The sequence below is a fragment of the Pongo abelii genome, chromosome 2 (genome assembly GCF_028885655.2).
Source record: "Pongo abelii isolate AG06213 chromosome 2, NHGRI_mPonAbe1-v2.0_pri, whole genome shotgun sequence".
NCBI classification, from domain to species: Eukaryota; Metazoa; Chordata; class Mammalia; order Primates; family Hominidae; genus Pongo; species Pongo abelii.
Genome location: NC_085928.1, coordinates 7,007,536 through 7,129,431, shown reverse-complemented (window position 1 = coordinate 7,129,431; position 121,896 = coordinate 7,007,536). Strand labels below are relative to the sequence as shown.

At 52.3% G+C, this 121,896-nt stretch overlaps 1 protein-coding gene and 1 pseudogene across 2 annotated transcripts; both read right to left on the bottom strand.

Moving 5' to 3' along the window:
* Nucleotides 1–782: 782 nt before the first annotated feature.
* On the bottom strand, nt 783–88,088 carry SLC6A6 (solute carrier family 6 member 6). 2 transcript variants are annotated; one of them, XM_024244592.3, is made up of 14 exons: nt 87,955–88,088; nt 46,136–46,375; nt 44,191–44,325; nt 42,214–42,448; nt 31,971–32,103; nt 23,467–23,601; nt 22,157–22,260; nt 21,904–22,028; nt 17,821–17,933; nt 12,827–12,964; nt 11,596–11,698; nt 10,980–11,080; nt 8,326–8,496; nt 783–5,298 (listed from the first exon to the last, which is right to left on the bottom strand). In XM_024244592.3, exons 2-14 carry the CDS (start codon nt 46,362–46,364, stop codon nt 5,158–5,160), a joined length of 1,863 nt encoding a protein of 620 aa, XP_024100360.1. In that variant the 5' UTR covers nt 46,365–46,375; nt 87,955–88,088; the 3' UTR covers nt 783–5,157. The 2 variants fall into 2 exon arrangements, with proteins under 2 accessions (XP_024100360.1, XP_024100359.1); XM_024244591.3 differs by lacking the exon at nt 87,955–88,088 and adding an exon at nt 74,408–74,449.
* Nucleotides 88,089–96,710: 8,622 nt separating this feature from the next.
* Nucleotides 96,711–96,819, bottom strand: LOC112132966 (5S ribosomal RNA; annotated as a pseudogene).
* Between the last annotated feature and the right edge of the window lie 25,077 nt (nt 96,820–121,896).

Here is a 121,896-nt window from a genome sequence, read left to right as displayed (position 1 = left end):
GAGGGAGGGAGGGAGGGAGGCAGAGGCTGTCAGAAAGAGCCAGCAAATGGGGGTAGGGTGGGCTTCTATTCTAACGTTGTCTATAAATGAGTTACTGAGAATTTTTTCTGGTTATTTGGGCAAAGGACTCAACTGACTCCCAAGTTTGTCCATCCCAAAGGGTGGGGGGCGCTGTTGGCAGGAAGGCTGCCCCAAACATGGACCTGTTCTGACCCCAGAGAGCCCCTAACTGGGTATTAATGAGTGCCTGCACCTGGTGGTGGGGGAGTGGGAGAAGGGCAATCAGGTTTGCTCCTCCTCTACCCTTCCCCCCACCCCGCCACCCGCTTCCTGCACTTCTGGCAGGGCAGCCCAAGGCTAAAAAGGAGGGACTGAAAGCCGCAGCAGGCGAGCACCTAAGGCCAACAGTATCACCTCCAATCATCCCGGTGGCCTTGATGGGGACAATGGTTTATTCCAGATGGGGAAACTGAGGCTCGGGTGACTGTTGCCAGATCTCCCAGCTGTACAGGGCTGGGCATGTAGCAGGTAGAATCAGTAGAGCCAGTAGGGCCAAGAGCTCATGGGCCCGGGTGCGAATCCAGGTTCATTCATGGACTTGCTGTGTACCCCTGAGTGAGCAAGCGGCTTCCTCTGTGAGCCTCCATGTCGTAACCTCTAATCTGGGAAAATACCTACCTTTGAGGAGTGTCCTGGGATTGGACGGGAAGCCCTTTATAAAACGTAAAGCGTTTGCCAAACGTTGCGGGGGAAATACCTCACCAGAACACAACCCACACATGTTGGATGTTAAAAAGGAAATGTTTATTTTCATGTTATAAGGTGATTACAAACTCCTCTAAAAAAAGCAAAGATGAATTTAAAATATCGATATACATATTTATCTAAAAAGCAAAAGAGAAAAAAACCCCTGCAAAATACAGGGAATCATATCATAAAACATTTATACACAAAAGCTTGTATACTGCAAGACTGAACTACACACCAAGGATCTTGTTCAAATACAAATGTTCCTCCTCAGAAAAATCTCTTGTTGGTTGATTTTTTTTTTTATAAAAGTTTAAAATATCTTAAAAATATTTTGAAGTTTTAAAAAAATGTCCTGATGAGCCAGACATATTTCTGGAAGGAGGCAAGACCCACGTTCTCAGCTTTCTTTTGTGCTAAATACAGAGTCACAGTTGCTAGGGATTGGGAGATTAATTGGGTAAAAAAAAAAAAAAAATGAAGCCAACATCTCAATTTGAAGTCAAATATATAACAGGATGCTCCATCCCTCGGAGAACACGCCAGAACATGTCTGTAGTGACACCCACAAGAGAACAATGAAGAAATGCTTCCTATTACAACAATATATATTCTGAGGGTCAGGGAGAGAAGGAAAGCGGGAGGGCTGCCCCCTGCTTTCTGGACTGCCCACCTCTACAAGTTTTGCTCTCTGGGTTTGTTTTGCTTAGTCTTGTGGTTTTGTACTTCGATTTTTGCACAGTGGTATTTACCACGTCTACACGGACAGCCTGGCCTGGGACCACATGGGTCTGAGGGAGGGATGGGACCTCAGGCCACCTTGAAGGATTTTCTCTTGGGTCCTTTCCCGGCTTGTGTCTGAATCTTGGGTGGGGTGGGGTGCGGGGAGCAGTTAGGTGCCTCTGCCTTTAGACTGGCTACCCAGAGCATTTCCCCAGGGAGAGGGGCTGTGCTGGGAAATGCTGGCTGGGTGGGGGACCAGTGTGGCAGGACCCGGGTGATACAAGAGTGCCCTGAAGTGGGCTGCAGGGGCCATGCTGTGCTCTCCCTGTGTTTCCCCACTGTCTTTGGGGGTGTGCTGGGGATCCAGGGGGCAGTGAAGGAGCTGCACGTGGTCCAGGGGTTATGCTGTCCTGGAAGGAGAGCATCCAAGGCCACTTCCTGCTGCCTGGAAACTCCCTGCAGAGCCTCGGGGTCAGTCTGGAGCCAGGACGACTTCATCTAAATCCTGCCTAAGGATCTGGCACACCTCTGGCTTCTCTGCACCTCAGTTCCCCTTTCACAAACAGGGATCTCAATTCCTAACTCACCAAGGGCTGCTGGGAGGAGGAGGGCCCCGTGCAGGGCTGGGGTGTGCAGGTGAGGCCGAAGTCACCCAGCTCACGGAGCCACAGCGTGGGTCCAATTCTGCGAGGATGGTGGGAGTGTGGCTGTTGCTGCTCCCCTCATCCCTGAACATGGAGGGGAGGGCATTTCCTTTTCCATAAAGGCTTGTCTTTGGTTGTCAGGAAGACCTTGAGGATGTTGCTGGATGTAGCCCTGGTTATACACTCACCATTCCCTGCACCTACCTCAGAGAACCTGCAGCTAGAGCTGTTTCAAGAAAATCCATTCCTGGCTCACAGTGCCTCCCTGGGCCTCAGTTACCTCATTTACAACAAGGGCGTTGGGTTAGGGGACCCTGGAGGCCCTTCTCTCCCTGACCGTCAGGAAACCTCCTCTGTGGCCCTAGCATGGCCCATCTCAACGCAGTATCTCCCACTTCTTCATCTTAAAAAGTTGATTTAAATAACCCCCTCGCTTCCTTTCCAGATCTGGCTGGCTGGGCTATGTGCAGGCATCAGCATTTCTGACCCATCCCAAGCAGAAAGCAGGTGAAGGACTTTGCCCATTCTCTATAGACAGGTGGACCAGAGTCATGAGCTCTCATGGAAAGTTTCATTTATACGGAGACATGAAGGTTGAGCATTATTACACAGGTACTCGCAGAGCTATGCTCTGCACACAGAGCCAGGGCTGGCTGGGCGAGAGGGCTCTGATTGGAGACAGGTGCCTTGGGGAGAGTTGAGGAACGACTTGGGGAAGGTGGCTGGCCTTCCTTCCAGGCGGGGCCTGGGGACTTGGTCTGCATGTGTCTTTGGTCTAGAATTTGGTCTGAGAATCTTATAAGAAGAGGCCTTCCTCAGGCCATGTCCAGAATGTTGCAATTTGCCTACCAACCCAAAATACTGTGGCCTTTCACCCAGGGAGCCCCCGCTGGGGAGATGGAGACTGAAATGACCACAAATGCCCAGGTAGCCACTGCGTGCCAAGTCCCCTCTTCCCCACGTGCCACCTGCCCTCAATCATTGACAGTGGTTAGTTTACTAAAGTTATATAAGACAAAGGAAAACAGGTTACAATGCTACTCCATAAAATCAGGGAAAAAACAGTAAAATCAAATCAGACACAACGGCAACCATAAATACATAGAAAAATAGGAACAAGATAGACTCGTTGAGAGTTTGGAATAGGACTGGGTGTTGTTTGGCAGAGTAGATAGCTTTGGAAACAGTGAAATATGTATGCCTGCCAAAGATGGGGTTCAGAATTGCCCCTTGGGAGGGGGACACCAAAGGCGTACTCCTCCTCCCAAATTTAAGAAGGGGGTTTCCAGGGTTCCAAGAGCCCCTGCTGTGAAAATTCTGCGGTCTGCACCCCTCGAGGCAGTGACTGCCTTTGTGCGTGGTCATGTTTCGGTTTCATTTAGACTGAGCTTGGAAGTGACTGTTCAAATGGCACAGTTTAGGTCCAAATAGGGGCTGGGTGGGGGTGTGTCTGCCCTGGGGATTTGAAAGGTATAGTACCTTCTCTCCTGGTTCAGAGACAACCTCTGCTCCACATAAGGCCCTTGATCAAGCCAGTTCTGGGGGGCCAGGACCCTGACAATCCCAACCTTCTAGAAAACTCTCCTAGGCCTTCTCTTTTGGGTCCCCGGGTGGTAAATGTCTGTAAACCCAGCTATTGCAGGGGTCTTGAAGTGAAGAGCTTTGTTATATCCTAGGTCAGCACCACGGGCTGCCCTTGTTCTGAACTGGGAGCACTTCCCGCAGTGGAGGATCCAGACTCAAAAGCTGTTCTTGGTGTGCCTTGCTAGGTGCCAGGGCAGCCCAGAGTGGCATCTTTAATGAGGGCTTGGCAGGAGCCTCCCAGGCTGAGAGTGGGGAGTGGGGAGATGAGGAAAGAAAGCACCCCTCCCCGACACCGGGCCCATCTGCATGCCTGGGGCCTATATCCTTTGGTCCACTCACCTCCCCACCACTCCCCTAGTCCCTCAACAGGTATGTCATGCTTCATTCCTGCAGGCAACTTTAAGAGATGCTGAGATGTTGCTTGGGGAATGACCAGAACCTGCTATGACCCCATGCAAATGCAACAGACTCATCTGAATCCTGAGACCCCAGCTTCTGCCGGGAGAGCCTCTGCTCCTTCTCTGCCTGGAATGCCCCAAGAAGGACTGTGGCCTCCTGTGCCTTTGCCACCTCTTGCGAGGCTGAGTTGTGAGCCTCGTTCCTGCCAGCCTTCTTGGATCTCTAGCAGCTCCCTCTCTGGCCAGTGGTTCTGACGGTCTACTGACTAGCCACTCACCATCTCAAAATTAAAAGTGGGATTTTGCTTCTGGTACAAGTTTCTACTACTCTTAGAATCAGACTTCTGCTATAGGGCCTCCTCATTCAGCTTCAGCCAGTCTCCTTTATGTGAAGCGTTGGTTCATTACTTTGGCATCTCTCTTCTTCACTAAGCCAAGTTTAATGAGGTATCTCCTCACAGCCCTCCTTTCGCCTTCCCTCTGGGTCTGCCAGCTAATGGGTCCTCTCTCCTGCTATTTCCTCCATCTGAACCAGGATTTGAAAGGTATACCACCTTAAGATGGGTGTAGAGTCCCAGGAAAATTCCATCCTGCGTTTACTGGACAGAACTTTCTGCCAGCTACACAGCACCGAAGAATTGCTTTTGAAAATGAGATCTATTGCTGGCAAGAAGATCAATTCAAGTGGTAAAAGTATATGACAATCTCTAAGTGTATATATACTTATATGTAAAAAAAAATACAAAGAAAAATTTACCAAATTCCCATAAAATACATCTAATTCAGTATGAAAGCTCTGCCTCTCCACGGACATCTTCCCGTGGGTTTTCTTTTTGTACAAAATATCCCCCAAATCAAAACAAAACACACACACACGATACACACACACACACACACACGCACGCACACATACCCACAATTACATTTTCTGTGACAATTACCAAAAAAAAAAAAAAAAAAAAAATCCTAGTGCAAATATAAAGCTCTGTAAACCTGGTCCTATGAGAATCTAATGTTAGTAAACAGCAGGAAAGCCGCCGGCCCCGTCGACCCGAGAGAGCTCACATCATGGTCTCCACAATGATGTGGGTCGGTTTCACAAGAGCGCCATTCATGACAGTGCGAGAGTTGTAGGGTGTGGCTCCCTCGCGCTCCACAGCCCAGCGGTTGGGTTCCCTTGGGGTCAGCAGGTACTTGACTCTCTGGAGAAGGATGACAAGAGTGAGGGGGGAAAAGTCAGGCGGCCTGGTCTCCCCTTCGCCGCGGCCATCTGCCTCCTCCTGAATTGGCTCGTGTGCTGTTTGGTCTTTGGTAAACTCACACCCTCTCTGATCTCCTGTTTTTGTCCTTTTTGGAAACAATGGAATTGAACTAAGGCGCTCCTAAGGTCCTGCTAGGCCCTGACTCAAGGCAGAATTCCTGTTGGTGGTTTCCTTTCTTGGCCAAACCCCTGCTTACATTCCTATAGGGATGGGGGACTCAACCTTCATGTGCTTTTTTTCTTCTATGGAACTAAAATATGCCTCCCTGTGATTCTCTCCCCCGATTCCTCTGCCTTGCAAAGCAGCAGTTGAGTTCCTCTCATTTGTATGCCCTGAGTTGGACAACTGTCTTCAGCCTCCATGGCTCCCACCTTCCCCAAGGAGAAACTCCAAACTCCTTCAGCCTCCCATAAGCTACACTTCCTGCCTTCTTGCAGAGACAGGTCTTCCCTAGTTTCCTGAAGGCATCCAGTCCTCCCAGCAGGGTTTACATCTTAAGGGCTTGGAGAACCTCGCTTGCATTTGAGCTGCCCTTCCAAGAGACAGGAGCTGCATGGGAATTCTAGATCACACCTGAGCAGGGTGAGTTTTGTCCTCACAGTTGGTTGAGTGTCCCTCTCCAAGGATACCCAGAAAATCTATGTCAGAACTGGGACTCAACCAGACTCCCACTCCCCAGTCCACCTCTTGCCAAGTGTCAACTCAGATACTTGAATAGGCCAGCAGTTGAAAAACAAACAAACAAAACAACAAGCCCTCTTTCTAGGCATTTACATTCAACGTAGGTATGTTACAAATTTTTAAAAGCTGCTTATTAAAAGCTACAGTATTTCATTTAAAAACCCAGTTTTCGGTAATCCCAGCACTTTGGGAAGCAAGAGGATCGCTCAAGGTCAGGATTTAAAAGCAGCCTGGGCAACACCGTGAGACCCTAACTCTTAAAAAAAAAGATTAAAAATTAGCCAGACATGGTGGTACGTGCCTGTAGTCCAAGCTACTCAGGAGGCTGAGGAAAGAGGATCGCTTGAGCCCAGGAGTTTGAGGCTGTGATTGTGCCACTGCACTCCAGCCTGGGCAAAGGAGCAAGACCCTGTCTCTATTTTTTTTGTTCTTTAAATCCAGTTTTCCATCTTTTCTTGAAAAGCTGCAAGATCTGGCCCAGGTCCCCTCCTTGTAGCACCTTCTCCAGTTTGCTCCCTGCCCTACCCACCCCCCCCCCCCCGCCCCCCGTGACTTCCCTCACCTGAGCCACCTGCCAGCTCTCCCTCCATCACTTTGCCTCTCCACCTCCACACAACGGGCTGTGCCTGGGAGGGTGGAGGAGAGTCAAACCTCCAGGCAGCCACTTGGGGCTCTGCCTACACAAGAGGCTCAGGCAGAGCTGGAACCATCCTGGGACAGAGATCTGGGTTTGCCAGAACCTGGCTCAGAGAGAAGCTCATGGCTGGGAGGACACCTTAATGACTTGTGCAGGTGGGAGCCCCTGAGGGGCACATAAAGAAAGATAGACAGATGGTGGCTCAACTGCCTTCAGAGGGGCCTTTGGTGAAGTCAGACTGGCACAGGAGGACAGGGTACCAGTGTGGGGTGAAGCCTGCCCTCACCCACTCCCCCACCTCTTTCCCCCATGCCAACCCCACTTCACCCAAACTTCTAAATGTGGGCTGGACCAATATTTTAAAGTGAGGCTTTGAAGGACACTAAGTTAGTGACCTGTTGGGTGTCCCCCTGAGCCAATGGTATGTAATTGCTGTGGGCACTCACCAATCAGAGCAGAGACCAATCAGAACCTTTAAAGACCCCTTGCTGTGCCCTAATGAACCCTTTGGCTTCTGGACAGTAAGGACATTCTGGAAATTCTGGTTGGGTTGGCCTAGAGTATTGAGGGGTCACCTGGAGCGCTCGGGACAGTCACTGTTCCCTGTCTGTCCCCAGGCCCAGTATTTCAGTCTGTTAACAGCTCATAGGGCCATTCAGCGTTCTGGCTAAAGACTGGTTGGGGTCCTGCCCTCTGTCCTCTGAAAAAATAGAATGGGTCAAAAGCTCCAGGATAACCCCAGGGGCCTCCCCAGTTTCAAGGATTTCTTCCTGCCCTGCCAGCTTCCTCAGTCTCCCCTCCCTCCCCTGCCACCAGCACCACCTCCGGGCCATTCCCCTGCCTAGGAGGAAACAGGACCCAGCCCAGCAGGGAGCCAGGGCCCCAGGACATCCTGGCTCCAGATTTTTAAAAGAGAATAACAATAAAAACAGCCCAGAACAAAACAGTGCACTCTTGGAGCCAGCCCAAGCTCAAAAGGTTAAGGGAGATTCTGAGAAAAGAATTTCTTGGAAAGAGTCGGGCCTTTGCCAGGGCCTGGGATCTCCAGGGCTGTTGGAGGAATTTCTGAGAGGAGGCTGAAGGTAGGTGGGGCCAGGGGAGGCCCCGGCAGGCACAGAGGCAGAGGTCTGGCTGCCGCCACAGATCCGGAGAAGACCCCAGCATGGGCTGGGATGATCCTAAATTTGGCTCCTCAATAAGAGAAGGCATCTGGGTGGGGCTCAGGCTTCCTCCCTAGGCTCCTGGCTTTGTCCCACCGCTTCAGGAACATGGTCCCACTGGTCCCAGGATAAAGCCCCAGTTCTTAGCTTGGCATCCAAAGCTACAGTCACCTCTCCAGCCTCACTGCCCACTCCCACCCTGCCAACACCAGGAACACCTTCCCTCTCACATCCTCCACCTGGCAAGTTCCTCCTCACCCCACAGCCCGGCTTCCAGTGTCTCCATAAAGCCTTCTCCCATGTGAACTGTACTTGCTTCCCGTCTTCCCACAATGCACTCTCCTGCCCACAAGCTGAACCACCGGATGGGTGAGGGAACTATGGCTCAGAGAGGGTAGGTGACTTGCCTGAGATCACACAGCAAACCGACAACAATCACCTTTGGCCTCATGCCTCCCACCTCCCCTGGCCCTGGGCCCAAGCACTTACCACAAGGAACGGCCCCTCGGTCTGGCAGAGGCGGATGACGATGACCAAGGGAACGCAGAGCATGGAGGAAAGGGCCAGGCTCCAGCCCAGCCCAATGGCCCAGTTGGGGTACACGTATGTTTTGTTGTAGGTCAGGGGTATGTACTTGACGAGCGAGAAGATGAAACATCCCTGCGGAGAGATGGGGGCAGTCAGGAGAGGGGTCCTGGGCATTGGGGGGTGGGGGGCTTCTGGGACTAGGACTGGCCTCAACCTGAGGGAAGGGTCTCTCTCCTTGGGAAAGGACTGGCTCAGGCCTCACACCCCTCTCTGCTGCCATAAGGATCCCCCCCGGTGAAAACAGAGTAAGTCGTTTCCCTGCTTAAAACCCTTCTGTGGCTCCCAGTGCCAGCAGATGCAGCCCAAACTCCTCGGTGCGGCCAGGAGTGTCAGCAGAAGCTGTACCCCTTCCTCCCTCATCTGCCTCAGCTCTCCCTCCATGTCCACACTCCAGCCACCCTGAAGAATTCCTTCTAGCTCCTCCGCCACTGATCTCTGGGTCTTGGCACAGACTGTTTCCTCTGCCTGGCCCTCTTTCCCCCTCATCTTCTTCTCATCGTAACCTGGCTCCACTGGGCCTGCCTTACTCGCCCAGGCACCACCCAGACCTCTCCTTCCAGAAAGCGAGTGGTTGTAACCATCTCTTGGGCACACGTGTTCTGCCAGACTGTGAGTCTGAGAGTAGGAATGTGTGTGTCTTGTCCTATTTCTTTAACACCCGGTGCAGCTCTAGGTACATATAACAAGTGCACCATAAGTGCTAGCAGTGTAGATGAAAGCCTTTCTTCCCCCACTGCCACCCTCCATCTCTATCTCTGAGCCACCGGCAGCAGGGGCCTGGGCACCTGGGCCTTGCCCTGTTCGGTGTCCACAGCCCAGCCCTGGGTCCATGCTAATGGCTAGTGGCCATCAGCATGCATGAATGGTGGGGTGGGGTCAGCCCTGTGCCTCTAAAGGGAGCAAAGCCCACCTTTCCCTGTGAGAAGAGCACCTAAGGCTGGCTGGGGGCTCCCGGGGCTTCTGCTTCTAGTCAGAATGAGAGCATCTCTGAGGAGGGCCCAGGGTGGCCTCGGATTGGTCTACAATGTGAAAATGGCCTAACTCTTCAACACCTAGTAACTGGGATTTGACAGGAAGATGCATCTTTCTAAAGCAGAGTCGGTGATGGGGCAAGGGAGAGCACTAGCCTGCAGGCATCTTTTACTGGGTACCTACTGCACGTCTGGCCCTGCTGTTGTTCCCATCCCTATGTGTAGGGCTGTGGCTCAGATGAGTGAGTCCCAAGAGATGCTGCCCTGGGCCCTCCCAAGCGGGAGGAGCTTGCAGCCAGTGCCTGCCTGTTTCCCATTCCTCTCCATGAGGGTGACCTCATCTCACCACCTGGGAATGCAGCCTATCTCTGACGTATCCAGCTCCTCGGGGAGAGAGATAAGGAAACCGAGGGTCAGAGTGGTGAGAAGAGCTGCCCACAAGCAAACATTAAACCAGGATGAGAACACAGGTGGAACAACTAAACTCATCTCCAACGATAAACTCGCCAATTGTTGTGGTTACTGGCTCTTACCATTACTTATTTTTGTGGGAGAAAGTCTGCACTTCAGAGGAAAAGGCTTCATGCATATTAAATAGCAGTAACAGTCTAAGGTCGTCAGCTGCCCCCGGGGTCCTCCTTCACAGTCTCCTGGTTTTACAAGTGGGGAAACTGAGGCCCACAGAGGAAAGTGACTTGCTTGAGGTCATACCATGAGTTAACAGCAACATTGACTTAGTCTGGCCTGACAGCAGGTCACGGAGGGGAGGGCCTATTTGTCCTCAGCACCTGTCTCCTAAATCCAAGGAATACTGGGCCATTTGTGCTCCCCATAGTGGAGCCGTGAATGGCAGGACGGATGTGGTCTCCCTGGCAATAAGCTCCAATGATGATAAGTGATTGCAAACCCTGACGGCTTTGCCATGAAGAAATTCCATTAACTGGCACCTTGGAGTGGGACCATGAAGCAGATTGCACGGGCAGGTGCCAAGGCCAACTCCAACATGGTGGGCGAGAGCATCCTCGTGGGAAGAACAACGTGGCACACCGATACCCTTGGGCCTGGGTGAGTCCAAAGCTTCCCTATCCTCGGGATAACCCAGGACTTCCCCTCTCTAAGCTACTACCCCCACCTCTCCATGGAAACACCCCATTTCCAATGTCTATGACCTCTCTACTAGATATCCCAAAGGCCCCTCTATTTCCCCAGTGACCCAAACCCAGCTCATGAGCTCTGGAAGGTTTGGGGAAAGAATGTGCTTTCAATTCTGGATCCCCTGGATTTCTCAACATGCTCCAGATATACCCTCTTCTTTTAGGATGGCTTGGCCCTGCACAGGCTGGCTCCTCTGCCAGAAATGCCCTTCCTGTTTTCTACTCCTGACAAATTCCTACTTATCCTTCAAAACTCAACTCAAGCTAACTCCCTGGAGCAGCCTTCCTCCCCTCTCCCAGGCAGCGCTGAAGCTGGGTTTATTATAAGCCCACGCTGAACAGATGCTGCATGAAAGATGGTTTAGCGGGTGAAAATGTCAAGCCCCAGGGAGAAGAGGCCACCAGCCAGAGCCACCGAAATGGAACTCACAACACAGAGAACTGGAGTGATCACAGCCCAGCTGTACTTCATCCACGGCCCGGGCCGATAGCCAATCATGTCCTCAATACCGTCATAAAGGTTATCACCTCCTGCAAGAGACAGAGGGGGACATTTGCTGACACAGTGTTCAAGGCCAGCAGCGGCTCAGAGGCCATGAGGCGGGTCTCCGGGACCTGATCCAGGCCTCTGCATCTCCCACCATGGATATCCAAGTGTGGCAGAAACAGACATTTACACAAAATTCAAATGTAACTCTGCATCTTGTATTTTTCTGGCAATCTGAGGCACACCACAAACCCTAGGTGTGCAATCTTAGGCACAGCCCAAACTCAAACCCAAGGCCTCAAGGAGGTAAAAAGGGAACATTCCAGGTCCTGCACAACCAAATTCTGAATCTGTGAAAACATCCAGTCACACCTCGCACCTTTAGCACCAGGAGGATCTTCAGTGTGGCTACAGTGAGATTATTTGTGTAGTCTAGGTAGGGAGGGCCTACTGTTCAACTCAAATTGAATTCCCGTTAGTATTCTCTGCTTCTGAAGCTTCTAAGTAGAGAAGCCCAAAGGAGAACCTTGAGAAAGGACATGAAAAAATCTGTACTCACCATATATCCAGGCAATAACAAAACATTCAAAGAATGCAACCCACAAAAGGCATACACCGCTAGCTGCATAGTAGTCAAAGAGCTGAAACACATACATGCCACCCTGTGAAGAAAAAAACCACAGAAGGTCGATTTCCTACCTAGTCTCTAATTTCTTTCATATACAAACAGCTCTGGCATATCAATAAGATAAAAAACCCAAGAGAAAAATGGGCAAAGACTCTGATGACCAGATAAATATACAAAAAGATGCTCAACTTCATGTTTGACAAATGTAATTAAAAACACACATACAGATAAATGAAAGCAAAATGATGGGTCCACAGGAGCCTGCTTCCCAAGGAGGTGCTTCACACCAAGTGCAGCTGACAGAGAAGACTCCAGGGTCACCTAGCTGCTCAGTGAGTGGCCCTGCAATCTGACTTCCGGGGTGGGGGTTCTTACAAACACCTCCAGAAAAACACTTTTACTTCTGGTAAGGAAAAATGGTGAAGCGAAGCCCTGAATTGGGTTTTCGGAGAATTGTTAAATGGGACCCGTTCCTGGGGAACAGGGGAGGTGGTGGGGGGGCATGCAGGAGACAGCGTGCCCTGGCTTTGATGCTAGACTTCCATTCTTAGTACGATCTTTATCTCATCTGGCTTGCCTCTTGCTAGACACGTCTTAGACGTTCCTGTTCCCTTCTGCTCTTTGCTTCCCTTGTCTGCATCTGAAGTCGCCCCTCCTCCTGGCCCCTGCTCACCCTCTGAATAGTGTATGTGCCCCCTATCAACCCATACCCACCAGGCCTCGGCCCTGTGGCAGGTGACCTGCAAGGTGGTGCACCTCTACGTGGCGCTGTGGTATTTCCTGGGAGGCCTGCGTTTCCCTTGAGAATGTCTCCACCCCACCCCCAGGCCTGAGAAGGGCACACAGTCAGGGGTAAACAGAGTTGTTGTGAAATGGATTTCAGCTGAAGATCCTCTTCCTAGGCCTATCAGGACAGAGGGCAGTGGGTGGTCACAGTGTTGCCGCGGCAACAGGCAAAATAATTGCGTAGTTTGGGTCAGCTGTGGGCTCCTGAGCCCCCTCGTGCTGCCCCCCGTGTTGGTCTGAGCAGGACCCCTGAATTGGGGGGGGGCTGGGAGATGAAGCCCCTGCCTGGCCCTCTCACCCAGCTGCTGCCTCCAGTATGGCCTTGAGGAGGGCATTGGAGCACCAAGCCCGAAACACAGGTGAGAGAGCCACCTACCTCCGTCACCATCGTCAGCCCCAGCAGGTAGCTGATGCTACACACGAAGGCGATGAAGATTTCCCGACGATAACCCTTCCTTAGGAAGGATGGGTAAAGATCAACCAAGGATGTGATCTGTCCTTCGACTTCAACAAACTGAGGAGGGGAAGAGAGAGAGCTGGTGAGCGGCCGACGCTCAGGCCACCCTTGCCTGCTGCTCGGAGAGAAGGACCCAGGAACACACAATGCAGGAGCAGATGTGACCATCCTTGTGTCCAGAATTGGCCTGTGAGATCAAGTCCAAGTGTGTGAGCCTAGCCTCCCTGACTGTGCCTGGGGAGTCCCGCATGCCACTCCTTGGAGCCAGACAATGCAACATGCAGTGGTCCACACCGAGCTGGCCAAATATTCCACACCTCTGCATCTTCTCTTAGGCTGTTCCTGCCACCAGAATGCCTTTCCCCATCCTCCAAAGCTCAGCTTGAGAACAACTGCGCCTCTGAAGCCAATGCTGACCCTCTGTCCTGGCACATTCAGGGGCATGAATATATTGCCATGACAACCTCCCTCATTGATCTCCATCCTCTTGGAACATAAGGGTGGTACCACACTCACTTTTGGGCTTCGAATGCCGAGCCCTGCCAGACACATTGGCTGCTCAGCAAATGTGATGAATGGGTGGACCTTAGCACCAACTTGCTTGGCAGGTCAGGGGAAGTCTGAGCCTCAGTTTCCCCATCAGTGGAATGGCAGGCACTTCAGGTCAGATTCACACAGTGGCTTTCAATCCTTTGGGGATCACAAGCCCATGAGAGGACTTTGCATGTGTGCACACACGCTGTGTAACCACCTGCTGCCTGGGACTCCAGGAACCCATCCCTGGGCTCCCAAAGGAAAAGAAGCTGGTTGGAAAAGGCCCCTCTGTAGGTAACATTTCAGGGGAATTCTCAGTCTTTCTAAACCTTTCCATCTCGTGCCTAACCATTTATCTCGGGGGTTGTTCCACATCATTACACAGAAAGCTGCCTCATTTTTCAATTGATAAAACTCTACCCTGTGGGTAGGCATCACCATTGATCTAACACCCAGCTGATGGTCTCCAGACTCAGCTCTTCCTCTCTTCCTGTGTGCAGGCATCTGTGCATGTAGCACGGTCTTAGAAGAGAAGCTTTGGGGTTAAAGAGCACACAGCAGCACTTTAAATTTGGATGGCTACACCCAAACTTCCCTGTCAACCAACACACCCTCCAAGGCCTATCTGATACCTTCAAAAGTCTAAGAGCTTATTCAACCTGGACCCAGATGTTCTTTCATCCGAACGAGGCTTTTGTGAAGGACGTTTACCCAGCATTCCTACCAGACAAATCCTAACCCCTTCCTCCTTTGGGACGCATTGCAGGAAAATCCAGGGAAGGAACACAAACGAGGAGAAATCCCTTTCATGTGCTGACAAGGGCTGGAGAGATGAGACTGCCACCAGGAATAAGGGAAAAGATGAGCAGGAGGCTCTCGAGAGAGATCCAAGAGAAGAGGCTGCTTTTTTGACCTCTGACTCATGTGTCCGCCAAAGGGGTTTTGAACATAAATTGCCACTGAATTATAGCAAACCTGCAGCTCAAACACTAAGCTTCAAAAGGAGCTAAAAACAAAGGTTCTTTCCTTTTTTGAGATGGGGAAATTAAAGACAGGAAGGTCAGTGTCGCTGTGAATCAGGGCCAAGACCAGCACAAACCCCCATTTCTCAGTTCCTGGTGCTTCCGGAGAACACTGCCCTCCTCCACCAGCCTCTTCGGCCCTCCCTCGCTTAACAGCTGTGTGACTGGCTTCTCCGAGCCTCACTTTCCTCTCTGTGAAATGGGAGGATCTTGCCCACTTGGCAGGGATGTTGAAAAAGATTTGAAATTATTAGAGTAAATCTGCAAGTGGGAGATAACTGTTAACCCATGTCAGCGGGCTGGGCGAGCTCTTTGGGTGCAAGAGGAGTGGGTTCCAACTCTCATCTCCTCTCACAATTTGTTAAAAAATCATGTCCCGGCTGGGCGCGGTGGCTCATGTCTGTAATCCCAGCACTTTGGGAGGCTGAGGCAGGCAGATCACCTGAGGTCAGGCGTTCGAGACCAGCCTGGCCAATATGACAAAACCCTGTTTCTACTAAAACTACAAAAATTAGCCAGGTGTGGTGGCGCACGCCTGTAATCCCAGCTACTTGGGAGGCTGAGGCAGGAGAATCACTTGAACCCAGGAGGCAGAGGTTGCAGTGGGCCAAGAATGAGCCACTGCACTCTAACCTGGGCGACAGAGCAAGGCTCCGTCTCAAAACAAACAAAAAACCATGTCCCTCTTGGGTAGCCTGGATGGCAACAGGCATCTGCCTCCACATGGCTGACTCCTCTACCCTGTCTCACCAAGAAATGCACAGCAGTATGATGGCTCTTAGGCCAGACGGACTGCTCCCACCAATGGTAGGAACCCCTGATGAGTCAGGGTCACACCCTCTGCTCCCTTGCCCAGGACGCAATAACATCAGCGGGAGGCCTCTGCCTGTTGGCTGTAGATCTCCCTACTTCCAACAGGAGGAAGTTATTTTGGGGGAATTCAAGGGGAAGACCAATTGGGACAAACTAGCAGGTAAGAGACAGTTTCTGCAGACAGGCAGACCCGGCATCAAGCCCATAACTAGCTGTGTGGTGCCTTGGCTAAGTTCTTGGTCTCTCTAAGTCTCAGTTTCCTCAGCTATAAGAAGGGTAAAAATAGTACCCAGGCATCGCAACACTGCAGCTTAAGGAATTCATGTATAAAAAGCCAGGCGCAGGGCTGGCAGGAGGGCAAACTGGGGAGTTAGGAGTCAGTGTTGAATGGGGGCAGAGGTTCCATTTGGGAAGAGGAAAAAGTTCTGGAGATGGATGGTGGTGATGGCTGCACAATGTTTGAAGGTACTCATGCCACTGAGCTGTGCACTTAAACCTGGTTTAGATGGTAAATGTGTGTATCACCCCAAACACACACGCACATAGAAGCCTGCCATGAGGACTGGCACCCAGTGAACACCTCTTATGGCAGAGGGCTCTGATCCTGTCACAGTGCTGGCGGTGGGTGAGGCACACTGCTGGCATCTGCAAAACCTTCCCCATTTCCCCAAGTTCACAAAGCAAAGAGATGCAAAGGAGGAAGCCCCACCTGTGCCATCAGATTCCCATCCTGGTTCCCTGGGACATGGGGCCTGGGAGACCAGTGACTTAGGTTCAATTTCTACCCTTGTCCCTGGCAGGTCATCTAACTGCTCTGAGCCTTGGGTTCCTCGCTCTGCAAAGTAGGAGGAGTGGCTGTGAGAGCCCACCAGATTCTCTCCGTGTGCCACTGGCATGGGGCCTCCCTGAGAGATGCGTGTCCTCTACCAGGCCCCACTTCCTGGGGAGAGTGACCACCTCCACCTGCTCAGGGAGCCATTTCCAAAGCCCAAGTGGCCTATTTTGGGCCCATGAAGATGTCATGCCTTGTCATTTATTAAACTCTGTTTTTGTTTTTTTCTTTCACTTAGAGCTCTGGAAGAAGTTATAAAAGCCATTTGCTTGGGGCCTCTGAAGGCCAAACTCATTAACTAGGAATGATTAATGGAGTCCTCCTGCTTGTTTATTCAGCTCAAGTCTATCAACAACTGCAGAAGTATTTTGTTTTCTGTCTCCCTGATGTTTTCGTTCTGTCTTCTCTGCTAATCCTGCTCCCTTCTCTGCCAAATCCCCTGCTCTGCTCTTGACCTTGCTGGTTGGCCGCCTCCTCTCTCTGGACTCACCCTCCTCTGCTTGACCTTCAGAGACTTTTCCCCTACCAGGTCCTGGGGATCCACTTCAGACAATGACTCTGAAGACTGCGGCCCGCGGGGAGGGGGACAAAGGGCTCTCCCGCCCTGGCTGCAGGCTCCAACCTCTCAGGGTGTCTCAGTTGCTCAAAGGCTTCCCAAGAGGCATTCAGACCTGCAGACCCAGACTACACAGTCTACATCCTACCTGCTTCTCTGAGGGACTCATGCTGGCCTGGGCACACAACCAGCCTGTCCCACACGCCATAAATCCCTACTCCTGGAGTCATGTCTGTGCTCTGAACTGTTGTTTCAACAAGACCCTGTCAAAAATACACCTATTTCCAGGGAAAGGGGCCCAGGAGCTCAAGTGAATTGTCCTCCAAGCACTGCTGACTACCCCGCACCAGGCACTGGCTACTCTACAGCCAGATGCAGCCCCTTATCGGCTCTCATGGGCATTCCCTGGCCATGAGTCACCTTCTAGTGGAGGCCCGAGCCCTGAAGGGGTGGGACGCGGGGTTTAGAAGTGCAGGAAAGAACCTCAGTGGAGACAAGAGTCCTGCCTTGGGAGGGCAGAAGCCAGGACAGCCAGAGGTCAGGGCGGGTTTCAGCGAGGCTCCCGGCCTGTGCGGTGTATAAAGCACGGGAGGGAGCCAATGCCTGGCCCCTCGCACGCTCCAGGGAGCACAGAATTCTGAGAGTGGCGTAGGCTTCTCCTGGGCACTTGCAACTGATTACGATGGCCCAGACAATGATCAGCTCACACAGAAATGTGGGTCCCTTCTCCGAATCGCCCATCTGCCATGTCCTCCTGTGCCCCGCCGACGCTCCACTGGAGCACATCGTGACTTATTGAGTCAGGGCCTCCAATTCGTCATTTGTGGCTTGACTGTAACCACAAACCCTGGTTGTCCCTGTCATAACCCACCCACTCCGAGGACCTCTGGAGGCCCCTCTGCTAGCAGACAATGTGCCATGCCACGTCTTGTTTGCACTCCATTAGGCTAAATAATTATCTTGTTCAAATGCACTTTCTGGGGACCCAGAGCTTTTTCTATTCCTGGTGTCCTGGAGGAATCCTCACAGCTGAAGCACTGGAAGTCTGATTGGAGGGGGGAAGGGCGTTGACCACCTCCCAGGTGGAATAAGGAGGCTTTCCCAGAGTCAGGTTCCCCACAGGGGCAGTCGCCCCAGGGCCATCCCTTATACACACCTGGCTATCCAGTCCAAGCAAGAGAAGCATAATAAAAAAAAGAATGGACCAAAACGTGGGCAGCGGCATCATCGTCACAGCTTTTGGGTAGGCAATGAAGGCCAGGCCAGGACCTAGAAAGGAAAGAAAACGGGGAGGGGCACAGGGGAGGAGACATCAGCCACCAAGCCACTGGGAACCCTGGGCTCACACAAAGACACTCAGACCCAAATACAGCAGGGAGCCAGGTCTGAACTCTGGCCTGGGGAAAGAGACCAGGCCTGTCTCGCTTTTGGGTGGGACACGCTGGGGCTCAGGAGGGGCCCGGTTTTAGCATGTGTCTCCTACACAGCACACGTGGCCTCCTCACACACCAGCATCCATCGGGGCGTGGTTTTTTGGGGTAGGATGCAGACTGAGCCCGGGGCTTGGTCTGCAGAGACAAAGGAAAGGGAGGATCCTCCCACCCCAAAGCAAAGCCATCGAGTGGACAGCCTTTGCTGGAAGGAGGCGGGGGAGCGTGGTGGTGACCTGACCGCCCAGTCTCCTTTGCAAAGGGAAGGTTTCTATTTCTGAGTTAATGGCTAAAACACCATAGGAGTGGAAAGAAAAACCAATACAAAACCATGCCCAATAGGAGGCCTGTCTCTTCAGGGGTGCATTTGCGGGGCTCTCCCTGGCAAGGTCAGAGCCAAGCCCACGAGGTCAAAGTTGGGCCAACCAGGGCCCAAAGCTGAGGGAACGTGGGTGCAGGGGCACGGTCCCAGGCCTGCAAGCCCTGAGGCCTGCATCCAAGTCATCCTCTTCCAATTTCCTTTTTGAATCACCCCATACTCTCTCAGGGCCTCAGTTTTCCCACCTGAAAAGTGAGGGGCAGGTGGCCATAAATGACTCACAAGGAGCCTTCCTGTGTTTAGATTCTCAGAGGTAGATACCATGTCACTAGAAAAGGGCTCTGGGTTTCAAAAGAGGGGACTTGGATAGAACCTGAGGGAGAGCTGGGGAGATGGGAGCTCTGTCAGCTCAGGGGATGTCTGATGGGAGACATTCCGGAGACAGAGAGAAATGTCTCCTTCTGTCTCCAGCCTGCCTAAAAGCGGATGCCAACGGAAAGAATTTAGTTGTTAACTGAGACCTGTGGGTCTGAGAAGCGAGGGCAGCAAAAGAAAGTAAAATCTACGACTAAAAAAAAAAAAAAAAAAAAGTCAAGAAGCAGGAAACAAAAAGGGCCAGAGAGCAGGAGCTGTTCAGCAGGGATCAGAAACCAGACGAATGGCTCAAGAATGAAAAACAAAAAGCAAAACCCAACTTGACAATAAATTGGAACCGGAAACCACATTATATGGTGTTAACACCCCCAGTGTGGCAGGGAAGGTGCGCCCTTTTACAATCCAGAGAAAACCTGACCAAAATATATCCTCGGGCAGCGACAGAGTGGTTGGTCACTGAGATGCTGGAGACCCCCACCAAGGGGGTTACCAAGCCCAAAACTGCTCAGAACATGCCCAAAAGAACCAGTGCCAGGTTCAGAAAAATATGGCCCCCAGGACCCGGTGAGATGGACTTTTGAATCAAAGTTGAAGTTGGAGTCAAAAGCCGTGGCGTTTCCACCCAGGCTGGGGCCCCACCGGTCCCTACAGAACGTCAGCACTGGCCCTGACTGGTCCACACCGAATGAGGAATCGAGTCCAGCCAGCTGCGAGACAGATGCAAAATGGGCCCCCACCACCCCCAACCCACCAGGGACGTTGTGAAGATTCTCAATTCGCTTGTTTCTGTATTTTAGTTTTGCCTTTCTCAAGCGAGCCTCTGGGAGAGGGTCTGAGCGTCTTTCTCCAAAAGTGCATGGTGAACTCAAGAGAGAGAAGTCCAGGAGACATAATCCAGCCACTCCGAGAACCTCTGGATGCCTCTCTGCTAGCAGACAATGTGCCATGCCACGTCTTGTTTGCACTCCGTTAGGCTAAATAATTATCTTGTTCAAATGCACTTCGCTCAATATGGTGCTTGTTAAAAGCTTATTAGAGAAATAATCACCCTTGATGTGCCGGCTGTTCAGACATCACCGTGGGGAATAAATGACAAGGTGTTTGAAGTGGACGGGAGGAAATAACAACTAAGATTGACAATATATGTGTCTATGAAAATACTTCGTTGTCCATGGAGGAAGATACATTGTATGTATCTATCTGTATCTCCCATTGCCAAATTCACTCCATACTCCTAGAGATTCCCACTCAATTGCGATTGGTTTGAAAGCCCTCAGCTGAAAGCAAGCCATCTGCAGAGGAGGTATAAATCATCCCTGGCTCCCCCTCACCACTCTAACTGCCAAACTCCCAAAGGGGCATGGAGACTTCTGGAGTTACATTCTGCGTTCTCAGTCTCTGGCCTTCTTTTGGGGGCTCTTTGGGCTGAGTGGAGGGAACAGTACATCTGAGGGTCCATTTTGGAAGCAGGGACAGTGAAGAGGTGTGTGGGAGTGACATGTGGATTTGTCAAGGGGGTCCTGCAGTGTTGTCAGGGGTCTCAGGATGGGGCTGGGCAGTGCACATCTCTGCCAAGCAAAGAAGACAGTGAGGAGGGGCCAGGGGCTCTGGGAGGTCACAAGGGCCAAATTCTCCAGAGGTTGTTGCATGTGTCCAGGGTGGGCTGGGTGGCAGGAGGGGGACACCCTTGTGTCAGAAGGCCTGTCCAGCATGTGACAAGTGGAGAAATAGTGGACAGGATGTTCAGAAAGCCCTGTTGTAGCCCCACCTATCCCAAGCAAAGCCCTTGCTCTCAGGTTGCTGGTCTCCTCATCTGAGAAGGGAACATCTGGACACACGATGCTGAGGCACCTTCTGACCCTCCAGTGCTAGGGCTCTAGGACTCAGGGACTGGGACATTGCCTCATGTTCCAAATACAGATGGCACAGGAGGTCAAGGACAGTGGAATGGCAGGGCCTCCGGCTGTGTCTGGCCCTAGTCTATGGTGGTCCCTGAAGTTCATAAACCCCACGCTCTCCCATCGGCTTGGAAGGAGCCTCAGCCCAGGACCCTTGCCACCTCCAGGTAGCCCCAGGGAGGTTGTATGAAATTAGGACATGGACAGGGTGGGGCTGGGGGCTCAGCATGTAAAATAACAAAACCAACTGATGACCATCCTCCAAGTAAACTGTGCAGGGCTGGGGAAGGGTGGAGAGGTCGGAAAGGTGGACTTTGAGGATCCTGGGAGCCTGAGGGAATCCCATAACCCAAGCCACTGCAATTAAAGCTACAGACCCAGGACCTCAAGCAGCCATGGCCAAGTCCCAGAATCGAGGCACCTGAGAGACTGCAGATTCTAGCAACTGAAGGCCCCATGATTCTCAGGTTCCAGAAGCACCTTGCTGGAACTCTGGGATCCCAGATTCCTAAGGTCCCCGTCTGTGCAGAGTCCGTGATTCTAAGACACTGACATCCTCCATGCCTGTGACTCCAGGTAGCCCGAGGAAGAGTGCCTGGTCAACAGGGCCCACACCCCGAGGGGTGACACTGTGCTTACAACCCACCACCAGTTGGATCTGCCACCGTCCCAGTAGGTCGTCCCCTCATCTACCCCCTCCCCTCACACACTGCACCCAGTGCCTACGGTGGTGCCTGACACAGAGTGGGGACTCATTCACGAGAAATCGGTGGGATGGATGAATGCGTCTGCTTAGAGGGAGCGCACTGGGAGCAAAGTGCAAAATACAGAAACCAAGGCTGAGAAGGTGGTGATGGAATGCCGATTGGTGGCTGACTTGGGCCTGAGTTAGGAAAGTGGTTTCTGTTGTGGAAACCAGGAGTTTGCTGGGGAAGGACGGGGGGCGGGGAAGACCACACTAAGGTAGCTAAAAATTCCCCAACTTAACCACCCCCCATGCTTTTGCCACCCCTCGGGCCAAATTGCAATAAAAATGTTTAAAATTTGCCTTTGTACTCTTTGATATTTGGGGGACATCTTGGTGGGGGGGGGGGTCCATTTTAGAAACCAGGCTCGTCCCCCCTCAAAGCCCCCTGGGGTCTGGCTTCATGCCTGCAGTACTTGGCTTACACACTAGGTGGCAGTGCCCACCACCACTGCCACCGATACCACCGTACCTGACTCAGCCACATCAGCAATGTCCACCCCTTGCTCTTGTGCCATGAAGCCCAGGATGGAAAAAATTGCGAAGCCAGACACAAAACTGGTACCACTGTTCAGGCATCCCAGCAGCATACAGTCCCTAAGTTACACATATGTCAGGGAGCAAGTTAATTCACAACACAAGGAAGCCACGCTCCCTACTTCTCTTTTTCTTTAAACATCATCATCATTTCTAAAGTCCACCAGGCCCGCCGGCGCAACACTTGCCTGTACGAGTTATACTTGTACTTGTTGTAGCTCCCCAGTGAGGTCATAGCCCCCAGGCAGATGGCGTAAGAGAAGAATATCTGAGTCCCGGCGTCAATCCACACCTATGAGGGGAAGGGAGGTGGCAAGGAAAGAGAGGAGGGCTGTTAGAGCTGGCTTCCTGGAGGAGGCAGCGAGGGTTATGTCCACCTGGCGATGGCCTGGGGACGGGACCTTGCAGATGCAAATGGAACATTTATGCTCGAATTCAAGGTGCCTTTCAAGGCAGTGCTGAGCTGCAAGGAGCCCCAGAAATCAAACACCCCATCTCCCAGCGACCTAGTATCAGGGTTAAGAGGCTTCAGAAGCAGATGAATCTGGATTCCAACCCTGGAATGACAGTGGGCAAGTAAATATCACTCCTGCAGTTTATAGATAGTTTTCACATCTATAAAATGGGCTCCTTTGCCCTACCCCATAGAGCTATTTCCCAGGTTCAAAGAGTGGCAATTCAGCTCAGTGCCAGTTACATGGCAAGCCCATAAGTCAAGGCTGCTGTCACCACCATTGTTGTTACCATTTGCAGACCCCCAAGTTAGAATGCGGAATGAGGTCCCAAGGAACTATACAGACAAAGCTGCTCTCCAGAATCGTCACTAAACAGCTCTTTCCCAGCTGTCCTCTGAGGCTGGCCAACCCCTCTCCCACCTGTGTCCTGACCAGGGGGAAGGTTGGTGGGGAAGGAGAGCACAGGCCCTTGGGAAGCAACCGGAAGGCCCTGGGGATTCAGGTCCTCAGACAAACCCAGAAAATCTCCCAGGGCTTTCTCCACCTCCCCGAGGTCACAAGGCTGAGTGCCAGAAGGTGTGCTTTCGGTATCTGCCCCTTGACCCTCCAAGGCCATTAACTCTGAATTCCACCCTCAGCCAAGGAAGCCCGCAGCTCTCCAGACCCCAACTCTCCCATCCCCAGGATGCAGCAGCCCTTGTGGCTGCGGTGGGCAGAAGCTGGGTCCCAGGGGGAGACTTGCTCATCAGAAGATTTTTCCCCTTTACCTGATGCAGGGCCTAAAGCAGCCTCTCTAAGTGGCCAGCCTCAGACGTCCTTGACATGAAAAGAGATGCACACAGCTAGAAAGGTCCGTCAGCACTGTGGACAGGCACACCCACAACAGGCCCGGTGGAAAAGTACCAGGGGGCGGTGGCCCAGCTAGACCTGTGCACCGAAGAACCACGGAAGATGTGCTGCCAGTGGCCTCTACATCCTGCCCTGTCCTGTGCCGGCCCAGCCCTGGATAGGAGGGAGGACGGTGTGTCCCAGCCCTGCAGTACCTGTGGGTCCTCAAGGCGGGTGATGTCAGGATACAGATAGAACTTGATGCCTGCGCCCGCGCCCGGCAGCGTCAGCCCTCGGACCAGCAGCACCAGGAGCATGGCGAATGGAAAAGTGGCTGTGAAGTAGACAACCTGCAAGGGCGAGAGGGATTCAGGAGGCCATGGGCATCACTTGCTGCTGCTAAGTTTGAGCATCCTCTCAGAGAGGCAGAGGGGAGCACTGGTCAGGATCAGGGGTTCTAGAGCCAGGTTTGCTGTCTTACTTGCTGTGCGGCCTTTGGCACATTGCTTAACCACTCTGGGCCTCAGCTGCCTCATCTGTAATCTGGGTATATACAGGTACCTACCTCACAGATTTCTTTTCTTTCTTTCTTTCTTTTTTTTTTTTTTTTTAATTTGAGACGGAGCCTCGCTGTCACCCAGGCTGGAGTGCAATGGCACGATCTCGGCTCACTGCAACCTCCGCCTCCTGGGTTCAAGTGATTCTCCTGGCTCAGCCTCTCGAGTAGCTGGGATTACAGGTGCCCACCACCATGCCCAGCTAATTCTTGTATTTTTAGTAGAGATGGGGTTTCACCAGGTTGGCCAGGCTGGTCTCAAACTCCTGGCCTCAAATGATCCACCTGCCTCAGCCTCCCAAAGTGCTGGGATTATAGGCATGAGCCACAGTGCCAGCCCACCTCACAGATTTACTGAGATTAAATGAAAAACATGCTATAAATAGTTTGTCCCAGGCACCACCTAAGCACAAAATACAGTGGTGGACAAGACAGAAAACAAATCCCTGCCTTCGTGGAACTGACATTCCAGGGCGTAGAGGTGGAAAATGCAAAATCAGAGAGTAAGCTATCAAGTGCATGTGTAGAAGGCTCAGCCCAGTGGTTGCCAAACCATGGCATGTGCCCATGGCATGCAGGTCACATTAGTTAACAACTATAATGTTGGTATGATTCCTATGGTTAGGGATCAGATAAGCAAGGGTTCAGATCCCAGCTCCATCCCCTCATTTGCTGTGTGATCTTAGGCATATTGCTTAACCTCTCTGGACCTGTTTCCTCATGAGTAGAATTCAGATAAGAGTAATAGAAGCCCCTCAACAAGGGGTGAGCTGAGGATTCAATGGGATGATGCTTGTAACACTGCCACTCAGTAGGTGCTCCAGAAAGGGAGCCTGTTGTTGACACTGATTTTGCTGGAAGGACGAGACCTTTAGGGAAGAAAATGAGGCCTCTCAATGGCCCTTAACTGGGAATAGGAAAGGCTCCCCCCTTCACCGGGCCTCTGGGAGACCCACGGCCTTCCCTGGGTCACACTGCATGTTCCAGACAGGCCAAGATCAGGTGTGAGGTGGGGATTAGAAATGATGTGGCCATCTGCTCCCAAAGACCTTCTCTCCTCTTGTCCTGCGAGCGCTGTTTGTGGCTTCAGTTCTCATGGATGGATTTTCCCATCTTATTCAACACAAGGAGTTTCCAGACAGAGTTTATGCCTGGGAGGAGTTCGAAGGTGCCTGGCTGAATGGACAGTTAGATCCTAGTGTTTCAGGCAGGGCACTGGCTGAGTAGGAACGTCCCAGGCACAAGCCCACTTCATCCTCACCATGCCCCCCCAGGACAGTGGTTAACAGTGGAGAAACTGAGGCTCGGTGGGCTTTAAGGACTTGCCCAGGGCATCATCGGAGTCCAGGATTTGAACCCAGAGCCTGTGGAGGGCTAACCTCTGTGCAGAAAGGCATGAAGTATTTCACTTCAACATGCAGAAAGTTCATGGTGGCCACCTTGAAACATTGAGACTGGCTGGCAGAGCCCTGGGCCACATCTGGGGCTCAGGGGACCTGGGAGGAACCACTGCACAGTCAATGAACCCATTTTACAGGAGAGGAAATTGAGATGAAGAGAACAGGACGAATGTGCCCATGGAGTTGGGGGTGCAGTGCCAGGGCACTGCTGGGGCCCAAGTATGTAACAGACACTGACCAATAGTGACAGAACCCAAAACCTCACCTAGCTGGCACCAGGACCCTCGACAGAGCAAATTCTTGTGACCATGATCCCTTTGAGTAGAAACAATGAGAAAGGGGCTTTGGAAAAGGGCAAAAAGGAAGCTTTCAGGGCCTGCTTAGCTCAGCTGCCCTCAGCCCAACAACCCCTAGGCAGCGTTTATTAAGCACTTACTGTGTGCCTAGCACTGTTCCAAATGCTGTGACGTCTATTCTCACTGGCCCGTGCCCTAACCCTCTGAGGTAAGTTTTATTACTATCTCCATTTTGCAAAAATAAAACTGAGGCCCAGAGAGAGTCCATCACTTGCGCAGGGTCACGTGGCCTTAAGCAGCAGAATGGGGACCTGCCCCACAGCCCACACATAGCAGACTGGCAAAAAGCCTCCCACAACTGACAGTTTACTGATTCTCCCCAAGACCAGAGGGCAGCCAGTAGGGAGGCCCTCAGGTCTGAATCCACGCTTAGAGGCTGGCTTGCCATGAGACCTCCAGGAAGCCACTGTCCGCTGTAGACTCTGTTTCCCCATCTGGAAGTAAAGGGCTAGGACCGTAGGATCTCTGAGGTTGCCTCCTACTCTGCCACTCTAGGTCGAGGGGTAGAGGGGCTGTGGGTCAGCTGGGGAGCCGCCCCTACCAGGGGTTGCACGCTGCCTCTGCCACCCCTTGCTGGTGACCTGGGCCTCAGCTTCCCCATCTGTCCATTGAGGATAAGGGAACGCTGACCTTGCTCGATGGCCCCTGGCCTGCGGTGAGCATTCAAGAAGCCTCCTTGGCCGGCACTGTCAAGATGGCTCTCCAACACTGACAGGGTGGGCCCTACTCCTGCCTCTGCCCCCGGGCGTCCTTTGTTCCTCCAGGCCTCAGTTTCTCCAGCCACCGTCATCTCTTCTCCTTGAGGCCAGGAGCCTACATGATTTCCCGAGGATGGGAAGGCAGACGTGGAGGGCGGGGGCACATCAGGAAGCCACAGAACGGGGGAAAGAGGTGAAAAAAGAAAACCAACCTGCCTCTCCCTTCCTGAGGACAGGCGGACAGGCGGCCAGGCGCCCTGACCAGTTCCCACCTCTGGGGCCCTTTGTGGGCCACACCCGGGCTGGCGAACAATAGCTGCTGACAGCAGCCCCGCAGGGGTCTCCAGAGGGCGGCCACTTCAAAGCCAGCCAGGCCTCCACTGGGCCAAGCAACCAGTCTGTGGCCAAAGGGCTTTGTGTCAGGGACAGGGGTGTGGAGGTGGCTTGCCTTGTTTTCACGTAGTTAGTTTATTTAACAAGCACTTATGCAGTGAGGATTTTGTGCGGGGCACTCAGCTAAGAGCTTCATGAGTTTTAACTCATTTAATCCCCAGACAACTGAGAAGAGCCAGGCACCAGCCTCACCTGCATTTTCTGGATGAGGATACTGCCCAGAGAGGTGGGGGCACCTGCCTGCAATCACAGTTACTGGTGGTGGATGCGGGATGGATCCAGGCCAGCTGGTGTCAGATCCCCACACCTTTGGGATGTGTGTCATTGTTCCTCCCCAAATCCTGGTCACACCACCACAGCCGTGTGAAGGGAAAATAAAATCTCAGGACCCCAAACTCACTATGCAGAAGGAAAAAGTTAAGCTTGGGAACTGAGTCACACACACGCACAAAACCGGCCTGCCTTCTATTCTTCAGCAGAGAGCTGTGAGACACAGGCCACATATCTCCCCAGGAGGCCTCCCTCACCCTGACAATGTAAACTCACAGCTCATCTTCACAGGTACCGGACAAAGAGACAAGAAATGAGCCATATGCCCACACATCCAGGCATGTGTCTCCTTCCTCCACCATGTGTACACCCTACCCTACGGAAAATGTGTGTGTTCTCTACCCTGCGGAAAATGCAGATTTGCTGAGAGACACCGTGCATAATTACCTGAATTACCTGTTCCTCTGTCCCCTCCTGCTGTTTCCCCTTACATTTTTTTTTTTTTTTAGATACGGTCTCTGTTGCCCACGCTAGAGTGCAATGGTGCAATCAAAGCTCAGTGCAGTCTCAACGTCCCGGGCCTAAGAGATCCTCCTACCTCAGCCTCCTGAGTAGCTGCGACTACAGGTACGTGCCACCATGCCCAGCTAATTTTTGTATTTTTTAGTAGAAACAGGGTTTTGCCATGTTGACTAGGTTGGTCTTGGACTCCTGAACTTAAGCAATCTGCCCTCCTCGGCCCCCCAAGTGCTGGGATTACAGGTGTGAGCTACTGTGCTGGGCCTCCCCTTTATGTACTGAGCTTCTCAAAACCCTCTTTGGAAAAAGTGCAGGCCGCAGATCCTACTGTGGCTCATGTCTCTTTTTCCTGGGCACATCTTCAACCTTGGCAAAATAAACCTCTAAGCTGATTGAGCCCCCTGTCTCAGATGGGTTTTGGTTTACAGTGGTAGGTTTGAAAGCCACCCTTGCTTTGCAGAATCTGCTGCTCCGAGGACAAGTCCCTGAGAGCCATGCTTTCAACTTTTCCGTGGCTCCCCCGGGATCCCCAAGGGACAGGCTGGTGCTAGCCGCTGTGGCCCAGCAGGCCTTGCTGTGGGACATGGTATTTTTCCACTCTTGGTGGTGAACCTCCGTGGCTCCTCTGAGCCCTAGACCCAAAAGCCCTGTGGCCCAACTGTCCAGGAAACTTGCAAGGACAACTTTTCTCCATCCCCTCTGGGCAGTAGAAAAGAGGGTGGCTGAGCAGCAGGGGGAGCCAGGCATCCTTTGGGAGGTAAGGGTCTGGGCAGCAGGGCTCACCATTGATCTCAAAGATCCTAGGCAGGCCCCGAGGGTCCTCAGCGCCCAGGCTGTTGGTGAGGGGCTTCACTAACTCATTTCACATAAGGAGAAGGTGAGGCTGAGAAAGTGAAAGGGCCTTGTCCAAAGTCATGCAGTCTGTGGGATCCAGAGCTAAAAGGATCTGGCTCTGACTACCCCATGCTTTGTTTTTAACCCGGCAAAAAGAGCTGCTCCGGAGGCCGACAGCGTAGAGCCCCAGCCTCAGTGAACGTCCGTGCTCACTCTGGGGCCTCCTCCCCTGTGCGTCTGCAGGGCTTGCACTTCCTATGTGAGTGTCTGGATCTCTGCCCCCTTCCCAGACCCCACTCTGTGACAGCAGGGACATGCCTGCCACATTCCCTACTTACTGCATCCTGAGGCTGGCACGGGGTGGGCACAGGAGGTGTTAGAGTGTGGGGCACCCAGGTTGGGAGTGGGGCTGCCTGGGTCCAAATCCCAGCACAGCCACTGACAAGCTGTGTGATGCTGGGCAAGGTAATGAGCCTCCCTGAACCTGAGTTTCCCCAACTGTAAAATGGGACTAATAACTGCACATACTCTAAACCACGAGGAGGATTCAATGAGCTACCTAGCAGCACTGAGAATGCTGCCCAGCACTCACAGGCTACTGTGCTTTCGCCACCGTTAACACTATTTGTTGAATGGATTAATGGCAGCCTAGTTTCAAACTCCTGGAATAGTGAAAATTACAAAAAAGGAAACTGCAACATAGAGAGGCAAAGTGACTTGAACTCAGATCCTCAGCCTCTCAGGCTGGGGCTCTCCCTCCATTACCCTCCAACTCCTCCTTGCTGGACTAGACACGAGAGCAGAGCCTTGGCAGGATGAGGTCCATCTGCTGCCCGTGGGCCCAGCCCCCACGTCAGCCACAAACCTGGTCTGTGGCCAGGGCTGGAAGCCATGGCCAGAGAGCAGGCAGCCTCTCAGCCATGGGGCTTGAGGAAGTTCACAGAGCCTGACTGTGTTTGTCTTGGCTTCTCTGGTCTGGCCCAGGCTCTGCTATTGTTCTGGGAATCACGCCCACCCCTGGGAGGCCTAGAGCCACCCCACGAAAGAGGTTGTTGCTAAGGGTGAGACGGGAGGACCCCTGGAGGGTCATGTCTTTGCTCGGCCACAGCTGCAGCCTGGCACTCTCTCTCTGGCTTTGACACTATTCTCCTGTGTTCTGCATTATGTTTCAAAAGTTGCTCACTGTCCCTGGCGGACATCAGCCTCCTCCATCAGACTGGGTGCTCCCCAAGGGTCTGGGTCAAACACACCTCAGGGCCTTTGCACAGGCTGTCACTTCTACCTGGAGATTTTCCCCTCCACATACTCAGCTAACTCAGCCCTTCACTTCCTTCACATCTTTGCCTAGAGTCACCTTCTTGGTAGGCCTTGCCTGGCCACCCTATTTAAAATTGCTCCCAACACTCCCCATTCTCCTTCTCTGCTTGACTTTTTCCCATAGCTTGAATCCCCATTTGACTCCTATACATTTTTCCCATTTGTTTTGTTACAACCTGACTCTTCCTCCCAGGCCATCAGCTCCTGGAGCACAGGAATTTTTGTCTGTTTTGTGAACCACTGCATGTCCCCCAGCCCTGTTTCTACAAAGCACCTGGCACACAGCAGAGGCTCAAAAAATACTAGTGTGTAAGTAAGTGATGATGTCTCCAGCACTGCTCAGGACCAGTGCTCCACAGAAACTTTCTCACTTCTGTGTGGGGAAACTGAGGCAGAGTGAAGAAGGGTGTGGTGGTGTGCGCCTGTGGTCCCAGCTACTCAGGAGGCTGAGGTGGGAGGATGATTTGAGGATGGCTTGAGCCCAGAAAGTGAGCTGAGATCAAGCCACTGCATTTCAGCCTGGGCAACAGAGCCAGACCCCGCCTCAAATTAAAAAAAAAAAAAAAAAAGAAGAGAATTAGCATTTACAGAACCGTCTGTGCCAAGCATTGTGCCAGGTGTTTAACACACCTCATTTTAACCCTTACTATCACCTATTTTATAGAGGAGGAAACTGAGGCTCAGAGAGGAGGAAGTGACCTTGGACAAATCACTTGACCTCCCTAAGCCTGAGTTTTCTCATTGTTTAAAGAAAGGAATAAAATGGTGTGCTTGTAAGACAGAGAACCGGGGTAGCCCAGTGCGGGTGCTCTCCAAGGAGGTGCAGGAGATACCCATGTCCCCTGCTCCCGCCTGTTCCGGGCAGGACTGTGCTCACTGGTGTGCAGGGGCAGGTGTCCAAGGCCTGGACTGCTTCCCTTCCACCCCGGGCTTCAGGATGGCAGGGTGGTTCTGCCCCAAGAAACAAGTAGAGGGCACTGTGTGTGTTGGAGGGGGGTGCACAGGATCACCCTCATTCTACCTCTTGCAACCCTGGAGTCCCAGGTCTTGCAGGGTAAGTGACTGGAATAATTACTTGGATCTCTACAAATTCATGATTTCGCCTCTTTGGGGGCTCTTTATCCAGGGAGACACATTCCTCAACCCTCAATTCCACTCTGTGGCTGGGGCAGCTAAGGTCACTGCCCACAGCTCCACCTGGAATGCTACCTTAAGACACTCCTTTGACTTTTGGGGGTTTTTTTATCTTAAAGAGATGTTCCCTCTTTTGGGATGTGAGTCACTGGGGAAAGCGTCGACAGGGCACCATCTAAAGGCAGATGAGCAAACGCCTTTGTTCTTTATAGCTTAGGGCCCTGGGTTCAGGCTCACACCTGTGATCACAACATACCCCTGCACTAGCCTTTGGCATCAGCACAGCCATGACAACAGCCAGTGTCTAGGTTATCAGGGAACAGTTCAGCTCTAATTAGTAACAGGTAACGTTTCAGTTATTGGTTAACATTTTCACTATTGCTAATATATGAGTTATACCTAAAACCTTAAAATTACAAGCTAACATTTTACATTTGTTAATCACTAACATCCTAGTCACTATGTGACATATTAATCAGCAGCAAACACTCCAGTTATGAATAATACTTTGGTTAACAGCTAACACCTTGGCCATGAGTGGGTGATTTAATTATCAGCTAACACTTTCCTGAACAACTAACATTGGAGGTGCTGGCTGAAATGTTAGTTATAAGATAACTCAGTTAATCTGATTTAGCAGCTAAAATCTAAGCCAGTGCCTCTCAATCCGTGAAGTACACTTGGATTATCTGGGGATAATGTTACAACGCAGCCTTTGAGTTTGTAGGTTTGGGGCAGTCCCACGAAGCTCCCTGCAATGCTGATGGGAATGCTTGTGGCCCCCTCTGCAAAGCGAGGGTCCATGCTGTGGCTAATGGCTCTTACCACAGTTGCTGGCTAACCTCCTGTTACCAGCTAACCTATTTATTAGAAGTCCAACATTAGTTATCTGCTACCATCTGCACTGACTGCCAATACCTTGAGACGAGAAAGCTGTGGTGGACGGGGTTAGCTCGTGTAGGCTCCAGAGAGCCTGACCCTTCAATATTCAGGAATTCTGTGAGCTGGTCATTAAACCGTCGACAGCTTGAAAGCAAACATGGTGGGAGCACTGACACCATGAAATGGACAAACACTACAACAAACCTGGGTTTTACTTTTTTCCAGAGGGCGGGCGTAACAGCACACCACCACTGGCCACCTCCCTCCTGGGGCGTGGCTAATTGCAGGCAGGAAGTGGGGGAGAGGGCCAGCCTGGCACAGCTCTCCAGGAGGCAGGGGACGGACAGAAGTCCAACTTACCTTCCCAGTGGACCTGACGCCTTTCCAGATGCAGAAGAAACACACTAGCCAGACTAAAAGAAGGCAGAGAGCAAGGTCCCATTTCAGAGAGCCTGGGTGGTCGATTCCAGGGGACAAGCTCAGCACGTTGCGCCTTGAAGCAAACACAGAGCCAGGAGTCAGTGAGGGGCCTGGCCCCGGAGTAGAGAGAGACAAGGCCCAGACATTAACAGGCTGGGGGTCAAATCCCACCTGAGGCGCTGCATTTACATAAGTCACCTCACCTTTCCAAACCCAGGAATCCCCATTTGTCTTGAGACAGAGTTGGATGGACTCAGACTCCGGATTCAGGCAAACCCAGGTTCAACATAGTCTGGCCTCAGGCAAGTTAAGGAACCTCTGAGCCTCAGTTTCCTCATTGTGAAATGGGCACTGATTTTCTGCTGGGACTTCAGCAGAACCTTCTTCAGTGCCAACCGTGGGCCAAACACTAGGTTCAATTCTCAGCTCTACTGTTCGTTCTGTCACTGACAGAACGAAGTTAGCCAACTTTCCCAGACCTCCAGCTCCTCATCTATAAAGTGTTAAACTCCCCCAACATTGTCCCTTATTATTTTATTCATCCCTGTGTAACCTGGATCTCTCACTAAAATGTAAGTCACACAAGGTCCTAAATTCAGGGTCTGGGATGCAGCTAGCACTTGATAAACCTTTGCAGATGTAACTGTGGTGTTCAGATGCCCAGGGAAGCTTCAGGCACACAGCCAGCACCTAAGCAGTGCTGCTTTCCTCCCCTGCCCTGCCAGGGTTTTGAGGGTCTCAGAGAGAGGCAGGTAAACGGTTTTAAGGATAATTGGCACAGGACAGCCACCAACCCTACCCAGGATGACACGGCAGAGCGTGGGTCTTTGGAGTCCAGAGTTAAGCTTCCCGCCAATCCGAGCTGATTCCTGCTGCCCTGCTAAACAAACACAAGTACCTACTCCCACACATTCTTATGGACGACAGCATCTGAAAGCAGGCCAGGGCGGTGCAGGGTACTGACAGCCCAGGCCACGAAACTTGATGCACAGAAGTGGCACCCATGGTCCCAGAGCTCTAACTGCTGCAACAGTGATCGAGGACAGCCATGCTGAGCACAGGGACATCGGCCCTGCCCACTGGGCCTCCCAGGTTACCTGTCTACCACAGGCTGCTGGCCACAAGAGACAGGGTCTCCATGCTCCAGGGTGTTTGCGAACCCCCGGAAGAAGCCGAGTTTCCTTCTAATGGGAGTCAGCTCCCTGTCTGAAGGTCACACTCCCATGCAGGAGGGGCAGGGAGTGAAGTGTGACTCTGTGCCTCAGTTTCCCCTTTTGTAAAATGAGAATAACTGCTCCTGCCCAGGATGCTCTTGGGAAAGCATTCTGAAACATCCCAAGCTTTCAGCCAGTCCGTGGGATTACCCCCACAGTCAGGGCTCTGGTTCTTGGAACACACACCGGGCTAGACCCTTTATCATTTTTATTTTATTTTTTTTAGAGAAGCTTCAACATAAGGACTTTGAATAAACCCAAGATTCCCTTCTCAACTGGCATTCAAGCAAGGCCTTTCTTTAGTTCACTGCTGTGTTCCCAGCACCTAGAACAGCATCTGGCCCATTGGAGGAGCTCAATAAAGACCTGTTGAGTGAATGAGTGAATGAACGGACTCAACTGGGAGGACAGCAAGTTCACATGTCACTGTAAGACCAATCCGTGAAATACTCCCACTAACAGCCATAAGACAGGACATCTTTTCTTTGCCTTCTTCTTGCTGGTCACAGCGACATCAGTGGGCTCCCCCTGGCACCAGGGATGTCAACATGATAATGCTGATGGACCAAATAAAAGCTACCAGCAACCACCTGCTTTCCAAGGCCTTTTCAGTTATCTCATCTGATCGAGGAGTAGAGGCCATTCACCCCATTTTACAGATGGGGAAAACGAAGGCTTGGAGGGTCCACTTGCCCATGGTCACAGAGCCAGCAGGTGACACAGAGCTGCCACCCCAAGCCCACGCCTGTCTGACTCCAAAACCAGTGCTCTCTCTACTCCACTACACTGTTGGTCCGATTTTAAGAGAAAACAGAGCCTAAATTTTAACAATCTCTTCAGTCCTCTGCTATACGCTGATTTAACAATCTCTTCAGTCCTCTGCTATATGCTGGGATCACCTGGCACCTTGGGGCAGGGGGCATCTCTATAGGGCAGGCTGGCGGCCAACCGCATCCCAGCTGGGGCCCTGCCAAGCATGTGGATCTGGCGCCTGCCACGGCTTTAAAACAAAAAGCCTTTCCTCATTCTGCAGGGCTCAGCACCTTCAGTGAAAGCCAGAGCAGGCTGGGCAGTGGCCCAAGACTTCCTTGTGAATGGGCAGCACCAGGAGAGGAGGAAGAGCACCTTTCCACTGTCTCCCAGGCCCACCAGGTGCACTATCCTCGGTCTCAAAGGAAGCCTCCCTGAGGTTCTGGAATACTCACTGTAGAGCCCCTGTCTATCTTCCACTGTCCTGTCCCACGCTGGGGAAATGTCTGTCTTGCCCACCAGACCCTGGACATCCCAAGGACAAGGGCTTTATATGCTGATGAGATGCCCAGTCACAAGACCGCCTTTCCTTTGATTCTTCAGGGCAAGCTGGCTGAGAAGCTTAATACTCCAGAGCCCTGATTCTGACCATACCCAGCCTGCAGCCAGCTCATCTAACAGCATCTGCCCTTCCCCTACCACCACGCTGGTCAAACCAGTGGTGCCCAGTACTGATGGGAGGCTGCCACACTGGCTTGATCAGGGCAGCTGACCAGCTATGGAGTCTACAACAAAGAAAACCAGTCCTCCGCCTCCTTCTCCATTGCTGGTGGTAGTCCCTTTGTAGGACCTCATGGTGCCATCCAGGGACATTTGCTTTGATCAGGCAATTCCATTTGTAGGATTATCTCCTATAGTTACACCTGCATGGGTGGCCAGAGACATAGTACCCCCGCCAAGCAGTGCTGTCTGTAGAGTGAAAGATTGGAAACGACTCAAATGTCCATCAAGAGGAGCTTGTAAACTGTGGAGCAGGAACACACTGGAATACAATGCAGAGGTATACAACAATGGGAAAGTTCTCAGTGTCCTACTAAGGAGCTAGGTCCTGGAGACAAAATGCAGGAAGAGAAGCAAGGTGAAGAACAGTGCATGAGACATGCTCCCTACTGTGTAAAGAGGGAGGGAGACAGAGACACATTTGTACTTGAATATACACACACTATTTTTGGCAGGACACACAAGAAGCTGGTGGCAGTTGCTGCCTGTGTGGGGGAGGGGGACGCACTTTGCAATGTATTTTTGCACTATTTCAATGTTTTTAATGTGCACATATTACCTTTATAAAAGTTATTTTAAATTCTTGAAAAGCTTTATAACGGGCCATGTGAACGTACTAGGACTGAAACCAATGTATCTCATCAATCAGGATTTGTCACAACACAGCCTGACACAGGCTCAGGGCCAGAGCAACTGACATTCTTTCCAAAGACATCTCGGGCAGCCACGCAGGCTGAATCTCAGGCAGGCCCCTCCACAGTCCCTTCCATGTCTGACTTCCAGGGTCTTCCCAGCCAGAAAGCAGCCAATCAGGATCCCAGCCAATCCCTACCCAGCGGTGACGGCGTGCTCAGTAAACGGTAGAGTGTCATGCTGAGGGAATGCCATGGCGCACTGCCACTCACCTGTGCCTCCTAAGCACACCAGGAGGAAGCTGCACAGGCTCCCCACAGTGTTAACACAGCTCTCCCAGCACACTGTCTCTGCCCCTGTCCAGGCCCCTGATGCCCCCAGGATGATTTCTAGCAGCCTCTTCGTTGGTCTTCCTCCCTCTACTCCTGCCCCAACAAGTCAGAGGGAATCTATCCATACCTATGTCAGGCCACATCCCTCCCCTGCTCCACGTCCTCCCAGGGCTCCCGCTCCCTGGCCAACACGGCCCTCCTGACCTTCTCATCCAGACTCACTTTTAAGAGTGAGTGGGTGCCAGTTAGTAAACACACAGGTCAACGGGTGTAAAGGGGAAGTGTTCTGGGCAGGCTGGGGGTGTGGGCGCCCAAGCCCTACCCTCATCCCCCAGACTGCACCATCACTTCCTCCTCCTTCAGCCACCCTAGCTGCTATCTGGGACATTCCCTGAACAGGTCGAACGTGATCCTGCCTTAAGGCCTTGGACCTAACTGCTTCCCTCGGCCACTTGTTCCAAAACTCCCTCGCTCCTTTCCTTCAGGTCTCTGTTCAAAGGACACATCCCCAGGGCAGCTGTTCCCGGCCACCCTCTGTAAAAAGCATCCCTGGTCACTCTCCTTCCCCTGCCCTGGGCCTATTTCTCATCACTAACTGCTTTTATATTATAATTTTATATGTGCTATCTATTTAATGTCTGCCTGTCCCACTAAAATGTCAGTCCCAAGAAGGCAGGGTCTATGTCTGTCTTGATCACTGAACAGTGCCTGGTACGTAATAGGTGCTCAGCTGACATTAGTTGAGTAAATTAATTATACCCATTTGGTTGATGGGGAAACTGAGGCTCAGACAAGTTCAGGAATGCACCTGAAATCACTCAGAAATCAACCGTGGACCTGGTTCCTTTTTTCTGATGCCACCCTGGGGACCAGCCACCTCATGTGCTGGGCATGGTGCTGGCCTTGGCAAGGGCCTCAGCATCCCCAGCTTCCTCGTCTCTCTCACACAGAGGGAGGAGACTCCGAGGTAAGCTGCATTCTTGTCCAAGAATAGTAATGATTCACTCCAGGGTGGGATCCAAAAAAGAATTGCCTGGACGTCTGTTTTGAGTCGGCCGCCCTGCTGCCGTCCAGCCGGCACTCAGACATGTAAATACGTCCTCCTAGCGGGCCAAATCGTTTCCTTTTGACTGCAGGCCAGCCATTTATTGGCCATGGCTCTCCCCTGGAGACTAGCAGAGGCAACAATTATAAAAGGGCCCATCCGCCCAGAGCACGGGGCCGTGCAGCCTTTCTCCACCGCCTCCTCCTTCCGACAGCTGCAGGGGAAGATTGGCTGAGCAGGCCTTGTTTGCAAATATGACTCATTTCTTTGATTCTAATAAAGTCTAATGATACGTGCCGAGCTCCCAGGGGGCTCTGGAGGAGCCTAGGAGGAAGGCACGGCTCCAGCCTGATGGAGGGCATCTGGCCAGGTCTGGCCCCGCCTGTCCTCCAGGGCGACCTTGGGACAGAGGTGACCCCAGACAGCAAGGAGCAGCAGGGGACAAAAGCTCTGCTTCCCCATCCCAGAGCAACTCGGCGCTCAATTATAAAGCCAGCATGAAATGCCTGTCTCTGGGGCCCCAGTGGCTTCTCATGAGGATCTGGGAAAGTGTAGCTCACTGGCTCCTGCTGAGAATGGTAACTTAGCACTGCACACAGGGTGGGTGTAGGGGGTCCAGGCTGAGAGAAGACCCCACGAGTAACCTGGGAGTGGGGAGACACACATGTGGCACAATGTGACCTGTGACCATGGACTTGGGCTCCCAGGCCTGGCCTGGGCTCTGGGCTGGTGGCTGGTGGGGACACAGACAAAAGGTTAGCTGGAGGCAGGATGCAGTGCTGAATGCCAGGGCTGGAAGCTTTGCTCCTTCTAGCTGCGCATGTGACCTTGGGCAGGGCATTGCACGTCTTCCATCGTCAGTGTCCCGTGGCCCCCTGCAAAGCACATCCCTGGTCTTAGCTCCATAACACTCAAGCCAGGCTGTGAGTCATTGGGACCACGCTACTTCTGTTTACAGAGGAGAGAAGAAGGCGTGGAGAGGTGAGGTCACTGCCTCAAGGTCGTGCAGCTGGGATGTGTGGGAGCCAGAGTTGAGCTTTGTCTCCCCCCACAAGAAAAGGGGAATGTCACCCATTGCTGCTCTGCTGCCTCCTCTGTGAAAACAGAGGGAGGAAGGGCTGGCAGGGAGGGTCAACAGGGACCTTCCCTGCCCAGAAGAAGCCGGGAGATGGCTCCGCTCCCCTGGTGCCTTGTACCCCTGACTTCCAGAGACTACTGAGCACCTGCCAGCAGCACCTGCCAGCAACTCCTGCCGAAGGAAAGGAAGGGCCAGGGACCTATGCATTTGGGGCATATAAGAGAAGTGAAAGGAAGCAACGGCTGGGGCTGGGCTTCAGCTTGAGGGTCACCAAAACCAACCTTTGAGGGTATCCTCACTGCTCTGCCGCCCAACTGGCTCCCAGACAGCAACGCGCAAGAAATCCCGACAAGATTCACTTGAGAGAAACCCGAGGGTCAGACGCTGCGGGGTTGGTGGCTATCTTCAGGGGGATTCAGATAAGTTTCACCCCAAAGGGAACCCAGACCTGCTGAAGGCTGAGGCTTCTGAGGCCCCATATACAGTCAGTGCTCAGCATACATCCAGCCTCTCTTTCCCACCAGTGTGTTCCTTAAGGAATGTCCAAAAATCACATTCAATTCAGTCACACCACCTCCCTTCTCATATACCTTCCACGGTTCCTCCTCCAAGAGAACAAAGTTCAAATGTACCCGCCTAACATTCAAGGCTTTGACCCTTCTCCCTGGCCCTACCTGTCCCTCACCCGTGCATCCTATGCTCTAGCCAAACCATCCCAAATACTCATGTGCTTTCAGAATGCTGACTCTGCATGGGCTGTTCCTCCTACCTAGACTGTCTTGTCACTCTCCTTTTCTGCCTAGTGAGCTTCTACTCATCCTTCAAAGCCCAGCTCATACGCTCCTCCATCTGCAGATGGGGAAGTGAGCCAGAGAGAGGTAGTGATTTGCTGCTCCACGCAGGTGGATGAAGACATGGAACTAATGAGGAGATTCAGCACCCAGTGAGCACTTGCTGTGTTGAAATTGTCTCAATCCTTTCTGCCAGGGTGAGATCATAGCATGGGAAAAGCCACGAGAGGGTTCTGAGCTGGGAAATAACAGGCTGGATTCAGAATTGGTTACAGAGGTACAAGGATAAGGCACGGAGAGATCCAAGAGGCCACTGCTGGTGTCCAGGAGAGTGATGGGGGTTCTATGGGGTGACAGTGCATGGGGACAGTACTCAGATTCTAGGTATACTCTGAAGGGGGAGCCAAGAGGATGTATGAATTGGATGTGGGATTTGAGGTAGAAAGAAGAGTTTTGGATGATGCCTAGCTATTTCCCCTACTTAGAAAGCCTCTGCAGAGACTGAAAGAAATGACAGGGGCAAGTTCCTAGTACTATGCTCACGGGAGTCGACTATTCCCCACTGGTTCTCTTGCCTTTCCACCATTGCATGCCAAGAAAAGAGAAGGCTCTTGAAGGCAGGAGGCCGGGTCTTTCTTGCCCATGGCACCTGGCTCAGGGATGGAACTGAGCTGTCCCCTGGTGTAGTTCTCTGGCCTTGGCCTGTGCTGTGAAGGCAGGTTACAGTGGGCAGTGCTGGTCTTGCCTAAGCCTGCTTTCCAGGCTCCTACTCCATGGCCCTCAATCTTCCCCAGGGTTCTAGAAAGAGGGCAACTTATTTGTGAATGTTCAGGTGGTCTCACAAAGCTCTGCTGGAACCTGGGGTTGGGGGTGCAGGGGTAGGAGAGGTGTGAGAGGCGGAGCAGGAGGTGAGTACCAAGCTGGCAGCCAGGGCTCTTTGGACAGAGCAAATCCACCTGGATCATGCAGAAGCTTGGGAAGGTGCCTGCAGAACCAGACACCTTCCAAAGATAAATACTTCTCAGTGTCTTCCAGGCCAAAAAATAGAGCTGGGATGCTCAGAATGGAGATTCTGGAAGGCAAGGGTCCCAGAATACCCCCGAGGGCCCAGTCCCTCTGGAAGGTGTGAGTGAGGACTGGCCAACCTGAAGACCTCACATTGCTCCCACATGTTCCTTCTCTAAGACCCCTGGGTCCCAGATAACAGAGAGACAAGCAGAGCCCAGAAGAGGATGGCCCCTTTACAATAGGGGGTGATTCTTTAAGTTCATAACACTTAAAGAAACTGCCCTGAGGGGTAGTTTTATGCACTATGAGGGCACTTGATAAATAATAACTGATTCTGGCCAGGCACGGTGGCTCACGCCTGTAATCCCAGCACTTTGGGAGGCTGAGGTAGGCGGATCATGAGGTCAGGAGATTGAGACCATCCTGGCCAACATGGTGAAACCCCATCTCTACTAAAAATACAAAAAGTAGCCGGACATGGTGGTGCGTTCCTGTAATCCCAGCTACTTGGGAGGCTGAGGCAGGAGAATCGCTTGAACCAGGGAGTTGAAGGTTGCAGTGAGCCGAGATCACGCCTCTGCACTCCAGCCTGGCAACAGAGTGAGACTCTGTCTCAAAAACAAAATAATAGTAATAATAATAATGGATTCTCAGGGCTGGCCACCCAGGATCTCATGCAGTCAGGGCCATCCTACAACCTTGGTAGGGTAGCACTGCCATCTCCCCAGGTGCAGGTGAGGATACCATGGCCAAGAGAGCAGGACACTTCTGTCTAGAAGTGGCAGAGTGAGGGTTCGAACCAGGCAGGCCAGTCAATGTCTGAGGCAAGGAGGTCCCAGCAAACGCCCTCAGTAACTGGCTGAGAGCCAGTGTCCAGGAGTGGGGCAGGCCCGGTTTTTAGGCCACGCCAAAAACAGCAGAGAAAGGACAAGGCTGTGCCTTGGACCCCATTCAAGTGAGAAAAAGGAAGTGCCAGCCTTTCTTTGTCTGTGAACTCAGCTCCCCAGGGGGCGGGGAACCGAGGGGCGATGATTATGCTTCCAATGTCCCTTTTGTTTGTAAGTGGAAAATATACACACAAGAGGAACCCCCAGTGACAGTAGGCCTAAGGACCTGCCCTGAGCATACACTGAAGGCCTGGAGCAGCAACAGTGACATGGACCGCCCAAGTAAGGGCTCCACACCAGTGAGGGCAACCGACCCCTTCTTCTCAACGATGTCCCAGCCCTGACCCCAAAGCATGGCTGGGGCCAGTCAGTAGGCCGCTCCCTCTTCTCTGGCCCATTCCTGGGCCAGCTCCTAAGAGGTGGGTAGACACCTTGAAAATAGCAAAACCACACACAAGACAGGGACTGTCATCTCGTGATGATTCAGAACCAGAACCACCCTCTTCCTTAACAGCACCCCTGCCCCTGGCTCACAACCTTCACTCAAGGCCTCATCTCAGTTATTTCCAGGGTCAAGGGGCTGCACTTGAGTGCTGAGCCCCAAGGCTGGCTTATGAAGAAGAGGGAAACGATGCACTAGCGTATTTTTGATCAGCCTCTAAGCACTATGTTAGAAGAACTTCTCCACACATCAGCTCACTCAAGAGTTCCCCAAAATCAGGACTCCACATCCCACCTTTCTGATGTTTGTACTCTGTATCTTCCCTGTAGTTACTGACTATAGTTCTTCACTCCTCTCATGAAGAGATAGAATTTATTTCCTCCACCTCTTGAATCTGGGTTTGTCTTGCGGCTTTCTTTGGCCAAGGGGGCATGAACAAAAATGGTACAGACAGAGGCTTGAAAAGCACTTGGGTCTCAGGGATCGACTGTTTCTTGTTCCTAGAATGCTTGCTTAGTGGCTGGTGACAATCCCAGGCTAGCCTGCTGGGTGATGAAACCACGGGGACCAGTTGTCCCTCACACCCCAGCCAATAGTCGGCCAAACCCCAGAAGAGCTACCCGGAGGACCTACAGTTGCCTGCAGACACATGAAGGAGCCCAAGACCAGAAGAACTGCCCAGCCAAGCTCAGCCCAAACTGCCAACAAGCAGAACAATCAAGAGCTAAATAAATGGTTGTTGTTTAAAGCCGCCAAGTTTGGGGATGGTTGTTACATAGCAAAAGCTAACTGATGCATCTTTTTCACTCTACCTACTCACCTTCCACTTTACTTCAGCTTCATATATGCATTTTTCTCTGTGCAATAACAGAGAATATATTTTTTCTAAAATACATTAAGAAAACTGTATCATTTTTAGACAACATAAGTATGCATACCTGCCTCACAGGGTAGTAATGATTCATTCTTTTTATCTTACAGGTAAAGAAACTGAGGCTCAGAAAGGAGGAGTGGCTTGCCTAAGGTCAAACAGCCAGTAAGTGGCAGAACTGGGATTCCAGTCCTGTCTATGGCCAAAGGCATAAATTTATCTCTAGATCTGCACCCTCCTCCCACTCCCCCGAAGACAGTGGCTCCTGCATCCCAGGGGAGGAGATAAGGAAATGGGCCATCCTCTCTGCCCCACCCATGTCCTCCTCCTTGCTTCAATGAGGTGGCCTTACTCCCAGAACTCGATGACAGGGGAGGTGAAGTTGGTGGAGCTGATGGTGATCCAGACACTCTTGTTCTTGCGCATGGTGTCCTCCATGCAGTGAGGTGTGTTCCAGCTGTGGTTGCAGTGTGCCCAGGGCAGCTCCTTCTGGAAGGACTGGAACAGGTAGTATGTGGCCCAGGCCAGGATGACGATGTAGTAGACATTCAGGAGGGACACAATTACAATGGAGGCATAGCCGATACCTGCAGGTTGGGCAAATGAGATGAGTAAACATCTGAGGGAGGCCAGACCCACCATGGCCACATACTCAACTGGAAGGCCATGGTATCCCCAGGCCCCAGGCCACAAGAGGCCTTTCAACAGTGACCACCAAATATTTATAGGGTGAATGGATGGCTGGTTGAATGGAAAGGTGAAACAACAGATGGTTAGATAAATGGGATGGATGGCAGGGGGCGGGGGGATAGAACAATGAATGGATGGCTAGATGGATGGATAAATGGATGGATGAAAAGATAGATAATAAAGAGGATGGTTGATTGGATGGTTGGATGTTTGGATGGATGGATGGATGGATGGATGGATGGATGGATGGATGGATGGATGGATAGCTGAACTGATGAGATAAATAGATGGAAGAATGAACAGCTAGATAGTTGGATGATTGAATGAATGGATAAATAGCTAAATTGATGAGTGTTGGATTGATGGATAGATATTCATTTGTTGCATAGATAATCAGTTTGTTAGATGGATGTATGGATGGTGGTTGGTTAGAAGGTTGGGTAGATGAATGGAAGGATGAATAGATGGATAGATGAATGGAAAATGGATGGATAGTCTAATTACTGAGTGGTTTAATGGAAGAAAGGCTTAAGGATAAATGAATTCATATGGATGACCAAATGAAGAGACTCATATATGTTCCCATCTCTGCCAATTAAATCATAACAGTGATTATTTTGTGTGCATACTAAGTACTAAACATAGGACTAATGAAGCTACCATTCATTTGATGCTGACTGGCTTCACGTAGCATCTATGTGAAGCATTCTACGTGGCTATGTCATTTTGTCTTCACAGCAACCCTGTGAAGTAAGCATACGACTATATTTCTATTTCATAGATGAGAAAATTGTAGTATAAAGTGACCTTCTCAAAGTCACAAAACTATCAAGGGGAGTTAATGAGACTTGAACCCAGACAGAAAGCCTCCTGAACCTGAATGCTTATCTGCTGCACTCTACTGCCAAGCAGCTACAGGCTTCTCTTTTTTCTTGTTTAGATTCACGGGGTACAGGTGCAGGTTTGTGACAGGAGCATATTGCATGAAACTGAGGTTTGCACTTCCATAGATTCCCGTCACCCAAGTAGTGAACATAGTATGCAATAGGTAGTCTTTCAACCCTTGCTCCCCACCCCTTTTGGAGTCCCCAGTGTCTGTTGTTCCCATCTTTATGTCCCTGTATACCCAAGGTTGAGTTTCCACTTATAAGCAAGAATATGTGGTATTTATTTTTCTGTTTCTGCATCAATTCACTTAGGATAATGACCTACGGCTGTATCCATGTTGCTGCAAAGGCCATATTGCTATTCTTTATGACTGCATAGTCTTCCATGGTATATATGCACCACATTTTCTTTATCTAGTCCACCACTGATGGGCACCTAGGCTGATTCCATGTCTTTGCTACCGTGAACAGTGCAGGTGCAGGCTTCTCTATGCAACAACCTAGGGAAGTGGGCATGCTGGGCCTGACTGAGCAGCTACTGCGTGCTAGGCACTTGCCACATCTCCTTTCCCCGTACTCCTAAGCAGCAGCATCCACATCACACTGGTACTGTACTGGCTGCTATCTTGTGTCAGCACAGAGCTAAGTGATGTGCATGAGGCTCCAATGGACCTGGCGGACAATAGGTGCTCAATAAAAATGTGTGGAACTGATGGGCGCCAGGCCCCAAGTGACCTCTGTCCCATACTCACCAGAGAACAAGGGGCAGATCTTTTCCCAGCAGGTGATGCCCCCTTCAGAGGTGTACTGGCCTATGATGATCTCCAAGAAAAACACAGGCAGGCCGCTCCCAAACAGGAAAATAAAATATGGTATGAGAAACGCACCTGCAGCGAGCAGAATGGGCAAAGGTGAGGCTGTGGCCATGGCAGCGCCGACGCAGTAGGCTCCCAAACCCTCCCAGCCAATGGAACCAGAGAGAATGCATGAGGGGCATGAGGCTCAAGGCCAAACTCTTGGACCTGGTGGGAAATGCTCCAGGCCCTGCCCACCTGGCCAGCTGGTTTCACCTTTCCAGTGTGCCCTCCCTCTCACCTTCAAATCTACCAGGGACTTCAAGCCTCAGAGCCTTCTTTTTTTTTTTTTTCTTTTTTTTTTTGAGGCGGAGTGCAGTGGCGCGATCTTGGCTCACTGCAAGCTCCGCCTCCCGGGTTCACGCCATTCTCCTGCCTCAGCCTCCCGAGTAGCTGGGACTACAGGCGCCCACCACCACGCCCGGCTAATTTTTTGTATTTTTTAGTAGAGACAGGGTTTCACCATGTTAGTCAGGATGTTCTCAATCTCCTGACCTCGTGATCCGCCCGCCTTGGCCTCCCAAAGTGCTGGGATCACAGGCGTGAGCCACCGCGCCCGGATGCCTCAGAGCCTTCATGTCAGCTGTGCCTACTGCCTGCCTGTCTCCTCCACATCCGTACCTCTGAACAAGGACAGCTTGGCCTCTAAGACCCACTAATACGTCGCCTCTTTGTTGGGGCCTTCATCTACCCTCCCCAGGCCTGCCCAGGGCAGGAGGCAGAAAAGCACCAGCTAGGAAGGGTGCGGTGGTAAGGGGCAGAGGGTAGGCATCTCCGGTGGGGGCAGGACCAAGGGGAAGAATGGGGGGGCAAAGCATCGGGGCAGGGGATCCTACCTGGTGTCCACTAATGGCTTCAGCGGGTCCATAAACCCTTTGAAACTGTGGGCAACTTGGGTCTAGTGTATGTGCTTTGTTCTGGGGAGCGTCTAGGACACTCATCAGAGTCCCAAAGGGGCCTGAGACCTACAAAAGGTTAAGAAACCAGGCTCTAAGGGAGAATTCCCCAAAAGGTGGTTCTACTAATGTGGGCGGCACAAGGCATGCCCATCTCCGCTGACACACAAGCCTTTGACAACAAGCAGTCACCAGCCATGAGCAGTTCCTCCCTATCCAGTTCTCTTCAACCCCGTCATGGCACTAGCAAGAGAGCATCGTTAGGTGCTGCCTGACCTCAACACAACCCCGTAACAGAAGACCTGTCAGAGGGTTCCTGCTTGGAGCCTTCAGCAGGCAAAAACAAAAAAAACAAAAGCAAACCAAAATCCAAAAACCCAAACCAATCAACTCATCAACCCAACCAAGCACAGTCATTACATTTAAAAAATATCTTCACTGTACTTTTTATTCCTGGATACCTTTGGAGCATGACAAATGATACCAGTTTTCCATCTATAGCGGGAAACAGAATTTGCTTTCTGGAGTACATTTGGTAAAGTTAGAAAAGCAAACATGAATGTTAAAGGAAAGATAAAGAAACAGTCAGAGGCAAGTAGACATGGGGGACAGATAAGGAGGTATGTGAATGTCCGGGGCTTGGGAGACACAAGCCCGGCCTTGTCCTGCCTCTTTGGAGATGGCAAACTGGAGGATCAGAGAGGGTAAGGGACCTGCTCAAGGTAACACAGAAAGGCCCTGCAGAACAGCACCCTGATTCTCAGTCAGGCTTATCCCCTGTCTCTAAGGGTGGGGTTGGCAGGGGCATGGCAGGCTGACCTCATGGAGGTCAAGGGGGGGCCAGGGAAAGCAGGGCACAGAGAGGACACGCACACTCTGGTCCCAGCCTCCAGCTCCAAGGCCGCTTTGTACTGGATGGGCTCCCTTGTGGCCCGGCCCAAGCTCACCTCCACCATTCTTGTAGCAGAGGTACGGGAAGCGCCAGACGTTGCCCAAGCCCACGAAGCCACCAGCCACAGAGAGCACAAAGTCGATCTTGCTAGACCACTTCTCCCTCTGCGGAGGTTTCCCCTCAGCCTCATCCTCAGGCCGCGTGCCTGGGCTCTTCCCCGGTGAGGGCTTCAGGATGTCCTTGTGGAAATCTTTCAGACACTGCAGCTTCTCCTTGGTGGCCATCTCCTTGCTTTCTATGGGGGACAAAAGAGAAGCATCCTGCAGCTGATGAGGGACCACCTGTGTGTCTCAGACACAATCTCTGCTTCCTCATCCACGAGCCGGCTCCCACCTGCCCAGGCCTATGGCAAGGGGCCTGGCATCCCTGTCTGTCCAGTGCTGTGACAGCAACATCAGGAGTCATTCAGACCCCTTCATGGACAAGGGACCTCAAGATTCAGGCTGTGGACACTTGCAACCCACAGAATCGGCAGGTTCCATTCCCCGGGCACCTGCTGAAGAGTAGCACCAGAGGCCCCCAGGTTTGTCGTCTGGGTGTCACACTTCAGCCTGCACCCCAGCCCTAGCATCATCTGTCACAAAACACAACACACCCAGGCAGTTCTAGACATCTGCCAAATAACAGCCTGCAAGCAGTTTCTAGAAATTAACAGATACTATTTTCTAAATTTGGATTTGTATTAAAAAAAATGGAGGCTCCTATTTCACAAATGCCTTAATACAGTGCCCAGCCCACAGGGATGACCATTTATAACTGTAACTTAAAAAAACAGATAGACGGAAATGAACGAGGAATGGGGTTTCAGGCTGGAATGGAAACAATATTTGAGATGGGTTGCCATCCAAGTATAGAGAATGGATGTTTATGAAATAGATTTGCAATTTATTAACCAGTCACAACTCTAGCAGAAAAAAAATAAGGGATTTGCACTGGTGAGGATTATGCAAGCATGCTTGTTCATCCCCATTTGTCCACCCTTCTCTAATCATCCTCTGGCTTGCTCTGATTCCAGGGGCTGACCCTGTAGATCCCATAAGCCGGGTTCCCTTGCCCTCCGGCTCCCTGTTGGGTTTGGCCAATGGGAAGCCCCAGAGAAGGTCAAATCTCTAAGCCCCTGGAGCTGTTCATGGTTACCCTCAGCCCATTTATGCTTGGCCCTCAGTCTAGAGGGAGGTCTGCCACCAGTCCGGCCAGAGCCTCTTCTTTCTGTACTTCCTAAGGTCCCCAAGTGCTCACTCACCCTGGCAGCTCAGCCCTGAGGGCCACAGTCACATCCAGTGTGGCCGTCTGTGCAGAAGGTGGATACCCCTGGCTCTCTGAGAACTGACAAGGGTTACCAAGAGCATCCTGATTTCTAGCCCGCAGCGTGAGGAAACAGCTCAAGGCTGGGTCCCCTGCCTTCAAGGGCTGACCCACAACATAACAGAGGGACACAGAAAACGGATGAGCTGGGAAAACCAGAGCTACCAGGCCTACTCGCCCCTCTCTGAGCCTCAGTTTCCCTATCTGCAGAATAAAAAGGATGACAGCAGAAGTGGCTGACTCAGAGCCAAGCAGTCTGGGACACAACTTGTTTGTCTTCATGATCAAACTGGTGGCCAACACTGAAATAATCAGATTTCAGAGAAAAGTCAAGAATTGTAAGTTCTCTTGAAAAATTGGAAGGTTGGACCACAGCGAGCTCATACTCCTCATGGCGATCGCGGACTGGAGCAGATGTGACCATCTTGTCACACGTCCACACCCTGGCCAGCTCACCAGCTCAGGACACACTCGCTTGGCTGGCTCCAGTGGGCATCTGAGTTTGTCTTCTCATCAGAGAACCAAACACTACCTGAAAGTATCTTGTTCAATTCCTCGTTTCCCTGTCGTCTATCTCCTCAACTAGAATAGAGGCTCCTGGGGACAAGGACCGCACCTGCCTTGCTCACAACTGTGTCCCAGAGCCAGGCGCCATGCCTGGCACACAGTAGGGTGTCAGGCAAGAGCTGCTGGGTAGGTGGATCCCAGAGTGGCATCCACAGGCAGCTGGTGACAACTGCAAACCCTGGCTTTGCCAATCCTGTGACCAGACGAGTCACTCGGCCTCAGGGCCTTGCAGGCAGGGTGAGGCAGTAGCTGCCTGAGGACTTGGGGTGTGGAGAGGGGATATGCTGGCTTGGCCCCAGCCGCTGGGCCCACAGGGGCTGTGCTCGAGGAACAGAGGCACAAAAGCCCAACAAAACCCCCGTTTCCCCCACACCTCCTTCCTCTCCCTGGCTCGGGGTGGGGGACCCCAATTGTTTCACTATCTGGCGGCCAGCAGACCAAGAAAGGCTTCCTGAAGCCTCTGGGCAGCTCATGGAGCCCTTCCTCTGTCTGCCAGAGCATCCGCGCCGCTTTTCTCTGCCCTGCTCCCTCGGGGCCGGGCGCGGGATTCGACAGGCCAATGGCTACTGTAAAAATAGTCCTAGCGGCCAGCATTGTTCCAGCATTGACTTGCTCAGCCCCCCGATGGTTATCAGGGCAGCCCATTGTGGGCTGGCTCGGTGGGCGCATAATTGGAGGATGTGAGACTCAACTCCCTCCGAGTGAAGGTGTTTCTCAGGAAATGACCCTGGAGCCTCCTCACCCAGAAGCTCATGACCTCATTGGCAGCTGGGATGGGCCAAGTCCATCCCCGCTAGGAGCTGGGGTCTGCTTCACTGTGGCTACCCTGAGAGTCCTGGCTCTGCCCTCTGGGCACGCAGACCCACTTGCCACACTAACACTCCGAGAACCCTCTAGAAACATGGAGGAGGAGCAACTGGGGTTCCCCAAGTCCCTTTGCTCTAGGCTCTGGTTTCCTACAAAATGAAGCCTCCACCCCCTTCCACACTCAGGACCCCATCGTCCCACCACCTGGGGCTGAGCCAGGATGGGGGTGGGGGTTTTCAACAGGGTAGGGTGGGGACCTGTCACGTGCCTGGCATGGTGGGGGTCTCCCAACTCCTCATTTCTAAGGTGCACCCACCTCTCCACCCGTGAGGGCTGCAGTCACAGGTCCACCTGCCTTGAGGAACACACAGCCAGCAGCCCTGCCCCTGAAGAAGCCCATTCCAGCAAGACCCGCCTGTACATTCCTGGCATCCACCCACATCTCTCTATCGCCATGGCAACCACAAGCTACAGGCCCCTCAGCCCTTGCATTGGCATCTGTGGCAGCCTCCTCACAGGTCTCCCTGCTGCTACTCTGCCCGCCCCTGATCTATTCTCAATGCAGCAGCTAAAGGCAGATTAAAAAGCAGAATCAGGTCCTCATGCCCCCGCCCAACCCTTTGCTCACCCCTAGAAGAAAACACAGGCTCCTCACCATGGCCCACCAGGTCCCAGCACATGCCCCTGCCGACCCTCTGGCCCCATCTTCCCTCTCCCCTTCTCCTTGGGTCACGGGCCACACAGAACTGCTTTAGTCCCTCCTACTGCTCAGGCTCAGTCTCCTCTGAACCTTCCCACTGGCTGTTGGAGCCGCAGTATAAAAAGTCCCCTGGCTCCCTGCCAGCTGCCCCAGGCACCCTGGTCCCTACAGGGACCGGAATGTAAGCCTCAACCCAGAAGCTGAAAGTCACTTCCTAAACAGGTGACCTAAGGCAAGTCACTCAACCCCACTAGTCTTCAGTGTCCTCATCTGTAAAATGGGGTAACTGTACCCTCCCTGTGGGAGTGTCATGAGGGTTAAATGAGGGGGGGTGCACAGAAGGTGCTTAGAACAAGATATGGCACACACTCCACACACAGCAACTACATTGTGACTTGAGACTATCTCCTCTAATTACCGCTATCACTACTATTCAGTCCACCCCTGGCCTTGGGGTATATAAAGCCTTCATCCTCCCCAGGGTGAGATCAGTAAGGCCCAGAGATGACAAGAGACACCCTGAGGTCACTCCGCTGGGAGTAACAGTGACCGTGAAGTATTATCCAAACCCTTAGGAGCTTAGCCTCCACTGTCCCTCTGCGGCTCAGTCTGACCTCAGAGGACACCCTCCAGGGAGTCCCCGGAGTATCTCCGTGCACCTCTGCAAACTTGCAATTAGGCCAGTCACCCCAGCCTCCACACACACACACAACTGGTCACCCCGCTGCGCAGTGAGTACTCAGGAGCGAGTCCTCCTCCACAGGCGTCCCTGCACCCGCCGACAAGGGCTGTTTTCCTTGGCACTGGGCCCAGGGTTATTTTGCAGCAGCCGAGATACATAATTCCCCATTTTAAGAGCTTCCTCTTTGGTTATTACAGCTACGAGTGATTAGAATTGACTGATACAGAGGCTCTGGGATGAAGCCTCTCCCTGTGCCCAGCTAAACATTCTCCTTGTCTCTGTGTTCCAGAGGTGACAGCCAGAGCCAGCTGTGCCTGAAACCAACTGCAGATCACCTGGTCAGATTTGGCACACACGCAGCCAGATGCAGCCCTGTGCCAGCGATGCCACGGCTTTACACAATATCCCTTTGCTCTCTCCCTGTTTAATATTAAGATTTGTGAGGACTTATTCTGGGGGCTGAGCTGTTTATGAACACAGTTTCCTATTCTCCAACACTCCTATTGTGGAAGAGACTTTGGTAGTCTATAGATAAAGGAAGCTGAGGCTCACGCAGGGAAGCGAGCAGCCTGGCTGAGGCTACACACACGGGTGGAAAGGAGAGAGAGGCTCAAGGCCAGAGTTCCCACCTGGCCACCTGGGCCTCCGGCACTGAGCAAAGCTTAGAAAGAGGTCTCTGCACTGCTTGCAAATGGGGACCCCTATATCTTGCTCTGCCTCCCTCCTGGTGCCCTGAGCACCAGCCAGCTGGGCTTTGAGTTGAGTTGCAGATGCTGCCTCCCTCAGCATCTACCACCTCAGTCCAAGGCTCTGGGGCAAGTCAAGCCCTTGCCTCTTTTTTTCCTGGGCAACCTTCCCAGAGGCTCGAGAGTTCTCTGCACCTGCCCTGCCATCCTGCAGACCCTGAACTTCTCAATTTAACAACCAGTGTCCTACATGTCTCTTTCTGGTGAAGAACAATGATTTAAATCTCATATCGTCAATGGCATAACCACTCAGGAGCTTCTGCCATGCTTTTAGGAAGAGGCCAGGTCCTTGTCTGTTTCCTATTTAGCCTGCTTCTCCCACCCCAAACTGCCTAGCACATAGCTGGCCTTTAAGAAAGATCTCTGGGCCAGGTTTCTCAGCAAACCTCTTGGTTAAGCAAACTGATCTGCGGGTTGGGCAAGCAGCTCCTAGAGTCCCAGAACAGGGGCAGGAGGAGACCTGGATGACATCCATTCTACAGGTGGGGAAAACTGAGGCCTAAACAACTCCCCGCCCATTAGGCTTGCTGTGGAATCAAGTGCCTGGCTGGACCCCTTGCCTCGCCCTTTCCATAGCAGGCATCTCTCTCCTTTCCTCACTTTTCTGCCCATTCCAGAGCCAGATTCTGGACTGAGGCCATGACTAAGCTGTGTGACTCAGAGCAAGTAACAACCTCTCTGTGCCTCAGCTTCCTCACTGGTAAAAAATGAGGGTAAAAACAAGACCAGGGACTAAGTAGGATGATGCCTAATGTTATTCAGCACAGAGCCTAGCACATACCAATTGATCAATAAATAGTAGCTTAAAAAAAAAAAAAAAAACCGTCAGCCACATCGCAATTCTATTATACTTTGTGGCAAACATTCTACCCTGTGTTTGTTTTAAAAAAAGAAAAAGTGGGCCAGGCGTGGTGGTTCACGCCTGTAATTCCAGCACTTTGGGAGGCCAAGGTGGGCAGATCACTTGAGGTCAGGAGTTCAAGACCAGCCTGGCCAACATGGTAAAACCCCATCTCTACTAAAAATACAAAAAAAAAAAAATTAGCCAGATGTGGTGATGCACGCCTGTAATCCCAGCTACTCAAGAAGCTGCGGCAGGAGAATTGCTGGAATCCGGGAGGTGGACACTGCAGTGAGCCAAGATCGCACCACTGCAGTCTAGCCTGGGTGACAGAGCAAGACTCCATCTCAAAAAAATAAAATAAATAAAATAAAATAAAATAATAAATAAATAAATAAATAAGAAAAAGTGGATGGTTGGAGGTATTGGGGAATTGCTGGTCAAAAACCACAAAATTTCAATTATGCACGAGGAGTAAGTTCGATAGATCTATTATGTATGTCATGGTGTCATGCTGATTAAAATTAATAACATATTGTATACTTGAAAACTGTTGAGAGTAGATTTTAAGCGTTCTCACTATACACAAAAAATGCTTAGTAAGCAAGGTGATACGTAAGTTAATTGGCTTGATCTAGTCATTCTACAACATACGCAGATGTGAAACATCATGTTATATACCATAAATACATACAATTTTTATTTATCAATTTTAAAACTTCCAGCCTGGGCAATATGGCAAAACCCCATCTTTACAAAAACTACAAAAATTAGCTGGGTGTGGTGGCACATGCCTGTAGTCCCAGCTACTCGGGAGGCTGAGGTGGGAGGGTCACTTGAGCCTCGGAGGTCAAGGCTGCAGTGAGCCATGATTGCCCCACTGCACTCCAGCCTGGGTGACAGAGCGAGACCCTGTCTCCAAAAAAAAAAAAAAAAAAAAAAAAAGTTACTTTTAAGAAAAAGATAGCTGTGTTTATTAAGCACTGACCATATACACAAGCAGAATATGTATCTTTTTAAAAAGAGCACTGACTACAAGCACATTTTCATTTTCTTAGCTAATCCCCTCAGTGGGTGCTGCTACCATCCTTCCTGTGCTGATAAAGCACAGAGATGTGAAGTCACTTGTCCACAGTCACACAGTGAGGAAAAGGCCACTTAAGCTCCAAATGCCCCCCAGGTCTGTCTTGGCCTCTGAAGTCCATGTTCTCAACCACCGAAGCTGCTATGGGTCAAATGAAATGGGGTCTGGTGTCTTTAAGGAGCCAGCTGCAAGCCGGCTGACAAACCAGGGAACTAGGCAAGGGCAAACAGGGAAGTGAAGGGCCACATGATGGAGACAGGGCTCAGGAGGCTGGACAGGGCCTGGGGAGCAGTCAGTGCCAAGGGCCACAGGGCTGGGCCAGGCCAGCTGATGAAACAGCACAGACTCAGGCAGGACAGATGGCGTGCTGGACTGGAGCTCTCCTCTAGCAAACAGGGAGCTCTGATGGGGCTCCCTGGACCACTGTCTCCATAGATTCTGGGCTAGGTACAGGCTCAATGAGCAGGATGGCCAGGATCTATTAGTGATGCCTGCCAAGGGCACTCTCCTTGGCCCTAGTGTTTAACAATTAAGCACCAAAAAAAAAAAAAACCAGGGAGTTGTTGTTAGGAGTGCTATTCCTGGGTGGGCGTGGTGGCTCACACCTTTAATCTCAACACTCTGGAAGGCTGAAGTGAAAGGGTGGCTTGAGGCCAGGAGTTCCAGATAAGCCTGGGCAACACATTTGGACCCTGTCTGTACAAAAAGTTAAAAAAAATTAGCCAGGTGTGGTCACGTGCACCTGCAGTCCCAGCTACTCAGGAGGCTGCAGTAGGAGGATCACTTGCACCCGGGAGTTGGAGGCTGCAATGAGTTGTGATCATGCCACTGCACTCCAGGCTGGGTGACAGAGCAAGACCCTGTTTCTAAAAAGATGAAAAAATAATAATAATAAAGTAGAAGCGCTTTCCACCACTCTGTTCTAAGTGGAAATTAATCAAAGGCTTTTTTCTCTTTTATATATATTTTAAAAGTACACTTTTAAGAGACTGAATCATTGAATTGTATCATGTGGTCTGTATCTGTTGGTTATCTGCTCCCAAGGAAAGGCTAACTCAAGCGTGATGAGCTCCAAAGCCTCCAGAAGCCTGGTGGGCAAAGGACAGGAGTCCACTGGGGTGGGGAGGTTGCAGGGAAGAGTGGGAACCAGGGGACAGGAGGAGTCTGGACTCTCACAGGCAGCTCTCCTTAGCTCCCACTACTGCAGGTGCCTTTGGGACTGGGGCCCACTGGGGCTGGATCCTCCAGCTTCTCAAGAGATGTTGAAATCTGGGCTGTATGCACACACACATTTTTCAGTTTCTAAACCACCACCTGGGTCAAACACAAATGCAGAGGGGGCCAGACTCAGCCTGTGGCCAGTTTGTTCCCTTTGGTCACACTATTGCCCCCAGGTCACGTAAGGTGGCTGTGGCAAAGGGAAGAATGGGCTCGTGCGGAGATGCTGACCAGGCTGGCCTACAGCCCTGATGGCTTGTCCTGGTGAGGTCATCCAGGAAGCCAGGCATTGTTTTGCCCGGAACAAAGCCGAAACAATGAGCAAAGATATTCTGGTCGTAGTGAAAGTGAATTCTGTTGAGGAAATTGTTTCAGCATGCCATCTCTGGGACAGGGGCTTGTTATCTACCTGGGGTTCAGCATCCTCGGATGAGGTCCTCCCCTCTCCTGATTTAACTGCAACCTCCACCCCACCAAAGTACGGGTCTACCCTCAGAGACCCCCAACCTCCGCTAGAAGCCTCCTGCCTGGATCACACTTAGTCCTCAACCTGCAGAAAAGCCTCTACCTCACCCCCAGCCTCATCAGCCTTGCCTTTCACAGATCAGGAGGCCGAGGCTCAGAGAAGGGGGAAGCCTTATCCCAGGTCCCACAGCTACAGGACAGTGGGCCAGGATTTGCACCCACGTCCCAATTCCATGACCTTGGTGCCACCCTGGGGCAAGGTGACCTTTGGACGGGGACCAGCCAGACCACGTAGTTCTTCTTAGTCTGTGGTTTGCTGGGGGAGAGTGAATGACAGTGAGCAGGTTTTGCAAAGAACAAGCCTCTGGAACAACACCGGGGGTGGTGAGACACGGTATGAGTCCAATAGACAGCCAACTTGTCACCTTCCCCTCATAAAAACATTGGCAGGTGAACACAAGGTCTGGGGACTGGGTCCAAACTGTTTTATCATCTCCTTGGAAGTGGCAGGACCTGGCCCAAAGCCCCAGAGAACCACAGTCTGGCAGCAGAGGAGAGACAGCAAGGAGAGTGTCACCATGCCAGTTGCAGGGGGAGGGGTGGAGGCACGGCAGGCTCCCGGTGGCAGGATGGCCTGGGAAGGGCCAGGATAAGGCAGGGTGGCTGGCGCTGCCCCAGATGAAGGTGTTTGAGGCACACACCATACTCCAAATGGAGGTGCCCCACAGCAGAGCCCAGTGGGCGAGGTCAGAAAGCTGGGTCATGCAGGCCAAGTCACTTCCCCTCTGCAGCTCAGAGGTCCAGGGTTAGAACAAAGGTTTGAGTGGCTTTCACAAGCAGTGGCTGTTAACTCACCCTACTATGTGCCAGGCACTGCTTTAGGAACTGGAGACAGTGGGTGAGCCCTACCAAGCTGACCTGCAGAAGGGGAGATAGACACTAAACACATAAATGAGCAATTATTTACGACAGTGCCCAGCACACAGAAGGCAACAAAGTAGGCCCCTCTGCGGAGGTGACATTTCATAACAGCAGCAGCTCGCTGAGGACTCACTGTGGCAAGCCCTTTCCAGGCACCAACTCACTCACTTACTCCTCACCAGCCCGGATGATGGAAAGAGGCCCAGAGAAGTAAAGCCACTTGCCCAAGGTCATACAGCTGGGATTCAAACCCAGAAGCTCGGCTGTAGGGAACAAGCTTTTAACCACACTGAAGCTGAGGCAAAGAACTGGGGGCAAAGAAATGGGGGAACACTGTTCTAAGAGCAGAGAACAGCAGGTGTAAAGAGGGCCATGGTGCACATAGTGAAGAAACAGAAAGCCAGCGTGTGGCAGAGAGGAAGAGGGGACGGGGCCCCCAAGGCCAGAGTTAGAACCTGGATTTATCCCAAGTTTTGTGCTGCCCCAGTGAGGGCTCAATGCTTTTGGCTAAAAGCCCTGGATTGTCCCTGGCCACCAACCCTTCCCATCTACTCTGAAAGGGAACTTAAGGGCCCATGTTGGTTTTTTCCCTGCAGGTACTTATATGACTTTTTTTTTTTTTTTTGAGACAGAGTCTAGCTCTGCTGCCCAGGTTGGAGTGCAGGGTGCGATCTCAGCTCTCTGCAACCTCCGCCACCTGGGTTCAAGGGATTCTCGTTTCTCAGCCTCCTGAATAGCTGGGATTACAGGTGTGTGCCACCACACCCAGCTAATTATTTAGTATTTTTAGTAGAGACGGGGTTTCACCATGTTGGCCAGGCTAGTCTCAAACTCCTGACCTCAAGTCATCCACCCGCCTTGGCCTCCCAAAGTGCTGAGATTACAGAGGGGAGCTACCGTGCTCAGCTAACACTTTCTGGTGGTGCCTGTAGAGTCGTTAACCCCACACCTCGGCCGCCTGGGTTCGTCACCATGAGCTGAGAACCTGCGGGGTGGGTGGCCAGAATGTCTTCCCCTTGGCCAAGGACCTAACACCTAAGACTGGTGGCACAAACACAACATCCTTGTGCAGGAAGCCCAAACCCTGCCGGCTCCATGGGTGAAGCCACGCTTTGAAAGGAACAGGGTCACCCTTTGCTGTGATGTGCTCTTGGGAAGTCATCTGCCCACTCTGCTCTGAGCAGGCACTCGCTTACCTGGGGCAATTCTCCCTGGGGGAGGTGGCGGGAGGGAACAAAAGCTCTGGCTGACTGAGCACCTGCTACACACCTGGCCCAGGGCCATCACAGGGGTACTGGGTCACCTTCCCACCTTCACAGCGCTAACGACTAGAGAAGGAGGGGGGGGCTCGTTTTGTTAAAGAAACAAAAATTATTCTACAAGTTCAGAGGAAGGACAAGGTTCCGTGTCTGGTCAAGGGTAGGCTTCAAAGACGTCTCTGGTCAAAGAATCCCTGAGAGCTGGGCCTGACAGCCTGGACACACAGAGGAAGGTCAAGTCCCTGGGATGCTGTCTGAGGGGACCCTGGACACCACTCAGTAGACTTCCTGGGCACTTGGTACCCACAGCTGGGCTGGAGGAGAAAGAGAAGCTTGGGGAGGGCCACCAAAATGCCTACCTTGGGTACTTGGAGGCCTGTTTCCACAGCCAGAGGCAGGGCCGAGAGTGGCCCCATCTGCAGATTCTGCACACGTCGGGGCTTCTCCTGACCCGGGGAGTCGCGCACTGTTGGACTTGCTCTTAAGGCTGGGGTTTTGGGGTTGTTTTCCTGTTGCTATGTGTTTAGGCCAATAACAGCACAATGGTCACACTGCCTGCAGCCCTGCTCCAGGGTGCAGGGGCTGGGTGAAGGGTCAGAGGGAGCCAAGCCCCTTTTCCATCTCCTTCCCCCATGGCCCAGGGCTGGCTGGAGTCAGGCTGCTGTAGGGGCCCCTGGAGCCTGCGGAAGGAGTGGGTGAGTCAGCAGGCAGCCACCTCCTGGCACTGACTCACCAGCGACAGGGCTGTCACTCTTGCTGTCAGCTTCGCTAGCAGCCCAGCCCTCAGCCTGGTTTTGCCGGAAATGGGGGCGGGGTAGGGTAGACCAAGAGCCTGAAACAGGCTCTGCAGAGCCCAGGATTATTTCTGGAGGCCACAAAAAAGAAACTCAAGAAAAGAGAAAGGTTGGTTGCCATTTCCTTGACCTTCTCCTTTTAAGCTGTAAGAAGCCTAAAGCCCTGCTCCTTGTTGGCTATGAAAAGCAGAGGGCAGCCCCTCCCTTGCTCTATAGAAACTGGAAGGATACAGGCTCCAGTGACAGAGTCAGCTAAGGGTGCACGTGCAGGAGCCGGGCCACCCCCAACTCTGTCACTGTGGCTCTGCCGGATGCCACAGTGCCATGGAAACCAGTCAGGGCGCTCTGCTATACAGCCTTGGGCAAGTCACCTTCTCTCTTCAGCGTCAGTGTTACCCTCTCTAAAATGGGCACAATATCCCATCTACAGTATGTGAAACTCCTACCTCATTAAATGTTTGCAAACGACCTCCCCCTCCTTGTTCCTCTTTCAAACATGCTGTTCCCCCTGACGAGGATGTATTTTCTTCTTCCTTCCTACCTCTGCCCCACCTCACTCGGACTCAGAAATTCAGCTCGACCACAGTGTGGTGCTAGAGGAACCAAACAGCCTGGGATTTAGCAAGACAGGGTGGGGAACTAGCACTGTCGGTCACCAGTGCCCACTGTGTTCTGGAGCACAGGGGCCTGCTCTTCTTAACTGGAAGCAGATTCCTAGGCCCCCTCCACCATCCAGAACCAGCCCAAGACCCCCAGGGGTTGCTGAAGCACACGCTGTGGTTTCTCAAGCCCCAACACCTTGGCTTGTGCTGTGCCCTCAGCCCGGTACACTCTTCCCCTGCCTAATGAGCAGGCACCCCTCACAGCCTCGATGGGACAGCCTCCAGGACAGCTCTGTCCCTGCGTTCCCAGCCTGTACTGTCGCTGTCTGTTACTCCCCAGTCACCCAGGTCCTGCTTCCTGACATCTAGTATTAATACAAGGCCCAGCATGACGAGGATTCTTCAGATGGAATGTTTAGGGTTCAGGGCTCTGGGGACACTCTGCGTAGGGAGAAACAGCCTTCCACTTCAGGCATTCTGAGGGCTCCTCTACGAGGGCGACAGAGCAAACTGCAATGACAGATGCTGGGGGCTGTGGACAGTGGGGAAGGGTGGACCAGGATGTGCTCCCAACATCTGAGCACAGTTTCCCATCAAATGGTCAAAACTCTACAGATGAACCCCAGATCTTTAGGAAATCACTTTTCATTAAACGATATGTCCATTCCTGAGCATCTTCCAATAATGACTTTGAAGTTAATTTTTCCTGCCCCTAAAGGTTTGCCAAGTGCCAGGGGATGCCCTGGGATCCCACACAAAATCAAAGACTCACAGTGGAGCTTCGGAGGTCTTGGCACGTCCACATCCAAACCCATCTTACAGATGAGGAAACTGAGGCCCAGGCCACACAGCAGATCAATGACAAGACAAAGCTACAGTCTCTAGCCTCCTCCACAGACGACCCCATCAGAGCTGGAGGGAACTCATTTCACAGAGGGGAAACTGAGGCCTGAAAGATGTGGTGGAGGGGCGGGACATTCCCGACAACCCCAACTTATTGGGATACAGTGGACGACAGAGGCTGAACATAAGCTCTTCTTCCAAACCTGGGAGGATGAGGCTCATATCTAATTCTGTCAGGTTGGCAACTGTTGGTGCAGCGGTGGCAGCGACTTCCAGCACTACAAGATGGTGCCTAACAGCGGCTACTGCTCAGCCAGAAGAAAAGCTCAGCACTAAAATCCATACTCAGGTGGGGCTAGGATGCAGGGAGGACTGACACTTCTCAACTGTGGTCTTCCTATATGCAGAGGCCATCTCCCAGGGCAACCCCCAGTGGTAGCCATCTCCCTCAACTTTCCATTGCAATTTAGCTTAAGCTCTGGGGGTGCTGGGGACATGGTATACCTTCTGATGGCCTGTCACTCGTGGTGTGGCCCAAGAGGCCACACCAACCATTGGAAACTCCTTGGAGGCATGCCCTGAGCTCCGCTCCCACCTGCTTAGCCGGGTTTGTTTCTAGCAAACCCCAAATGCCTGCCATGTCAGCCCCCAGCTCAAGAACTATCAGTGACTCCCAGCTGCCTAGATAATAATCTAAACTTCTCCTCTTGGAATCTCAGGTTTACTAGAGTTGTCTGCCTTGCCCCCAATCTCTGCCACCTTATTTCTCCTTTTGCCCAGCATGAGTCTCCCCGGCATTGCCCCTTTCAAGTCTGTGCTTGATTTGTGGGTTCTCTTACATTTAGGTAGATACCACCCACCTAGAAGACCCTGGCCCAAGTATCACCTCCCTGCAAAAGCCCTTCCTGCCCACCCAAGACTCTTCCGTTTAGCATCCTCCAGCTCAAATCACCCCTACCATTCACCAGACACTGGACTCTCATTCAGAACTGTGCAACTTTGGATAAAGTTCAAAGTTCTCCTTGGGAAACCTCAGTTTCTTGACCTGTAAACGGGCCTCATAATCTGTAAAGTCATTCATTGCTGAAGTCTGTGGGATCTTATGAGGGACTAGTGGATGACCAAAATCCTCACATGAGGAACATCAGAGTTGCCTGAGGCACTGGCTAAAAATGCAGATGCCTGGGCCCATGCAGACCTACTGACTGAATTTTCAAGGTGGGGGCCCACGAATCTGTCCTGTTTAACCAACTTCCCAAGTGAATCTTAAAATCAGGTGAGGTTGGGAATGGCGGTGCTAATAATGAACTGGGAGGCACTTGGGCAAAACATCAAACAAAATCGGCTCAGGAAAGAGATTAAGGCTGGTTGATGACAGTGTGTGCATGTGATGCGTGTGTGCACACAGACGTCTCATCTGCCAGACTGTGAGCATCTAGAGGCTGGGCCAGGCTGAGTTTCACTTCTGCCAGCCTCACTAAGTCCAGGATCATCCCAATAGCCATTTATCCCGGACTTGAGAGTTTGCCAGAGAGTCTCTTACTCCCTATTGCTGCTGCTCCTCACCAGGCCCTGGCAGATGAAGACCTTGGCGCTCATTTTACAGATAAGGAAAATGAGGCTCAGAGGAGAATGACCTGGCCAAGGTTACTCCATAGCAAGTTGCAGAGCCCAGATGTGGACCCAGGACAGAGCCAACATGCCTTTATTCACTTGCTAAAGAGAAAGGGAGTTTGAGAAATCAAGGCAAAGGCTGGCAGGGGTGACCTAGGGCTCCTGGAGCTGGGCAGCTGAGTGGGGCCTGCATGTTTAATACTGGGGGGAGAAGCCTTGGAGACCAACCCCAGTTCCTGGGGTTAGTGGGGTGCAGAGGGAAAAAGAAGCCTGGCCTTGTCTCTGTAGCAGGCGAGGGGCACAGTTCAGCTGAGCAGGCCCCAGGCAGTGTCTCTAAGGACAGGAATGAGCTGCAAGGCACATTGCCTGGGACTTAAGGGCTCCCTTCACTGTCACTCAGCAGAGAGGAGTCACTTTCTCCAGTGGAGGCAGCAGGTGGGACTTCCCCAACAGCAGAAACACCTGTCCCTTAAACACCACCTCCCCAGGCATAGGGAACAATGGCAGGAAAGGCCACCGGAGGCTCTGGTGACACTGCTTGACCAAGGTGAGGCTTGCTCTGCTCTGGACTGTGGTTTAGACCTGCTCTCAGGAGACTCAGAAGCCTGGAGGTGCAGGGTCCCAAATGTCCCTCCCACACACCTGCACACACGGCCCCTCTCTCAGCGAAGGCACCCTCCCCAGGAGACAAAGTTGTACACCATAAATAAACCTGTCTGTGCTTCAGGTTCCTCAAATATAGAATGGGAGTAATAACAGTACCTAAGTTGTGAGGCTGTTGAGAGATTAAAGAACCAAACATGTATGGACTGCTTAGAACAGTGCCTGGCATACAGCAGGCACTTAGAAAGTTCAAGCTATCAGGATGATGACAAAATTGACCGGCATTCTTCCTCAAACCATGGGCAGCCTGGGCTCTGAGCCGAGGCCCTGCTGAGCATCTCTTGGGCGCCATGCCTGCCGAGTGCTTTACAGATCATCTCACAGGGCCAAGACCAGGGCTCAAACACTGGCCAACCGGTTCTGAGATTCAGGGTGTCACCCTAACACCTGGGCCTCCTCCTAGCTGCCCCCTCCCTTCTATTCCAACTGTCTCTCTCCCAGGCCTCTCAGGGGCCAGCCTCCTCTTCTGCAGTGCATGTGACTGGGGGATCCTGGGGTCCCCATCAATATTCTTGCTGAGCAACGTGGGTCCCCTGGGTTGGTGGGTCCCTGGGTATCTGAGCACAGATGTGAAAACCTGCCATCACCTCCCTCCCCTAGCCCTTAGGGGAGCATCTCAGGGCAGAAAGCAGAGTGGAGGAGCCGAGGGCTGGATCAGGGCCTGCAGTTCCCCATGCAAAGTACTGAGTACCCTTCTGGCCCTTGGGATGGTGGCATCTGCTAAGCTGGGGACATGGAAGTTACAGGGGCTGGGAACTGGACTCGAGAGTAGAAAAGGACTTTGCTATGGACCTGCAGAGCAACCCCAACAACCCACAGGAGGGGACAGCAGGGCAGCTCCTTGGAGCAGGGTGGCCAGGCAGCTTCTCTCCACCTGCTGGCCCCTGCCGACACCTTGGGCAGCTGGAGAGAAAACCTTCAGGAGAGGAATGTCACCTTGCTGGTGGCCCCCAGGATGGCTGCAACTGCAGAAATCAGACACTGGGACCCCTCAACATGGCAGCTTTGAAACCCCACAGCTCCTGGCTGAAGGTCCTTGGGCACTGGGGACCCCTCCTTTAGGCATTATTGAATGACAGATCAGCCCAACAACTTACAGTACAGTAAGGAGACAGAGGCCTGGGAAGGAAGGCGGGGCTAGCCAGGAAGCTCTGAAGCCAGGCTGATGGGGCACAAACCCCAGCTCTGCAACCCTGGGCAGCATATGTTCTGTGCCTCGGTTTCCTCACCTGTAAAACATGGCTGATAATGGCATCGACCTCACAGGGTGGATGGCGATCACACCAGGTTAATTGCTCAGGACAGGGCCAGGTGCCCAGAGAAGTGTACGTTAAAACTCCACGTGTGAAGGGGATCATCTACTCATGCTGGGGCTAATCTGGAAGAGCTGCCTGCCTGTAGCAGGACTCAGGACAGCTGCAATTATTGCGGTTGGCTCTTAGGTCTCCCCAAAGGGCTTCTACTCTGTGGCTGTCCAAGGCCAGGCTGTGGGCTATGCCACTCTGGAATGAAGCCTTCCCCAGCCCACAGTGTGAGGTGTCCTTGCCTTCTAACATTACTGCCTTACGCTTTTTGGGGTCTTATTATTTTTGGTATGTGGTTTCCCCTTTTACATCATGGTGAGAGCAGTTGTCACTTAAAAAAAATCCCCATACGGTGGTAAAATTAAAAGTGTGCCAGCCAAGGGCAGGTCACTCCACTTCTCAATCCAAATTTTGTTTTTGAATTTGGAGTAGCTTGTGAAATTCGACACTATCATCTGGCCTAGTGTCTCCATTGCACAGGTGGGGAAACTGAGGCCCAAGTGGAGAAGGGCTGCTTGAGCCTGGATGAGAGCCTTGGTCTCCCATGTCCTAGGTCTGGTCTGGATGTCCAGTTCCCTCCCCTGCTGCCTGGATGTCCTAGGACCAGCAGGGCTCCCTACTGATTTGGGGTGCTCTCTCCCAGGCCTAGGAAACACACAGCCCCAAATCCCACGGAGGTCCTTGGCCCCAAGGGAGGGTTCCACCGACCCCTGTCCACCTGGTGACCCATCTTGGGTCAGTTCAGGTACTGAGAGGATGCCTCCAGCAAGGATTTGGGCTGAGGTGGGAAAACAGAGGCTCCCATTGGTAGTCTGGGGGGGGGGCGACCTGGGCAAGTATCCTCAGTGAGAGGAGCCATGCCCTCCTCTAAGCTGCGGGCCTCTGGGGAAGACCTTTGTCCCACTGGGGGCTCTGGCAGGGCCACCAAGGTTGCCAGGAATTAAGTGTGACCAAAGGGCTCCCACATTGGCCTCCTGCACCCTCTCACCGTGGGCAGAGTCCACTGAACCCCATTTCCCAGGTGACTGCAGCTGCTGGTGACCTCACAGAGCATGAGTCACAGAAGGGAACCCAGTGTGGTTCTGGAAAGGGGCAGAGGCTCTGTGAGCAGATGGGGACATGGGTGGACAAGCAAGCACTACTTACTCACTGGAGGTAGGGGAGACTGAGGCACAGAAGCAGCCAGAGAGTGCAGAAGACACCCAGCACCCAGGGTCTCTGTGCCTCAGAATATCTGAGCATGAGGTCACAATGCCCCTTCCAGCACAGCGCAGGGTGCTGGGAGGCTGTGTTTTCCAGGAAAGTACACCACATAAGAACACTCCGCAGCAGAACTAAAGCCAGAGAGGGGTTCCTTTATCACAGAACCCCCCATTGCCACGCCGTTTCTGGGAGCCCCTGCCATTCCCGGGCCCTGGAAGACACATTCCTGCTTATCCTCAGGTGCACCTTCTCCTGGGAAGCCGGCCCAGAAGTTTCTTCTTCCTCACCAAGACCGCAGGAAGCTCTAGGGCGGGGACAGCCCTCCTCCCAGGTAGGGATGAGGAGGGTCCCGGCTTATTGTCATAGCAACCCTTGGTTCTCCTAATTCCACCTGTTCTTGTATAACTGAAATAATAACTGCAGCTGACATTGTTTGTCTGGCACTGTGACGGGCACTTTACATAATTCTAGCTAATAGAAATGTTTTAATCAGGCTAAATATTTTTTTCTGTCCTTAAATCATTTTTCACTGATTACAGCTGCTTACTTTTCTCCTAATTAGTCCGAAAGTAGTGAGACTGTGTAGCATCTTAGAGTCTAATGGGGCTTAAAAGCACACTCAAAATGCTTTAAATGTATGCAAAATCCTCCAGCCTGGTGGCCAATCCCAGCTCCCTGGGCTGCAGGCTTGCATGTGCAGTTCGGGGATCAGCAGGTGGACGCATTATTTTACCCAATCCTTAACCAGCCACCTTTTGAGATGGGTGAGGGGGACTTACCCCAAATGGAGATGAGGAACTACGGCTCAGAATCAATAAGCGACTTGACCGAGGTTGCACAGCCAGGAAGTGGTGGACTGGAGTCTGGATCCGTAACCACTGCGCTCTGGGGCACCGCCTGGCTGTGACCTTAGATACCAGGAAGTCTCTCCCCCTCAACCTAACACAGGGGGAAACTGAAACCAGCAGGAGGCAGGGGAATTATTTTTCAAATTAACTCAAGGATTAGAATCCAGGTCTCTTGAATTAGCCCAGATCAAAAGTATTTTCACGGACCGGGTGGCAGCTGGCCTCAATCATAAGAGCAGCAGCTAACAGCCCTGGCTGCGCGAGGCCCAGTGCTCAATGCTTGCAAGGATCTTCCCATTTAATTATACTCATAATTGGTGAGAGTCCTGCATACCTGCCGTGATTACTAACTACTGACCCCGCAGGCTAGGGAAGAAATGTTTAGCCATTTAAATTCAGACTGGCCAGAGAAATTAGGTGGCTGATATCCAGGGGTGTGACTAATCTCAACGAAACTGATGAGGGGAAGGACCATGGGTAAGTCTCCGAACCCACATCATTTTTGGAAACGCAATTGTTGCCTTCCACCCTCCCTGCCCCCTGAGTCCCCTACCCACCCCTCACCTCCTTAGAGCTTCCTTTCACTCCTGCAAAGTGTCTCACCCAGGGCAGCCCAGGGTGTAATCAGCTTATTCTCCCGTCTATAGCCTGGGCCATCTGAAAACGGCTCCCTTTACTCCTTGGGGGCAAGGATACCTGAGATTTAGGCCACAACTATATATAGCCAAGAAATCCATCCTTTTTAATTGACTCATCTATTTATTTGGTCAAGCAGTTCCTGCTGACCCCCAGATGGCCGAGTTCTACATAATTCCTCCCGACAATGTGTGTGGAGAGGAGGGGCCCTCCCTGCCTCTGCTGCTTGGGCTCTGTATTCCCAGTGCAGGCAGCTCCTGCGGGACTCTGTGCCCAAATAAGGTTTGCCTAGTTCCACCCTTCGCCCATGCTGCATCACCTAGGTTTTAGCTGGAACCTAACACTGCACCCCTTGCCAACTGCAAGTGGTGACCTCAGGAGTGTCACTTCCCCCTCAGTTGCATCATCTGTAAAATGGATCATCATCGTGAATTACACAAGGAAGGTACAAGGAAGTGCCTCGAATACACAATTGGATTTGCTCTCAGGAGAAACAGGATACTCTGTGCCCAAGAAAAATTAGCCATCTTCCATTGCATGCCTTCGTTCAACCTACACTTGACCTTGACTCCGCCCCTTCTTAGCATCCAGCTAAGTGCAGAGAGAGGCAGAAACAAATACCCCTGGGCTCCAAATCTGCCACACTGGGAAAATACCAGCTGAACGGTTTCTCCAGCCGGTGTTGTGTGTCAACAGGCAGCTTCGACCGAGCTTCCTTCGACAGCGCTGTGTCCCTGTCCCCTCCCTCCCAATGCACTTCACAGGCTCCCAAAACCACGTGAGTCAGCAAACTGGGTTAGACACCTTGTTAGAGTGGGTTTCCTCTGGAGACTTGTGGCCGTGCCTGTGATTCTCCTGCAGCCGTGTTTGGTTGAAGGCAGGGTTTGTCTGTTCAGAAGCCAGTTGTCAAAACAACAAGCACTACCTTTAAGAGGCAGTTGGAACCATGACATAAGGATTCCTGTTTCTGGCTGGTTCCCCAAAGTGAATCAAGACCAACCACTCTGAACAGATCCGAGGCCACCGAGCCAGACCCACCCCCACCCCCACCCCAGGCAGCTCCTCTCCCCTCTCCACTGCCCACAGCAGGACACCCCAGCCACGCTGCACTCCTTAGGGCTTATAGAAAATCACTCCAGGCTTCTACTCTCTACCAGGCCTTTCCAAGGGCTGTTTCCCCTACTGGGAATGCCCTCACTGTCTGGTGCCCAACTGGCATATTTTTGATATTCAAGACCTCTGGGAGCTTTTTTTTTTTAACTTTGCATGCCCAAAGCACCTTCAAGAGACCCTCCCCACCCCTGACAGGGTCCTGATTTGTAGCATCTTCCCACACAAGCTCCCAGGCTGGACAGAGGACAGCTCATTTCTGGGTCCCTAGCCCCAGCTGGGGCCTGAACCACAGCAAAAGTCCATAACTTTTGGATGACTGATCAGACTTTCAACTCTCAATGTTTATATGCTTAGAGATTTTCCCCAAACTTCCCCTAACATCAAACACTCTTGCCGGGGCATTTCCAGTACTAGGCAGAGCTGGCAGGGGTTTGAAAAGGTGACTTTCTCAAATGGACTAGAAAGGCCAAAGGGAAACAAAAGGTCTCGACTCCATGACCTTAAGCTGGGACAACCCTTCTTCCCAGAATCAGCCTGCAGGTCCAGAACCCAGCCATGAGACTTCCAGACTCGGCCGCACAGGGATCGCTTGGCCCACATAAGGCCACACTCCCTGATTTTGTCTCCTTTAGGATGACAGACTTCACTGAATGTCTGGATTGTTAAATGTGAATAAATCACCCCTGAATTATGACCAATATTAATTAATAAGACACATTTGGTATTTTCAAAATACCAAGATGCTTTCTCCTACATGCACTTGCTAACCCAGTAGTTATCATAGGGCCCATTTTACAGATGGGGCAACTGAGGCCCAGGCAGAAGATGGACTTGCCCAAAGAAGTAGCACCAAATACTATTCTCTTGACAGCACCAAAACAGGAAGGTGGTTCTGAGAGGAGCAGAGGCCTGAGGTCTCAAGGTGCTGTGTGACCTTGAGCAGGTCACTGCACTTCTCTGAGCCTCAGGAGGCTTGTTATGAGGAGAGTGGATGAAAAGGTGGAGGCAGACAGGCTCATGAGCCCACAGTCACAAACAGCTTCCTTCTACCCACCTGAGACAAGGTCCAGCCTCCTGGCTCTTTACCAACTGCACTGTGCCTGGTGTATAGTGGTTGCTCAATATTTACTAAGTGAATGAATGTTGTCTCACAATATTCATGTGTGAGTGTCTCACACACATCCCAGGTGTGAGATCACACCGAGGCATGAGAAGGCCTGGCACAGCAGGGCTCCCTCCCCTGGGCACACTGTCTGTCCTTCCAGAGGCACTTCATCCCCTTCTTCCTATCCAGAAGACACCTCTTGCCTGCTGGCTGTAGAGTCCTTTTGAAGTCCTCTGGGTTCCTCTACAGTTTTTCCAAAGCAAATGCCCATTACTAAGGGTGTCATGTGGACAACACACATGCCACCTCTTCCCACCTCGCCCCCTTGACAGACATTGCTAATCAATCCTGGCTTCCTTCTCATTGATGTGGACCCAGTCTTGGATTCCTCATCAGAATCTGGTCTCTCTGGGCCCCCAGTAACTTAAGGGACAAGAGACAGACCCTTGTCCGGGAACCCTTGTCCAGGACTGGCAGGATGACCAGAAGAGACTTGAGGGGCTGTGAGACTAGCAGAAGCTCTCAGGAAAACTCAACCCGCAAACATAAATGAGAACCTAGCCCCTCCTTGTGACAGAGGCAGCAAAGGAGGTAGGAGGCATGAGTCCTTTGCAACACAATGGCCCAGGTGGGACTCCACAGAGCAAGAGGAATGAGGGTAGGGATTTGGAGGTGGGAGCCAAGCTGGGGCTAGGAATTGAGAGGCTGAAGAGCAGGGATGCAACTCTACCTCTGGCTGGGAGGAGGGTGGGGGTGAGAAGCAATGACAGGAAGCCAAGGTGGCCTGCGTGCAGGCCCCCAAAGGGTGAGCCACTAAGCGGCCAAGCTGGGGTGGGGCCTGGACACCGGCCCTATGCTGCACGTGCTCTGTGCCTGACTTAGTGGAGGACACTCAGCTAGGAGGAGAGATCCGCACCAGGGCATCAGCTCCTAAATCGAAGGGGTGGAGACTCACCCAAGCTCGGCACTGCTACCCCAAGAACCTACCCTGGGAATAAATGATTTGTTCTATTCACTCTTTTTTCCATGGCGAATCAGAGGTCACACAGAGGGTTAGTGACTTGTTCCAGCTCTGCCAGCAAGTGCGTGGAGACATGAGTAGATAAAGGCACCCTGAGAGTCCCTGCGGGCAACTGGGTCTGAATACTGACCCCAGGGCACCTTCCTTCATGGGTGCCTGAGGAGCCAGCCCTCCAAAACCCCCGAGGCTGTCTGCAGCCCCATGGATCCTGGCGGTGCCTGCTTTTTAAGTCCAGGCGGTTTCTGGACTTAATTGTCCACTGACTTAGAACACATGGACAGATGGAAATGCTTTCCAGGAACTCCCCTCAGACTTCACTGAGGTGGGCAGCCATGGTCCCAAAAGTCCCTGTCCATTTCTGAAAAAGCCCCCTCCCTTAAGAAATCCCCCTCCGACCCCTGCTGGGTCCAAGAGCCGAGACGAGAAGATGCACCCAAGACATCCTCACTCCACCTGAGGCCCAAGCTTTCCTGTGAGGCTGAGGCCAGAGAGGAGGCACCTGCCTGCCCTGGCCCCATCTCCCAGCAGCAGTGCAAAACCAAAGCCAAAGATGTGGGCTAAACCCAGGCTCCTGTCCTGACACGTGGCTGACTTCCAGTTTCTCACTGCCTTCCTGAGCCCCAGTTTTCTCACCTGTAAATGGGGGGCAGTAGTAACTCCCCTACAAGATGATGTAGGTATCAAAGCTAGAAAAACCGTGCAAACTGTAGAGGGCTGCAGATGCAATTACTATGCATATATTCAGACTTCTCTGAGATAGAGGTGCCAAACATAATCACAATAATACTAGCAATAACAGTGATAACTTCATTTATTGAAGAACTGTTATGTGCCGTTCTGAGCTAACGTTCACAGTTAGAACTGCTAACTTTCACGGTTTTTCTTCCCTGACCCTCACAACCAGAGAAGGGAGCTTCTACATCAGGCCCGTTTTGACAGAGGACACTGAAGCCCACAGAGAGGTTAAACGACGTGCCCAGAGTCACAGAGCAGGGTAGAAACTGAATGACATTCACACTCAGGCTCATGGGACCCCTGAGCTCAGGTCCTAACAGTACATCTCCTCTAGAGGATGGGGTATGTTTTTCAACCTCGAGTCTGGCCCAGTACTCAGAGCTATTTTTTGTCTGCTGGCTTTTTCTTGTCTTCCCCAAATGAGAAAGGCTGGCAGACTGGGGGCTGCTTCTCTGGGATGAATTGTTTTATATCCCGTTTCCTAAAGTCCCGAAGGCAGGAGCTCCCCAGGGAGGTGCTACCCCTCCATCTTGATGCCCCAGGGCTGTCACTGATATCAGGCCAGAGTGAAAATGAGGGCAACCTCTGTGGGGTCAATGATTCATCAACACGTACCCAGCATCTCAAACACGTGCACCCCATTCGACCAGCAAGCCCACTTCTTGCTTAGACCAACGTGTAAAGCCGCCCACTCGAAAGAAGTTCACTGGCTTCAGCTTTACCAGACAAAAAAGTTCTGGAAATTCACTGCACAACACTTTAAATCTACTTACCATGACTGAATTGTACACATTCAAGGGGTTAAGATGGTCAGCTTTATGTTATTTGTCTTTTACAACCATTAAAAATAGAGGCCAGGTGCGGTGGCTCATTCCTGTAACCCCAGAACTTTGGAAGGCGAAGTCAGGAGGATCACTTAAGCCCAGAAGTTTGAAACCAGCCTGGGCAACATAGTGAGACCCAGTCTCTAAAAAAAATAATTAGCCAGGCATGGAGGCACGCATGTAATCCCAGGTACTCAGGAGGCTGAGGTGGGAGGAAGGCTTGAGCTTGGAAGGTCAAGGCTGTAGTGAGCTATGATCACACCACTGCTCTCCAGCCTGGGTGACAGAGCACGACTGTCTCAAAAAAAAAAAAAAAAAAAAAAAGCAGAGTGGTTTACAAGAGAAATTGTAACCAGCCAATTTCCCATCACTATGGGATTAATTAAATAAACACTGGTTTATCCAAACAAATCATGGCTTACAACAAGGTCAGCAAACTGGCCACTGGGCCAAATCCAGCAGCTTGTTTTCTCTTGCCTCAGCCTCCAGAGTAGCTGGAACTACAGGCGTGCACCACCACGCACGGCTAACTTTTGTGTTTTTAGTAGAGATGGGGTTTCGCCATGTTGGCCAGGCTGGTCTCGAACTTCGGACCTCAAGTGATCTGCCCATCTCAGCCTCCCAAACTGCTGGGATTACAGGAGTGAGCCACTGTGCCTGTTCAAAAATGTATGACTTTTATAAGCAGAGTAAACAATAAATATCATTTTATTACGGTCTTGGGCCTTCTAGGAAGCGAATGTTGAGGTTGGCACTTCTGTTGAACAGGCCTGAGGTGGCCTTTTCTGACAACACTGGAAGTCATGGGCCTGTTATACCAACACTCCTACATGCACCAGTTTACAATGGGTGCGGGGCGTGGGGGCAGACACCCCATGGGAGATCTCACCACAAGCCCAGAGAGGGTCTCCCTGTTAAGAATCTTCTTTCTTCCTTAAGCTGCCCCAGGCACCAGGAGGGTGAATCTGATTTCTGGACTCAGTCCCATAGCTGAGGGGGTGGGGAGTTGCTCTAGGGGGGCTCACCTTGGGGGATAAAATGAGAAATTGCATGTGGGGTGCTTGGCACTGATGTGCTAGGCCTTTTGCACACTTAACCTCACTGTGCTTACAAAGTGATGAGGTCACCCCGACCCCAAAATCCCAGTATCACTGTCTTTCTAACCCTCCTGGGTGCCACTATTGCTCCATTTCAGGGGTGGGTTACCTGAGGCTCAGGGTAGTTCTATGACTCCTCCAGGTCACGAAGCTGGCAGGGGCTGGAACAGGGATTTGAACTAGGGACTGCCTGACTCCCCAGCTCCATGGACTCCACTACATGGGTTGCCCCCTGTCAGCAATACTTTTTTGGGCTGGTCCATTAATAATTCAGGCTCTGCTGAACAACCAACACACATTCACATGTCCGTATCATGCCCCTTCTCAGATGAGAACCTGAAGGTCAGAGCCCTCAAGTGACGTGGCCAGCGAGGAGGGCGCACACCTAGCAGTGCTCAGACTTCAGAGGTGACAAGGTCTGTTCTTCCACCCTGTTCCTCTAGACACCCCTGCCATGTCAGGGGGCCGAGGAGCCCTTTCAGAAAGTGTTAAGCCAAGAGGGCTGCTTGGAGGAGGCATCAGATAAGTCTGAGGGCAAAACTGCCTCTCAGGCTTTTCTATAAAATGGGCTCCCAAGCGCAAATACATCAGCAAGCCTCAAAAAGAGGAACATTGGCAACCTCTGTTTATTGCCTATAACAGCCCATCCCAGGCAGGGCCCCTTGCACAAGACTCTATCTGGAAGCAGAACTCACATTCCAGCCTCACGGCAGCAGGAGCCTCATTTCCCAGCTGCCTTTGACTACTCATTAACCAGGAGGAAGTCCTGGGGGAAGGGGAAGGGGCTGGACCCAGAGGCCATTCCCAGCCTGGGGAAGTGGGCTAGAGTCAGCTCAACCAGGTTCAAATCCTTCCCAGCTGTGTGGCCTTGGGAACAATCAATTCATCTCTCCAAGCCTCAGTTTTCTGATCCGTACAATAGGGATGACATCAGCGCCCGCCTCACAGGGCTCCTGAAGAGGCTGTGCATGAGTCTGTGACGTGTTTAGCAGTGCCTGATGTGCAGTAAGTGCTCAATAAATTTGTCATATTTTTTCAAAAAGAGTAAGAGCACACCCACTTCTTTGGGTTGACAGAGGTAATACAGTAAACCTCTCGGCAGCATATGAGCATGCTGAGTCCAGGAGTGGTAGCAATTATTATTATTGACGTCTATAATTATTATGATGACGCCTGTGGAGGCTGACATCGAGTAGGTCACCTCCATGCCTGCCCAGCAGCTGGCTGGGTACACACCCCTGCCCGATATCACAGCACAAAAAATACGTCTCCATGGGGTGGGGCTGCTTGTGACCAAGCATCCTAGGCCAGCCAGGCTTGATGGAAAGGAAGGACTTGGTCCAGCCGCTAGCAGCAGCAGGCTTAGGAGCTCCGGGCCACAAACAAACGCTTGTCTAGTCCCGGCTTCACAGGGGACCCCACTCCAACCAATCCGAACCCTGGACCAGTGGGAGCTTAACCTTCCCCCTTAGAAATTTCTGCCCAGGAAGCCAGGGTTTTCTAATTCCAAAGCAGAGTCCACAGTGGGTCTTGACATCAATGTAAGGGGTCAAGGCCATCTTTTTTACTAAAGGGAGACAGAGCAGACCAGAGCACAGCAGATGGCAAGTACGAGGATTATCTGAGAAACTTCAGTTTCAGGGTTTGAGTTTCATGTGCGTGTTTGTGTACATGCGCACACAGGCCACATCCCATTGTAAAATGTATTTAATGAATGCTGAGGATTAAATAAGACTTTGAAAGCCCCTAGAGTAGGCAATGTCTTAATCAGTGAAGAAGACACCCCTTAAACCCTTTTTAAAAACATAATGACGATCCTGAACTAAAAGAAAAATAAAGCTGCTGTAAACACTGAGACAATCAGTGCAATGCCATTAAGATCCACAGATAACAGAATCACGTCAATGTTAAATCAGTGTCCTGGGGTAGATAACTGTGCTAGGGTTATATAAGAGAATGGCCTTGCTCTTTTTTTTTTTTTTTTTTTCCGAGATGGAGTCTCGCTGTGTAGCCCAGGCTGGAGTGCAGTGGCGTGATCGCGGCTCGCTGCAAGCTCCATCCCCTGGGTTCACGCCATTCTCCTGCCTCAGCCTCCCAGGTAGCTGGAACTACAGGCGCCCGCCACCACGTCCGGCTAATTTTTTGTGTTTTTTAATAGAGACAGGGTTTCACCGTGTTAGCCAGGATGGTCTCGATCTCCTGACCTCGTGATCTGCCCACCTTGGCCTCCCAAAGTGCTGGGATTACAGGGGTGAGCCACAGCGCCCGGCCTGGCCTTGCTCTTATGAAAGACCTGAAGGATTGAGGTGAAGGGGCATCATGCCTGCAATTTACTCCCCAATGATTCAGCAAAAATGGAAGAATGTTCCCATGACTGTTTTTATTTAACATATTAGTGAGAAATAGATGAAGCGAATGTGGCAAATGTAACCCATGGGAAAATCTCAACGAAGGGTATAATGCGAGGCCACTGTAATACTCTTGCAACTTTAGCAAAGGTTTTCCATTTTACTTGTTTATTTATAATTTTCTTTATATTATTTTTAATTTTTGCTGAGACGGGGCTCATTATGTTGCCCAGGCTGGTCTCAAGCTCCTGGCCTCAAGCAATCCTCCTGCCTTGGCCTCCCAAAGTGCAGGGATTGCAGGCGTGAGCCACCGTGCCCTCAGCAACATCGTGAAACCCCGTTACTACAAAAAATACAAAAATAAGCTGGGCACGGCGGCACACACCTGTAGTGCCAGCTACTAGGGAGGCTGAGGTGGGAGGATCACATGAACCTGGGGAGATCGAGGCGGCAGTGAGCCCTGATGATGCCACTGTACCCCAGCGAAGGCGACAGAGTGTGTGTGACCCTGTCTCAAAACAACAAACCTTTAACAGAGACAGAGCCAAGCTCAGACTCCAATCCTCAGAATCAACTCAGTGAGGGCATCCTACCCACGGCAGACTTGCCCCAGGCTACTCTGCAGCAGAGCCAGGACAGGGCCCAGGCTGGGTCTCCAAAACCAGTGCTTGGCCCATTTGCAGGGCCTCCCTGTGCTCTCTCTGGCACAGACTGGCTGGGGACCAAGCAGGCACAGAGTGGCCAACCCAGGCCAGGGGATCTGCCACCTAGAGGTGAGGTGTGGACAAGGTCTGTGGGCCTCAGGGGTCCCGTCTTGTCCTCCTAGAGCCTGGGGGAGACACGGAGCTCCTGAGCCCCCCACCTTGGGTCACTGCACAACGTGTGAAACACCCATCCCACCTGGAGGTCCAAGGTCACTTACATTTGGGAGCTCCTCAGAAGGGCTGTGGTTCTGGTTCTTGATCTATTGCAAAGAGAGGAAGCGAAGACGGAAGAAAGAGATCTGGTCAGAGGCAGACTGTGCACAGGGCCCCTGATTTTCCACCCACTTGTAACCACCAGACGTGTGTGCTGGGGAGGGGCTGACCAAACCCCTTGGAAGGCCAGGACGCTGAGGCTCACACACGCAGACTCACACAGGCCAACACAAGCTCACATGCAGATGCACACTCAGACACATGTGTAATCATATGCAGACTCCCAGCCCCACACACTTGCCTGTGTCAGCCACACACACGTTCACAGCCACACACAGACCCACATGGGACACACACTCACACATGTACTCCCACTCACTCACACATGCCCCTCTCTTGGATGCAGGGTCCCCAAAACTGAGCAGCAAGAACCAGCACATTGCCCTTGGTCAGAGGGGAATAAGGTTTCAGCTGCAAATGGGTAAGCTCTTCCACAGCCCTAGCCACAGAAAGCCCACACTCCTGAGTGCCCCACCAGCTCAGTCACGTAGCCTGACTATTCCCAAGGAGCACAGGGACACACCAGGGCCAGAGTGAGGGGCCTCGGAGATGATCCTTGGGGGATGTGGTATTCACCAACCAGTTCAGGGGCGAGAATCACTGTGCCTAGGAAATCTGCTGAGCTTTGCTGAGCCAAGCAGTCCCAGACGTGACTAACCCGGAAGACTTTTTTTGGGGGGGGGGGTTCTGTTGTTTTTTTCAGTAGAAGCTCAGTTTGGGAAATAGGCAACTGGGGGCAGATCACCTCCTCCTACCAGCAAAGCTCCTTGCCCTGAGGCTGGAAGGCTCTCCTGGATTCCTGGAATCTAAGTGTACAAAGTCAGGAAATGATTTCTTCTCAAATGAGATATTTTCAATGAACTGTTAAACTGGGATCAGCAGAAATGGGCAGGGGGTGTCTCTGGGGGAGAGGGCATGGGATGGTGGGTCTGGTAGGGCAGACAGAGGCCTCCAGGACCCCTTTCCTTGCTGTAGCTGCAGCCCTGCCCTGGCAGCCTCCTTCCCAGACCCAGAGGCGCACTTGCCAGTGTCAGTAAATGGCACTCCCGGGCAGCCTACAGAGCTCCCTGTCCCCCAAATTAGATGACCTCATTGCTTTGTTAGGGCCTCCACATTCAACAGGCTCACGCTGGCGCCCACTGGGTCCAAGGGACTGTGGAGTAGGAACAGTCAGTCAACAACTTATGGTGCACTTACTGTGCCAGGCACTGCACTGGGCACATGAAGCTCAGCAGTGGATGACAGAGCCAAGGTCCTTGAGCTCATGAAGCCTGGAACCACGGGCTAGAGGCTGGGCACATGAGAGGCCACCAAGGCTTCATTCTGGGCTCTGTGAAGGCTGAGGTGGATTAGTAATGTCTGCTGTGGGTTTGGGTGGTGGAAGTAGCAACGTAAACCTTGCTATCCTAGACCATACACAGGGAAGTGGGATAAAGTGAAAGATGAAGGCAGCCTGTTTAAAGCACAAGGTTAAGTGAATCAGAGGAAGGACAGCATAATTCTGTATGGGGCAAAACCTTACCAATTACAAGAGGCCAGCCCATCTCAGACAGGAGGATAAGAATGGCACTAAAGGCCAGGTGTGCTCATGCTTGCAATCCCAGCACTCTTGGAGGCTAAGGTAGAAGGATCATGAGCCCAAGAGTTCAAGACCAACCTGGGCAACACAGGGATACCTGTCTCTACAAAAAAATAAAATTTAAAAATTAGCTGGGTATGGTGGCACATGCCTGTAGTCCCACCTACTTGGGAGGCTGAGGTGGGAGGACTGCTTGAGCCCAGAAGTTTGAGGTTGCAGCGAGCAGTGATCGTACCACTGCAGTCCAGCCGGGGTGACAGAGTGAGACCCTGTCTCTTAAAAAAAAAAAAAGATTAGCACTAAAGTCCATATATCTAGCCTGCTGGCACCCATGCCCCTTCTGGAGACAGCCTAAACCTGTTCCAGCAGGAGACCCACATAGGCCTTCTCTCAGCCCAAGGGGTCTAGATAGACTGACTCCATCTCCTCCTCCTAGGTGGGCACGTGAGCCAGCCCTAGCCAGTCAGAGGGGGCTGTCATGATTGGCTCAAAGATAGGCACTTGACCAGACTGGTTAAAAAGAGTGATGACTAGGACTTTTGCCAAAAATATTGGGGAAAAAGAAGGCTCTTTCTTGGTTGAGATGGCTACATTGGGGCAGGGGGCGGCACTACACTGGTAAGCAGCTAGGGCATCCATGGAGAATGAAGCAGGCATAGAGAAACATGGAGCCGGGAGACAGAGAGAAAGAAACTGAGTCCCGATGACATCTTTCAGCACCTGGACTCAGCCCCAGGCTGAAGTATGGCCCCAGGCTTTTAAGTTAAGTCAGTAAATGTTCTTTTTTATTTTTAATGTCAGTTTGGGCCAGGTGTGGTAACTCATGCCTGGGAGACACAGAAAAATAAATAAATAAATACAATAAAACTAAAGTCTGTTTGAACTGATTTCTGCCATTTGCAAGATAAGAATCCAGACCTATACCCTGCGTTGAACTTGCTGTGTAATTTTATGCATGTCTCTGACACACTCCTCCCATTATAAAAAAGAGGAAGGATGCGGATGACAGAACACCTGAGGTTCCCGCAGCCCTGGCACTCTAGTTACCACAGGCAAGGATTAGGCCTGACCCTTCCCCCAGCCCCACCCCCGGCCCCAGGCACACAGCCAGAGAGGTCATCAGCCCTTCCCAAAGTTAAACACAAAGCAGAATTGCCTGGAGGGCTCTTGCAAACCCAGATTGTGGAGCCCTGCCCCCAAGGTCTAAATGAGCAGGTCTGGGGTGGGGCCTGAGGTTCTGCATTCTGCTGGCTCCCACGTGATGCCCATACTGCTGGGCCAGGGACAGCATTTTGAGGACTCAGAGTCACTACATGTTCTACTTTTCCCAGTTTGCTGAGGACAGGTGCTCAGTGCAAAAATAAAGCCCCAGCCAGCAGGAGACCACGACCTCTCTGTCCTCAAAGCAGACAGCGATTACGGAGAATGCCTGCGTGGCTGCAGGGATGAGCCAGCCTTTAAACAACGGAAGCAGCAGGTTCCAGCTCCTGTGGTCCCATCACTGCCCCTTCCAGCCAGCTGTGTTCCCTGGAATGTATCTAAATAATGAGGGAGGCTGTCAGAGGCTAAGGTCCTCCTTGGGCTCCAGCAGGCTCCAGGCTGGTTTTCCAGGCGCCCAGAGCATCCCCGACGGCTCCCCCACTCCCAGGCATCATGCCAGCCCCAAATCCCGCTGTGGGCCTTGTCCGGACACAGTGACCCAGGCCGCCCTGCTGTCAGCAGCCTGGCTAGCCCTGGGCTCTCCCCTGATTTACATCCGACTTGGCTGCCTTGAAAAGCCTCCTGTGGCTTTTGGAGCGAGTACACTGTTCAGTAGTAAAAGGCTTCCCCAACAGCAACCTTTCCAAGGTGGCGCTGGCCCAGCACAAATGCCGGGAGGCTCCCAGCCGTGTGACCTTGGGCAAGTTACCTGCCCTCAACAGGGCCTCGGGTCTTCATGTGCAAAATGGGAATAATGGTGTCTTTGGTGAGGATTAAGGAGAGGATGTTGATGAAGCACAGGGCCTGGCTTTTAATGCATAGGAGGCACACGACAGCACTGTTTATCTCCTTGACTCAAAGAGTGGTCCCCAGACCAGCACCGTCCACAGTGCCTGGGAGTCGGTTAGAAATTCAGGGCCCCAGGCCCCACTTTGGCCTGCTGTCTCACTGTTGTCACCCAGGCTGGAGTGCGATGGCACGATCTCAGCTCAGTGCAATCTCTGCCTACCAGGCTCATCCTCCCAAATAGCTGGGACTACAGGTGCGTGCCACCACACCCAGCGAATTTTTGCATTTTTTTAGAGATGGGGTTTTGCCATGTTGTCCAGGCTGGTCTCGAACTCCTGAGCTCAAGCAATCCACCTGCCTCAGTCTCCCAAAATACTGGGATTACAGGCGTGAGCCACCACACTTGGATGAGTTTTTGCTTTTCTTTTTTTAAAAGTCTGTTCTCATTGATATTCTACCAGTGGTAGAAGAATCCACATTATTGTTCCTCGAGGCAACGTTCTTTACTAGAAGCCTGTTGCTATAGCTCTGCTCAGAGTAACTCTGGAACTCCTGTCCCCAAATCGGGACACCTCCTTTCAAAGCTAGGGCTGGGACATCTTGAAAAGCCACCAAGAGGACAACTGCATCCTTAAAGGAGTCCCGCAGGAACAGCACCCCGTGTGGTGGCACGCACTTCCACAATGGATAGAATGGTCTTTCTTCCCTTTATTCAGAAGGTATTTCCCTTAAACACAAAACCTATCTGGGCCACCCCTTACAGGACCAGAGAGGAGAAAGGACTCACTTAGGTCACATAGCAAGCCAGAGGACGGGGCATTCTAAGCCTGGTGTTGCAGTGCCTGATGCAGGGCCTTTGATTTTAAAAGGGCATTAGCCATGCATGTGTAATTTTTTGTCTGACATCCATAGCCCTGCCAGACAGACAGCTCCATGAGGGTACAGTTTGGTCTGTATTGTTCACCAGCCACATCCCCAGGGCCTAGGACAGGGCCTGGAACAAGTAAATATTTGTTAGAGGGATGGATGGATTGATGGATGGTGACGGGTGAATATAATTTCCAAGCCTGGAGCCACTCAGATGTTCAAACCATAGGTTCGCATTTCAGAGTAGAAGGAATCAGGCTCTCTTGATTTGTATGTTGAGCAACCACTGTGTGCCACATCCCTAGGCTGGATGCTGGAGCATCCATCCCTCTCCTTGATGTGTCCCCAGTCAGGTGCATGGGTATAAGGTAAGACCATAAAGGTCTGAGCTCAGGCCAGAGGAAAGGACCACAAGGCTCAGAGCAGGGCGAGCTGAAGTCCACTTTAACTCACGTCATCTTTTTTGAGTGCTTACTACGTGCCAGGCACTGTTAAGAGGCTCAAGGAATGCTTCCCAGAACAGGCATCTCCAAGCTCGCCCCTTAAGAGTGGGAATAAGGAGTGATGGGAGGAAGGGCCTTGCGGGCTGAGGGACCAGCATGGGCAGGGCTGAGAGAGCTGGATGCTTGGTCTAGCTAGGAGCAGAAACCAGCCAGACTACAAATGAGGAAAGAAGTTGTGGTAGGTGAGCAAGAACACTGGCCAAGGGCCAGATCGTGAAGGGCCTCCAATGCCAGGCTAAGGAGGTTGGACTTGATTTCACAAAGCACTAGGGAGCCACCACTGAAGGCTTTTGAGCAAGAGTGACATGCAGAGAGCTGGTCCCCAGATGATACAGAGAGGTATCCAGGAGGCACAGAGGCTAGTGAGGAGACTGTTGTCTTGGGCTGGTGTGATGTCCACCTGCAGAGGAAACACCAGGTGTCACCTCTGAAGGAATGAATGTCCTTGAAATCATGACCTGAGTTTTCCCTCATGGTGCTGACTAGCCTTGGGGCAAGACAGGAGGTCCCTTAGGACCTCCCCCTTCCGGCACCCTTCACCCAGTAAGCATGACTCTGCTGAAATCGCTGGCCAACCACACTCCTCCACCTCCAACCAAGCAACTGGCAGCCTTGGGTTAAGGACTTTCCACTGGAACATGGCAGTGAGTCACTTGGCATTTATGTGCAAAGAAAAGTCCTGGAAAGGAAGGGCCTCTCAGGGCATCCCAGCATGAGGAGGGACCATGCAGAGAAGTGGTCCTGAGCCTCTGGGTCGGGAAGGACCCAACGTGAACAGAACCCTGAGGGCTCAGCCCTCTGCCTTCCAGCCCAGGCCTGCTCAGATACCTGCTGAGGGAGGAAGCCTTCCATTGCCCAACCCTTCTCCTGGAGACCACCAGCCCTCTCCCTACCTTCCACGTTCTATTCCATGCAGTGGCCAGAGCTGCTCACCACGCTCCTTCTTGAGCTTTCCAGGAATCCCATCCTGGATTCTGGGGGTGTCTCCTGAGCAGTCAAACTGTAAGGAGTCTTTGCAATTGATACAGCTTTGCCCTCCCACCCCCATTCCCATGACTTGTGATAAAACCAGGATGTGAGAGTCATGAACAATATCATCGAAGGTTTGAGGCGGAGGCATTAACCCTTTCCTTAAATCCCTCCCTGTCAAGGGGGGGTTTCACACAAGCAATGAATGATGGGTGTGGCTGGGAGGGGGGAGCACACACAGGGAGCCACATCTGTGAACAATGGCTCTTTTTTTTTTTTTTTTTGAGATGGAGTCTCACTCTGTCGCATAGGATGGAGGGCAGTAGCGAGATCTTGGCTGACTGCAACCTCTGCCCAAGTGATTCTCCTGCCTCAGCCTCCCAAGCAGCTGGGATTACAGGTGCCCACCACTGCACCTGACTAATTTTTGTATTTTTAGTAGAAATGGGTTTCACCATGTTGGCCAGGCTGGTCTCAAACTCCTGACCTCGTGATCCGTCTGCCTGGGCCTCCCAAAGTGCTGGCATTACAGACGTGAGCCAGTGTGCCTGGCCAACAATGGCTCTTTTGATGGCTTTATCTTCCTGTGTTGATAAGTGCCTCCCTTGGGCCTCAGCGTCCTCATCCATAAAGTGGGTGGGCAGAGAAGGTTAACTGGATGATCCCACAACCCCAAAGTCCCCACACTCCAAGCCTGGGGCTGCTCTCCCTCAGACCTGAGGCGGCATTCCCAGACTGGATCCTTGGCCTGCCTTGGCATAAACCATCTTAGATTGTTCATTAACCTCCTCCTGATACAGATCTCCCCTCCCTCCTTGAGCACAGGGGCTGTTTATTCCTCCCTGCCCTCTTGGCCCTGGCCCTGTGTCTGGCACACAGTAGGCACTCATGAACGTTTGCCGTGCGGCCAGCGGGATGAGGATGGGCTGAGGCATCCGGTGGACTCTGGGTCTACCGCTCCTTCCACCCTCTCCTAGCTGAGTGTGGGCTGGGGCCACCCACTTTTCTGATGAACTCATCTCTGAGACAGGAAGGGGGATAAAGCACCGTGGATGCTCAATAAATATGGGTTCCTTCCCTTCTCAGAATGCTGAATCGGCTCAGCCGGCTCCTCTGCACCCTCCAGGGCAAGTCCTGGGTGAGGGTATTTCATTTACTGAGCTGGCAGCACTGGGGGTGATCAGACAGGACACACGAAGTCAGTGGCTCCCAAATGCAGGCTGACTGTTTGGAATAGCCTGGCAGATCCGTGTGTTCTGACATGCAGTCCACATGGCCTGCTATTGGAATAGACCAAGTGGCAGAACCAAGAACAGTACCATGTCATTTTTGTTAAAAACAAAACAAAACTGGCTGGGCGCGGTGGCTCATGCCTGTAATCTCAGCACATTGGGAGGCCGAGGTGGGCAGATCACTGGGTCAGGAGATCGAGACCATCCTGGATAACACGGTGAAACGCCGTCTCTAGTAAAAATACAAAAAAAATTAGCTGGGCGTGGTGGCGGGTGCCTGTAGTCCCAGCTACTTGGGAGGCTGAGGCAGGAGAATGGCGTGAACCCAGGAGGCGGAGCTTGCAGTGAGCCGAGATCATGCCACTGCACTCCAGCCTGGGCGACAGAGCGAGACTCTGTCCCAAAAACAAACAAACAAACAAAACAAAACAAAACTACTGCTAGCTTCTAAACAGATCCCAAATAATGCCTGGATCAAAGAGGAAATCAAAACTCAAGTGAAAACTGATCCAGTAAGTAACAAAAAGGAGTCTATGTCCATATGGACACCTGGATACAGTTTAAGCTGTATGCAGACGGAAATGTATAACCTTATATTAAAAAGAGATATGATAGACTGCCCAGCATTTTGGGAGGCCGAGGCAGGCGGATCAGTTGAGGTCAGGAGTTAGAGACCAGCCTGGCCAACACGGTGAAACCCTGTCTCTACTAAAAATACAAAAATTAGCCAGGCATAATGGCACGTGCCAGTAGTCCCAGCTACGCAGAAGGCTGAGGCAGGAGAATCGCTTGAAACTGGGAGGCGGAGGTTGCAATGAGCTGAGGTCAAACCACTGCACTCCAGCCTGGGTGACAGAGCAAGACTCCATCTCAAAAAAAAAAAAAAAGAAAGAGATATGATAGACTGTCAATCAGGCAGGTGGACAGACTGAAGATCGGACTGTACTTTTTTTTAAAGATCTGAAAGGATCACTTTTTAGTTTATGCAGTTTTGTATTGCTTGAGGTATATTACTTTTATAATTAAAAGTGAATGGTTTACCAGTTTCTCAAAAGTTAACACATATCTACTACCTTATAACCCAGCAGCTCTAGTGCTAGAGAAAGGAAAATATAAGTCCACAAAAAGATTTGTACAGAAATATGCATATAGAAGCTTTATTAGTAATAGCTGCCCCCCAACTGGAAACAACCCAAATGTCCATCAACAGCATGGATGAACGCATTGTGGAACATCAATACAATGGGAGACTACTCAGCGATAAAAAAAAAAAAAAATCAACTCCTGATATACTCAACAGCACAGATGGATCCCAGCAATGTGAGGCAGAAAAAAATGGACACAAGAGTATACACTAAGTAAGTCCATTTATATAAGGATTTAGACCGGCAAAACTAATTTATGGTGACAGAAATGAGAAAGTGGGCCTGGTATGGTGGGGCATGCCTGTAATCCCAGCACTCTGGGAGGCCCGCAAGGGTGGATCGTTTAAGCCTAGTAGTTTGACACCAGCCTGGCAACACAGCAAAACTCTGTCTCTACAAGAAATACAAAAGAAACTAGCCAGGTGTGGTGGCGTGCGCCTGTAGTCCCAGCTACTCGGGAAGTGAGGTGGGAGGATCATCTGAGCCTGGGGAGGTCGAGGCTGCAGTAGAGATCATGCCACTGCACTCCAGCCTGGGAAACAGAATAAGACTCTGTCTCAAAAAAAAAAAAGAAAAAAGAAAAAAGAAATAGAAAACAGAGAAAGTGTCTTGTGAGGTGAGGAGCACAAGACAACTTTCTGAGGTGCTGGAAATGTTCTATATCTTGATTTGGGTGGTGGTTACACAGGTGTATACATTTGTCAAAACTCATCAAACCATAACAGAATCTTTGCATATTACTGCATGTAAATCGTAACTCAATTTAAAAACATTTTTAAAAAATCATCTGAGGTGGGAGGATCGCTTGAGCCCAGGAGTTCAAGACCAGCCCAGGCAACATGGTGAAACCTCATCCATATAAAAAATACAAAAATTAGACTGGAGTGGTGGTGCATGCCTGTAGTCCCAGCTACTTGAGAGGCTGAGGTGGGAGGATCACTCGAGCCCAGGAGATCGAGGCTGCAGTGAACTGTGATGGCACCACTGCACTCCAGCCCGGGCAACAAAGTGAGACCCTTTTTTTTTTGGAGAAAAAAAAAAAAACCACAAGAAAAACTTTAAAAATACAGATTTCCAGGCTCCACCCCCATTGAGGTTCTGATTCAGTATGTCCAGGCTGGGCCTGGGAGCCTGAATGTGTTTGTTTGTTTGTTTTTAAGTATCCCAGGCAATTCTGATACCTGACCACAGTTAGGGCAGCCCACCTGCCTCCCCCATCATTCCCTCCCCACCCTTTTGTTTTAGGTGGTTTATTATTTGTATGTTGGCTTTTCCAAGAGAAAGTTGGTTGGCCACACCCCGCTGGAGCTTTAGAAACAGAACAGCAATTCCTCACTCTCTCTGCTTTCCCTCTCGTAACCCTAACTCCCACCCTTGGCATCAGCCTCTGCCCAGGTTTCCAAATGAAGCCTCTGACCAGGTAAGGCAGGAAAGGAAATTCCGCAGACCTGCCCAGGACTGGCATAACTCACCTAGAGACACTAGGGCTGTGTGCTCCGGGGAGGTCAAAGCTGGCAAGTTAATGGCCTGTGTACCGGTTAAATAGCATGTCCAGGCCTTCACCCCCATGTTTACAGAAAGAGTTCAGGACAAGACTCATTGGTACAGAAAATGCTTAGTGGCTCGGTGACTCTCGGTCTCCTGGACCCCAGTTCCGTTCCTTACTCACCATCAGGGTTCTCCTGGGCTCCAGGCTTGACTGGCTTCTGCCTCACTATCCCTAAACCCAGTATGACTCCTGCTGCCATCAGGAGAAAGCCCAAACCCACTTACACAGCATTCAAGGCCCTCCGGCTGGGCACAGTGGCTCATGCCTATAATCAACACTTGGGAGGCTGAGGCGAGAAGATTGCCTGAGCCCAGGAGCTTGAGACCATCCTGGGCAACATAGTAAGACCCTGTCTCTATTTTTATATGTGAAAAAATGAAACGTCCCCCCACCTATTCCTCTCTCCAGCTAGGACCCGGGGAACCTGTTCTACAAACATGCTTGGCTATTTCACGCCACTGTGCCCTTGTGGCTGCTCTGCCCCCTGTTGAGAATGCCAGCCCATCCTGTTTCTCCACCCACAGACAATGGCGACTCCGATATTGTGTCCTCTAGGAAGCAAAAGTGCCTCCTGCCCGCTACCCCACCCTCACTGCACACTCAGCTGCTCCTTGGGTCTTCTTCACTGTACCCTATGGATGGTAATGGCCGTTGCAGCTACCACATGCTTCTACCTCTGGGACAGGAGCTCCTAGAAAGCCAACACTCTACCTTGAACCCAGTGCCGGCCCAGAGCTGACCTTAATCAAGGTCTATTAATCAACTAAATGAAGCACATTTAAAATGCGCTCTCGTTCTCACTTGAAGGCTTCCTTAGGCATTTCCAGATCCACAGCTCCTGCCCAGAACCCATAAATTCAAATGAATGCTCTCGCCAAGTTGGCAAACACAGGAAAGTGAGATGCAGCCCCAAAGAATCTGACTCTTGCTCATTACCTTCTGCAGAAGTGGGGAATCAGCATGTACCTGCCAGGGTGGCCCTGGGATTCCAGGCCAACCCCAATTCCCAGGCAGACCCCCTCTGGCTGCAGCTGAGCTGCATTCTGGGGAGCCCTTATAATTTACTTCTCAGCTCTTTTCTATATACGGGAATGTGTTCAATGACTCACAAGTGTCTTATCATTCAGGACCTTTGGAAAGACTTTCAGAGAAGTACAGCTCCCAAATCCTTTGACAAACTGACAGGCGGACAAGTTCAGGTTAGAAAACACAGTCCCCAGAGCCCGGACTGCCTTGTGGAGGGCTGGCCCCTGCAGCAGAATGGGTAGCAGGGCTCGGAGGAAGGCACAAAGAAGGGAGAATGAGTAACTAGGGACAGAAGCAAGGTGCAAATGGGTCCCATAGGCTCACTCTCCTGCCCTGAGGACTGGGGCACCTTTGTCCCTCGTTTTCCCCAGGCCCCAGTTCAATTTCAACTCCCCAGGATATCAGTGACCAAAGCCCCGTGGGGCCAAAACTCACAGCTGAGCTAGGGAAAGCCTTTTGAAACTTAATTTTGTCCAATCGAGGCAAAGTCCCTTAGGTGGCTCTCAGTTTGTCCATCTATAAAATGGGTACTGCTCACCAGGCCTCCAGACTCTGAAAAGCAGATGTGGCCCAAGCACCACAGGTTGAGGTGACGGGAAGGAGGCAGGTGAGGATGACTGCAGCTGAGCCATGGGTTAGTACAAGGGTGTCCCCAAAGGACAAAGCCTCCAGAATGCACCTTGGCCCTTGCCATACACCACAGTGACCCAGGACCTCGTGACACCCTCTAATCAGCAGCTCTACAGCCGAGCCCGGCTTTACAGCTTACCACAAGCTTATTCAGCCTCATCTCCCTCAATCCCCTCAAGGACGTAGTGAGGCCGGCACTGGTGTCCTTGCTGCCCAGGCAGCCAAGCCGAGGCTCAAAGAAACCAAGGGAATCAACCAAGGTCACCCGCCCATTAAAACAAAGCATAGGACTTAAATCAGTTCCCTGGGGACAAGCTCCTACCTCTGGTCCCTGGTTTACTCTGTAACCAGTCTGCCCCACCCATTTTACAGGTAAGCAAACTGAGGTCGAAAAAGGGTTGCCCAAGGTCAACTGGGGGCTGAGCCAGGCCTAACACCTCCCAGCATTCTACCAATCCCACCCTGTTGGGGGTTCTTAGCCCTGCTAGGCCCCCTTTGGATCCTCTCCAACACCATCTTGATGAAATTCCTCCCCCACCCCACCTCCTCATGCCCACCCCACAATCCCTGGGTGACTCCCTGGTCGAGAGGGAGGCAGGTGGTTGCTAAGCACTCACCCGCTCTCTCTCTCATAAAAATAAACTCCTTCTGGCTAGGAGACTCTGGACAAGATCCCCTCCCTTCTAGCCAACAAAAAATTAAAAAGAAATTTTAAAAAGATCTCCTCAGTGACATTTACTTGAACGTCAGCTGTGCCAAAGCGGGGGCCAATTTATTGAAGTCCAAATGGAGCCATGCGCCAGTAAACCTCAGCCCGAAGACCCTCCATTCAAGTGTCTGGGCAATTACTGAGCTGATTTATTTCCCCAGACAGGAAACGGGGGCCCAGGCTGCCTCCCAAGCTTTTGGGACTGGTCCTGGGGATGCCGGGATCTGGCAGAGGCCCAACAGTGACCAAAATAGCCAGGCCGGTGGCCCTGCCCGGCACACACCTCCCTGCTTGGGAGAGCTGCCCACAGGTCTCCTCTCCAGTCCAGGCTGAAGCTTTGAGGCTGTAGGAGGAGGTCCCTGGAATTCTCTCTGTGTGGCTTCCCTAGTGGGAGGGGGACGAGAATCTCCTACTCAAAAGAGGAACCCACAGAAGGAAGAGAAATAGTCTGGAGGAGGAAGTGTCCTGCTGGCCCTGCCGGCTGTCCACTACCCCTTGGCTGCCCCTCCGGGCCTTGGTCCCACCAATCAGGACTGCTGGACGCTGGCGCTGCCACCTGCACACCACCTATGGAGTGCATGCACCTATGGAGCCACGCTGCCCTATCACCTCTCCCCACTCAGCGCCGGCCCTGGAGAACTAGCTCTGGCCATTTGACCCTCTAGGCACCAGGGACACCCTCTTGGGTACAGCCGAGGACACACAAGTGCCCACAACCAGGGACCTGGAGACACAACCACACTCAGGGACACGCACGTGCACCTAGCCAGGGCCTGGAAGACGCAGCCCCCCACATACAGATTCAAGCAGACACAAACGGGGACACACAAGAGCACACATCCAAAGACAGCACACTCAAGTGTCACACACAGAGAGGCACACACACACAGCCCAGCACGCAGAGAATAACAGACATGCACTGGAACACACATGTGCACGCTGCTGGGGACACGGTGAAACAGCCACCCTCAGAAACACAGACACAGGGATACGGAGGCACATGTAGGCATCCTGACGGAGACAGGCACACAGATGTACCCCCCCCCCCACACACACACACACACTCTCCTGCCGCCCGCACCAGGAGCCGGAGCCCTTTCGCCGGGGAAACAATAACAGCCCCGCCAGCGGGACTGAGCAGGCGACCCTCGGTCCCTTCCGCGGTGGTGAAAGGGGCGCCGGATGGGCGCACGCGGAGAGGAGGAGGCCCGGACTGCGGCGACGCGGGGATGGGGAGGGGCTGCAGACGCTGGGCAGCGCCGGCTGCGCGCCCAGCTCCCCGTCCCTCGGGTACCTGGGGTGGCTGCGGCGCCGCCCGCGCTCTGCTCGGCTGTGCCGGGTTCCGCCGGCCGGGGGCTGCCTGCCCGCTCGCTCTCTGACCCGCGGGGTAAACGCTCCGCACTCCCTCTCGGCGCAGCTTGTCCTCTGGGCTTGCGGTCCTCGGGGCTCGGCGTTGGCGGCGGCGCGAAGGAAGCGGTAATTTATAAGCGGCTTCTTCCTGACCTCGCGTGTCTGTTGTCTGAGCAGGCAGCTCTCAGCATCACCCATCCTGCTGGGTGGAAAAATACCAGCTCGGCCGGGCCGGGGGCGGGGCCGGGGCGGGGCCGGGGCGTCCAGCCCCGCCCCAAGCGCGGACACACGCGCGCACACACACATGCACACACACACACGCATACACGCACGCGCGCATGGGCTCGGACACACAAAGAACCCGGGCTCGCCGAGCGCGCGCGCACACCCTCATGCCGCGCGGCGAACGTTCGTTGCCAGGTGCGGCAGCCCGCCCTGGGCGCCTCCTGCCTGCCGAAGAAGAGCAGGACAGACCCGACCCGACCCGCCTAGTCCTCTGCTTCACAGCAGCCTCCAAACTCCACCGCTCGCCTCTTCCGCCAGGCTCCTAGGATGAGGCCCAGGGCTCCTGGAGCAGCCAGGTGCAAACCAGACCGGGCTCGCACTCCACTGCGTTCCCCTGGGCGATCGTCCACGTTCTGGGAGACTCGGTATGCCCCGGGAGGGTGGCCTGAGCTTGTGGTGTGAAGCCAGGTACAGAGCTCCAGAATCCTGGCCTTGCCATGGCTGTGTGACCCTGGGCAAGTGACTCGCAATTTCTGTGCCTCAGTGTCCTCATCTATAAAATGGAAAGGAAAATAGTAGCGCTTGTCTCCTCTGGCTGTTATGAAGATCCAAGGTTAACAGCGTAGAGAACTCGGAACGCACCCGGCATCTAGGAAGTGCCAAGCCAGTGTCAGCTAATGTGACTATTTTTAAATGGAGATGGGGAGTGTGCCATTATTCTTGTCCTTATTTGAATGAACGGGCCCTCAGGGACCATTTTCCACGGCCCCGCCCTGGCAGCATGAGAGGGAAACGCTGTGAGAACTCCGAACCCCAGCTTTCTCCTGTCGCCTCTCTCTCTCTCTCTCTCTGCACCTGGGAGGCGGGGAGGAGAGAGCCGATCCTTCCACCATTTACACGGAGAATAAAAGAAGAAATACCGGCCAGGCGCGGTGGCTCATGCCTGTAATCCCAGCACTTTGGGAGGCGGAGGGGGCAGATCACCTGGAGGTCAGGAGTTCGAGACCAGCCTGGCCAACATGGCGAAACTCGGTCTCTACTAAAAGTACAAAAATTAGCCGGGCGTCGTGCCGGGTGCCTATAATCCCAGCTACTCAGGAGGCTGAGGCAGGAGAATCGCTTGAACCCAGGAGGCGGAGGTTGCAGTGAGCCGAGATCACACCACTGCACTCCAGCGTGGGCGACAAGAGTGAGTCTCAAAAAAACGGAAAAAAAAAAGAAGAAGAAGAAGAAGAAATACCACAGAGGTCCGACCAAGAGCCACCCCCACTCAGGCCAGGATCCCCGCCTGGAAGGGCTCTGCAGCCGATCTCCCTGTACAGCCCCAGAATGCTAAGGAGCATCCCGAAGTGACACTGTCTCTCCCTGGAGGCCTCTGCCGTCAGACTCCAACCTGACCTTCTAGTGGGTGCTCCTCATACTGGCTCCAGCCAAGCCAGACGAGGACCACTGGGCACATGCCCTTCCTTGCCTTCCTCTGTCGCCCTTCCCACCCTTCTCTTCTGGCCCCAGGTGGCCCCTTCCTCCAGGAAGCACCTGGGGACCAGCAGTGCCTCTAAGGTCTCAGTGGCCCACGTGACATCTGCTTCTGGCCACCTGAGCACTCTCCTTTGAGTTCAGGGCCACTGTACCCTTTTATAGGTGAGAAAACGAAAGCTGAGGAAGAGGAGTGACTGGGTCTCTCATATCCCTCTGCTTCAGATATGAGGTTCCCTCATGAACTGCAGGAACAGACGTCAAGCAAAAACTCCTCAGACGCCCTGTGCATGTGTGGTCGCACAGGGCACAAAGGCTGAAGCAAAGGGGCAGGTCCTAGCATGGGGAGGGGACTCCAGGGTTGAGGTTTGAACCAAAAGGAGGCTTTGACTAAGCCACGAGCAGTGAAGCCGGCAGGAGAGGAAGCAAGTTCTAGCAGAGGTGCCTGCCGTGCAAAGGCCTGAGAGCAAGGTTGTTGGTGGCAGGGCTCAGCTTGAGGGTCTGAGAGAGTGAGCAAGGGCAGTGGCTGTGGGAGGAGGGAAGAGTTGTGTGTTCAGAGCTGCAATTTGGAAAGGCCCATGGGATCCTTTGTCCTCCAGGTAGGCCAGCAGAGCCTCGTGCAGGTAGTGCCAGTGCAAGACACATGAGTGAACCATCTATCCAGTTACCAGCTCCATGAGGGATGGGATCTGTTCCTTTTGCATCCATCGACTCCTGGAGTCTATCATAGGCCTGGCACGCAGTAGGTACTCAATAACTGTTTGCTGCATTTATTTTAATGTACTTTTCTTTTTCTTTTTCTTTTTTTCTTTTAAAACAGAGTTTCACTCTTGTTGCCCAGGCTGGAGTCCAATGGCATAATCTCAGCTCCCTGTAACCTCCTCTTCCTGGGTTCAAGCGATTCTCCTGCCTCAGCCCCGCTAGTAGCTGGCATTACAGGCATGGGCCACCATGCCTGGCTAATTTTGTATTTTTAGTAGAGACGGGGTTTCTCCATGTTGGTCAGGCTGGTCTCAAACTCCCAACCTCAGGTGATCTGCCTGCCTCGGCCTCCCAAAGTGCTGAGATTACAGGCATGAGCCACCGTGCCTGGCTTTAACTTACTTTTCTTTGGCACTTAACTATGTACCCTGCACAGTTAAATGCATTTTAATAAGTTAACCCTTTTCATCCCGACAACACCCCTATGAGATTGGTACAATTATTTCTTCCGTTTTATAGAAGGTAAAACTGAGCCACAGAGAAGTTAAGTAACTTCCCCAAGGTCACTCAGCTCGCAGATAGTAGAGCTGGAATTCAAACCTAGGCCACCTGGCTCCAGAAGTTACCATCTTGAATGAGGGGATTCTGGGTGGGTGATTGCCAGACGAAAAACCCAGCCCCAAGGAGAGAAAGGAGGAGGAGGAGGCAAGAAGAGCCCCAACCTCAGCCCCAGGGAGAGGTGGCAGATGAGATGGAAAAGGGATGGTCAGACCGGAGAGGGGACCAGGAGGAGCCAGTGCCAAAGCTAGAGGCATGCACAGGGTGGAGAGTGCTCAGTGCGGGAGGCCACAGACCCTAGCTCCACCTCAGCTCTGTGGCTTCCCAGCTGTGTGACTTGGGCCTGCAGGCCTGCTCTCTGAGCCTCAGTTTCCTCATTGTAATATGAGATAAAATACACCCTGCCTCATTGAGCCATTCTGAGGAGAGGAGAGGTCTCCAACTGGAGGGCTTAAACCGAATCCAGCTCCCAGATGTGCTTCTTTGGCCGTCACTGAGCTTTAATGTGTTTGGAGTTAATTTTTATTAGTAAAAGCTTGGAAGATTTCACATTTAAAAACTCTGGCCAGGCTGGGCAACAAAGTAAAATTCCATCTCTATGAAAAATTTTTTTAGAAATTCGCTGGGTATGGTGGTGCATGCTTATGGTCCCAGCTACTCAGGAGGCTGAGGTAGGAGGATCACTTGAGCCCGGGAGGTCAAGGCTGAGGTAAGCTGTGACTACACCACTGCACTCCAGCCTAGGTGAGAGAGCAAGACCCTGTCTCCAAACAACAACAACAACAACAACAACAAAATCTGAATGCCTGGTTTATCTTGAAATATGGCAAAATGGGGCCACCCAGGCCCATTACCCCCCTGTCTACAATGTCCTGGAGCTGAGGGGCAGTAGCCACCCTCTCACATGGGGACATGGGCTCCCCAGGGTGCCACAGCTCCCTCCTAGCTAGTTTGCTCTTTTCTGTCACCTACCGGCCCTTGCAGGGAACTGAATATGAGACCCATGATGCACTTTGTGCACCCTGCCCCCTCCGAGATAACTGCGAGTACCAAGGGAAATGAAAAGCTTTGGCAACAAGGAGGGAGCTTCAGGGAAAGCCAGGCAGAGGTTCCCCTCAGAACCATAGACTAGCCTGAAATTCCACTGGGACTAATTCTTCTCATTTCAAGAATGAAAATCGATTGCTGGACAGAGCTCCTGGAGGGCCAATTTTCAGGCTGTAGTCTACAGCCCTCCATGTAGAGGCAGTGAACGAGATTTTTCAAAGCCTACTTTATGATTACTTTCTTTAGCAGCTCTCAATAGTAAAATAAAATTGATCCAGGACTTTGAACAAAACTTCTCGCCCCTTTCTAGGAAAGAGTTTGTCTCGTCTATCAGGCCACCAAGAAGAGTTGTTGCAATGCCTGTGGGAGGTGCAGCCCATGCTGGGCCACTGGGCCAGCTCAGGGATCCTGCTGGAGATCGAGGATTGTCTGGTCGGCCTCTTACAACTCTCAGAACATCATCCCTGGGAGCAGCCCTGAAGAGACCAAGGGTCAGTGGCGGGGCTGCTGAGTGGCTGCCTCCCTGACCTGGCCAGCATTTCCTGGGCACACTGCAGTGTGTCCATGTCCCTGGGTGTATAGGTGGCTGCAGAGCCTTGTCAGAGCATCTGGGCCTTCAGGGATCTGCTTCGTGCCCACCACCCTCCTCTTGCCTGCTTGCAAATCTCAGCTCCATCCCTCATGGGCTGTGTGACCTAGAGTGAATAATGTGACCTCTCTGTGCCTCGGTTTCTTGATTTGTACAGCCTGATTAATCATAACCCCTCCGCTGCAGATTGTTGTGTGGAGTGAGTGGAGATGATTGATGTGAAGCGTCGAGCCAGGTACCTGGCACACAGTCTAGCACTCTGGAAAGCAGGACCCCCACCTACCCCTGCCGCCTGTGTGCTCCAAGCTTTCTTGCCTCCAGGCCTTCACCCTTGCTGCTCCCTCCTGCCAAGCACTTTGCCCATTGCCCTCCTACAACCTGGGTCTCTGCCAAACCTGGAGCCCCAGAAAGGGAGCACCCAGGAAGCGGGGATGCCAAGCAGTCCCAGCATGGGGCCTGGAGCACAGTGGACCCCAGGAAACCCTTGCAGGATGTGGTCTGTGGGTGGCAAGTGCCTGGGCTCACTTCCTCTTCTCCCTCAGTGGGCACAGCAAAACTGCCCCAGAACTGGACAGACAGGGAAGGTGTCAGTGCTGGAGACAGCTCTGCAGGGGACCGGGGACCCACAGCACATTTATTCATTCACTAGCACTGCAGACAGATGCTCTCCAGCTTCACAGCCACCCCAGGCCAGGCCATGTTCTCTCCCTTCTGGGTGACTGCAGGGGATGCCTTCCTCCCTGGCTTCCTCTCCTCCCCGACAGCCCATCTCCACTCCTGGGACTCTCTACGGCATATAGCCATTGCGGCAAACAATTTGGTGGTTTCTCTTCTTTTCTTTTCTTTCTTTCTTTTTTTTTTTTTTCTGAGACAAAGTCTCTAAAAAATGCCGTGTTGCCCAAACTGTCCTTGAACTCCTGGGCTCCAGTGATCCTCCCATCTCAGCCTCCTAAGTAACCGGGGCTGTAGGCACACCACCACACCCAGCTACTCTGGCAGTTTCTGATAAGGTTATAAATTTCTTATAAGATTAAACACAACACTATGAGCCAGCAATTGCACGCTCAGGTAATTGGCCAGAGAGAAATGAAAATGTTTGTTCACCCAAAGACTTGTGAATGGCTGTGGTATTCATACAGTCCAAAATGGAAACAGCCCTGGTTTTATCTATCAATAGAATGGAAAAACAGATGGAAGGACTGCATCTCACAGGTGAAAAGGAACTGGCTACCAGAGGCTGCAAACCAAGGGGGCAGAGGGGTGTGTCTCCAAAACACCGAGCCCAGTGAGAGAAGCCAGAGCCACAGACCAGATGCCCTGCAGTGGGTCCCTTTACATGGACTTCAAAGTCAGGCAGAGTGAATTGAGGGTCATGGGAATAGGAGCAGTGGTTGCCTCCAGAGGTGAAGTGGGATGGGGTGAGGTGGAGTGGGGTTGGGGATGGGGTGGGATGGAGTGGGGTGGGGGATGGGGTGGGGTGAGGTGGAGTGGGGTGGGGGATGGGGTGGGGGGTGGGGTGAGGTGGAGTGGGGTGCAGGATGGGGTGGGGTGAGGTGGGCTGGGGTGGGGTGGGGTGAGGTGGAGTGGGGTTGGGGATGGGGTGGGGTGGAGTGGGGTGGGGGATGGGGTGGGGTGAGGTGGAGTGGGGTGGGGGATGGGGTGGGGGGTGGGGTGAGGTGGAGTGGGGTGTGGGATGGGGTGGGGTGAGGTGGGCTGGGGTGGGGTGGGGTGAGGTGGAGTGGGGTGGGGGATGGGGTGGGGTGAGGTGGAGTGGGGTGGGGGATGGGGTGGGGGGTGGGGTGAGGTGGAGTGGGGTGAGGTGAAGTTGGGGGGTGGGGTGGGATGAGGTGGGGTGGGGGTGGGATGGGAGATGGGGTGGAGTGGGCTGAGGTGGGGTGGGGGGTGGGGTGGAGGATGGCGTGGGGTGGGGTGAGGTGAGATGGGGTGGGGGATGGGGTGGGGTGGGATGAGCTGAGGTGGGGTGCAGTGGCATGGGGTGAGGGGGTGGCATGGGGTGGGGGTGGGGTGCAGTGGGGTGGGGGGTGGGGTGATGTGGGGTGGTGTAGGGTGGGTGGGGTGTGAGAGAACCCGCGGGATGGGAAGGGGCTCCATCCTTACCTGGGGCAGGCCACACCAGTGTGTGCTGTCGCGTTTCACTGTAGGAAGTGTAGACCTCAGTAAAAATCCCAAGGAAAACCCCCAGACCCACTCAGGCTTCCTTCCCGCTTTGAACCACCCCATGGCCCCCACCACACTGCCACTAAGCCACACTCCTGGCAGCCTCTGAGATACCCCCTACCCGACCCTCCGCCACTCTCCTCCTCTGCCTCCCTCACTCCCAGCCTCTCTGGCCCCCTGGCTTTCTCTCCAACTCCAGGCTCCCCTCTTTTTGCCTCAGGGCCTTTGCCCCTGTCTTGCTCCCTGCCCCCAGGCACTTCCCCTCAGCCCTTCCCAGGTCTGGCTCCTCCTCCCTGGGCCTCAGCTCCAGTGTCTCATTCCCAGAGACCTTCCCAGACCACCATGTCTCAGACAGCCCCGGCTGCCTCTTCCCTGCCCTGCACCAGCCCTGAGCCATCGCCTCATTTTATTCTTATTCTAACTTGGATAATGGGTGAGTGGACCTTGATCATTTACATATTGACCTGTTTATATCTGTTTTCACACTAGACTGCCCACTTCATGTGTCCCCGGGGCCTACAGCAGTGGCCAGCCCCATGGCAGATGTCCAACAAATTCTGCTGAATGAATGGAGCTGCAGCTGCCTACAATTTCCCCCCACGCTCCCACCCCCGTTCCACAAACTGCAAAACTAACCATTTGTGTAGCTGTGGAGAAAGGGGCCAGTCTTTAAGACGGTGCATTCGGCTCCACCCACAAGAGCCCCCTCCCCTCCCCATCTCCCCTGCAGAGACCTGGTTCCAAGCCCTGAGTAGATCCTTAGTGGCTCTGTAACCCAGAGGGACCTCCACCTCCCTCTGCCTCAGTCTCCCCATCGATGGCATAAGGTTAGCCAAGGTGACCTTCCAGCCCCGCTTCAACTGAAAAGTGCATATACTCACGGCGGGATGTTGTTAACATACGAATTTGACTCAGCAGGTCTGGGGTGGAGTTGGAGATTCTGAATTTCTTATTTATTTATTTATTATTTTTATTTATTATTATTATTGTTATTGAGATGGAGTTTTGCTCTTGTTGCCCAGGCTGGAGTGCAGTGGTGCGATCTCGGCTTACTGCAACCTCCGCCTCCTGGGTTCAAGTGATTCTCTTGCCTCAGCCTCCCGAGTAGCTGGGATTACAGGCATGCGCCACCATGCCCGGCTAATTTTGTGTTTTTAGTAGAGATGGGGTTTCTCCATGTTGGTCAGGCTGGTCTCAAACTTGCGACCTCAGGTGATCTGCCCGCCTAAGCCTCCCAAAGTGCTGGGATTACAGGGGTGAGCCACTGCGCCCGGGCTTCTATTTATTATTTATATTTATATTTATATTTTTATTTATTTTTGAGACGGGGTCTTGCTCTGTCACCCAAGCTGGAGTGAAGTGGCACAATCACAGCTCACTGCAGCCTCAACCTTCTAGGCTCAAGCCATTCTCTCACCTCAGCCTCCCAAGTAGCTGGGACTATAGCCATGAGCCACCATGCCCAGCTAATTTTTGTATTTTTTGTAGAGACAAGGGTTTTGCCATGTTGCCCAAGCTGGTTTCAAACTCCTGAGCTCAAGCAGTCCACCTGCCTTGGCCTCCCAAAGTGCTGGTATTACAGGTGTGAGCCATCATGCCCCACATTTTTATTTTGTTTATTTTTTTATTTTTATTTTTTGAGACAGTCTCGCCTTGTCGCTCAGGTTGGAGTGCAATGGTGTGATCTCAGTTCACTGCAACCTCCGCCTCCCGGGTTCAAACGATTCTCCTGCCTCAGCCTCCTGAATGGCTGGGATTACAGGCGCCCGCCACTACACCCAGCTAATTTTTGTATGTTTAGTAGAGATGGGGTTTTACCATGTTGGCCCGGCTGGTCTCGAACTCCTGACCTCGTGATCCACCCACCTCAGCCTCCCAAAGTGCTGGGATTACAGGTGTGAGCCACTGCGCCCAGCCAAGCCAAAAGCCTACAGCACCCATTATTCCCAGGCGGTCTCCCATCTAAGTACTAACCAGGCCCAAACCTGCTTAGCTTCCGAGGTCAGGCGTGTTCTGGGTGGTATGGCCATAGACTGCTTTTTTAAATCAAGACGAGGTGTCTGTCTCTATGTTGCCCAGGTTGATCTCAAACTTCTGGGCTCAAGCAATCTCCAGCCATAGCCTCCCCAAATGCTGGTATAACGGGTGTGAGCTACTGCGCCAAGATTCTGAATCTCTAACAAGCTTCTGGGAGACACCCCAGGCTGTGGGTCCACAAGCCACAAAAGGAGTCCTGAGAATGCAGGCGAGAGGCTCTCAAAGTCTGGCCCCCAGACTAGCAGCTTCACCTGGGGACTTGTTAGAAAAGCAAAGCCCTAGCCCAACCCAGACCTCCTGAATCAGAAACTCTGTGGTGGGACACAGTCCTATCTAACAAGCCCTCCAGGGGCTTCCAAGGCAGCTGGCGTTTCAGAACCACTGCTACGGGAGGTACCAGTTCTCAACCTTGGTGGTCCAAGGAGAAACTGAAAAAATTCTGATGCCTGGGGTCCCACGCTCAGAAGTTCTCATTTAAATGGGCACGAGATGGTGGTGGCGGCTGCTGCTTCTTTTTCTTCTCCTCCTCCTTCTTCTTCTTCTTCTTTTCTTCTTTCTCCTTCGTTCTTTAAAATAAAGCTCTCCAGGCAACGTGAATGTCTCATCAGTGCCGGATCCTTGAGCTAGAGGGTGCTGGGCCTCCGAGCATTCCGGTGGCCCAGACATCCCCAGGCAGGCCTGATTCCTCTGCATTCTTGCCCAGGCCTCCCAGTGACTGCCTTCTTATATTTGGTTATTTTTCCCTCCCTCCCCAAACACAACAATTCAAAATATTCTCAGCTCCCAGACCATAAACAAAGCGGGAGAGGCGAGCTCCCTAACTGTTTTGTTCCCACTTATGGCCTGATCCAAGGCTGGCCTGATTGGGCCCTCGGGACTGGTCATCTGAGCCGGGATGGGGTGGGCCCCGTTCTCAGGCTGCCCAGCTCCACTCCTGGATTCCCAGGATCCCTCAGCTCTAGATGACCCCAGGTATTCCCCAAAGCCACTTCCCCAGGGAAACAGAGGTCAGCAAGTGACTTGCCCCATGACACAGCGCAATGCCCGGAAGGTCCCTCTGATCTGTGGTTTCTAGCCTTGGGGGCAGATGTGTGGGCTCTGGGATTCAGAGAGATGTGTGTTCAATTCCAGGCTCTGCCCCTTACCAACTGTGACCTTAGGCACAGGATCAGCCCCAAATTGAGCCTCATTTTGTCCATCTGTAAAATGAGGATGGCACTAGAGCCCCGTCGAGGATGAATGTGAAGATCAGAGCCTGCACAAGGTGAGTGTTCATAATTATCACTGTCATTCTGATGATTTCTGCCAGGATGGCAAAACCAGCAAGAATGAGCAAGAAGAGAGGGGCAGGGGGCACAGGAGGTTGTCCATCTGAGTCTCAGGTGCTTGACCTGGACCCAGGGGCTCATTTTGGAGTATAGGAAAGGAAGAGACAGGTCCAGGTTACCAAAGGGGATCCTAGACAGGCCCTGGGGAGGGAGAGAAGCTAATACCCTTGTTGTGCAAGTGGCACCGCGGGTGGAGGTGACACTTGTCACATGGGAACTTGAACCTGGTCTCTAGAGGCATTATCATCCCTCGTGCTTTGATGCTATTTGTAGCCTTTAAGCCTGTTATTCTACACTTGTGTATTGAAAGGCTCGGGCCCAGCACTTTCCTTATTTGACAAATGTGTTGTCCCCTGTGGGTCAGTGGTCGAGAAAACCACTGGGATGACACCAGGACACCCCTGACACTGGCAGAGTTCTACCCTGAGACGGCAAATGCTGCAAATACTGTCTCAGTATTGAAAAGTTATATGTCAGGCTAATACACTGTTAGGTACAAACTACCCCGCCCTCCCACCTTGGTGTGCTTATTTTCATGGTGAGCTGGAGACCAGCTTAGAATGTAAATTCCCAGGCTCCTTGGAGCTGGATCCTGCAAGCGGTGGCTGGGGAGTGCCAGCCCCCATCTGAGGCCCTGGCCTGTGGCCTGCCCCTCACCCCTCTTCTCCTGCCATTCCAAGCTCTGTCCTCCCCCTTGAGCAGCTCTGGTCCATGCAGAGGGACAACCCACCTTCCATTCAAGCTCAGCCCCCAAGCACAGCCCCCCTGTCCACCCTTAAGCCTGGGTACACACCAGTGTGCCTCCCTGCCCCTCACCTGAATGAATGGCGGAGAAGCCCACGGGCAGGGACTCTGGGGCCTGCGGTACCCAGGGTTCAATTTAGAAGCTGGAGGGCGCTGGCTCATGATGGTCACATACCTTGGACCCTGTGGAATGTGTATATGACCTTGTGGGAAGGTGTCCAGCCACAGGAGGGCCCCCCTCTGGGAACCCATAGGCATGGGCTCCTCTGCCTAGTGCCTCCCACACAGCACCAATGCAGAGCCGAATGCAGGAAAGGGCTGCTCATGGAAAGACACACAATTTGTATTATTATTATTATTTTATTTATTTATTTATTTATTTATTTATTTATTTATTTTGAGACAGAATTTTGCTCTTGTTGCCCAGGATGGAGTGCAATGGTGCGATCTCGGCTCACTGCAACCTCCGCCCCCCCGAGATTCAAGTGATTTTCCTGCCTCAGCCTCCCAAGTAGCTGGGGTTACATTACAGGTGTGCACCACCATGCCCGGCTAATTTTGTATTTGTGGTAGAGACTGGGTTTCACCATGTTGATTAGGCTGGTTTTGAACTCCTGACCTCAAGTGATCCACCCGCCTCAGCCTCCCAAAGTGCTGGGATTACAGGCGTGAGCCACCATGCCCGGCCTCGTATTATTATTGATGGTGACATGGAAAGCCTCCAAGGCTGGCCCTACGTATGGCAGAGAAAAACAGGAACTCACAATCCGGCAGGGGGAAGGCATCAATATTTACTGAGCTCCTACTGTGTGCCAGGCACTGAGCCAAGTGCTCACAGATGCTCTCTCATGGACCTCTCCTAATAGCCTGGGAGGAGGGATCCATTTCGTGGATGAGCTGGGATTTGAATCCAAGTGTATCAGACCCTAAGCTATGAGCCCTGCTCCTTCCCATGGGCCAGAGGAACAACAAAAGCTAAGAGGAGATGACAGAGCAGCAGAGATGGGGCAGGAAGGAGATTGCCACACAGCCAGGACGAGGGTGAAAGGGGTGTCTGGTTTTGGACATGAGCCCTATGACCTCTGTAATTTAGTGTGTGACCTTACTGACAAGATGCGGGACGGCTGCCTGCAGGGACCCCGATTTTCCTTACTGATGGTCTAGAGAAGTGAGAAGGAAAAAAAATCTTCACTTGGGTTATAATAACCTTTTGTGTGAGCCAAATTTTGCCGAAGTCCAGCTGCCTTGGAGCACAGTCATAATTCTGCAATTCACCGGCTGTCACTGCTCATGCTTACGACACACACGCTAAATCTGTTTGTTCAGCCTTCAGGGTTTAATGCCCTGCTGTGTCCATGTGCTCAGCTCATAGCCACCATGCATGACTTGGGACTTCTGAATGGCACCAAGAAGTATCTGACATGTGATTTCCTGGAAAGCACATAGGAGTTTGGCCCAGATCCAGACTTGGCAGCTAACTTGCTGTGTGACTGTGGACAAATGACTGAACCTTTCTGGGCATCAATTCCCTCAAACATAGCGGGAAGGTGGGCAGGGATGGGACAACCACCCCTGAAGCCTCAACCATGAGAAGCATCCCAGAATGAGACGTATTCAGGTAATAAGGAAATTTTTCTCTTTTCTTTTTGTTATTTAAAAAATGGATATGTAATAGTTGTATATATTTTTGGGGTCCATGTGATATTTTGATACCTGTATATGATGTGCTGTGATTAAATCAGGGTAATTGGGATCTCCATCACCTCAAACATTTATCTTTTCTGACCAGGCACGGTGACTCACACCTGTAATCCCATCACTTTGGGAGGCCGAGGCAAGCAAATCACTTGACATCAGGAGTTTGAGACCAGCCTGGCCAACACGGTCTCTACTAAAAATACAAAAATTAGCCAGGCATGGTGGTGTGCGCCTGTAGTCCCAGCTACTCTGGAAGCTGAGGCACGAGAATAGCTTGAATCCAGGAGGTGGAGGTTGCAGTGAGCTGAGACTGTGCCACTGCACTCCAGCCTGGGTGACAGAGCAAGACTACATCTCAGAAAAAAAAAAAAAAAAAAAAAATTCTCTTTTCTTTGTGTTGGGAACATTACAATTCTTTTCTTCTAGCTACTTTGAAATATACAATAAATGATTGTTAACTATAACTTCCTTATTATAAATTTTCTCTTTTCAATTCTCATTTATTCAGTTGCTCAATCAAGAAGAAGCTGCCAGGCACAGTGGCTTATGCCTGTAATCCCAGAACTTTGGGAGGCTGAGGGGGATGGATCACCCAAAGACAGGAGTTCAAGACCAGCCTGGTCAACATGGTGAAATGCTGTCTCTACTAAAAATACAAAAATTAGCTGGGTGTGGTGGCAGGCGCTTGTAATCCTAGCTACTCAGGAGGCTGAGACAGGAGAATCCCTTGAACCCAGAGGCAGAGATTACAGTGAGCCGAGATCGTGCCACTGCCCTCTAGCCTGGGCAACAAAGAGTGAAACTCTGTCTAAAAAAGAAAAAAAAAAGAAGAAAGAGGAAGAAGAAGAGGAAGAAGACGAAGAGGAAGAGGAAGAAGAAGAAGAGGAGGAGGAGGAGGAGGAGGAGGAGGAGGAGGAGGAGGAGGAGGGGGAGGAAGAAGAAGAAGAAGAAGAAGGAGAAGAAGAAGAAGAAGAAGAAGAAGAAAGAAGCCTCAGCAAGGTGCTCCAGCATCTTCACCCCCAGCATCTTCACTCCCTTGGTCACTTGCTCATCTCCTTTATGAACAAAAGCAGCACCAGATTAGAGCCATTGAGCACCTGCAGCCAGCAAGGTTGGCTGGTTTTCATTGTCTGAATTTTTAAGGCATCTTCTATTTATAGAAAGGATTGTGGTCTTGCATTTGTAGCAATGATGAAAGCTTTAATTTTTGGCAAAATGTGTGCAAGTTGTTTAGAAGTGAGTCTGTTTGAAAAAAAAATTAAATGAGTAATGATTTAGGAGGTGAGTTTGTTTCCTAGGGCTGCTGTGATGAAGTGCCACAAACCTGGTGGCTTAAAACAACAGAAATGTGTTCTCGCACACTCCAGAGGCTGGAGTCCTAAGTCAAGGTGGTGGCTCCCTCTGAGGCTCCTGGTGGAATCCTTCTTTGCCTCTTCCTAGCATCTGGTGGCCTCTCTCAGTCCTTGGTGTTCCTCGGCTTGCAGCTGCGTCACTCCACTCCTGGCCTCTGTCATCACATAGCCATCTTCCTCTGTGTCCCTGTGTCCAAATTTTCCTCTTCTTATAAGGACTCTAGTTTATTGCATTAGGACCCACCCTAATGACCTCATCTTAACTTGATTACATCTGTAAGGACACTATCTCCAAATAAGGTCACATTCACAGGTAGCAGGAGTTAGGACTTCAACATCTCTTTTGGAGGAAACACAACGTGACCCACAACAGATGGGTTGCAGCAAATGGAAAATTTATGCAGGAAGACCTGACAGCTAAAAGTCTGGGGAGTGCTGCTCAGGCCAATCTCTTGGGAGAGGGACTCCAGCCCTGTGCAGGGTGGCTGGGGACAACTTGGACAATCCCGATGTCTCTCCCTGAGTCATGGTTCCCTGGGGTTTTCAAACCGGGTTCCATAGAGTCCCTAGGAGATCTGGGGAGATCCAGATCTCCAGACACCCAACATCACCTCCACTTTGCTCCAACCACTACAGGGGCAGTGGCAAAATAGTTTGTTTGACTAAAAGGCACCCAGATAATTTTAAAGGTAAAAACACTTTAAAATCATCAGGTTAGGCCAGGCGTGGTGGCTCACGCCTGTAATCCCAGCACTTTGGGAGGCCAAGGCAGGTGGATCACCTGAGGTCAGGAGTTCAAGACCAGCTTGGCAAACATGGTGAAACACCGTCTCCACTAAAAATATAAAACTTAGCTGGGTGAAGTGGTGTGTGTGTGTGGTCCCAGCTACTGGGGAGGCTGAGGCACGAGAAACACTTGAACCCGGGAGGCAGAGGTTGCAGTGAGCCAAGATCTAGCCACTCCACTCCAGCCTGGGTGACAGAGCGAGACTCTGTCTTGAAAAAAAAAAAAAAAAATTAGGTTAGAGGATCTGTGTCTCCTCCCAGCCCCACACATTCTGATTTTCATGTACCCTCCTGCTCTGGCTAGGAAGAAAGGACCAGGGCTTCTGCTTAATTTTCTCTGGGAAGAAAGTGTCTATTTGCCTATTTACACAGATTTCCCCCCTCAGGAAGCGTCCCCGTCTCAGCTGCAGAGGGAGCAGGAGAACTCAGCTTGGGCAGTGTCCCCTTTTGCTCCCAGGCTCCCACCACTCTGGGGACCTTTCAGTTCCTCTGACTCGCAGCTGCCTCCCTTCTGACCACAGGGAGCTTGCTCACACTGTTCCTTCTGCTGGGAACATTCTGACTCCCTTCACTTGGCAGGTTTCTGTGCATCCTTTGGTCCTTGGGGAAGTCTTCCCTGGTACTCCCTATGTGAGCAAGACCCCACCCCATCCTGTTTCATAATCTATAGAACCGTGGTTCATCCTGGGGTCCACATCAGACTCATCTTAGGAGCTTCTTAAAGAGATGTCTCACCCCCTGAGACGGATTCATGTGGTGTGGTGTGAGGTCCAAGAGTCTGCCTTTAAGAAACTCCCCAGCTCACTCTCATACATAGCCAAGGTTGAGAGTCACTAAGAATTATAATGATCCAGGCCAAGTGCGGTGGCTCATGCCTGTAATCCCAGCTCTTTGAGAGGCCAAGGCGGGCGAATCACCTGAGGTCAGGAGTTCGAGACCAGCCTGACTAACATGGTGAAACCCTGTCTCTACTAAAAATACAAAAATTAGCCGGGTGTAGTGGTGGGCACCTGTAATCCCAGCTACTTGGGAGGCTGAGGCACGAGAATTGCTTGAACTCAGGAGGTGGAGGTTGTAGTGAGCTGAGATTGTACCATTGCATTCCAGCCTGGGCAACAGAGAGAGACTGCATCTCAAAAAAAAAAAAAAAAAAAAAAAGAATTATAATGATCCAAAGAACCCTGTATCAACAATTTCCATATTCAAAAAGTTTTGAAAAACAAAATAAAACAAAAACCCAAATTTGGTGGCAAAACTTGAAATTTTGTGAAACTATTTAGAAACAATTTAGATCATATCCTGTGGTTCTTTTTCTTTTGTTTCTTTCTTTCTTTCTTCTTCTTTATTTTTTAGAGATGGGGGTCTCGCTATGTTGCCCTGGCTGGTTCTGAACTCCTTGATCACTCAAGTGATCCTCCTGCCCTGGCCTCCCAAAAGGTTGGAATTACAGGTTTGAGCTATCATGTCCAGCCCACCTACTGTGAATAGTCATAGATTTTGCTGTAGAAATATCAATGTGATTAATTATGGGAGGCAACTCCACACCCCACTGGGGTGACGTGTAACGCTTATGGAACATGCTCCGAGTTGTCCTTCTGATAGCCAGACACATCTGGACTCAGGAACTTGGAAAGGGAACTGTGGATTCTGGACTGTAGTTGATGATGGCTGACGTTTCTAGACCGTATCCATGTGCTGGGCTGGAGATAAGTACTTTATGCGCTGTCTTCTCGAATCCTCATTACCTGGGAAGAAGGCATAATTTCCAAACACATTTCATGAGGAGGAAATCAAAGCTCAGAGAGAGAAGTAACTGGCCCAAGGTCTGACACCTGGAAAGTAGGAAGGATGGAGTTCCATCCAGGCAGGCCCCAAAGCCCTTTCATTTCACAGCCTTGGTCCTTAAGTGGAAACATCATTTGAGGGATGGTGCCTGTGGCATCTGTGTGTGCTGCTAGTCAGGGTGAAGACCAGGTCTGCATGGCTGACCGTTGGCTCCTGGGACCCAGCAGGGTGTCTGGTGTGTGCTGGGGGCTCAGAGTTCACTTGGGCCAGGCTGGCAAAGCCGGCGTACTTGTCCCCTTTCCTTGGAGACCTGCATTTGTCCAGGTGCCCTGTGCCTTGGCCATCCTTCAAGCCCGAGGGACAGATTTAGTGCCCTTAATCCTCCTCTTCAGTCAAGCCCCTGCTTGCCACTGGCCTGCCTGGGACCCTTGGAGCAGCCCTTCTGGTGAGGCCTGTCTCTCCAGGCTCAAAGGCCTGAGCTCTATCCATAGAAAGGAGCCGAGCAAGGGTACCTCAGTCTGGGTCCTTGGAGGGGGTGCTGGACTGGGAGTCCACCCGGCCGTTTTGTTCCTACTAGCTGGGTGACCACGTGGCAGATTGGGAAGCGGCCATAATACTTGACAGCCCTCCCCGTCAAGAGGCAGGATGCATCTGGGCTGACCCTGTGTCTTGCTTGGGGTAAGAGAATGTGGTGGGAACCTGGGTGCCTAGAGGCCTCTCAGCTTCTGCTGTTGACACCAAGAGTAGCTGAGATTACAGGCGCCTGCCAAGACGCCCTGCTAATTTTTGTATTTCCCCTGCCTTGGGGACCAGAGACCATGTGGGGGGAGGCCCACCCGCTGACTACAGACTCATAAGGAGCCCCTCCAGGCCAGCAGCAGACCCACCCAACTGAGCCAAGCCCAGACGGCCAACCTGCAGAACCGACAGCCAAATAGATCTTTATTGTTGAAGCCCCTTACTTTCTGGATAGCTTGTTACACAGATTAAGCTAACGAACACCTTCCACTCCAGTCCTCTCTGGGCTGGTGAGGAGTAAATAAGATTACACTTTGGACAGTGCCTGGCACAAAGGATGCCCAATAAATGCTGATATTCTCCTGCTTCGGTGTCAAAATACTTGTTATTGATCCAAAGAAAAGGAAGGAAGCCTCTCCTCATGGTGATTTTTACCACTATTACATTTCACCCGGGACTGGTTCCCTTCTCCTTGCCTTGGTTAAGGGAGAGGATCCTGTTGGTGCTTTGGGGTTAGATGCCCCTCAGGAAAGCCTTCCTTGACCAGGGTGTTAGACCATGGTGAACTCACAAGAACACCTAAGGAAAAGCATACGTTAAGAGAGACAAGAATTCCAACTTTGAAGGAGTCCATCTCAGAAGAGGAGCTCATAAAAAAGCCTGAAGAGGAATGGCAGGAGGCTGAAGGAAACCAGAAGATGGGGTGTCATGGAAGCCAAAAGAAGTGCATGGGAATCAGGGGGGAGGGAGGTGAACAGAGTCGAAGGAAGGCTCAGTGCAAGAGGATTAACAGGTGACGTGGATGCGCCTACCTGGAGATCAGCCCTCCCTGGCCCTAGCAAGATGGGATTCCGTGGAGTGGAGGCGCTGGAAGTGGCTCAAGGAGGAAGCCACATGCGCACGTGAAGGCCTGAAGCACATGCATATTATGTTCTCAAATATTGTCTTATGTATGTGTTTCTTCAGCTTCTGTCCAGGATTGCCTTCTGTGCTAGGTACTGGGGGTGGCAGAAGTAAACAGGACAGTCTGTGCATTTCTCTAAGAGATGTGAGGTCCATCAGGAAACACAAAGATGAAGGACGAATAAATAAATGACAGATGATGAGTGAAGTCTCATTGGGGACCCCACCAAGGGACCCCAGCACAGAGAGTAGGGCAGCCCCACTGGCATGTCCGAGCTGTGTGATCTTGGGCAAACGACCTCACCGCGTGGGCCTCTGTGTCCTCACCTAGATCGCGGAGCTGGGACAGTGCCCAGCACTTTAGGCTCTTTTGTAAGGAGGAGCGGTGAGATCCCACAGAGGAACAATGCTGTGGGTGTGAGCGGCTCCCCTTGGCCGGCAAAGCCTCCAGGGAGCTCTGCGCTTCACCTTTTTTTATTTTTATAAAACATGTCTGGGCGGGCATGGTGGCTCACGCCCTGTAATCTCAGGGCTTTGGAAGGCCTAGGCAGGTGGATCACGAGGTCAGGAGTTTGAGACCAGCCTGACCAACATAGTGAAACCCCATCTCTACTAAAATACAAAAATTAGCCTGGTGTGTTGGCAGGAGCCTGTAATCTCAGCTACTCAGGAGGCTGAGGCAGGAGAATTGCCTGAACCTGAGAGGCAGAGGTTGCAGTGAGCCGAGATCGCGCCACTGCACTCCAGCCTGTGCGACAGAGCAAGACTCCATCTCAAAACAAACAAATAAACAAAAACTATGTCTGACCAGGTGGATGCCTGGTTTTATGTTTCTTTTTAGAAGGAAAAAGGAAGTGGAGAAAGGCTTACATGGCGGGGGGTGGAGGCAGGAGGAAGGAGGGGATGGGGGTAATGGTAGCAGCAATGTTGTCTTTGTTCGCCATCAATTCATTTAATCCTCACAATAGCCTAATGAGACTAGTGCTATTATTAGCCCCACTTTGCCAACAAGGAAATAATCTACCTGGGAGTGGGTCAGAGGCAGGACTGGAATCCTAGCTGCCTGACTCCAGAGGAGGCACAGAGTTGGTGCCTGTCTGTGCAGACAGTGCCAAGGATCAGGAGCTCACAGCCTTGTGCAACAAAGGGTTGAGCCCTACCTTCTCGAGTTGTCTAGGAGCCTCCCATCTCTTGAGGCTTTCCTGCTTCTCTTTTTTTGAGATGGAGCCTGGCTCTGTCACCCAGGCTAGAGTGTAGTGGCACCATCTTGGCTCACTGCAACCTCTGCCTCCCGGGTTCAAGAGATTCTCCTGCCACAGCCTCCCGAGTAGCTGGGATTAGAAGCATGCATCACCACACCCAGCTAATTATTTTGTATTTTTAATAGAGCCAAGGTTTCATCATGTCGGCTAGGCTGGTCTCGAACTCCTGACCTCAGGTGATCCTCCCGCCTCAGCCTCCCACAATGCTCGGATTATAGGCATGAGTCGCCATGCCTGGCCGCTTCCTGTTCCTTCTTAGGGCTTCAAGGCACCAGGTGGTCAGTCCCAACTCAGTCTCTCCCCCAGGCCCCTGCCACCCTTGGAAACTGTCCTAATAGGAGCCCAAGACCCTAGCCCTGACTTGGGTCCCACCTGCCTGCCAGCAAAACTGGCCTGTCCTGTGTTCCAGGCTCAGGGCCACAGCTGGGCCAGGGCTCCCTGCCGTGGTCATTTCTAGTAAGGGGGCAGGAAGGGCATGGTCATGAGAGTGTGGCTCCTGGGAGTCCCACTAGGCCATGTCCTGGGTGCTTGGGCCTTCTCTGTGAAATGACATCCTGGCCAGGACCCCAACTCACAGGGCTCAGCACCTGTTCTTTGGGGCTTTCCCCTTCCTCTAGCCCTTTTGGGCACGATCACTGCAAAGGCTGAGGTGTGGGCTCTCAGGCCCGGGGCTAGTGGCTAGGAACAGCTTGATGTTTTGAGTGGGCACCAGCCAGCCTCCCAGTGGCTCCCTGGAATCTTGTGGGAAAAGCACCTGTGTGAGCATAGAATGTACCATGGAAGATGCCAGCCATGGCCCAGGAGAGTTAGAGGCCCTGTGATCCTGTACAACTCAGTCATTGCCTTGGGTCAGGGGTGGAACTGACTTCAGAGCCGGGCCAGGCTGACCCGTCTCTCAGGAAAGCTACGGCTTAGTGGGCATGGGGGCCTTGCCCAAGACCACACACAGGTGAGTGGAGGGGAGGGGAGGAGGGGTTCATCAGCGTGGTCCTTTCCAGGCATAGCAACAGTGCAGACATTGCCACCCCAGAGCTTGGAGCCGGGGAGAAGGCTGTTCCCTCTTTCCGCAGTGCTGTTCCCACAGGCCCCCTGTGCAACCTCCGCCTCATGCTGGCAGCTCACAAGGGTGTCTCCCAACCTCCCCGGTCCGTCTTCCCCCACCCCCTCTCTACCTCCCAGGGTCTTTCCTGAAGATCTCCATGGCTGTTTCTTCAGGCTCTGTGGGGACTTTCTGCATCCCCTCCCCAGGGCAACATTCACACCGAAGCTGTGCTTGCCATGTGTTGATGCGTGTCACCCTCCGGACAGCTCCATAAGTGCAGGATCTACCCGCCCTCTGTAAAATGCGGTCTCCATGCCCCCTGCCACGGGGCCATGTGGACCTCCCATGGTCCACCTGGGGCAGTGCGGGGAAAGAGCCTGGAGCAGACCTCGTGCCCGGCCAGGGCCCAGCATATGTGGACACTGTCACTGTGACTGCTAAGGTCCCAGTTGCACAGACAGGGAATGGGCTCCAGGGGCCGAGGACACAGCTCATCAGGACAGAGCTGGCGGGGCGCAGCAGGGGTGTTCTGGCTCCCAAGTCCACCAGGATCACACTGTTAACCTTTCCACGATTTGGCTTTCACTCATTTACTGCATTCAGTGGATGTTGGCCCAGTGGCGTGGGAATCTAAGACTGAGATATTGCACGTTTGATTTAGGGTAGGCAGAACTTTCCATCTGTGCTATGAAGTGCTGAGGGGTTGCCAGGGACAAAAGGGACTTCCTTCCTGGGTGGCTTTCTCCCAAAAGAAATGGCCCCACAAGCCTCAGCCTCCAGAGCTGTCTCTGAGTCTCCCCTCTGTGTCCACAGCCCTGCACCAGCCTCCTCCATGGTCTCCTGGTCTCCATCTCACTCCTCTGGTACTCTCAGCTTCTCTAAGATGCCTCTGCCCTTACCCCTAGAATCTTCAGCACCTCCTCATTGCCTGTGGAACAGAGAACAGTCTCTCTTCCAGCACTCCGGTGGCCTTCAGATCTGGCCCCACCCTCCTTTCCAGCTCTCCTCCTCCTTCTTCTTGCCCACATGTGCCTGGTGCTCTGCCCTCCTTGTCCTTGCTCCCTCTGTGCCCCACATGACACTTTCTCCAGCCTCCACTGAAATCCCCTCCACGCTCCAAGCACCAAGCACTACCCCTCTCCATGAAGCCTTACTGTATCTCCCCTCCCAGCGGAACTCTCACACACCAGGGCCCATCCTGAGAGCCCACACCTCAGCCTTTGCAGTGATCGTGCCCAAAAGGGCTGGAGGAAGGGAAAGCCCCAAAGAACAGGTGCTGAGCCCTGTGAGTTGGGGTCCTGGCCAGGATGTCATTTCACAGAGAAGGCCCAAGCACCCAGGACATGGCCTAGTGGGACTCCCAGGGCCCATCCTGCCCTCGCAGCCTTTCCACTTACAGAGGTTTGAGGCTTGGACCAGCCAGGAGTGGGAAGTCATTCCACCGCTCTGATTTTCTATTGCCCCATCTGGAGACTGGGGTTTGAGGCCACCAGCTGTTCCCCAGACCTGCTGGAAGGCCCAGATGCAAAAGAGCCTCACCATCTCCAAGTTCCAGAAATGCACTATGTCCACCCCGGCCTTGTCTTCCCAGTGGCCGCCCCCTTTCCTTGGCCAAGAGAACTCTTATTTAGGGGGAGGGGGCAATAGGCACCACCATAGGGGACCTATCTGTATTGGTTCAGCAGTACCAGCCATCCCATTCTCTGTGGCCAACAACAGGCCTGTGGTGGGCACGTGACTAGGTTCTGGCCAATGAGACGTAAGAGAAAGTCTGTGTGGGGTTTTGGGAAAGACTTCCCATCTGGAGAAAAGAGGGATTCCTCTTTGTGCAGGGGAGGCATCCATTTCCCCACTTCTCCCAGCTCCAGGGTTGACTGGTGAGAAAGTTATGTGCGTGCGTGCCTGCATGCGTGACTGTGTGTATATGTGTGTGCCTGTGTATGCATGTGTGCCTGTGTGTGTAGGGGGGTTGCGGGGGCAGGGAGAACAAGGGGAAGATTGAAGGGGCTCAGATCAGAGGAGGCAGGGGCTGGATGACATAGCCTCACAGGCCATAGCCAGGACCTTAGATTTTATTCATTGTACCCTCAACCCTTTTTAATAATAATGTCCTAAAATATAGAAAAATTTAAAGACTATAGAATAAGCACTCATATATACCCAACCTAGGTTCCACCACTGTTCATATTTTGGTGCATTGCCCTTTTTTTTGCCTAGCCATTGGAAGGTAACTTGCAAACTTCGTGCCTCCTACTTCTACATATTGTTCATGTGTCTTTTAAAGGCAAGGTTGTTCCTCCATCTAAGCACAATACCATTATTACCAGAGAAAACCAAATTCAAATACCTCCCTAATACTCAACTCATATTCAAATCCCAAAATGTTTCAGATACCTGGGTTAGCTGGTGGAATTCCTTCCTTCCTTCCTTCCTTCCTCCCCTGCTCCCTCCCTCCCTTCCTTTCCTCCTCTCTCTCTTCCTTCCTCCATCCCTCCTTCTTTCCTTCCTTCCTTCCTTCTTCGCTCTCTTATTCTCTCCCTTCATTTCTTTCCTAGGATCTAGTGAAAATTTACATGTTGCACTTGATTGCTATGTCACTTTAAATTCTTTTAAACTCAGACAGTCTCCCACTCATTATCCTTGACATTGACTTTTTATTTTATTTATTTTATTTTGAGACAGCGTCTCACTCTGTCGCCCAGGCTGGAGTGCGGTGCTGCGATCACAGCTTACTGCAGCGTCACACTCCTAGACTCAAGCCATCCTCCCGCCTTAGCCTTCTAGGAAGCCGGGGCTACAGGTGTGCACCATCATGTTTGGGTAATTTTTTTTTTTTTGAGACAGAGTATCACTCTGTTGCCCAGGATGAAGTGCGGTGGTGCAATCTCAGCTCACTGCAACCTGCACCTCTGGGGTTCAAGCGATTCTCCTGTCTCAGTCTCCTGAGTAGCTAGGATTACAGTGCCTGCCACCATGCCTGGCTAATTTTTGTATTTTTAGTAGAGACGGGGTTTCACCATGTTGGCCAGGCTGGTCTCAAACTCCTAACCTCAGGTGATCCACCAGCCTCGGCCCTGCAAAGTGCTGGCATTACAGGCGTGAGCAACCACGCCCGGCCAATTTTTTGTTTTTAAATTGTTTGTAGGCCAGGTGCAGTGCCTCATGCCTATAATCCCAGCACTTTGAGAGGCAGAGACAGGTGGATCACTTGAGTCCAGGAGCTCAAGACCAGCCTGGGCAACGTGACAAAACCACGTCTCTACAACAAATACAAAATTTAGCCGGGCATGGTGGTGCATGCCTGTAGCCTCAGCTACTTGAGAGGCTGAGGTGGGAGGATCACTCGAGCCCAGGAGGTGGGGGTTGCAGGGAGCTGAGACTGTGCCACTGCTCTCCAGCCTGGGCAACAGAGCAAGACCGCTGTCTCAAAAAAAAAAAAAAAAAAAAGATCTGGGCTCAAGTGATCCTTCTGCCTCAGCCTCAGCCTCCAATGAACCACTGCACCTGGCCCTGACATAGGCTTTTTAAAAAGCTTATTTATTTGATTATTTTTTAAAAATATTGAGATGCACCAGACATATAGGGAACAAATCTTAAATGTGCAGCCTGGGAATTTGTACATGTGTAATCACCCAGATCAAGATACAGAACATTTCCAGCCTCCCAGAAGGTCCTTCTGGCTCCTGCCAGGCAATCCCTACCCCCGCCTGAGGCACCCACAGATCCTCATTTCTATCAGCACAGATTGGTTTAGGCTGTCCTAGAACTTCATGGAAATGGAACATGCAGTGTGTACACTGTGTCCAAGGCCTCTTTTGCTCAGACAAAGTGAGCGCTTCTCCACGTTGTGGAGTGTGTCCTGCAGCCTTTTGAGCTGAACCGTAGGCAGTCTGTAGATGAAGCACAGTTTACCCATTCTCCCACTGAGGGCTATTTGGGGTGTGTTTGGCAATTGTGACTCTAATGAAGAGTCCAGGACAGTTGTGGTATCTGATGGTTTCCTTACAGTAACATTTAATGGGTTCTGCCTCCCTGACTTTATATGAAGAGAAATGCCTTGAATAAGTTGAGCCCAAGTGTGGCTGTGTCTTCTTTATATGGGCCACCAAGAGGCCCAAAATGTCAGGTGGTCCCCGTGATTTCAGATTGGTCGGGTGGTGACCCCCCAGATCTCTCCACTCTAAAGGTAAGTTTTCATTTTTATGTCAGGGTCAGTGGAGGATTTCGAGCAGCCAAGATATGATCTGATTTATCATTTGTAGAGACCCTGCTGAGCTCCATTTGCAGAATGGATTGCAACACTCAGGGCAAGGACAGGAGCAGGAAGACCTGTGAGGAGCCTACTGTGCCAGCTCCAGCAGGCGATGATGGTGCCACAGTGAAGTGGCTGGGTTCTGAGTAGTATGGTGCTACTTCTAGCACCTGCATACAGGAGGAGCTCAATCAATGTTAGTTGCCTGAGCTGAGCTTCCAGAGGATGGAGATCATAGCCGGTTCACCTTTGTGTGCCCAGCCTGGGGCCTGGCAGAGAAGATGTGCTGGTCCTACTTGGGTGTGCTTGCATTCGGGGAAACCTTGGCTTATCAGGTTTGATGCTGAGATGCAGAAACAGAACAAATGGTTACCAGGCAGGCCTTGCAGCAATTTCTGATCAGGAACATGCTCAACCCCTCCTTCCTGAACACTATGAATCACCAGGGAGGCCCAGTGTCTCTCCTCTGCCTTTAGGGAGCACTATGCATGTCACCCCAGAGTGACAAACAGTGTCTGCCTCTTGGGAACGCAAAGTTCCCAGCTGGGGGCTGGAACAGAGAACTCTCACCCCTGCCTAGGGCTCAGGCTTACACCTCCCTGCCTTTGTCTGGGAGGTGAGGATCAGGCCTCTGCGGCCCTGTGTGATCTTTACTTGGCTGGCCATCCTCTAGCAACCTGGGGCAGCCTCTGCCTGAAATCCTGCTGGCCCCAAGGGACATGGTTGGAGCTCAGGTTGTTCATATCAGTTACCTATCACTGTGTAACAAATTGCCCCAAACAGAAAGACTCAAAACCGTAACTCTTTGTTATATTCTGTGGCCAGGAATTTGGGAGTGGCTTAGCTGGGTGTTTCTGCTTGGGGGTGTGGGGCGGTCTCTCACGGGTCACTGTCAAGGTGTCAGCGAGGGCTGCTGCCATCGGGAGGCTTGCCTGGGGCCAGAGGCTCTGCTGTCCAGGCAGCTCACTCACAAAACTGGGAGTCGGTGCTAGCTGTTGGTGGAAGGACTCAGTTCCTCTGCACAGGGTGCCGGACCCGTGGCTTCCCCTAAAGGAAGTGGTTCCCGAGAGTGGGGCAGAAGCTGCAATGCCTATATGACTTAACCTCGGAAGTCACATACCATCATTTCTGCAATATCCTATGGGTCACACAGGTCAGTCCCCTTCAGTGTGGGAGGGGCCCACACAAGGTGTGGCTGTCAGGAGGTGAGAATACCCAGGACCCAGCTTGCAGGCACACAGGCATCAGATGGCAAAGAACAGGAAAGAGCCTCACCAGCCCTCTAGCCTCCTTGCCCATTCTCCAGGCACACGGGCATCAGATGGCAAAGAACATGAAAGAGCCTCACCAGCCCTCTAGCCTCCTTGCCCATTCTCCAGGCATCCTGTGTGCCAGGCACCATGCTAGGCCTTGGGCATCCAGTGGTGAAGCGAGCAGGCCTGGCCTCATAGAGTTTCCAGTTAAGCCCAGGACTCTCTCCACGCAGAGGATTCATTCAGTGAACAGAGCCCTATGCACCGCACAAGGATGAACGCAGCCACCAAAGCCTGAAGAAGCCTCTTTAGCAAGAGTACTGCACACAGCAGAGTCTCAAATTCACAACCAGAGGTGCCAGGAAAGCTGGGCCGAAGGGCAGCAGAACCTCAGAGAACAGAGAAAGCTGGATCAGAGGGAGTCAAACACACATTCTTTCCCTGAAGGAATCAGGGAAGGCCCAGGAGGAGGTGGCATTTGAGCTGGTTTTGACATCCAGGAGAATTTAGGCAAGTAGGGGACAGTGTCACGTGGGGGGTTAGGGCCTCTGACCTCATGGGGTTAAAGTTATGATGCTGAGTCTGGGAGAGGGCCTAGAGATGACCTTGAGATAAATACCAATCGTAAAGGTAGCTTCATCCAGCCAAGCAATTTCCACACGTCATCTTACTGCTGCGGGCCCATCATACACCCATTTAGCAGATGAGGAAACAAGGCTCACAGCTCAAAGCACTGGTCAAGGTCACAGAGCCAGGCCAAGCCAGGGCCAAGCCTATTCTCAGGCCTTGTAAGTGGGCACCAGAGCCCAGATGCAGTTGTGGCAGCTCTCAGCCCAGCTCCCAGAAACGTGTCGGGCTTCTGGTGCTGGATGGGCCTCTCTTCTCCCCGGGCAGCAGATGCCTCAGGCCAGGGCTTCACAACAGCAAGAGGAGGTGGGTGGACTCATGTGTGGGTCAGCCTCTGTGTTCAAGGTCAGCCATGTGACTGATTAGTGGGGCCTGTGAGTTGCACGGGAAGGGATTTGCAGGGATTGCTATGGAGTGAAGTGTCTTTAGGCCTGACCTCTTTCCACGGGGGTAGCTACAGAGGCCTAGCTTACTAGTGGGCTAATGAGCTCTGGGGCCCCAAGTCTCAGGCTCGCCACACAGACCCCCATCCCTGGTCCACCTCGAAAGTTAGTGATGACCTCAGTTGTTTCCACTGCTGGAGGCGTGTCTCAGTGCACCAGGCACTGCACGGAGGGCTTTATGTGTATGCATGGCTGCCTTGAATCCTCTCAACACTCCATGCAGGGATTGTTTCCCCACTTCACAGATGAGGAAACTGAGGCTTGGCAAGGTTAAGTAGTTGCCTGAAGGCACGTGCAACCCCGAAGCAAGTCCTGTCAAAATACACCTCCAAAACAGCACTTATCCCCATTATCTCTCAGCTGGACAGCTGGAGAGAGGAGGACTACTGATGCTGAGCAGGTCAAATTTTAACAAACCTGTATCTTGGATTGGTTGAACATAGACCTACCAGGCCGGGAGTGGTGGCTCATGCCTGTAATCCCAGCACTTTGGGAGGCCGAGGTGGGCGGATCACCTGAGGTCAGGGGTTCGAGACCAGCCTGGCCAACGTGGTGAAACCCCATCTCTACTAAAAATACAAAAATTAGCCAGGTGTGGTCGCAGGCACCTGTAATCCCAGCTACTTGGGAGGCTGAGGCGCGGGAATCTCTTGAACCCGGGAGACGGAGGTTGCAGGGAGCTGAGATTATGCCACTACACTCCGGCCTGGGTGACAGAGTGAGACTCTGTCTCAAAACAAAAACAAAAACATACACCTACCTATGCCTCTATGTCTTCACCAAAGCTGACCACTGTCTGGAACTTGATGCTTCTTGTTCAAAGTATATTTTTATTCTTTTACTATTAATACATATGAATGTATTGACAAATAATATATACCAAATATGTGTTTTTAAAATCTTCATGTAAAGTGGATCACACTGAATGCCTTCTTCTGGAACTTGCCTTTTCTCCTTCCATTGTGTTTCTGAGGCTCATGATGCCAGCACGTGTAGCTGCCATTCATGCATTTTCACTGCTGTATAGTACTTCATGCAAGGCTGCAACCCCTTTTGTTGTTCCTGTGTTTGACTCCCTCTGATCCGGGTGGCATGATTTGGGGTCCTGTGTTACAGGTGGGAAAACTGGGGCTCAGAGAGGTTAAGGAGCCTGTGTGGGGTCAGCCAGCTTCTCAAGGGCATAAAAAACTCTGTTGAGCTCCAAAGGATGGGGTTCCCAGGCTCCTTTATATTCAATGATGTGATCAAAAAGGGGAAGAGACATTCAGTTGGCCTAGCCCTGGGGCCACCTCAGTCCTCAGGGGGTGGCCAGGAAGGGGGGCTTGACCTGGCATCCACTGGGCAGGTGGCCCAGTGGTCAGAAACCACTCCCAGCCCCAAATCCGTCCATGGCCTCATTTCACCCTAGAGGTAGCTTGGGGACACAGCATGCGGGCCACATGGTGGACACTGGCTCTGTAAGACACCTCCTGCTGGGATGCCGAATAGGAGAGTCCTGAGCCGGATGCTACTTTAAGACTCTAAGTCTCAGTTTCCTGACTGGTAACACGGGGATCATCACCATACCTGCCCAGAGGAAGGCTGGAACACTGTTCAGGTCATTGAGGTGCCTCTGTCCCAGCTTCGTCTGTTTTTATTCATTCGCTTATTCAACAATCATGCACTGGACATCTGTTTAGGGGCAAGTGCTACACAGGGCTCTGCGGGGCTGAGAGTGACTGAGAATTAGGAGCTAGAATGGGGCAGCAGACGAGCTGTCATCACAGAGAGGGTACAGGCTGTGTGACCCTAGGCCACTCTGCTCCCTCCGCACCTCTTTCCTCCCTTGTGGGATGTGCTTTGGGAGGTGCCTAGACCCTCACCTGGCTGTAGGAAGTGGGGCTGTGTCTTTCCTCCTGGGTTCCCAGGCAGAGAGAAGCCTACAAAGCCACTGGTGAGCATCTTGGAGCCTGAAGCCGCCGGCTGCCGGCCTTGTCCTCAAGGTGGGCGGGCCCTGGTAGGTGGCTGTAGACATAGTTGGGCAGTCAGCTCATGCCGCAGACATGCAGGCATGTCACTGCAAGGACAGCCCGAGGAAAACCCCTCCTCCTGCTGTCTCTGCCACCCTCCTCTCTCCTCCTCCCTCCCACTCCCCGGGGTGAGGCAGCTGCTTCTCCCAGAATTTCCACAGCCTGCCCCGGCTGCCCACCCTGCAAAGACCATCAACCCTTGGCGCCTGCACAGGCCCTGCCCATCCTGGCAGGGGCAGCTGCTGCCAGGGGAGCCTGCCCACCCTCACGTCGCTCAGGCACCAGCTTGACACAAACACAGACCGGGCAGGAAGAGCCAATTCAGGTCACCCTCAGAAACGGCTCAGGGCTCAGGCTGGCCAGGCCCTGCGGGGAAGCCTCCTCGGGGTGTCGCTGAGTGTGAAGGCCCCCACTCCACCCCTGAGGTTTATCTGTTTCAGAAAGACCCCATGGTGAGGGGATTTGGGCTGAACAGAGGCCCTACCCCAGCTGGAGAGACGGCAGGTCTATTCAAGAGCCTGGGAATCGGGTCGGACAGCTTGGGTGTTGACATCGGTGCTGCCGCCACTTGGGCTGTGTGACCGCAGGCAGGCTGCCTGCTCTGTCTGAGCCCCAGCGTTCTCTTTTGTCCAGTGAGGTCCCCTTGCACGGGGGTATGGGATTCCATGGGACATGGAGGGGGCAGTGCCCCGCAGAGGGGCTGGTATTGAGGTCAGAAAACAGAGTTTAGGGGCAGGGTGGGGAGTATGTCACATGACTCCAGGATGAACGCTGACAGCAAGGGAAGCGGGACTGGTAAGTGTCAGGGTGTGGAGGTGTGGAGGTGTGGGGGCAGGTGGCAAAGGGAGAGAGCCAGAGAGATGGAGGGAGAGAGAGAGCGAGAGAGCGAGAGAAGGCAGGAGAGCCTAGAGAGACAACCAGTGAGGCAGCCAGGGAGGGGGACCTTCTGGCTGTGGGTGGGGCACACTGAACCTTCCTGAAAGAAAGGCTCTTGAGCTGAGCCTGGAGGACTCCATAGAAGGGTTGGGTTTTGGGCTGGGGAGAGGGTCCAGTGAGAAGTTGATTGTGACTGAGGACGGGAGGGTGACATGTCCCCCAAACTGGTGCTTGTTGATGCCAGCAGGCAGGCCACTTCCGGAGGGCCCTGAGGATGGTCCTACTGTCCTTCCCCAGCCATGGCCCTCCAAGGGATGGAAAATCATGGATACAGAGAGACAGGTGAAGGAACTGAGGCACATGTGTAGTATCTACCTCCCTTAAAACCTCCTCCGGAACGGCCCAGTTGTTCTCTTCTGCCCTAAAACTTCCTCGGAGTTTATTCTTCACCAGACAGAGCCCTTGGCCCTCACCCGCCAGCCTTGGGTGGGCTGACGTGTGGAGGCCCCAGCAGTCTCGGAGCTGGGTAGGAGGAGGAAGGGCTGCAGAGCCTGGACCCCATGGGTGGCACACCTCTGGCTGAATCCGTGGGGTGGGGAAATTTCTTACCCTCTCTCACCTGCTGAGTGATAGCAGGCAAGTCTTAAGGCACATCTGGCTTCGACTGCCCATTGGTGGAACAAGGTGGTCTCTGAGGCATTTCCAGCTGCACGTTCTCCCCTTTGAGAGCCCCAAATGTCTGTGGCAAAGAACCACGGATATGTGTCCCATATCTCAGAGATGATGAGAGAGAGTGACAGAGAGGAACCCAGACAGAGAGTGGATACCCCACAGAGACAGCAGGCAGAGACAGGATGGAGTAGAAAAGAGAAGGAGAGAGAGGGGGTGGGGGGGAGAGAGAGAGAGAGAGAAGCCTAGGAGTCAGATACAGTCAGGGACAAAAGTGGAGAGAACAGAATCAAGTGCACACAGGTAGACACGGGGGTGGGGATGCATAGATTGGAATGTGGGGGTGGGGAGCACCAGGGAGCCCAGCAGCCCCGTCCCCAGATGGCAGGCACAGGGCCCCAATCTGGGGCAGCTGGAGGCAGCTGCTGAAGGAGCCTCAGCCTACCGAGCACTCCTCCCTGCCCACCATGTCCGGCTTGGACCCAGTAGGACCCCTGGGGTGAGGAAAGGGGAATGGAGGGACAGTGTCAGCTAGGAACCACCCTGCTTCCCCAGGTCTGAGAAGTAGGATTGGGAAAATGTTTCCAGAGCACCTGCTGTGTGTTGGGCTCTGCTGGGTCCCAGCTGTGCAGATCTGGGGGAGTCATTTTTCCCTCTGGATCTCAGTTCCACCATCTAAAATGGGGATGTTCAGAGATCCTGTCACACAATGGCTGAGTGCTAGGGTCCAGGGGCGGGGCTGCCTGGAGTGAATCCTAGCCCTGTCATGTATTAGGGTGTGGCCTCGGGCTGCTCACTTCACCATCCTGTGCCTCAGTTTCTCCATATATAAAGTGGGGGTAATCCCAGTCCTTCTCCTATGGCATTGCTTTGAGGACTAGGTGAATGAGTATACATGATGTCATTGCTTCTGAATGCTGGTTGTGCCCCAGGTCACAGAACAGTTGGGAAGAGAAAATGAATCCTGCTGGTAATATGCCTGGCTGCATGTCTAGAGCATTGGAACCATCCAATAAATTACATCATCCTTAATCTCCAGCAGGAACCTGTTTTGCAGATCAGGAAACTGAGGCTCAGAGAGGCAAGGCAAATTAGCCTAGACCAGGCAGCAGGTGAGTAGTGGGCAGTGATATAAACGCAGGCCTGGCTGATCGCAGGTCTCCAGCTCTGTCCAGGAGGGTGGCATGCCTGAGGCTTTGAAGTGCAAATAAGATTGCGGCAGGTGGTGGGGTGGGGCTGGCCCAAGAGGCTTCTGGGCTGCTGGCCAAACCGGAAGAGCATGAGGCACTTATGGGGAATCACTTGTCACGGGGCCTGGCCGGGACACCAGCTGAGGCAGTAGGGGAGTGGCTGAGGGCAGTAAGGAGCCATCAGAGGCTTCGAGCAGGGGAGGAGCTGCTCAGACAGGGGGTCTGGGAGCTGTGCACTGGCCACCGTGGAGGCTATGGAGAAGTGCTGGGCAGCTCCCCAGGGGGCTCAGATCGGACAGTGCAAATGAGGTAAATTTTTTCCATACGTAATAAGGCCAAATACAGTGCCAGAAGCCACCTCGTGGAGGCAGGGTTTCCTCCCCATTTCCTTCTCACCCAGTGGGCACAGCCATGGGAGGCTGGCCATGTGCTGGGTACGTAGCTTATAAAATCACCACCGTAACCTCATGAGGAGCAGAGGTTACTGTTCCCATTTTATAGATGCAGAAACAGAGGCACACAGGGTTACGTGGCCTTCCCAAGGCCACATCATTGGTACTTCAGGTATGAGTGGTCTCTGCTGTCTCCCTCCTCACCCTAACCCACGCTCCAGGTGGCAATAAATGGCCCCTGGGTTCCACATTGTGAGATGTTCAGAGGCCGGGAAAGACGAGCTGATAGCGGAAGGGCTTTCCTGGGAGGGTCCCAGCAGAGGAACAGGCTGAGAGGTGGGAATGGGCAGGCTGGTGAAGGCACAGTGGCATCCCTCGGGGCCCTCAGTAAAGGTCTCAGTCAACAGGTGAACAATACCTGCGACACTAGAATGATGAGTACGCATGATGATAGCAGCCCCATTTCTCACCACGGCTCATGAGGTAAGAACAGAGTTATGCCTGTTCATGAATGACAGGCAGGTATCATTGCCCATTTCACAGATGAGGAAACTGAGGCACAGGCTAGGGGCTGAGTTGGGCCCAGGGCCTAGGGCTTTGGGAGTCATGGTGTGGGGAGGTGCTGGTGGGAGGAGTGCTAAGGGCCTGAGAATTGCTCCGAGTAACAGGACAAAAGCTGAGAAACCTAATCATGTGTTTACCAGCCTGGGGATTACGGCAGTGCTGCCGGGGGCTTGCCAGGGAGGCAGGCAGGTAGCAGCAGGCCTCCTGGGGCAGGGCAGGCGGAGGGGGTGAACTGGGCTGGCATTTCGCAGGCTGTGATGTCTGCAAGTCACCAGGCTCGCTTGTGTCAGCTTACTTTGTAAAACGTCTTCACAGAGGTAGGGAACCCTGACTGTGCCCTAAGCCCAGCTGTAGGAACTTTGCACACATCAACCTTCACAATAGCCCTCAGACAAGACAGGGGTCCTGCTGCTACCCTTACACTGTACAGCTGGGGAAACTGAGGCAACAAGACCCACCTGAGGGCATACAGCAATGAAGAGGCACAGCTGGCATTTGAACCTGGCTCACATGGTCTCAGAGTCCTTGTGCTTAGCTCTTCTGCTACTTGATGCTATGGCCTAGGTCAGCTGATTTATTTGCTTATTTATTTTAGCCACAGGGTCTTGCTCTGTCATCCAGGCTGGAGTATTTTGGTGCGATCACAGCTCACTGTAACCTTGATTTCCTGGGCTCAACAATCCTCCTGCTTTGGCCTCTTAAAGCACTGGGATTCCAGGTACGAGCCACTGCACCCAGCCTGTTCATTTATCTTTTTAGAGAGAGGGTCTTGCTCTATCGCCCCGGCTGAAGTGCAGTGTACCATCTTAGCTAATTGTAGTCTCAACTTCCTGGGCTCAAGCCATCTTTCTGCCTCAGCCTCCCAAGTAGCTGGGACTGTAGGCACAAGACACTGTGCCCAGCTTAGGTCAGCATATTTAAAAAAGGAAACACTACGTCATATCTGAGAAGAGGCTGCTATAAACAGAAGGTACCATGAAAACAAATATAATAAAGACAGGACACAGTTCTCACATTTTCTGTAGATGCTGTTACCTGGGAGAGTTCAGAGCCAGAGACCTGCTTGCTGTTTGCTAAAAGGTCAGAACAGCAAGTGGCGGAGGGGAGCCGAGGTGAACTCCCGGGCCAGGTGGCAGGCCAGGACAGCATCTGCAGGGGACG

What these genes read in the sequence shown, in the direction of transcription:
- SLC6A6 (XM_024244592.3), bottom strand. Translation starts at nt 46,364, where the DNA reads ATGGCCACCAAGGAGAAGCTGCAGTGTCTGAAAGATTTCCACAAGGAC. An exon ending in GCGTCAGGTCCACTGGGAAG is followed by an intron (nt 23,602 to 31,970) that starts GTAAGTTGGACT and finishes TCGCCCTTGCAG; the next exon opens with GTTGTCTACTTCACAGCCAC. An exon ending in TCACTCCAGTTCTCTGTGTT is followed by an intron (nt 8,497 to 10,979) that starts GTGAGTTCCATT and finishes ATCTCTCCGCAG; the next exon opens with GGATGTTTCATCTTCTCGCT.